At 46.7% G+C, this 144,179-nt stretch overlaps 1 protein-coding gene across 1 annotated transcript; it reads right to left on the reverse strand.

The window, feature by feature from the left end:
* Positions 1–14,241: 14,241 nt before the first annotated feature.
* Positions 14,242–86,032, reverse strand: LOC147732988 (CCN family member 2-like). The gene is made up of 5 exons (XM_086957539.1): positions 85,955–86,032; positions 67,777–67,990; positions 60,633–60,884; positions 52,486–52,697; positions 14,242–16,831 (listed from the first exon to the last, which is right to left on the reverse strand). The coding sequence occupies exons 1-5, from the start codon at positions 86,015–86,017 to the stop codon at positions 16,520–16,522; spliced, it is 1,053 nt and encodes a 350-aa protein (XP_086813665.1). The 5' UTR covers positions 86,018–86,032; the 3' UTR covers positions 14,242–16,519.
* Positions 86,033–144,179: the final 58,147 nt, after the last annotated feature.

Consider the following 144,179-nt stretch of genomic DNA (forward strand, 5'->3'; position numbering starts at 1 on the left):
CTTTTTCACAATTCCAAAAACAATTTTCTTGGCAATAGATGGAATCCCTGATTATGGTTCTTGTGCTCCAATTTATGGTGGGATTATGTTCAGTCAGCCAAGGCAACCCCAATATAAGCTGAAACTGCGGGGTATCAATTAGATTGAATTGAATCATCTCCGTATGACCATCAATAGACATCATCTGCATTGGCTCGGTGTGGCTCACAATGGGTCCTGACGAGAGGTTGATACCATCAACTGCACGTACTGGTTCACTTTTAGCCTTTTGGATAGACTTTAATCCAATCTTGGTCGCAAACTCCAAATCACAGAAATTTCCTGTTGCTCCCTAGTCTACCATTACAGAGACTTCTGACAATGTGAATGTTCGAAATGTTATTGTCACAGAGAGCATTAGATGAGGAGCAGAGGATTGTAATGTGTTTGCTAACTGATGCTCTGTCGGAGTTGGTTTTAAGGGCTTATCCACTTGTTCAACTCCAGCTACAAGTGGTGCTGCAAGTTTCCCTTCGGCTTAAACAGCGTTTTAGGCTTCTACGGACAGTTTCTTACAAAATGACCATTTGATCCACAGTACATACATACATTTCCTGCTCTTCTCTTCTTCTCTTCTTTCGTCAATGGGCCCCTGATGGTTCCTATCTGCATTGGCTCCGTGTTAGATGTTCCTTCTGTAGTCCTGTTATACTCTGATCTAGCTCTATCAAACCTCGGAATCGCTGGTTTAAAATCTCTTTTCTTTTCTCCTTTTCTCTCTCCTTATCGGAAATCAATCTCTAACACCAAATCTATTAATTCTGAAACTTCTGTGGGTCTGTTTGGCATTTGAACCAATATGTCTTTTAGTTCATCACGTAACCCACGATAAAAAACTGCAGCCCTCTCGCTTTCCGGCCAGAAGGTCTCCACCACCAGTTTGTTAAACTGGGCTAAATACGCTACCAGATTACGGTTACCTTGTCGTAATTCTAGAAGCTCGTTATCCACCGCTTGCGATATTCTCCATCGATCAAAAATTTGCAAAAACTCTTTCTTAAATTCGTCATAGCTCTGCAGTATGGGGTCATCTCTGGAAACTAATGGCATAGACCAGGATGCCGCATCTCCACTCAAATATGATTGGGCAAAGGCACTCTTGACTGCGCATAATGGAAAATGGAGGGTCGACACATGAAGTGAAGGGAACATTGGGTAAGGAACACTTGGGCCTTTTTGGGATCTCCACTAAATCGTTCTGGAGGGGCCAAAGGAATAACTGGGGATAAGGAATGAATGACCTGAGTAGTCAGTCTGTTGGAACCCTCCGTGAGTGTACCTTCTCTTCCTGACCCTAATGATTGTCCTACTCTCTGAGCTAGTTCAGCGGTTTCCTTTCTTGCATTTATCATTTCTTGTCTCAGATTCTGATTATCCTCCCTCACTGCTACCAATTCTTTTTGTAAGACTTCTAAGACTGTCCCTAAACTCTGTAAATGTATTCCTTCTGCCATTTTATGCTCAGGCGCAAATATAGTACGTGGGCACTTCACTCTGTCAAAGGTTAATTAACTCTTACCACTTAGATCTTGCGCAGGAGCAGAAACTGACTGTTCCCAACTCCCTCTCAAAGATTCCACAGAGCCCGTTATAAACGTGACTCTCCAGGACCTCCAAGAGAGAAGGGGGAGTGGATAAAATAACAAACCACAGAAGAGACTGCTCTGGAACTTTTCCTCAGCTTCCCTTGTCTCATCCGACCTGCAGACTTCTTATTCAGAGAAAACCTGAAGTACAGTATGAGACAATTATTCATAAACCTACTCTAACTCTACCTACTATCTTAGTTTATTAGTGACCTTATTTACCAATCTGTTCAGAGTCTTAGCTTCTCTTCTCACTCGTGGATATAAGAGTCTTCTATCTTTTAATATGAGGAAACCTGTTTACAAGACATACGGTTACTATATAGTCTCACCTTACTCTTGTATACATGTCTTAAGATTTGTTTATGTAAACTCTTACCTCATAACACTTTAGTGAAGATGGTGTATTCTTCCTAGTAATTGTTGATACTGAACTAGTTCTCTCCTATGAATTATTATATGTGCCTATGAGTATTCCTATCTAATCTTATTATTAGAATTAAACTAACTCTACCATCTATCTATTGTGTTAAACTACGTGGAATTCAGACTGCTTCAACTTCCATTACTAATGAACTACTTTTCTCTCCAACAGAATATCTTGCAGATAAATTGTCGTCTCTCTCATGCCCATGAGATTCTTTTCTACTAGCTCAGGTAAGTAATTCTCTTCCAAAAAACGGAGTCTCTATGCCATCACGTACAGTTTATAAGCATTTCTTGTCCATATGCTCAGTTATCACTTATCTCTTATTGTTCGTGTTTTCTTCTCTCTCTCTCACTCGACTCGTTCTGCAGGCTCTCTGAACTTGCCGTCAGAAAGAAGACTCAAACTCTCCAAGCACTGGAATTCACGTAAGTATCTTCTTCAGGAAACTGCTCGCAGAAAGATTTAAATGCGCACACGTTACTCTCCGAAAGAACACTAGAGAAATGCTGGCGCGCTGACTAAAGTCTCTAACTCAGACTCGGAACTACGAAACCCTCAACCGACCCCTGAAGCTATCCTGGTGAAATGCGCAGTTCGTTAGAGCCGCGCGCTTCAGATCAAGCCAGACACCTGGAGAAATCTGATAAACTAGACCGCTAACCCACGCTGGGGAGTAGCGGTCCTCTTGGCATTCCATAATTGATTCTGCAATGACCATCCATTGCTCTCTGGGAGATTGCACTTACAACACCTCCCTCAAATCCATTTTAACACTGAGACCACATGACCTTGTCTGGAGGTTCTGACAGTGGTTGATCCTTTCTCATCGTCCACAATGATAGGCAAAAGCATTATTTTCACACGTTTTGTATCTTTTCCCTGTGTTCTTGTCATTTAAGCTCTGTCATGAGTGCGATTCGCGCAAATAAGGACTCTCACACAACTCTGAATATAGCATAAAAGGTCACCTTTATTACCAGGACAGCCAAAGACAGACCCGCAACATAAACTTTTCAAACAAACCTTTTGCTTTTATTGTCTACAAACCTTTTCCATATGAACCATTTCCTTTTCCAATGCTTTATTTCCAAATAACCATAACTTGTTTTCATACCATCCGTATGTTTTCCTTCTTCTTTCCATCTCTTCCCCAACCTACCCTCCCAAGCCCTCCCCCTTAGAGAAAGGATGAATCCGCTCTAGATTATTCAATCCCCTTCCACACGCCGACAACACAACAAAAGAATCTGCCTGTAGTGTCCTGAGGTGACATCCTGACAATTTCGTCATGTATCAAGAAAATATTTATGCATGTATGTATTTATTTCTTTCTTTCTTTTTTTTTTTTTTAAACACATAACAACAGTAACACGCGACAGTGAACATGAACACCCTCCCTTGATTTTGCAACCAGGGTGGGTATGTGGGTCAAACGCGACACCACTGCTCCTCTCACTCGCTCAGAGTGACGTCAAACCCTCCCTCCCCTCCCTTCACTTGGACCTAGCCCCTCCCACCACCCAATCAGGCCGCGTGAGGTCGTCCCTTACGCAAAATACCCCAGGGGGACATTGGCTTTGCCAAGTGCCCCTGGGGACCCATCGCGCAAATAAGGACTCTCACACAACTCTGAATATAGCATAAAAGGTCACCTTTATTACCAGGACAGCCAAAGACAGACCCGCAACATAAAATTTTCAAACAAACCTTTTGCTTTTATTTTCTCCAAACCTTTTCCATATGAACCATTTCCTTTTCCAATGCTTTATTTCCAAATAACCATAACTTGTTTTCATACCATCCGTATGTTTTCCTTCTTCTTTCCATCTCTTCCCCAACCTACCCTCCCAAGCCCTCCCCCTTAGAGAAAGGATGAATCCGCTCTAGATTATCCAATCCCCTTCCACACGCCACCCAGGAAAACCTCTGAGTTTTCCTGCCCCACCCAAAAACCTTCCTCCCAAGTCATAAATGGACCGCTCAAGTCAATGTAAATTCACGGTGAAGGAAAACACTGTTTTTTTTTTTTTTTTTACATATCACTGTTTTGGTTTGGAGCACCACAAGTCAACACACCATAGATTGGCCAAGGTGTCTCTAAGTTCCATCAGGTAATAGAACTGACCCATCTGCGAGAGATGAACCCCATCATTCCTCAACAAATGCTGCATTTCATTGTTAAAATGCTCATGCGCAATGACCGTGATGCCCATTGCCGCACAGTACGTTTTCAAAGCCTTGTTAACCTTTCGGCGAGCCCTTTCAACTGCCGCATGAACCCTGGCTCCTTTCCACTGGCTCCTGTACAAAAATTCCGTCCACACTACCCGGGTCCCCTCCCATCTGTCTTTGATCACCGCCAAATCAAGTTTCATTTGCTTGATTAAAGCTAGTCCAGACCATTCAACCAGATCATTTTCTCCTAAGTGCAGGATCAGCAAGTCTGGAATACCCCATGCCTCAGCCATTTTATTTAAAACCGGGAACAACTCCCCCCATTCCATCCCCCCTAAACCTTTCCAAATCACCTCATGGTCATTACCATACAAGCCAAGACCTCTCCCACACAGCTGCTGTTCAGCAAAGTTCGCCGCCCATTTCACTATTGAATGGCCGACAATCCAGGTTCTCTTTTTCCGAGGAAAATCCGCCACTCGACCTGTGATGGAAAAAGTAACATTAACTAACCGGAAACCCTCTTTTGTGCAACTTTTTTTTTTTTTTTTTAAACATTTACAACCTAACATATTTAAAACAACAATTGGACTTCCATCGCCCGATTCGCTGCAACTCTTCTTTCCCCAACCCAACCTCGCAGCTTCAGTAGCTGCACCGATTCTGAAAGAATGCGTCCCAAAACTGTGCGGATTTTCCCCTACCAACACCAAAGCCTTCCTTAGAACCGCTAAAAATTGGAAACAAGTCAATTGTGTTTTATTCTTATGGAAAAATATCCCGCCCTCTCGAAATACAGCAGACTCAACAAGTGACTCCCACTCCCCCACCGGGCAGCAACCCCCAACCCCGCTCCTACCAAGGCGCACCAACATCCCTTTCCCTTTCTGGTCTGTCTTTGACTGCCTCAATGTAATTTGCAACACTCCATTACCCAGAATTTCGATATCAGATGACTGGATCCCCGCTTGATTTCGCAACCCTAATAATTCTGATATCCGAAATGCACCAAAGAACAACCATACCATACATAACTTGAATCGAGACCATTCCCATTCATCATAACAGCAGACGGGCAGAACGCCCAACAATTTTTGCAACAATGCAAATGTAATGGGATTTCTCAATTTCTTCGCCTGCCAAACGGACCTCCCAAAACCTTTTAACATTTTCCGTAAACGGAAACCCATTCGAACCTCACACCCCAAGAACAGTTGGCTATAAAACGAAACTCCCGCCAACTTGCCTGAAATGGTCGATGGCGACAAACCTTTGTCTATCAAACATAACACAAATTCCCACATAAACTTTTCATCTTGCACAGCTGTACCGTCCCTGCCGAGCTGTGCCGCATATTCCAAAAAACCAGACCATGCCAGCTGATAACTGCGTCGCGTGGAGCCTGCTAATGACTGGTCAACAAACTCTGCCATTCTCAGTTCCCCAGGTCCCACATATTCGACGGGATCGGTGTCCTGCATCGGTCCGCTCCAGGTGCCAAGTCCCGAAACCTCTGCCACTGACAACGAGACAAAGCGTCGGAAATTGAATTGTTGACACCAGGTATGTGTTGAGCTCTAAAAACAATATTCAACTGCAGAACACGCAACATGAAAGCCCGCAACAAATGCAGCACCTTTACATCCTTTGCCCGCTGCCCATTAACCAGACAAACCACTGCCATGTTATCGATATGAAACAACACACAGCGGTCCCTGAACTCCTCACCCCAAACCTGCAGCGCCACTACTAGGGGGAAAAATTCCAAAAAAGCGATGCTGCGACCTTGTTGCAACCACCGTGCCGGCCATCGCTCCGCACACCACCTTCCTTCCCAAAACAAGCCGAATCCCAAGGCCCCGGCCGCGTCCGAGAATATTTGCACTGGCCATATAGTGTCTTCCGTCACAAAATTGACGGACACACCATTGAACTCGTCCAAAAATCGCAACCATATGCTCAAATCCTCCTTAATTTTCGTTGTCAAACGGATGTGATGGTGGGGCAAGAACGCCCCAGCCATAGCAAAGCCCAGACGCCTGCAGAAGGTCCTGCCTGCCCTGACAACTCTACATGCAAAATTCAAGTATCCCAGAAGCTTCTGAACTTGCAGCAACTGCACTTTTTTGGCTCCCAACACTTCCTGAAGGAAAAGCTTGATCTCCTGCACGTTTGCCCTAGGTAAACGGGCCACCATTTCTTTTGTATCTATCTCTATGCCCAAAAAGGTCAACATGGATGTTGGACCTTCCGTTTTGTCTTCAGCCAAAGGCACACCAAACTCCTTGGCCACGTCCTGAAAACATGCCAAAACTTTAGCACACTGCTCCGTGTCCGCCTTGCCCACAAACAAAAAATCGTCCAGGTAGTGGCATACAGCCCCATGTTCTGAGCGCTGGACTACACACCACTCCAGAAATGTACTAAAGGTTTCGAACAGTGAGCAGAGATAGCACAGCCCATGGGTAACACCCGATCCACGTAGTACTCTCCTTCAAAATACATGCCCAGCAACCCGAAATCCGCCAGATGAATAGGCAAAAGGCGGAAGGCAGCCTGGATGTCACATTTAGCAAGGTCAGCTCCCACCCCTGCTTTACGCACCAATTCCAAAGCGTCGTCTACTGACGAATACGACACTGCTGAATCAGAGGTGGAGATGAAGTCATTCACTGACTGCCCTTCCGGCCAAGACAAATGATGTATCAGGCGGAACTCGCCGTGTGCTTTCTTTGGGATAACACCAAGGGGTGACACAATTAAATTTGGCAAAGGGCAAACCGCGAAAGGGCCAACTATTCTGCCTAAATCCAATTCCTTCTGCAACTTCACCCTCACCACTGAAGCCATCTCCTTTGCGGACCTGAGATTATCAGCCCAGCGCAAGACTCTGGGGCCTTGGTAGCCAATCCTAAAGCCGAGCCGAAACCCCCAAAACAACTTGGCCGCACCTTCCACATCCGGATACCTCTCCAAAGAACTCAACATGGCCTGCAACCTAATTGGGGTAGGCGCCTTTTGGCATAAGAGGCGGCACTGATCCTCGCCCCCCCCTCTGACCTCTACCATGATCTCCGGGGTGCTGGTTGGGAAAGCACTGATAGATGGCATGTCTGCCTCCGCACTGAGCACATTCGTGCTTGAATTTACAATACTGTCGCACACAGGAACCTCTATTAAAGCTCCAACATGCTCCAGTTGCGGGCAACTGACCCCGTCCGACACTACCCGCCCCCATTGTGGCGGGACGCTGAGAAAAGGGCCGGTAAGGAATCGGCAACCCACTTGCTGTATGGATCGTGTTAGCAGAAGAATGACCCGACAACCACTGTAACCACAACTCCTGATCAACCTCCCCCCATGGCTTATCGTGAAATAAACTCATTCTCGCCCGAAACTCCTCATCGTAGTTCAACCACGCATATCCCCCCGCCTGTAAATGCGCCCTTCTAATGACATCTACATATTTAAACAGCGAAACTGCCCTCTCAGGGTAACGTTCGCAATACACGCTGGCATAAATAAGGAATGCCGCTGTCCAATTTTCTATCGTTTTCGGCACTTTGGGATGACGGGACAATTCTGCTTCCTCCTCTTTAGAACCTTCCCTTGCCTGCAAATCCCTATGAAGAAGAAAGACGTCCACGTAATCATGGTCCCAAATACGCTGCCTAGTTCTGTTTGACAAATGTATGCCCAACGGCATCGACACCCCCATATAAGGCAGTTTTGTACCACTCAATCTCGGAGTCTCACTCCGTTCTGAACTAGTAACAGATGAACCTGGGCTCCCTCCCCTTCCATTCTCCGTCCTCCCCCCTTGCCCTGCCGTTGACTTTAGACTTTCACCATGCTTGGACCCCAAACCTTCACCCCCAACCACCCTCATGATCACCCTCAGCAGGCGCCCCACCTGTACCACCTGCCAACGGCCGTGTCCAAGCAGCCCACCAGTCTGTCTCACCTGCTGGTAACTGCGCAGCTCGTTGACGAAAGTCTTCCAGACCATCACGCTGATGATGTCCGCTCTGATTCCCACGTGCCGGTGAGAGAACCGCTCCAGAACTCTGAAACACACTGGCAGAAGTTACTCGTCTCACCCCCCTCCCAGCCCCCACCCTACCACCATGAGATAGACCACCTCTTGAATAATACTCATTTTCTTTATCGGATTCACCGTCATCACCTTCAAACTGTTTTTCATTTTCCAACATAGCAAAACTTGTACCTGGCCTAGTGCCAGACGCCAAATTAAGAAACCTACTTTGAACCCCTGACTCAGGCCTCCGTGAAAAGCGCCCAGTCGCAGGTACAAAATCCGCACCAGATCCGCTTCTTGAACCCACACCTCCCCCAATCACCGTACTTTGCGACGCCGCCTGAGAGAAAAAGACCTGCTCCTCTGTTACCAGACCAGCAGCCTCCGTAAGGTACTCACCGCACGAGCGAGTCCCCATGCCATACTTACCCGATACCTGCGAAGCTGAAGTACCAGCCTTTTATTACACTGGCAACTCTGCGTGCTCTACCCACACCCATTGACCTTGCGGAATCGCAGACCCCACATTAAACGCTACCTCAGGACGCCCAGGCGGGGACCTGGCGTCTGGAAACAATGCAGTGGCATCCGTCATCTGCCTTCCCCCACCCCTGCCACCCATATCCCCCCACCTCCCCCCCCTAAATTGCCTAGCTCAAGGCTTCCACCTCAAACCCCCCATCAGCTGCTCCTCCTGTGGGAAATGAGAATCATAAGTTACATCTACATTAACACCCTCATCAATAAATTGCTTCGGGGGGCCTCTAGGCTGAGGGACAATAATGTCCTGGCAGTCCATAAAGTCATCCTGCTGGGGTTGCTCCTCCACCTCTGGTGCACCGCCCCTTCCATCGTCGCCTTCCTCAACTCCTGACAGACCATATTCGTCAGACTCACTATCGCTAGAATAGTCCACCAACATCTGTCTCTGCCTGTCAGCTTCTAGCTCTGGTGCTATTTCAATTCTCTTGCCGCTCGCCAGCGGACCTTCTGACCTCCTGTGCGTGCCTGTCAAAACCTTCATGCCGGGTCGCGCCCAAACCCTTCCGGGCTCCTGTGACGCCGTGGCCATATGCTCTTCAAAAGCCCTGACAGCCTCTCCTTCCTCCAGCTGAACATGCGACACGCGCATGTCGAAAACACCAACAGCGCTGCCGCCGCGCCTGCCGGCCCGTCGTCTGGCCGGTGTAGTAAATAACTTACGACCCCCCTGTAACGCACTTGGGGCCGATGACGAGCGCAGGGGTGGCAGTTTCTTACCCCGACCTCCTCTGCTCGCTGAGCGCGCTCTCCTGGCTCTCGCTGCCGGCACCTTCACGCTACCTTCCTCCTCCGGAACATTAATATGAACAGGACGACAGGCAGCCACCGCTCTCGACACTCCTTCCGCTGCTAAGCGACGCGGACGCTTCCCAGCCACTGAAGTATCCACCACAGCGCCGGGCCTCAGCAAATCACTCCGCCCCACAGCCATCAATGCTCGGACTGGCTCTAAGGCAATATCCTCCGCCGCCATTCTTCAATAACTTGACAGGAAAATTCGTCAGAAAACCGCTCCCAGACACTGTGACAGCGCTGACAGAATTACCTCAAACGCGACACCACCGGTCCTCTCACTCGCTCAGAGTGTCGTCAAACCCTCCCTCCCCTCCCTTCACTTGGACCTAGCCCCTCCCACCACCCAATCAGGCCGCGTGAGGTCGTCCCTCGCGCGAAATACCCCAGGGGGTCATTGGCTTTGCCAAGTACCCCTGGGGACCCATTCGGCCGTAGCGTTCTTCTTTTAATAGTCTAGTAATCATGGTCTATAGGAACAGGTAAGCATGTGATTGCTGAATATTTACACCTCTTAAACATCTCACCCCAGTATCTAATCCGTGTGTCCTTCAAAATAAAGACAGCACCGTTCAGCGACTGGCTTTGAAAAACGAAAGTGCTCAGTGCTTTAAATGGGAATAAAATAGTACAGGTACTCATTTAAATGCGGTGAATGGGCGGGGCTAGGGGCGGGACTAAGAGCAAGACATGCTTATACTTATTAACTTCAGTACTAGTGGCAGCACATACCAAAACTGATGAGAAATGCGTTTCTATAAAAAAAAAAAACAGGTTAACTCATTTCACAAAAGGAAAGCTAAACGCCGTGGTGTTTTAACATTTCTTTGTTTTATGATATTTACAGTATCCATACTGCTATATGCTGTTGCTTGGCACAATAGTATATATTCTCGACCGTACAAACACAGAGAAAGAAACAAGCAGACGTGCACAAAAAGCGGTCCACACATTTCCCAAATATACCTCCCAAGAGTGTCTCGATTCCCACCCCCCCCCCACCCTTCTCTCACTTTTTTCCTCACATAAAAACGCCCTCAGGCACACAGACAAACCTAAGCAGACACTCAGGCATAATAATCAGGTAAGATTAAATCCATTTTAACCTCGTTACCTTCCTTGGCTTTCTTAATTGCGGCATCACAGGGCTGCCTGGATTCCTGTGTTTGCAACACAGCAGGATGGTGGACACCGGACGTCATGCAAATGAGCCCACCCTGAATAGTTCAGCGGGGGCTCAGCTCAACAGTCACTGCTATACAAGTGCCTTGGCTGTCAGAGACAAGTCACCAGCACTAGCAGCCAATGTGCCTGCCATTTATGAGTACCGGCATTCTCCTGGGGAGCCGAGAAGTGCCGGTACTCGGAGGGATAAAATTAAGAATTGCCGGTACTCGGTACCTATGAGTACCGGCCCATTTAAAGCACTGAAAGTGACACTAAATAGTGTGTACAGGAACCAGATCCAAAGTGAAAGCACTGACGAACCCTTGAAGACCAAAACTGCAGTTGAAAGGTGGATCAGCAGCACAGAGAGTCAATTTTAAATAACTGGATGAGTGGCAGTCAAAAAGCACAATCATTAAGTGACTATTGGCATGAAACGTTGAAAAAGGTCACTTTAATTAGTTTTTTTGCCACTCGATGTAATATTGGATGTAGCGTTTAAACTTCCTTCTTATTCAGTCACAATTAACACAGTGTAACCTCATTGTCCGTTTTGCTGGCAGTAGTACCCCTTTTATTTGAACGATGCGTGACAATTGTATTGCATCCTTGAGACTGCAGACAGAAGCTGGAGTTGGCAGAGAACACCCTATACGCTTTATCATAGACTCATTACCATAATAATCCTGCTCTATTGAGCATAGTATTTCGTATTGGGTAACCGTCAAGTATTATCATAAAATTAGGAATATGTACCAAATTAGAGTTTTTAAAACCATATGAAGCATACAATATATTCTATTGGTGCTACCACCAGGACAAACTCTTCCTGCCCGTTTTATTTATGTGATATGAGACAATTTAATTCCATTGTCGAGAGTGCTGGCAGGAGCTGGAAGCGAAATTGATAAAGAGCCCTGTTCCCATGCAGGTTTTGTCTGTTAACACTGTCTGGTCATTGGTTGCACCTCATTACTACTGGTTTAAGTAACTGTGTTTTTAGTAACTTTTGAACCATTTCAGCTAGGAACAATATTATTGTAAAAAGCTGCAGATTATGCAGCAGCAGATGGATTATGTTGCAAAAGCGGTAAATCTAGAATTATGCAAAAAATGCTGTGGTCCCACAATCGCATAATTCCAGGGCCCTGTCTCTAGGTTAGTGTTTGTTTCACATTTTCTGCTTTTTCTGGTAGAGATGACAATGTTTTTGTTTCTGATGCTCTGCTGTGCCTCATGATGGTGAAGTTGCTGTGTCACAAGTCAGGTTCTCAGATAATATGGTTCTTGCTATCTGTCTGGTGGTGAGGACAGCCTCAGTTCATTTTTATTTCTTACTCTCTGATGTGGCAGTTGCTGGTGACAATTGCTATCCCAGTAATTCTTATATGTTTAATATGTTAGTTTTAAACATGTATCATCTGCTCTGTCTGGTGGAGTTGACACTCTTTGTATTTTAGTTTTTAGGTCACTCCTGCGGCAGCACAGTCGATACCTGTCGTGAGACTATTATTATCTTATATTGGACTTACAGCTCGCCATTGCTTGCCTTTGGCTGGCTTTATTGTCATTGTCATTTGCCTGTTTCTTTTTCGTGTGTGGGCTTTCCTTCCTCCTCTTCTGTTTATCCCGATTTAAGCGTCTCCCTTGCTGGTGTGTATTTCTTTCAGTGTGAGTTCAGTTCTTGCTGTTTGCTTGTCAGTTGGTGAAGGTAAGACTCTTCGTGTGTTAGCTTTTGTGTCTCATGCATGGTACTGCAGGAGGATTGTGAAATGCAGTCTCTGATCAGTTCTTACTGTCGGCAGTGTCTGGCTGTGATGGCTCTTTTAGTAAGTTACAATCTACTTCTCCTGCTCTGTTGTCCCTGCTAGTGTTAAACCTTCTGTGTACATTTACAGCCTGAAATACGTCAGAGATCTTGCTGCCTCTGTGGAGTTTATGGCAGTTTTGTTATGTTAGTTTTAGTTTGTCGTGCTCCTGTGTCCTTATTGCTGATAATAACTTAACCCAGTACAGCTCTAACATGGTAGTCCTTGCTGTCTCTTTAGTGATGATGGCACTTTCTGTATGTTTGTTTTTGTTCCTCAGGGTCTAAAGTGCCTGCTGTTGATGGCACAGCGTAGCTCTAATATGTTTGTCCTTGTCGAATCTCTGGTGATGATGGCCCCTTCTGGATCTTAGTTTTTAGGCTAGGCCTGGGCAGTGCATGTGCTGCTCTGCAAGGCATGCTGTATTCAGGTAGGGGCTTGAAGCTCCGCCCACTCGCGGCCATATTTTTCATTGGCTTGCGTCATTGTCCGCTGTAAACTGTGGCTTTTCATTGGTCAATAGGCTTAATAGTCCCTCCTTTGTACTGCCTTTTCTTATTTTATAATCACCCATGGCAACACCCCCTGTTACGTATGTTGTTACTTGGTAGGCTTTAATTACAGCCTCCGAGCACTATTTTCACAAACAGCTTTGTTCTGCCTGCTGTTGCAGGCAGACACACAAGCTCTCTCCTAACGCTTTTTAAAAAATGTTATAGCACAGGCGCCGAACGCATTTACAATGCAATAGGTCTCGCATTTGTGAGAGTTTAAGCTATTGGCATTGTAAATGACAATGCTTTTTATTTATATGCTTTGAAAACAACATATACATAAAAGGCATTCTCACTTACAATGCCAATAGCTCAAACTCTCGTAAATGCGAGACCTGTTGCATTGCAAATGCTTGTTACTCCTGGGCATGGGATACCCTTTTGAGTCACAGTTTTAAATAATTTATCTTTTTTTTAAATGAAGGGAAACGGGACGCATTTTAAAAGATGAAACGTTTTGTAAGACTAGGCAGCGGTCCTTGGGACACAGCTCACTCCTAAAAAATATTTTTGACAACATTCATGATAATAGTTTACAACTACTGTAATGAATCTGGTAAAATGTTAATGTTTTGCAACTGGATTTCGGTCTGAATCCCATTGCAAATGACTTTTTGCAAAGGATGCCCTAAAATTCGGTATGGACTCACATACCCCAATTGCTAATCAATAGCATGTTGCTGATTTGCAATTTAGATTTTGTACTTTCCAAAAGGTCATTTTGCAGTAGCAAATGCTCCAATTATAAAAAAAAAATCAGAGCCTTTGCTACTACAAGGTCCCTTAGAACATCTGACCCTGAGATACTGTTAATGTCATTTTATCAGAAAATGTGTTCCCAGATGTGTTTTTCCAATCTAGGGCTCAGTGGTATGATGCAGCAGGCATATTTGTTGAATTATGTAGCTGCCTTAATGTAATGAATAATCAATGTTCGTAGATACATGGCCAGAGACTATAACAAAGTGCAGAGATTTTTCTTTGCGTAATTGGAGGGAAAATACAGGTGTATTAAAAAAAAATTGCTCATCCATTGACTAAAACTGTAAGCGGCTATCACTCCACAACATTACAAGTAATACACATCACAAAAAAGGAACGTGCTAGATTTTATATAAAAATATAAAGAAATATTTATTATCAGCAAAAGTGGAGCACATTTTGCAGTTTTCTCCTTTAGAGAAAAAGAGATAGAAGAGAGGGATTATAATTGTCATAAGAAGGGCAGAAAAGAGTCATGGGGAGAAAAACACAGGGAAGAAAGAGCAAGTGTGTTAGAAGGAAAAGTGAGCGAGAGATAGAGAGTGTGTGAGAGAGAGAGAGAGAGAGAGAGAGAGAGAGAGAGAGAGAGACCGAGAAAAAGATGGCGAGAGAAGACAGTAGAAACACAGGGAAGAGACAATGACACAGTGGAAGGGTAATAGAATCAGCAGAAACTGCTCAACCTTCTAATATGTGCTCCAACGGAGGCTGTACAGGGCTATAAATTATATACAACTGTACAAAGGATATTTACATCATTGTGTACAACAGCTTCAATACAGACCAAGATGCCAAAGAAAACAATAATGTACAACATTTGGAACCATCAGAGCGGTGGACAGTGGTGTAAATGAGACGGCTTGAATCACAGACATGTGAGCTGAGTAGGACCATAGGCAGAACACATGTCCATCAGACCAAAGCTGTTGTGCTAACCTGGAATTTATGAGGGAAATCCACATTTTTGGTCAAATAAATGCATTTTTTTAAAAATCTTGTTAAAATAAATATTCTCACCAGATATGATTCATTAGAGTTCAGGGCAATGCACAACAAATAAAGCTTCACCCCACTCTCCCATAAAAATAATTCTGGGATTTGGTCTCCCTACATTAGGTGTCAACTACTTAGCGGAATTCAGATCCCTTAACACCAAAAGGCCGTTCCAAAAATATCAACATCTCACAATAAACATTGCAAGACAATATAACAAGCCAGTCTCTGCTTGTTTCCCCAAGCATTTTTCTTTTGCAGTGCCTAGTTTAAGATGTATTCATTTGTTTGAATTTATGTTGAAAATCTTCTTTTGGATACCATTATTAGGGCATTCATTAGTAATATTGTAATGGAATTAAATGCATATTAAACAAAATCCCTTGTAGTCATCTTTACTCGATAATTTCTGTTACCCAAGCCCACAGGGTATATTGGGTTGCCCAATAATTGTAAATGTAGTCTGCGGAGAGTCAGCAGTTATCGTATGACATCATGCCTATGCTCCCATGACAACCTGACCATTTGCAGAGGCAACTGACACAGGTAAGTGCGGTGGGACGGTGAGGCAGGCCAGGGAACAGCAGGAGGGGAAGTCAACAGACGATGGAATTCGGTATTATTTATTTATTTAAATATATCTATTCTGTCATCTGTCAACGATCTCCCCCACCCGGTCCTGCTCCTGCCCCAACACGCTTACCTGTGTCAGCAGCCGCTGACCATTTGGGAGAGTAACTCTCTTCTGTACTGTGGACTAGGAAACCCTGGTATATTCCTTGGCAGTGGAATGAAGCTCAGCTAGACAACTGGCCAAGTTGCCAAACTGTGTGGGTCATCAGACATCTCCCATTAAGGGATTGTAAGCAATGACTCTGGAATGGCTCTGGACACTGGGGCGTTACGTTCCTATTGGATTGGGGGCAGCTAGCAATTGTCTATGATTCTTACCAGGACCATCTCCCATGAAACCTGAATCACATTGGCCTCCAAATATTGAGCACTCCAATTGGACCAATGTTTATGCTTTAATAACCCAGCCACAAGTGCTGTAATGTTTTCCAAAACTCCAATAAAAACTTGACTTTAGGTGTCTTTACAAAATGGAGAAAAATGGAATGTAATAGAGGATGAGAGGAATCAGGGAAATGGGACTGAGCAAAAGGGAAGATGGGACTAGCAATACCAGGACCGATTTATATTGTCAATAGATGGTTACTTTTGGAAGGTGTACGGGGAAGAGAGAGAAGATGCAGCTCAGATGCCGCATAGCAAAGATGAAATAAAACAATGGGGCAAATAGGAGGTTACACAGGATGTTAAGAAAAGTGAAGAGGGAAAATGAAGCTCAATCGAAAGAGCTGAGAGGAATGTAGGATGAGACAGAGTGAAGAGGGAACAAAGGATGTGTGAAAGGTGTAAATTGAACAGCGGGCAGGCTACTGTGAGAAGACTGATGGGAGGAATCATGTTAATGGGTAGGTATGCAGGGCAGAGCGAGACCATTGAGCTGCGGAGAAAAGAAGAGTGGTTGAGACAAAATATCATACTGTGTGGCAGCCAGGATGGAGAGGCTGTCACTATGTACAGAATAGGGAGGTTCAGTTAATGGAGATGGGCAGGAAATAGTGCTATGACTTTTGTATTTTGATGAAGTCATTGCTCATCCTCCGTTGATGAGTGGCCATGAAGATGTCATTTTCCCGTGGGCAGTCGTGATGGCAGGAGCACGTCTTGATAAGCATCATCTTCCTTTTGAAGACCTCACCCTCTGGACACTTGAACTCAACATCAATGGTGGAGGTGGTGTGGGGCGTGCAGCAGCGTCCGTCAGCACAGCTTCCACAAAACTTGGGTCGGTAGAGTTTCACACTGGTGCAGCCTGTGAACTCGAACCGGAAGCCTTTGGTGGGACGTGGGGTGCGGATGCACTTTTTGCCTTTCTGTTGAGGAACAGAAAAAAGGAAGAGAAAATGTAAATAATGTGGTCCCATTCACTCAAAAGCAAATGCTTGTTCTGTGGCAACTATCTTGCTCAATGCAGCTTGAGAAACAACAGATAATGTTAAAAGGAATGCAATTATCAATTCAATCTTAGAAACAATTCAGAGAATTACAAGGGAGAATAGGGCCCCTCTGGAAAATCTACAAGGAAGTATGTCACCCTGTGAAAATGTACACATAATCCTGGGACCGCAGTGGACAATCTACTAGGCAGGCGGAATCTGCTAGAGGAAATGCATAAGGAACCTAGTACCCCTAAATAAATCGGGGTATATCACCCACTTTCTGCCTGCAGTAAGTAAAGGGAAGGGTAGACCGGCGGGAGGTCTCATGGTCTGGATTAAAATAGATCTAGACTGGGAGGTCACACGCCACAATTTGGAGTGTAGTGATATACTCCACCTCTCTTCTAGAGGAAATGCAGAGGGAAGTAGGCTTGATCTATTTAACGTTTACGCCAGAGGGACACCTGGGGACTCCGCCTCTTCAATTTTAACAGCTCTGGATTCTGCCTTAGCTAACTGCCCTTCTTCAGCAAAAATCATCGTGGGGGGTGATTTCAACTGTACGTTTGAACCCCTCTTCGGAGATGACCCTCTGGGTATTGAAGACGAAGATTCAAAATGGTCTATTCCAACCCTATCCCTGCCCCTATTAGAAAATGGACAGCTAGGGCAATCCAAATCAATGCACTAACTAGGGATCATAAGTTAAGAGCCCTCAACGGCAGGACCATATCCGACCAGGCAGGTGCATTGACCTTCAATAGACTTACTGGGCCGTCCCGAATTGACTACATCCTATTGGATGTTAGTTCATGGGCAGACCTTATTGATATGGAGGTGCTCCCCAGTCAGGATAGCGACCATAATCCCCTGTGTTGTAAGTTTAATTGGGGCCTGTTTAAAGATAGGAGGGTGAATGCCCCCATAAAGACATCCAAAGAGATCATCCCATACAATAACAACCGCAGATTGAAATGGGACAAGGCTAACCTGAAGGAGGATGACTTAGGGACCATTAAATCCCTGGTAGAGGGCCTGTACTCTGATCTGGAGGCCTGGGACTGTGAAAATCAGATTAGTATGTTTCCGCACTCTTCCCTTGACTCAGCTTATAAAGCTACAATAGAACACGTTAGTCAATTTTTTACCTCGAAAGGGAAAAGTCACAGGAAAACTATTACACCTCCTACTTCAAACAAACCGTGGTACACAGATCAGTGTAAGGGCAAAAGGAAAAATCTGACAAAAGCCCTGCTTTCTAGGGATCCTTTGCTGGTTAGAGCAGCCAGGAAGGATTACCTAAAAGCACTAGCGCTGGCTAAACGTGAGTGGGAGGAACAGCATTGGCAAGACCTATCCAATGCTGTGAGTAGAAGGAACCCGAACCTTTTTTGGGATCTGATCAACAGAGACAGGCAGGGGAAATCGCAACCATTAGTCAAGTCAAGTCAAGTCAAGGAATTTATATAGCGCACTGCATACCCAGAGGGTCTTAAGGCGCTTAGGGAGGGGAGGCGGATTATTTGTCAAATATCCACGTTTTAAGTTGCTTTCTGAATGCAAGGTGGTTCTGGGTAAGGCGAAGGTGATTGGGGAGGGAGTTCCATGTTTTAGCAGCCAGGTATGAGAAAGATCTGCCTCCCATGGTTGTCTTGTTGATGCGAGGTATAGTGGCGAGGGCTTGGCTGGAAGAGCGCAGTTGGCGGGTGGGGGTGTAGAAGGACATTCGTGAGTTGAGGCATTCTGGTCCGATGTCGTAGAGTGATTTGTGTGCGTGGGTGAGCAGTCGGAAAGTGATCCTCTTGTTGACGGGTAGCCAGTGGAGGTCTCTCAGGTGACCAGAGATGTGTTCGTTACGTGGGATGTCTAATATGATTCTGGCTGAGGCGTTTTGGATTCGTTGGAGTTTCTTCTGGAGTTTAGCGGTAGTACCTGCGTAGAGGGTGTTTCCGTAGTCCAGTCGGCTCGTGACCAGAGCATGGGTGACTATTTTTCTGGTCTCGGTGGGGATCCAACGAAATGTTTTTTTGAGTATGCGAAGAATGTTGAAGCAGGATGAGGATACGGCGCTGACTTGTCTATTCATTGAAAGTGAAGAATCCAGGATAACGCCTAGGTTCCGTGCGTGGTCTGTCGGGATGTGTGCTTTTCCAAGGGCTTCCGGCCACCAAGAGTCGTCCCATGCCGAGGGGGATGTGCCTAAGATGAGGACTTCAGTTTTATCTGAATTCAGCTTCAGACGGCTGTGTTTCATCCATTCGGCCACTTCTTTCATTCCTTCGTGTAGGTTAGTTTTGGCGGTGTTGGGGTCATTGGTGAGAGAAAGGATCAGTTGAGTGTCATCCGCGTAAGAGATGATGTTGAGGTTGTGTTGGCGTGCGATGGCCGCGAGGGGGCTCATGTATACGTTGAAGAGGGTGGGGCTGAGTGAGGATCCTTGTGGTACTCCACAGATGACTTCAGAGGCCTCGGACTTGAATGGTGGAAGGCGGACTTTCTGGGTTCTTCCGGTGAGGAACGAGGTGATCCATTTAAGTGCTTTTCCTTGTATTCCGATGTTTCTGAGGCGTTGTAAAAGGGTGCTATGGCATACTGTGTCGAAGGCTGCGGAGAGGTCGAGGAGGATGAGGGCGACTGTGTCTCCATTGTCCAGTAGAGTTCGAATGTCGTCTGTTGCTGCGATGAGGGCGGTCTCAGTGCTGTGTTTTGCTCGGAAGCCAGATTGTGAGGAGTCGAGGGATTTGTTGGCTTCGAGGAAAGCGGCGAGCTGGTTGTTGACGGCTTTCTCGATGACTTTGGCCGGGAAAGGAAGGAGTGATATGGGGCGGTAATTTTTGAGTTCGGTGGGGTCCGCTGTGGGTTTTTTCAGAAGGGCGGTGAGTTCAGCGTGTTTCCAGCTTTCCGGGAAGGTGGCGGAGTTGAAGGAGCAGTTGATGACGTCTCGGAGGTGTGGTGCTATGACGGAGTCTGCTTTGTTGAAGATGTGGTGAGGACATGGGTCTGTGGGGGATCCTGAGTGGATGGAGTTCATCAGGCGGATGGTGTCCTCGGTGGAGATTGGGTTCCAGTCGTTAAGGGTGTTCAAGGGGGGGGAAAGTTCATCGTATGGTTGGGTGGGTTGATCTCCGGGTTGGTTGTCGAAGCTGTTGTGGATGTCTGCAATTTTGTTGTGGAAGAATGAGGCTAAGGAGTCGCAGAGGGCTTGAGAGGGGGTGATGTCGTTGGAGTTGGCCGAGGGATTGGTAAACTCCTTGACGATGTTGAAAAGTTCCTTGCTGTTGTGGGCGTTGTTGTCTAGTCGATCCTTGAATGCTGTTTTCTTGGCCTTTCGGATTAGTTGGTGGTGTATGCGGGTGGCGTTTTTGAAGGTGTCTTTGGTGCTGGTGGTTGGGTCTTTTTTCCAGGCCTTTTCAAGGGAGCGGCAGAGTTTCTTGGACTTCTTAAGATCATCGTTGAACCATGAGGCCTTCTTGCTTCCAGGTTTGCTTTGACGTTTTTTCAGTGGTGCTAAGGTGTCGGCGGTGTTGGATAACCATAGGGTGAAGTTGGTGGCGGCTTGGTCTGGGTTAGAAGAGTGGGCAGGGGTGTTTAGAAGGAGCGATGAGGAGATCTGGTCGATGGTGATTTTGTTCCAGTTTCTTTGCAGAGTTGGTTGGAGGTGGTTGATGGGTTTTGGCTTGTTGTAGGTGAAGTGAACGCAGCTGTGGTCAGTCCAGAGGAGATCCGTAGTATGGCTGAAGGAGACATGATTGCTGGAGGTGAAGATGGGGTCGAGTGTGTGACCTGCGATGTGGGTGGGGGTAGTGACAAGTTGTTTAAGTCCGAGGTTGGCGAGGTTGTCCAAGAGGGTGGTGGTGTTGTGGTTGTTGTTCTTTTCAAGGTGAAGTTGAGGTCTCCCAGGAGGATGTAGTCTTTGGAGGGGAGCGCGTGTGGAGTGATGAAGTCCGTGATGTCTTCACTGAATTTTGCGCGGGGTCCTGGTGGTCTGTAAAGGAGGGTGCCTCTGAGTGTGGTCTTGGGGTCGGTGTGGATCTGGAAGTGAAGGTGTTCAGAGTTGGCGAGGTTGACGTCAGAGCTGGTTGAGATGCGGATTGATTTTTTATGGACGATAGCGATTCCTCCTCCTGTGTGGCCGGTACGGTCCTTGCGTGTGATCTTATATTCTTCAGGGATGGCAATGGTGATGTCTGGGGCGGAGGAAGCGTTCATTCATGTTTCTGTTAGGAAGGCGACGTCTGGAGAGATGGTGTCTAGTAGATTCCATAGGTCAATGGCGTGCCTGTGGACCGATCGGGTGTTGAGAAGGATGCATTGTAGGTGGTTGGTGTCGGGAAACTGAGGTGTGATCGTAGCGGAGTTGGTGACGGTACCGATGAATTTGCAGGAGTAGCATGAGAAAGGTCCATGGGTGAGTCCAGGAGCGGCTTGGACGCAGTTGGGGGAGCGGCCGTGGTTAAGGGCTAGGAGGGTGGTGGCATCGTAGGTGATGCGGGAGGGCTGGGCAAAGCGAGGACCAGGGGGTATGGCGCTGGGCGCGGGCTTGGCGCGGACGGGCGTAGACGGGCTTACCTTTGGCGCACCTTCGGCGTGTACGTAGCGCGTGGACGCTGCGCGTTGGAGCATCAGGCATAAATGAAGTGTGGAGGGGGCGGAGCGTGGGAGGGTCAGCTGGGAGGCGGGGTCTGGGAGGAGACACGGGAGAAACCCCAAACAAGTCGAAATGGCCGCCTAAATGAAATCGAAAGTGGGGCACAGCCGGAGCTTCAAACAGAGATTCTTCTAAGCACAATCGCCGTTTAATGCAAATAGATACAATGTAGCACAATCGCCGCTTTATACAATTAGATTCAATGTAGCAGTGCGAGCCTAAACGCTAATAGGCGCTTTAACTTTCTGAAATGAGGTCGGAAAAGCAATGCGGGCATAAACGATACCAGGCGCAGTAAGATGCTGCAAGCGCTGTAGCAGGAGGGCAGTCAGCAGGAATCCGGGCAGGCAAGGCAGGCAGCTAGCACAGGGCTTCAGAGAAGCGAGTGGAGAGCTGTGGGAGCGACCGTGATGGATGGAATCCAGACGGTCACAGGGAAAGAGAGGACGGGGCTGGTGTAGTGAGTTAGTGTGTGGGAGGGTCAGCTGGGAGGCGGGGTCTGGGAGGAGACACGGGAGAAACCCCAAACAAGTCGAAATGGCCGCCTAAATGAAATCGAAAGTGGGGCACAGCCGGAGCTTCAAACAGAGATTCTTCTAAGCACAATCGCCATTTAATGCAAATAGATACAATGTAGCACAATCGCCGCTTTATACAATTAGATTCAATGTAGCAGTGCGAGCCTAAACGCTAATAGGCGCTTTAACTTTCTGAAATGAGGTCGGAAAAGCAATGCAGGCATAAACGATACCAGGCGCAGTAAGATGCTGCAAGCGCTGTAGCAGGAGGGCAGTCAGCAGGAATCCGGGCAGGCAAGGCAGGCAGCTAGCACAGGGCTTCAGAGAAGCGAGTGGAGAGCTGTGGGAGCGACCGTGATGGATGGAATCCAGACGGTCACAGGGAAAGAGAGGACGGGGCTGGTGTAGTGAGTTAGTGTGTGGGAGGGTCAGCTGGGAGGCGGGGTCTGGGAGGAGACACGGGAGAAACCCCAAACAAGTCGAAATGGCCGCCTAAATGAAATCGAAAGTGGGGCACAGCCGGAGCTTCAAACAGAGATTCTTCTAAGCACAATCGCCGTTTAATGCAAATAGATACAATGTAGCACAATCGCCGCTTTATACAATTAGATTCAATGTAGCAGTGCGAGCCTAAACGCTAATAGGCGCTTTAACTTTCTGAAATGAGGTCGGAAAAGCAATGCGGGCATAAACGATACCAGGCGCAGTAAGATGCTGCAAGCGCTGTAGCAGGAGGGCAGTCAGCAGGAATCCGGGCAGGCAAGGCAGGCAGCTAGCACAGGGCTTCAGAGAAGCGAGTGGAGAGCTGTGGGAGCGACCGTGATGGATGGAATCCAGACGGTCACAGGGAAAGAGAGGACGGGGCTGGTGTAGTGAGTTAGTGTGTGGGAGGGTCAGCTGGGAGGCGGGGTCTGGGAGGAGACACGGGAGAAACCCCAAACAAGTCGAAATGGCCGCCTAAATGAAATCGAAAGTGGGGCACAGCCGGAGCTTCAAACAGAGATTCTTCTAAGCACAATCGCCGTTTAATGCAAATAGATACAATGTAGCACAATCGCCGCTTTATACAATTAGATTCAATGTAGCAGTGCGAGCCTAAACGCTAATAGGCGCTTTAACTTTCTGAAATGAGGTCGGAAAAGCAATGCAGGCATAAACGATACCAGGCGCAGTAAGATGCTGCAAGCGCTGTAGCAGGAGGGCAGTCAGCAGGAATCCGGGCAGGCAAGGCAGGCAGCTAGCACAGGGCTTCAGAGAAGCGAGTGGAGAGCTGTGGGAGCGACCGTGATGGATGGAATCCAGACGGTCACAGGGAAAGAGAGGACGGGGCTGGTGTAGTGAGTTAGTGTGTGGGAGGGTCAGCTGGGAGGCGGGGTCTGGGAGGAGACACGGGAGAAACCCCAAACAAGTCGAAATGGCCGCCTAAATGAAATCGAAAGTGGGGCACAGCCGGAGCTTCAAACAGAGATTCTTCTAAGCACAATCGCCGTTTAATGCAAATAGATACAATGTAGCACAATCGCCGCTTTATACAATTAGATTCAATGTAGCAGTGCGAGCCTAAACGCTAATAGGCGCTTTAACTTTCTGAAATGAGGTCGGAAAAGCAATGCGGGCATAAACGATACCAGGCGCAGTAAGATGCTGCAAGCGCTGTAGCAGGAGGGCAGTCAGCAGGAATCCGGGCAGGCAAGGCAGGCAGCTAGCACAGGGCTTCAGAGAAGCGAGTGGAGAGCTGTGGGAGCGACCGTGATGGATGGAATCCAGACGGTCACAGGGAAAGAGAGGACGGGGCTGGTGTAGTGAGTTAGTGTGTGGGAGGGTCAGCTGGGAGGCGGGGTCTGGGAGGAGACACGGGAGAAACCCCAAACAAGTCGAAATGGCCGCCTAAATGAAATCGAAAGTGGGGCACAGCCGGAGCTTCAAACAGAGATTCTTCTAAGCACAATCGCCGTTTAATGCAAATAGATACAATGTAGCACAATCGCCGCTTTATACAATTAGATTCAATGTAGCAGTGCGAGCCTAAACGCTAATAGGCGCTTTAACTTTCTGAAATGAGGTCGGAAAAGCAATGCGGGCATAAACGATACCAGGCGCAGTAAGATGCTGCAAGCGCTGTAGCAGGAGGGCAGTCAGCAGGAATCCGGGCAGGCAAGGCAGGCAGCTAGCACAGGGCTTCAGAGAAGCGAGTGGAGAGCTGTGGGAGCGACCGTGATGGATGAAAGAATTTTGCGAGGAAGTATCGAAGCTACGGGGTCGGAGCAAGGCCACCCTGAGGGAAATCCAACGAGTGATAGGGAGACTTAACTTCGCGGCTCGGGTGATCCCGCCCGCCAGGGTATTCTCAAGACGCCTAACAGGGCTAACGGCCGGCGTCACCCACGAGCACCACCACATCAGGCTGAGCGCAGGCGTGAAACAGGACCTGCAGGTGTGGGATGAGTTCCTACAAGACTTCAACGGGGTGCTGATTTGGAGGGCAGGTTGGGTAACGGCCGAACAGATAGCTCTTCCGGTCCTGGGAAACAGTTGGTGCGCCAGCCAGTGGCCGGATGAATGGCATGCGCAGGGGCTCACCAGGAACATCACGTTTCTCGAGCTGTTCCCGATCATTGTGGCTCTGACCATATGGAGCGAGAAAATAAAAAACCTGAAACTCACGCTTTGGTCAGATAACATGGGAGTAGTACAGGCCATTAACAGAGGCGCAGCGAGATGCCCGGACATGCTGAGGCTAATGCGACGGTTAATTAAATTGCAGCTGGAAGGGAACCTGGAGCTGAAAGCACGCCACGTGCCAGGAGCAGAGAACTCAGCAGCAGACGCGCTCTCACGGGCCCAAATGAAACGTTTCAGAGAACTGGTGCCCGGGGCGGACAAGGAGATGACCCCCTTTCCATCGTCCCTTTGGGACCTGGGGGAGTAGACTTATCATGGCTAATAGGGCAGTCACTTACCGCAGAGGCTAACAGAAGGTACAAGACATACGCGGGCACGGTAATGAGAGTGGGGGGCCTAAGATCACTGGAAGACGGGGCAAAAACTCGCACAGCAGTCGAGAAATTCGTGCAATGGGCATTCGAGTCGAGAAAAACGAGATCGTGGGCCCAGGCGCATTTAGCCGCCATCGCCCATTTTGCCAGGCTTTACACAGGCGAGGACCCCACTAACTCGGCCTATCTAAAGACGGCTTTAAAAGGCTGGAGGAGGGTTGAAGGTAGAAAGAAGGACGACAGGCGTCCCATTGATTTTGCCAAACTGGGCCAGCTCCTTGGAGCTCTCACGGGCTTAATATCGGATAAATACGAGCTGCTGCTGTTTAGGGCGGCTTTCACGACGGCTTTCTTCGGAGCATTCCGTATAAGCGAACTGGTAGCCCCCAGCAAATCGGGCCCAGCGCAGCAATGCCTGCAGGCAAGAGACATTAAACCAATGGAGAGGGCAGTCGAATTAACGCTGAGACAGTCCAAAACGGACAGGGAAAGGAGGGGGACGACGTTACGTCTCCATTGCATCCCAGAGTCTGGGCTCTGTGCGGTATGCTGGTTATTTAAGTACATGGGGGCTCGACCAGCTGGTGAGGGCCCCCTCTTCGTACATAAGGACGGGAGGAAGCTGAGTAAGTTCCAGTTTACAGCCATAATGCGCCAAGGCTTGGGCAAAGCTGGGTATTGCGCGGCATCATTTGCCTCTCACTCCTTCAGGATCGGCGCAGCGACCTCGGCAGCGCAGCATGGCATTCCAGAGGACAGGATCCAGGCAGTGGGCAGATGGCGCTCCCGGGCGTACAAGTCGTACATACGCCCTCACCTCATATAAAAAAAAAAAAAAAGAGAGAAAGCCACGGGGGGGGGGGGGGGGGGGGGGGGGAGGGAACGGGAGGAATTCGCCTTGGGATGCCGCACGGCAGGGTGACAGCACCCTCCCCTCCCTCTCATAAATGCACACGGTGCGCAGATAAGCCACCTAACAGAATGCTTTCTCTCGACAGGGGGACGCCCGCAGCTGGTCTGGGTGGTGGGGCACTCATTCGTGTCCCGGATGGAGTCTTGGTGGCGGCAGGGGGGCCGCAGCATAAACAGGCCCAAAGCGACATACATCCGGTGGATAGGGCAGCCAGGGATGAGATGGGAGCAGCTACTGCCGACGCTGGACGGCCTCATGGCAGATTCGGCCTGGTTGCCCGACGTCCTGATCATCCACCTTGGGGGCAACGACCTGACCCGGCTAGGGCGAAAAGCAGTCGGGCAAGCCATCCAAAGGGATCTCACCAAGACAGCAGCGTGGCTGGGACCTACGACGGTAGTCTGGTCCGAAATGATCAGCAGGAAAAATTGGAGAGGGGCCGATTCCAACAAGGCCGTCGACAACGCAAGAAGGAAACTAAATGTGGCGATGCACAAGTTTTGCCTCGCCAATGGCCTGGAATCAATTCGGCACGGCCTCATCCACCCGGGCCGCCCGGAGCTCTATGGGCAAGACGGGGTACACCTATCCGAGAAGGGGATGAAGGTGTTTTGGGATAACTTGTGGGGTGCAATGTCACTCGCAGGTTGCGTATAAAAAAAAAAAATAAAAAAAAAATAAGGGAAAAGATATGGTGAAAGGTGGGAGCCACGAACCAGGTGCAGGGGGGGGGAGCCACAGTGAGACGTGGGCCTCCCTGCGGCGTGGCGGAAATTCTACACTGGTTGGCTAAGAAAACACACCGGCGGGCGGTGTGTAAGAGGATGGCCACTCACTTTTGAATGCCGCACGGCAGGGTGACGTGGCGGCATAAAGGAGGGGAGTAACAGGAGGAGACGGCATTCGCGGCCCAGACCCGGCCGGACGGCAGGGCGCAATTTGGTAGCGAGCTGGGGACCTAACTCCCGACTGGAAATCTCCCCTCCGCAACACGCAAAGGGCGTGGTCAACCAACCACTGGAGCACCAATAGACTGGCAACAAACTGGTTTGGGTACAAGCCCCATTTTCGAACTAAGGAGGGCACAAAGAGACTGACACCCGCTATTACAAGAGGGTGTCATAATGTGTAATATGCCAATTATGATTGATAATTATGATTGATGAGTAATGTTCGCAAAATGGAAGATTGCTTGAAACCAGTTTGTGTTATTAATATGTCTTTGGTTGCTCACATAACCAGTCAGCAATGGTTTAATCACTTTTCAATCCTATATGGAGGTAATGATGAGTCAAACAGCCCCGGGGCAGCTAGCTTTGGTGCTGGGGATACCTCAGGGGTGGATGACCTCCCATTTACGACCACCGAAATAGTGACGGCGATTAGACATCTAACCCCCAAGAAGGCGGCCGGTCCGGATGGGATCCCTGGGGACCTGTTGATCGCGGAGCCGCTGGCTTGGGCCAATTTAATCGCCACAATTATGAACTTGATTACTAGGGGACACCAGGTGCCAGATTCTTGGAAGGGGCAGAGGTGGTAACAGTGTTTAAGAAGGGGGCAAGAGATGATCCTGCGAACTACAGACCTATCAGCTTGATAGATATAATTCAGAAAGTGGTCGGCAGGGTCATCATCTCAAGGGTAGGCGATTGGATGGAGGAGGCCAGTATTCTATCCCACCTCCAAGCGGGCTTCAGAAGGAAAGTAGGCACGATGGACCAGGTCTTTCGCTTTTTTGTTATCTATTGGAAGGCAGTTACCATCAAGAAAGGCAGTTTATACATAATAATAATAATAATAATAAAGGGATTTCTAAAGCGCCTGGTGACGCCATCACGGCGTATCCCCGCGCTGTGGAGCGAGAGTCAAGAGGGCAGAGGCATCCATCCCTAGAGGGCAAACAGATGTGTTTTTAAAAGTTTCCGGAACATAGTTTCAGTTTTGGCTAGTCTGATCACAGCTGGAAGGCTGTTCCACTGGGTGGCTGCCAGCACCCGAAAGGAGCGGCCTCCCATCCTGGCCCTTCTTACACGAGGAACTGTAAGGAGACCCATACCCACAGAGCGAAGTGCTCTTTGGGGTAGATAGGGGATAGCCAAGTCCTTCAAATACCCTGGCGCTTTTGCAGAAGTTATCCTATAACAAAAGAGGAGGGCTTTAAAGAGGATTCTTTTCTTTATAGGAAGCCAGTGAAGGGCAGCCAAAGTAGGCTTGGATGCTGTTCTTTTGGGGAGTCTGAGGACTAAACGGGCCGCCGTATTTTGCAGCACTTGCAGTCTTCTCAGGTTCTTCTCCGTAGTTCCTAATAACAGCACATTCGCGTAGTCAACACGAGAAGTGACCAGAGCTTGGATCATAATGCGTCTGGCCTCAAGTGGCAGTAGGTCCAGAGTGCGGTTTAGGGTCTTCATAACCCCAAAGCATTTCCCCACCAATTTGTCAACATGACTCTCAAAAGAGAGTTTAGGATCAACCCAGACCCCCAAGTTCTTGGCCTCACTGCACGGGATGGGCAGAGAGCCAAGGCAAGGCGGCCACCATTCCTGAGTCCAGCTCGCCCCATCTCCCCCTATCACTAGCACCTCCGTTTTAGCCCCATTGAGCTTCAGGCAGTGTTGATTCATCCAGCCAGCAAGCTCCTGCATGCAGGTTTTAAAATTGGCTGCTGCTAACTTGGGTGACTGTGACAGGGAGATGAGCAGCTGCGTGTCATCGGCATAAGATACTAAATCTATGCCGTATGACTGAACTACAGCTGCCAATGGAGCCATATACAGGTTGAACAGGGTGGGACTCAGGGCAGAGCCCTGAGGCACCCCCTGTTCTAAGGCAACGCTGTTGGAGAGGAACATACCTCTCTGAACCTGGAAACTACGGTCAGAGAGAAAGTCCTTGAGCCATCCCCATGCTGCCTTGGTAACCCCAGCGCTGCTCAGACACTGTAGCAGGGTGGAATGTGCCACAGTGTCAAATGCGGCGCTGAGGTCTAGCATGATAAGTGCCATAGTGTTACCCTCATCAGCTCCGATCCGTAAAGTTTCGGTTGCTCTCAGCAGGGCAGTCTCAGTGGAATAGTTCTTTCGAAAGCCGGACTGAGAGCTATGAAACATATTGTTTGACTCTAAGTACTCCATAAGCTGAGTGTTTACCAGTTTTTCCGTCACTTTCGCCAAGTAAGGTAAAAGGGAGATAGGACGGAGATTTTCCAGTATATCCTGGCTTACATTAGATTTCTTTTTTATCGGCAAAACTATGGCTTTCTTCCAGTCTCCTGGAAGGGTGGCCGAGGAGAAAGACAGTTGGATAACATGTCTGAACAGAGGCTCTAGCACATCCAGACTGGCATTGAGTATTTTGGGGGGGGGCGGATCACGGGGGGAGCCTGATTTAACCTTCTTGCATACAGTGACTAGTGTTTCCGCAGCAGGGACCTGAAAGCTGGGTAATTCTGAATCTAATAAACCCACCTCCCTACTACTGCCGAAATCAGGGCCATTAGTCAGATTACCCGTAAAATTGGCATAGATGTCCGTAATTTTACCTGCAAAGTATTGAGCAATGTTGTTGCAGGTTTCCACTGAATCAGCGGAAGGCACACTATTGTTCGAGATTACAGATATCTCTTTGAAAATTTTAAAAAGTTCCTTCGAGGAATTTTCAGCCTCCGCAATGCGATTTTTATAGTGTGTGGCTTTGGAGACCCTTATAGCCTTATAGTACTCTTTTTGCATTTTCTTATAGTCTGTTTTAATCCCCGGGCAGAAGCTGACTCGCCACTCTCGTTCCAGCTTCTTGCAGGCAGATTTCGCAAGTTGAAGTTCCGGAGTGTACCAAGGGGTAGTTTTCCTCACATTCTTCGTGCTTCTCTCATTACGCATGGGGGCCGTTTTATCAAGTGCACCTAAAATGCGATTATGTAGCTCATGATGGGCCACTTCACAGTCAACTCCTCCTAATGGACCACCTACCACCTATGGCCTTCATAGATCTCAAGACGGCTTTTGACCTGGTCCCCCGGGCTAAATTATGGGAGATCCTAGGAGAGATGGGATTCCCTAGTAGACTTCTGAGTCTAATTGTAAAGCTCCACAAGGGGAACTATGCGAGGGTCAGATGGGGATCTCAGGGACAGTTAACAGATAGGGTCCCTGTGAGGAGAGGAGTACGCCAGGGCTGTGTCATGGCTCCGACCCTTTTCTCCCTATTTGTGAATGGAGTGGTGGACCACCTGAAAGGGGAAGAGTCGGATGCCCCATCCCTGGCGGGGGAAAGAATCCCCACTTTACTCTTCGCCGACGACACCTTATTGATCTCCAAATCCCCAGTGGGTCTGCAAAAACTCTTGAACCGGTTTAGTTCCTTCTGTACCAACAGAGGTTTAACCATCAACACCTCAAAAACTAAACTGATGGCACTCTCCCCCTCCAAAAGATTTAAAAACAACTTCTTGCTTAATGGGGCTCCCCTGGAGTTGGTTGATTCATTTGACTATCTTGGTGTCCGGATAAATAGTCGAATGACCTGGAAGGACCACCTGGCCAAAATGTTACTCAGCCACCAAAGAGTATCTGGGGTGACCCTGAGGGAGCTCCGCGAGTCAAGTAGTAAACCCGTCTCCCCGGCCATGGCGATTTATGAGGGTCAGATTCTTCCGGCCGCATTATATGGCTCCGAACTCTGGGGGTTCAAAAATGTTTCAGATCTCTCCACAGCGGAAAACAACTTTCTGAGGAAGGTGGTGGCTCTTCCCGCTTCCACCCCATTGATTCCCCTGAGACTGGATCTGGGCAGAAGAGCTCTAAAAGATTTGGTGAGGCTACGCCCATTGCTCTTCTGGACCCGTTTAAGAAGAACTGAGGAGCTTGCAAAATACGCTGACGGGTTGGATGATCTTCTTCTGTTGGACACTGGGAAAAAAATAGGATGGCTGAATAATGTGAGAGACCTGGTTCTTAAATTAGGACTAAGGGATACTTGGGAGTCCCAAACGCCGCCACCCAAGGAAGTGATCAAAAAGCTATACTGGGACTGGGTACAGAGAGAAGCACTGAGTGGTTTTGATGGGGGCTCACTCACGGATCAATTTTTGCTAATTAAATGGGTGAAAAAACTGGAACCCTTCCTCGACCTGATAACTAAACCTCTAGATAGAGCGCTATATCTAAAACTGAGATATCGGACGCTCCCGGTGTATGACTTCACAGCAAGGTGGTCCAACTCTGGTGCCCCCTTGCGTTCGTGCCCTGGCTGCGCAGCACCAAAGGAGACTGTGGCCCACCTATTTTTTGCCTGCCCCGCATACAAAGTGGCCCGGAAAATCTGGCTGAAACCTGTATGTAGGGAGCTGGGGTTGAGGTGTCATAGCCAGGCACTACGTGTACTTTCTACTGACTCTTCATCCTCCATCATAATATGTGGGGTGGCTAAATTTCTGGGCAGTGCGTGGGTGACGCGCTCCCGTTTACTGAAATTGCATTCTAGGGTACCAACGGTCTGATGCTTGTAACCGCTTGTAGTAAACCAGTGACTGTGGTGCATTTCTTCCCTTTTCTTCCCTTTTATGTGTATCATTTTATAGTTTTAACTGGAGAATTGGAAATGTATTATGTATATGTATTCTTTTATGGTGACAAATTTGCTGAATAAAGATATTTAACAGCAAATTTAACAGCATAAGGAAGTCCATGGCCTTACAGGACATATTCAGTTAAATCTATGACTACACCGGGAAACCTTTAAGGAAGTCTATGGTGCAACTTGGAAATCTACAAAGATGTCTGTGTCATCACTCAGAAATGTCCAATTGTGCTCTACTCCAATGACAAATCAACAGAGGAGGCTATGGCCTCACTTAGAAATCTAAGACCCCTTTGGGAAATCTACAAAAAGGGTTGTAACCCCACTTGGAAATGTAAAAGGAAGTCTGTGAACTCACAGAACACTCTACAAGGAATTTGGCAACTAAAAAGGGACATCTCCAAGGAAGTATGGGCCCCCATTCACCAAAGTACAAGGAGGTTGGAGGTCCCATTTTGAAATCTATGAAGAAGCCTGGGAAGCTCTTGAGAGCCTTTATAAAGACGACTAGGGCACAACTGATGAACTCCCTTCAGACGACTTAACGATGTCAGACAAAGCTAAATAAACGTAATATAATATTAATTTACATAATCCACGTATTTAGAGTTAAATTAAGGAGATGTTTGTAGACCCTTCCACCCAAAGAACACGTTCATTATTTTCTTTACTCTGCGCTGTTCTGAATGTAGCAACCATTATCATATAAGGTTTATGGTGATCAAAAATGGAAAGGCTGAAAAATGTGCTGATACAAAGAAATTGTTGCAATAATGGAATGCACTTCCTACAGGGTTTACTAATGTGAGTAGGAGCATATCATAAAAAGACAGCTCTGTAAACCATATAGTGATCACATTTACTTAGGGGCATATTATCAAGGGGGGTGATAGGTAATTATCGCCGCTTTAGTGGCCGTTTTCGGCCGCTAAGCGGCGATAATTCTATCGCCCTATTAGCAAGCTGTCGCTAACAGCAGTTAGCGACAGCTTGTAGGCCATAGCGAGCGGTTTGGGGCCTGCTTTGCATGTCAGCAATATTTATCGCTAATGACATGCAAAGTGGGTGTACCCAACCTGTTAGTGACTGAAAGCAGTCGCTAACATCGCTACTGCCTATTATCAACGCAGGCGTAGCGATGGAAATATTCGCGCTGAGCGCGAATATCTCCAAAAACTAACGCCTACTCAGACCAGTTCTTAGCCATTATATCCAATGGGAGGTGGATATAATGGCTAAGACCCTGTTAGCGATAATGCGTGAATATCGCTGTATTCTCAGCGATATTCATGGATTTTGCCGCTATTGCCGGTAATTTTATCGCTTTTGAGATAAAAGTTGCTAATAGCATGTTATCTCAGTGATAAAATCCAGTGATGCGTGGAGATAAAAAAATTGCCACTAAGCCTACTTAGCGATAAATATCACTATTTGTTGATAATATGCCCCTTAGTTTCTAAAATGTCAGATATCAAGATCTCACACAGACTCTCTGGGAGTTTATAACCATGTGAAACTATTCCCAAACCCAATCGCTCATTGACTTTATGCTTGTCTTTGACCTTGTACAGCGCTCTGCTGCCTCTTGGCTCTGTTTGCACTATAGAAGTACCACATTCCTAAATACATGCATATATGCACAAGAGAAGCTCTGTTGTGATTGAGAATAGGTGTTGATATCAACTGCCAAATAAGAAAGTTAATGCTGATATCAAACATGTATTTATTTCTTAAATTGTACTTTATCTTGTACCTATGTGAAATTTGATAGTGGCCTGTTATCAAAATATCATGGTAAATGTGTAAGACAATTTAATCTGGGGAAAAATTTCAGACATGCAGTCAAACTTCTGTATATGAACCCGTCAGCATCCGTACTTGTTAATGGAGAACTGTCTGACCCATTTAATATCACTAGGGGTACCCGCCAAGGCTGCCCCCTTTACCCCCTCTTATTCGATCTGTATATAGAGCCTTTTGCTCAGAAGATAAGAGATAATAACAACATTAAGCCTTTTGTCTTTGAGGGATGGGAAAGGAAGGCAGCTTTATATGCGGATGATGTTCTTATCTATACATCAGAATTACGGTTGGCGTTTCTGGCTGTAATCAAGTTGGCCAAGGAGTTCGGAGCCATATCAGGGTACGAAGTAAATGCATCTAAGACAGATATAATGGTCTGGAAAGACCCGGAGCCCGTGGTGGGGGCTCAGGTGAGTTCGGTCTTACGTTATCTGAGTCTGAATATATATAAAGATATAGATAAACTTTGCGATTATAGCTAAAGAATGCCGTAGACTAATGAAATCATGGTCTACACTCCCATTATCTTTGCTGGCTAGATCTAACCTAGTCAAAATGACGATTCTACCTAAGGTAACATTTTTATTTAATACTATTCCTCTTTTTTTTGATCCTATTATGATAACTAAACTTCAAAGTGATATTCGCTCCTTCATCTGGAACAACCACAATCCGAGAATCGCCTGGAAGAAGATCAGGCGACGTAGAGAGAAGGGAGGTTTGGCGGCCCCAGATTTACAGCTTTACGCGTGGGCCTTCCAGATGTCTCACGTTAGAATGTTGTTAAAATCTCCAACAAATATAGGTTGTGGGCAAATGTTTGATGCGTTACTCAGAGGTGAAAAAATGGCTGGTCGAGGATTTCTATTTAAGTTCGGGGATCCCAAGTTTAAAAAAATAAATAAAACTGAAGGTGCTTAGAGATATGTGTAGAACATGGGCTAAACTGAGGGGCACCATCAAAATAGATTACTAATCAGGTAAGGCTCCATTATGGAACTCTCCAGGTTCCCCGACCTGGCTGCTTGATAGTCTAGCTACACCGCTGCGCGAGTCGGGTCTGATAGCTTGGGGAGACATTTTTGTGGAGGGTTCACTACTGCCATGGGAGATATTGAGTCTAAAAGTGGGGTCTCGGCTTTCTAGATTTAAATACCTTCAGATGCAAAGTTGGGCACATTCTCATTTACAGTCTTCTAATAAAGGTAGATTCCAGCTGGGAGGCGATAGTACACTGGTGACTCTACTAACAGATAAGCCTCCATTTAATAAAGAGGTCTCATTCTGGTATAATCTTATTCTAGATGGGGCAGAGGGTGAGTCACATCTACCAGAGCAGTTGTGGTCTGCACACATGATAGATATTAGTGTGGAAAATATATGGTATGATTCTTTTAAGATTATGTGGAGTATTGTAAAACCATCTTGGTTACGGCGTAACCACCTGTTTACGCTACACAGGGCATACTATTCGCCCCAACGTTTATCAAAGTTTTCGGATAGTCCGCCAGTTCTATGCCTAAAGTGTGGTTTGGCAGAGGCTAAGGACTTGCACAGGTTTTTAGATTGCCCGCTACTATCACCATTTTGGACCTCAGTTACTACTTTTATTTCTACCTCTTTGGGATCCCGATTAACTCTTTGTTCTGCCCTGGTTATTTTTGGAATTTCTCCAGAGTTTCATGGTCCAGCAAAAGATCTAATCTTCTACTGTATGTTGTTGGCAAGGAGAGAGATATGCAAGAGATGGAAAGACCCCATATCTCCTACCTTGCGGGATTGGCAATCATCAGTGCTACAAGTATCAAAGATGGACCTCTCAAGATCAGGAAATAAAAATAAGAGAAACTTCTGGAGGCTACTAAATTGGTGATATATTTTGGATTGATCTTGGGTTGTTTTTTTTTCTTTTTTTTTTTTTTTCCCCAAGGTCCAATGATTACGTTGCTTGGTATTTTACCTTCTATTTCAACTATACCCTACAAAGTTGGAATCGATGCAAGATCGGGTATATGAACACAGCATGTGCCCCATATGGTTGATCTAAAGTGGCTTAAGTAGATTATGACAATATTACTGTGGAGCAATCAGGGTGTTTTCTCTTCGGCTCCTTCCAGATTATCTGAGACAGTAAGGTTATTCTCCACATGCTACTAGTTGATCACTAAGGGCGAAAGATGAGGACAATTAAAAAAAAAAAAAAAAAACTCATTTAAAAAAAAAAATACTATTTCTCACTCAAACCTGCAATCGATTTGGTGATTGATTTTTTTTAAAATTCTCTTTATTGAGTTTTTACAGAGGTAATTTTGTCCGACCCTCCCCGCCCCTGAGCGCCCCCCCCCCCTCGATACAGGCAACTATCTACAATTGCAAAAGCAACATTTTGGTATTGTCACAAATAAGATAATATCGAATAAGGCTACACAAAAACCGAAGGATAAGAAAAGAAAAAATAGAAAAGCAAAAAAAATAAAAAAGAAACAAGAAGATCAAAGGACTTCTCCATTTTAGTAATTACATTCATTACTAATTAGTGATTTCATTGTTAGTCTGGTCTCCCCGCCCATAATCGGACCGGCTCCCAGATTTCTAATCCCTTTTTTTTCCTCTTCAAGCCCTTCCGACTATAAATCGCTATTTCGAGGTTGTGTGCCGCTAACAAGCGCGTCCGCCATTGTAAAAATGTAGGTGGATATTGATCCAACCAAGCTGATGTCAAACAAATTCTTAGTACAGCCATCGAGATAAATATGAGTCCCTGTATGGCGCTAGGTCTAGTAACCCTGTCCACCCCTATTACTATTTCTGCTGTGGTAATCTCTATATTAGTCTCTAAAATTCCAGATAGGAAAATAGAGATTTCTCGTTTAATCGTATCTAATGTGTGACATGTGGCCAGCATATGTATCAAATCAGCCTTGGGCATAGCGATTTGGTGATTGAAATGAAATTCTAAGCTGGGGCCTCTGTTTTAAGAAATGTTATTTGTGCACACACTGAAAGAGTGTTTTATATAAACATAGTTTGTGTGCTTCCATGCTTGTGTTTTAAGAACTGTGGTCAAAAAAAAAAAGAACACAACATGTACATAACACACACTACACAGGTAATGATCTCTTGTGGTCTTCACAAACGTTATGAGCCTCATTTTAACAGGCTAGATGGATGAAAAATGTGTCTGGCATGCTGGGTTTCAGATTCGAGATCTATGAGGCGAACTCGCTGTTTATTTAGAATCTTTAATTAGAGACCAGTGGCCATTGCAGAAGACGACAGGGAAGAGTGGCTTCTAGTGATGCTAAGATAAGAAACTTAAGAACGAAGCTGAGAGAAGGCCTTTGGAGATGCATTCAAGGGAAGCTGCAGCCCCACAGGTTTACAGATGACATATGAAAAACAGCCCAACAACTTAAGGGGTGTGGGGGGTGGCGAGAGAAAAAAAACAGCCAAAAAAACAGAAAGGAAACAAATAACAAGTTAAAAACACAAATCAGAGACGGTGACGTAAAGCAGAGATCAGGGGGAAAAGTAGGAAAAGGGCACAATAATGATGCAAATATGATGTATTATATTATATTAAGGCAACAGCAATTAAAACATACAAACCTGAAAGTAAGTATGGGTCCCGATAATATCACGTGGAACTGTCTTTAAGACAACTGAAGCGCATGAAGCAATGAGTGTCTTTTACTACTAATAGGCTCAAACCTGTCTTGCCATCACAAGAGGGCGCTCCTGAGACTAAATTATGACAGTCTGCAATTACTAATGAATGGGTTTTAGGGGCAGATTTACAAGTCCCTTGCACTACTTTTGCGTCGTTTCCCATGTTAAAAGTGACGCAAAAGTGGCGCAAGGGATTTGTAAATCTGCCCCTAAAAGTTTTCTCCCGCTTTCCCAATGTCACCCTCCACTAACAACAATAATGCAACAGCAACCTTTCATATGAGCGTTTTAAAAACAGACACCTTTAAAGTTCAAGAACGGTAGGATGCAGCCTGTCTGACAGTCTGTCGTGACATATGATCATGAATCTGAATTCAGGAGGCAATGTCACCGGCCACCGGTGACTGAGAAAACTTCGGCTCTCATTCTGGCTTTCTTGGTTCAGCTAAACGTGGACGTAAATGGGATTTCTGATTCCAGGGTCAGATCTCAGAGACAATGGCACTTGGAGCCGTGATTTTCCTCTTGTACATCCTGGAGGAAACTATGGGGCATAATAGCAAGAACCTCATTAAAATTATCGCCATTTTAGGGGCAAGAAACTGCTGCTAAAACGGCGATAATGGGCTTGCTAATATGCGTTATAGAATTCCAGTAGAAGCCCAGGTTAGATGTCCTGCACATCTAACCTGGGCTTCTATTGGAATTCTATAACGCATATTAGGTATGATGTTACTTGTTGTATTATATATCTGGATGCAATGACAGAAACAGCAAAATACCACTCAGGCGGCACACTATGCTAAGCACAGGTTTTTAGCTTACGTGTTTTTAAGCCATCCCCTTAATTACATAAGCCACGCCCCTTTGAGAGAGCCCCAGTTTTTTCATCCCACCTAAAGCCTTGAAAACATGCATTCTGCATTAGAGGATCAAAACTCTGCAATACTGAGCAGGATGGATGAAGGTGGAATTGCAAACCAGTCTGTGTTTATAGCACACCAATTGGTTGTAAGCCCACCTCCATTTTGCGTTGCACGCTGATGTACTAATCAGTTGTGTTACAAAGTACTCATTCACTGGGAGCTACAAAACTCATCCTTCAATGATATCTATGTGGAAGGAGTCCTTTTGTGACTTTATGTTAATGGCTCTTGCCCTTCAGGGATGGAAGCCTTTGAAGTAGAGCAAACCCTATACCTGATTCCGCATGCATGCATTTTATTAAAGCATCCAATGTTCCATAAAGAGACAAGGGATGCTTCAAACAATAGAGCTGCCCCTTAGTGAATGACATAGTGGGAGAGTATGTGGCGGTTCCTGGACCACTTTCTGCTCACCTGATGATAAATGTACACATTCTCAAGGTGGCAGCTTCCTCTTTGCAAATGAAATGGAATCCTCTTTAGGGAGTTGGTACCATATCAATGATTTGCAATCACTATTATGATTACAAAGCATGGATGCATCTCACTCTAGTTTGGTAGGAGGCTCAGAATGCAGATCCCCGGACACGAGGACTCTCTGCTAGACAGCTATGATGCCAGATTCAGGACATGTGGCTGATTGTGACCACTTTTAACTTACAATATTGACATTGGAGGATACGTGTATTTAACAGATGAGTGGACATGCTTTAGGATTATAGGAATATAAAGGAATCTGTCAAACGCAATTTTCTGAATTTTGATGCCTATTAATTTTTGCTATCTTGCCCTGATGAAGTCCATGGCTTACAGCAGCATGGACGAAACACGTGTTGGCATGGTTTGTGGCTTGAACTAATTTTGTTAAGAAGATGGATATCATGGAAATATACCTTGCAAACTTGGACTACAAACAAGAAGAATATACCCAGGATTGATATTTGGACATTATTTGTTGCTTTTATTTGTGTGCTATTTGCTCGGGCTGCCAACTGTTTACTTGGTAGGAGGAGTGGCCTTTGCCACTTTCATGAGTCCTACTCTTACAGAAATACAATCATTCATAAAGGGAATTTTGCAAGTCGGGAGGTCAATTCTGACACGCTATGTGTTCTTCGGATAATGGAAATTGCCCTTTTGTGGTGGTAAAGACTGTGATTTAGCCAACTGTAGGCTTCAGAACTGCAAATGGGATTAGTACATAGGCCCACATTTATCATAAACATGTCCCACTTTACTCCCATTCCATCTTCTGAAGACATTACTTATTCAGCAAGTCACGATCCACTACCTACAGCAGATGAGTAACTAAGCGGCGGATCAATACCTTGAGGCCATTAAGTTCACTCAGAGCATTACACACTCATTCACAAATGGGTTTGATGCTGCTCTTCTTTTTATTGTGAGCCCAGAGCCTGCCATCCTCCGGCTTTGAATTATTTATTATCATGTGCCTCAGCAATTTCTTTATTATAAGTGCAGTGGCAGCCGGTAATGTTCATGGGCGGTGCCAGTGGACACAGGCGTGTGCACACACACACATACTCACTCACCCACATTCATGTACACTCACTCACACCCACCCATCCATTCACAAACATGCACACATACACCCCCGTTCACAATCAAATAATCAAGCACATACTCATTCATAGCACGCAAAAATACACATACCTTCATACATACACACATGCCCAGAACACTACAAAAACTTACTAGGCCACAGCGGTGACATCAGGTGGCAGGAGGGAAGCCTCAGTGGTTCCTGGAGGCTTTGAGGAAGGGACTGTCGAAAGCTCCAGCTGCCTCCCCTCATTGGCTTATTTTGTTATGAGTCAATGAATGTGCGCAGGACCTTCCCTCACTCGTCTTGCTGACCCCACCCCACTCTGTGACGAGGTGTCACTGATGAGCTGTCGGCCCTGGGCACTTCAGGGCTTAAAACTGAAGCACCCAGATCAAAGTCTATAGGTAGAGGGTGCCTCGTGATGAGGGGGAGGATCTCACAAGGCTTTCCTGGACTGAAAAGATCATACCTTCAGGGAAATCTTCAACCCAGCAAAGTTTGGCTCAGACAGCCATGAGCCTGCATATTTAGCACATTACAGCACCTGCCTGTCTCACCTGAACATGAATAGTGTCTGTCAGGCTTACCTTTGCTCAGACTGACAGACACTCTTCATGTAACTGTGGAGAGGGCGGGGAACTCCTGGCCTTAACGACAGGCTGTGCCTGTGTAAGTGGCTGAAAAGCTTGCTAGCCATCCAACTATATCAGTTAGTCTGTTGCCCACAAGAAACATTGGACAGGGTAAATATCAATAAAAGCTGTGTATTTGCAATTGGATTTCTCTAACAATCCACAATTTCCTTAAGCTTATGCTAATATCAGCAGTGGAGCACAGAGATCTATATACATGCCCAGGACTTGGCCTGAGAAGGTTCTTTTTAACTTGCTGCCTCTTTTTACATTATTATATATGGTTGTTTTAATTAATTTTTGTCTCTACTGAGTCGGTTATACTCAGCTATCAACCTATTGCACTTTACAGGGCTTGTTAGTCCCCGGGTGGCCATTTACCTTTTGCCACACGCTCCTCCTGGTCAGCGTTCTAGTTGCTGCACGCCGTCCTGCCTCCACTCTACTTAACGGGGAGAGAACGGACGTGCAGCGAGTGCCTGAGAAGGTTCTCTTTTTAACTTGCTGCCTCTTTCACAATATCGCTGCTACATATTGTGTTTTAATTTGAAATTGCACTGAATAATTAGATTTTTTTTTCAATATATGGTTATTTAATTCATTTTTGTCTCTACTGAGTTGGTTATACACAGCTACCTGCCTATTGCACTTTACGGGCTTCTTAGTCCACGAGTGGCCATTTTCCTTTTGCCACACGCTCATCCCGGTCAGCGTTCTAGTCGCTGCACGCCGTTCTGCCTCCACCCTACTTAATGGCCTCAGAACGGACGTGCTGGGGGGGCGTGGTCTGGACGCCGGCTAAGATGGCGGCGTGACCCGGAGGCTCTGCCACCGACCTCCGCACCTCACCGTTTTCAGGCACATATTCCGCATTTGCAGCGGACATGCTCCTAGGCTCTTGCACCGGAACATGAGGAGAGCCTAGCGCCCTCATTGTTTCCCGGTTTCGGCCACTTCGTAGGGGTGTTTTCTTGCGGAGTCCCGTTTCCAGCGACCTGCGGCCGCCATTTTGACTGGCAGCCGCAATATCGAGCGACGGCCACCTGGAGGCTTCTACAAGCTCCTGCTCTACTCCTTCGCCCTCTGGTGGGCTCTTCTCACCCTACTACTTACTGGTGAGCATTACAGAGTGACTTTCATCTTTTCCCTGCATGTTCCACCTGCTGCGGCTTACCATTACAGCTATGGCCGCCATTTTGAGGCTCTGGTGATTCTCCTCACGACCTGATGCTCCCCGGACTTTCAATATGACCTGCGGGTGTTTCTTCAACAGCTCCCCCATCAAGCACTCTTTCTATATGCGCTTTTGATATTGCCTGCTTTTCCCAGGATAATTCTATTTCCTAACAGCGCTTCAGCAGTGTACGACGCATCGCCTTTTGCGTCCCTCTTTGCTCCTCCACCTCTGTGTTCCTTTATGGATGTGCTCCATGCCTCCTTATGTTCTTCCAATGTTTTCTACACTTAAATCCATCTGGAGCATCATTTCTTCCCTCATGCTTATCGCAAATTATATTCAATTTTTCAATTCAATCGTTGTCGCTATGTTGATTTGAGGTGAAGTTCCCTCTTCTAACTGCATTTGCTGTATTTACTACGCTATTTACTACATCATAAGAGGTCCTCTTGCTCTATTGACTTTTTCAGTCTTTTTATTTGTTCCCCTAATATACATGGGGAAATTGCGCAATTGAAAGATAGCCACGATATCAAAGTCATTCTGGAGGCAAACTGTCTACTTCCTCCGTTTCAACCTCATCCAAACGCCTGAAGAAGGACCCACCATCTCCTGGGAGTGCCTCTTCTGCTGCTTCTGCTATGGAGCTCATCTTGGAGGAGCTACGGGCTTTCAAACCCTTTATGGAAGCCACCACAAGCAACATGCAAGCCATGCAGGAGAAGTCGACATCACTGGACTCCCGGGTTTCTTCTTTGGAATTGTCCTCAGACTCATTGCATTCCACCTGTTCACGCATCCCTTCAATAGAATCAGAGATCCTACAACTTAAACGTCTAACTGAGGATTTGGAAAATAGAAACCGCAGAAACAACCTTCGCTTTTACGGACTTCTGGAGCTCACAGAGGGAACCAACCCCACTCTCTTCTTCCAGTCCTTCCTGGCCAAGATTCTGGATGCTCCGACCTTGTCTTCCATCAACATCCAGTGCGCTCATCGCCTTGGTCCTAAGACTACCTCAAAGCCAAGGGGCATCATCATGCTGTTCCTGCAGTTCACTGACCTCTTGCAGGTCCTTTCAGCCGCCAAACTCAAAAAACAAATTATGTGGGAAGGACCTCGTCTATACCTCTCTCAGGATGTCTCCAAGGCTACTGCAGATCGGAGAAAGAGATTTTTGGACATGAGACCTCAACTCCGAGCTCGTGGCGCCAGATATGGTCTTTTGCACCCGTGTCTTTTCAAGGTTACATACAAGGACAAGACTATCACTTATGAGGATCCTGCAGCTCTGCTCGCCTTTCTTCAACAACATGTGACGGATGTTATGGACACTTCCAAACCTGGTTGACTGGCTTTTTATTCACTTTGATTCTTCCATGATGCAGCCTTGGCGTTCTCTTATTTAGCGTTGTTGCTGTATTGCGTTTCCCTTTCCTCATGGTTTCCGTTCTCCTGGTTATCCCTCCCTGTGATAGTTGTGTTGCATTCTCTCCTAATGTTTGTATCCCTGGTTGTTATCCCCACCTGATGTTTACCATAATGGATGTTATTTAACTTTTGGTCCTGTTATAATTTTTGTTCCATATTTAATTTCTTGATCCTTTCAGATTCCCACACCTCTCTTAATTTGTTCTTTCTCATTTTTTCAGATATGTCTTCTTCCTCTCCATCCTACCGTATCCTATAATCCATGTATGCTGCCCATTTTTTGTCTCGTATCTTGGAGGGTTGGTGTCGACCCCGGCTGTCATTGTCGCCATCTCCCGCTTCCGCCACCCCCATTCCTGTTCTGGTGTTTTCGTTTTCGTAAGTATGTTTTTCAGTCGTCCGTTTTGGACGTGTACTGTCTTCCTGATCGTTCTTGTCTCTGTTCTTTCTCCTCCCTTTTTCCTTCTGACTTTTCTTACGTCTCTGCTTTTTTGTCTTCACCTTCCTTTTTCCCCCTCTCTTCTACACTCTTCTTTCCTCTCTTTTGTACTTTTCTATTATCTTATTTCTTCTTCTCAAATTTTTCTCTTCCATCCTCATATGCTTATTCCTTGCACTCGACTAGTCTAGTTTTTCTCTCTTTTCTAATTTTTACAATTTTTTCTTGTTCATTGCATTTGTTAAGCATGTTTTTATTATCAATCTTTATCTACTGTTTTATTCCGAAAGGCAAAGGGTTCTATCGCATTTTGCTAGATTGCATATAGATGTTGCCCTCCTCCAGGAATCTCATTTATCCGAGGAGGAGGCTCTCAAGTTGAAACGTTCTTGGGTGGGCCACGTTTTCTGCTCTCCTACTGTTGATAAAAAGAATGGTGTTGTGATTTTACTTCACAAAAAGTTGAATGTTACCTCTATTTCGCATGAATGTGATGTTAATGGTCGTTGGGTCATTGTTAACCTTTTAATTGATAACATTCCACTCACGTTATTCAATGTGTATGCCCCTACAGGAATTGATAAACCTTTTTGGCCCTCTATCTCGGACAAGCTTGTTTCCCTTTCTGGGGACTATATTCTCTTTGGTGGTGATTGCAATCAAATTATGGACCCCTTCCTTGACCGGAACTCTAAGACTAGATTTACTCCCTCCAAAATGCACTCTCAATTTGTCAAAACCTCCCAACACAATGCAGTGGTGGATATATGGAGATTATGCAACCCTGATCTCAGGGAATACAGTTTCTTCTCCCCCCCGCACCAGTCCCAATCCCGCATTGATCACATTTTCCTCAGAAAGTCCCTAGCTCAACATGCCATCCGTTCTGAAATAGGCTCAATCCTCCTTTCTGACCATGCCCCTGTCTTTGTGGATTTAGATCTCCTCCCCTTTTCTCCACCCTCGGGCCGATGGAGATTTAATAACACCCTGCTTCAAAACCCCAATGTCTGCTCCGAATTTTCTACCTTTGCTAACGAGTTCTTCCTTCTTAATCATACTCCTGATTCATCTTTCGTCATGGTTTGGGACTCCTTTAAAGCAGCCTCTAGAGGTTTTATTAGCAACTTCGTAGCGAAAAAAAAGAGACTTCGGGAAGCTAAATTGGCTCAAATCCTGACAGATATTAAACGCTTAGAGCTTGAATATTACTCCTCCTCTTCCGACTCCTCCCTTAAATGTCTTATCGAAGCGAAGATCTCCTTCAACAAATTCACGACCGAAGCAGCCTCTAACATGTTATTAAAATGTAATTCCAGATATTACGGTGGTAAAAATAAGATGGGGAAGCTCCTTGCCAACTATTTGAAAATCCGGAAGGAACGTACGAAAATTGAATCCATCCGTACTTCTTCAGGTGCCTCTTGTTTTAAAGATAAGGAAATTCTCTCTGAATTTGTCAACTTTTATGATGCCTTATACACTCCTGAATCCGTTCCCTCACCCTCAGATCTTGACTCTTACTTCCAAGCATTACCCTCCCCTCCTACTTCCCATGTTAATCTCGCTTCCTTAGATCTTGATATCTCCCTTTCGGAGATTTCTCTGGCGGTTTCTAAACTGCGTCATGGTAAAGCCCCTGGGCCAGACGGTTTTACTGTTGAGTTTTATTCCCACTTTGCTTCTCTCCTTCTTCCTAAACTCCTCCTTCTCTTCCAATCCTTTATTTCAACTTCTGCTTCGAGCGGTTCTTTTCAGCAGGCTTTGATTTGCCTGATTCCCAAAGACGATAAAGATCACTCTCTTTGCATAAATTACCGCCCGATTTCTCTCGTTAACACGGATTACAAAATACTGGCTAAGATTCTCGCTCTCCGAATGGATCCCCTTCTTCCTGACCTACTTCACCCGGAACAATCTGGGTTCGTGAAAGGCCGCCTTTCTTCGGACAATGCGCGTGTCTTCCTTAACATTATCAGCAAATCTCCCCGTTTGAATCTTCCCTTTGCGGCTATATCCTTAGACGCAGAAAAAGCTTTTGATAGGATTGGTTGGGATTTTATGTTTCGAGCTCTTCACTGGTTTGGCATCTCTCCAAAATTTATTTCCCTCATTTCCTTGCTCTATTCCAATCCTCAAGCTTCCATTTTTGTTAACGGTATGACCTCCGATTATTTCTCTCTACATAGGGGTGTACGTCAAGGCTGTCCTCTTTCTCCTCTTCTCTTCGTTATGGCTCTAGAACCTTTTCTCACTAAAATCCGTCAAGATGATACCATTTCCAGATTTCATTTTGGCTCCCAACAGGTTAAACTATCAGTATATGCGGATGATATCCTCTTTTATTGCTATGACCCTTCATACTCTCTACCTTCCTTTCTGCAATAAGTCTCCTCATTCTCTGCGGTATCGGGTTATCGATTGAATGTTGACAAATGTGAGGTTCTTCCTCTAAATTCTCTCTGCCTCCACCATCATTTCGCCCAATCCGGTTTCTTGTGGCAACCCTCCAAAATTAAGTACTTGGGTGTCCAATTCGCTCCTACTCTATCGGACACTCTTAAGCTTAATTTTACTTATCCCACTAAAAAGTTGGACACTAATATCACCCGTTGGCATCCTCTTTTTTTGTCTTGGTGGGGGCGCCTTAATTCTATCAAGATGATGCTTTCTCCCTTCCTTCTCTACACCCTTTCCATGCTCCCGATACGTATTCCCATTTCTTACTTCAAAAAAATGGATTCTCTGCTTTTGAAATTCCTATGGCGCGGTAAACGCTCCAGAATCGCTCTTGCGACCCTTCGACAAGATAAAGCTCACTCCGGTGTCCGTTTTCCGGACTTTAGGCAGTACCATCGAGCTTTTTCTATGAAACAAACTGCTCGTTGGCTCTCGGATGATCCCTCCTTTTATCCTCCAGTATGGCTGTCCATGGAATCTTCTTTCATCTCTCCCTTCACTTTCCGTGAAGTTCTGTCCTTCACCTCTTGCCCGGCCCGCCTCCGCACTCCGATTATCTCCCATTGCCGCACTCTTTTCCTTCCCTTCCTGTCTTCATCTTTCCCTTCCTCTCAATCTTTTCATGACCAACCTATTCGGTTCAATTCTCATCTTCAAATTCGTAATCGCACGATTTACTGGAAGGTCTGGCACTCACGTGGTTTATGTTGGATCTCTCAATTACTCTCTCATGGTGTTCCTTTATCTTTCTCAGTCTTACAGTCCTCCTTTCGCTTGCCTTCCAGCACCCGCTCTCAATATGATTCGCTTTTACCTGTTCTCATCTCCTTTCTTCAGTCTCTACCTCCCTCATGTGATCTACCTATTGACCGTCAGACCACCTCCTCCTTGCTGGAATCTTCTCCCTCCGCTTCTTCTCTTTACAATTCTTTTCGTTGTTCAGTAGATAGAGCAAAATCTAAGCTTGAAGTTACGTGGGAATCCGATTTCTCTCAGGATTGGTCCACCCTTTTTTGGGATAAGATCTGGTGTAAACTTCATAAAACCTCTAGAGCTGCTAATACTACCCAAACTTTGTATTTTCTTTATAATAGAACCTTATTTACTCCTCTCTCCCTCTCACGTTTCTCACCTGATACTCCTTCCACCTGCTGGTCGTGCCCTTTTCCCTCAGTTGATCTCAAACACATGCTTTTCGAATGTCCACACATTTCCCAGTTCTGGATTTCCGTTTGGGCCCAAATTCTGAAAATCTTCCACCTTCGAATCCCTTTTTCCCCTATCTTGATTTTTCTGGGTATCTTGTCTCCTGACCTCCCTCCGTCCCATGGCCACTACCAACTCCTGGATCTCTTAATTGCTATTGCTTTTCACACTATTACCTCTAATTGGAAACAAGCTGCCAATGTCTCTTATTGTTCCTGGTGGAATGCAGTCTGTTTCCATGACCGATTGGATACAATCTATGTCACTCCCATCTCACTAGCTATCTAGCGGGACCTTTTATGGCTCCCTTTGGTATCTTATCTCTCTTCCACCGCTCCTGCTTGCCCCTCCTTAGCTCCTGATTCTGTTGAGGTTCGCAAACCACCTTGAATTTACTTTGCCTTTTTATTTCATGTTTTTTCATTATTTGTATGCAGAACATTTATTTATCTTCTTTATACTGTATATGCTCATATTTTACATGCTCATTGTAATATTTGTTTATTATACTTTGTAATTTTCCTTAAGTTGTAATTATTATTATACCCCTTTGCTGTTTCTTCTTTCCTTCCCTCCTTCCTTTTTCCCCTTTTTCTCTTATTTCAATAAAATCAAACTTAAAAAAAAAAGAACGGACGTGCTGCATACGCTTGCATAGGGCGTGCCAAAGGCAAGCCCGTCGGTGCCCATCTGCGCCCGACTTGGCCCAGGGGCCACAACCCCTGGTCCAAACAGTAGGAAGATAATATGCTATTCCTCAAAGCAGCTTCAAGAGCACAGTGGTATGCTGGTCCATTAATGTATTCTATTCCATCCTGAGGAAGGTGACATTTCTTTCCCAGGTTGTAACATTTCTTTTCGAACAGTTATATAAGGAACATAGCACCTCTACTAATAGTACCTTCACCAACTTACAGGAAAACCCTCTTTTTAAAGGCAGCATCACACCTACCAAAGAATTCCCCTTTTTAGCATTAACTGATATTTTCGAATTTTTGATTAGGGAACAGACAGACGCTATTTTTCTTACAGAACCATGGCTGCATATGAGCTCTGGGCCTGATGTAGCTGCAGCTTTGCCACTTAACTACACCATTGTCAGGAAAGACAGGGATCTCAAGCTAGGTGGAGGTATTGCTATAATTTACAAAAAGTCCTACACATGTAAATTTGAAGGTTTGCCTTTTACGGGCCTGCGAAGCTGCCTAATTTAAGTTTTCCTTAACTCCCCAATTTACCTTCTCAGGCATACTGGTATATCTCCTTCCTTGGCCCTCTGGTCTATTAGCTTTAGCTTTTCCAGAGTTAGTTACCCCTTCCTCCTGAATGCTGCCAATTTCTCCATTCTGGGGACCTCAACCTTCACTTGGAGGACCTGCGTGTGCTATTTGCACCACTTTCATTTCTGACTTGGCAGCAATGAATATTCTACTCAGCAACTCTATTCCGACCCATGTGGCGGGCCACCTGTTGGACCCCATTTTCTCCAGCTTACCAAACATCATATGCTCCTCAGCCTTGCCATTGTGCTTGTCAGACAATTTTGCGGCCGGCTTCCGGTTCAAGACATTGATGAGCCCTTCTATAGCTGTATCTGGCACCAAAAAGTGAATTAGAAACTGGGTAAAACTGGACATTGAAGCTTTTATCTCCCAATGTTCCCACCTTTAAACAAATGTCTGTCACTGCCCTGGGTGCCATCCAGAACTGGATTCCGAAAGCCATTGATGTGTGTCTTCCACCCTCAATCAAGAGGGTGAACAATCATTGCCCCCCGGCCCCATGGTTTACAGAGAGGTTAAAAATTGAGAAAACTAAATGCAAGATTTTGGAGAGATGCTGGAGAAGGATCTGACACCAAACTTGTCTATAAAACAGCCAAAAGAGACTATCATTTGCTCTGCAGGTCGGCCAGTGCTGAATATGTTTCCTCTATGATTGCCGGAGCACAGAACCGCTCCAAGATTTTGTTTAAGATGGTCATGGAATTGTCTGGCTCAGAAACTCAGCCCATTCCCCCTAGCCTGACGGCATTGCGAGGATCTGTCTAAATTCTTTCTTAATAAAGTAGAAAAAATATACTCTGTATTGAATGATGATAAGCCAGTTAACACTATCCAACAAGCATCTACACTACCACCAGAAGTCAGAACTAATGATGGCAGAGATAGTAAGGCCTCAGTATCCACCAATAAACTGGAATCCTGGTCGCCATTAGATATGAACTCCTCAAGCAGCACCTAGGTAGCATTAAGTCAGGCTCCCCCTGCGATCCCCTTCCTATCTCAGTGCTGCAGCAGCTTGAGCTGCCTTTACTTACGATAATCATGGAGCTCCTTAATGTCTCCATACCGGAGGCAATTGTCCCCCCAGAATGGAAACATACAATGGCCCTTCCCTTGCTGAAGAAGGCCAATGCTGACCCTGCCCAGCCCTCTAATTATCAGCAATTTCACTACTCCTGGCTTTCTCAAAAATTCGAGAAAAACACATCAATGGGCAGCTATCCCATTTTGTTGAAACACAACATTTCCCACACTCTTCTCAATCTGGCTTTAGAGCCGGGGTCTTGACTGAAACCACCCTTCTGGGAGTCACGGAAATATCACGACACCGCTTGGACGCTGGAGATACAGTTGCTCCTATATTACTGGACTTGCGTGCAGCTTTCGACACAGTGTCTCACACCGTGCTACTGAAGGCTCTACATTCTATGGGTGTAGTTGGCCCTGCACTCAACTGGCTTACTTCTTTTCTCACTGACCGTACGTTCCAGGCTTTCTCCCCTACGGCCAGCTCCAAAACTCAGTGCTCTCCCTATGGGGTACCTCAGGCTCGATCCTTAGTCCTCTGTTGTTTAAAATTTACGTTAGACCTTTTTTATTTTACATTTTTTGTTTAATATTTACGTTAGACCTCTTGCAAAGATTGCCGAAGAGGCTGGGTTGTCCCTGTTTTTCTACGCAGATGACACACAGATTATTTTCTCTCTCACCGCTGAAAGGGAGTTTGAGTCATCTGTTCTCCAGCTGGGGCTGCGTCATATCGCATCATGGATGCAAACCAATTTTCTTAAACTTAGCGGTGAAAAAACAGAGGTTCTGATTTTGGGGAAAAACAAAGATTTCTGGGGCCCCCTTCACTGGCCTGCGGAAATGGGTGATCTGCCTCAGCCCTCTCACCAAGTCCGCAATCTTGGCTTTATTATTGATGACCAATTTTCAATGCGTCTACAAGCCGTGAAGGTGGCCGTGACCCGTTTTACTATCTTGAAATGGCTTAGGAAAATTGTCTGGATGCTGCCTAGTTCTACCAAAAAAGCCGAAATCCAGGCTCTTGTTACCTCTAGACTGGACTACAGCAACATTCTTTACCTTGGGGCTAACAAGTATGTGATACGCAAGCTACCGGTGGTGCAGAACTCTGCTGCCAGACTGCTCCGTAAGATTTCCAGAGCGGCCTCCATTTCAGGCTCCCTGGAGGACCTTCATTGGCTAAGGGCTGAGAACCGGATCCAATTCAAAGCTTTGATTTATATGTTTAAGATCAAATCCGGAATGGCCCCTCAGTATCTGCAAGCCTTAGTACATCCTTACCGGCCACTCTCCGACCAATTTTTGGTGCCAAGCATGCAAAATTTTTGGTGCCAGGGATCAGACTATCTTATTTATTTATTTTATTTATTTTGAAGGTTTTATAGAGTGCAAACAAGATCCTTGCGGATATCAGAGTGCTTTACATTGGATACATCTAGTTAAAGAGACAAATAGAAGCAAGTAAAACAAATATAGATAACCAACAAATTGCACTGGGGAGTATTAGGACACAAACATGGCAAACCTGTAGAGTCAGCTCGAAGGTAGATAGCATGACTAGGATATCATCATTGGACTCTTGTAATAGTGTGGATTACTGGTGAGGGTCGGAATGAGATCATAGTTTCATTAGACTGTGATCAAGTGACTTTTGCCATGAGAATCGCTTTAACTTTCTTTTTGAAGGATGCGGTAGAAACATTCAGTCTGGTTTCTGGGGGCCGTGTATTCCATATCCTGGGCGCCATCCCAGAGAAGTTTGTTTGTAGGTTTTCTTTTTTTTTAATCTTTGAGATTTCAGTAGAAGGTTTTCCGCACTTCTAGAAGATCTAGACGCCCCAAAGATTGTTAGTTTCTGTGCGAGGTAGCTGGGTGCATTGTGATGTATGGCCTCATGCGTCATGCATGCTATTTTTAGATGAATTCTGGCTTCAAACGGTAGCCAATTCAAGGATTTTAAGTCTGGGGAATTGTGTGACCTTTTTTTCGAACCGGTGATGAGTCTCGCTGCCGCATTTAAGGAAGCTCTGAGGGGAGCTGTAGTGGCTTTTGGAAGGCCACACAGAGAGACACTTCCGTACTCCACACGAGGGTTAACTAGCTCTTGAACTGCCAGCTTGAAGTCATGTGCTGGCAAGAAGGGTTTCAGCTTCCTCAAAGTGTTGATCTGGAAGTTTGCTCTCCTTGTAGCATTGCTGATGTGATTCTGCATAGTGAGGTTGCTGTTGAGAGTAATTCCAAAGGATTTCGCTGATTCCATGGTGGTTGGCTGAATGTTGAGTGCCCTAAGGTGTTTGATCAAATCTTGCATTAAGGGGACTTTGGCGGGAGGGGCTATAAGGAGGAATTCTGTTTTAAGAGCGTTCAATTTGAGGTGGTTCTCCGCCAGCCAGGTCTGGGTGTTACTGAACATTGTGTTAAGCAATTTGATGTCTTCTAGGGTGTTGATCTTAAGATAAAGTTGTGTATCGTCAGTGTACATATGATAATGCACGTTAGACTCATGAAGTATTTTGGTGAGTGGTTCCATGAATGGATTAAAGAATGTCGGAGATAGTGCTGACCCTTGCGGGACTCCCAGTGTTACTGGTACGGGTTCGGAGAGAGTGTTGTTGATCTTGAATTTTTGCGTGCGGTTATGGAGGAATGCAGTAAACCAGTTTAGTACTGAGCCTGATAGCCCCATTCTATGTTTCAGGAGATCCAACAGATTCTCGTGTTTGACCGTATCGAAGGCTGAGGATAAGTCAAGCAGGAGGAGTAAGCATGATCCGTTCTGGTCAAGGATTTGTAGCGCATCGTCAATAATATGTGTCATGGCTGATTCAGTGCTGTGGCCTGCTCTGAAGCCAGATTGGTATTTGTGAAGAAGGTCAAAGTGATCAATATGTGTAGTCAGTTGGTGGTGTGCACATTTTTCAAGTAGTTTAGCCAGGTAGGAATATTGGAGATAGGACGATAGTTGTTAAGGTCCGTACTGTTAGCTGTTAGTTTCTTTAGAATGGGTGATACCTGTCCGACTTTGAGGGAGTCCGCAGACTCATGATCTCTCATGGTGGGGTCGTTCTTTTGCCTGTTTAGGCCCTTCTTTTTGGAATTCTCTTCCCGTGATGCTCTGCAACAAGACTGCTTAAGGGAATTTTCGTAAATCTGTAAAAACGTGGTTTGTATGATCAATAATCTTTGATTAGTTTGTTCCTCTCAGGCTGGTGCAGGGAAACCCTTTTTGGGTAGCTGTTGCGCCTTACAAATATAAAATAACATAATATAACATAACAGGACAGTGCTTCCTCAAAAAGGATCTTACCTTAAGTTGGTTCTCTAGAGCAGTGCCGCAGGGTCGCACTAGGCAGAGGCGGGTCTCCTTCTCCAAGCGGCAGTACCGGTTGGCGTTGGTGACGCGGGTCGAGATACCTATGCCACAGCTCTTGGAACATGTGCTCCACTCTATGGTCTGCACAATGCAGTTTCCTTGCAGGCCGCTTATCTTCGGCCTGTGTGCAGGCACTGGTCTGTAGACTGGAACATGACAAGAACAGAGGGAAAAGGAAATTAATGCCTCCTGGAACCTCCTGTTTTTTTGAAGATCCTCAGAAGGAACCCAGTCAACTAGATATGCAACTAGAAGCTGTTTTCTCCTTATGGTGCAAAAAGAGTCAGAAAGAACCAACCCGCAGGGAAATAGGATGTGGTTTAACGGCTATGGAGGTCGACCTCAAATCTGGGGAACCAGGTTCGAGTCTCAGCAACGACGCTCAGCATCCTGTGATTCTGGGCAAATCACTTAATCTCCCCGTGCCTAACAAAAATGAATGTGCCTTTATGAAATGCAACTGGTGCTCATGTAAAGCGCTTTGATACCTCATACCTTTGGGTCAAGTTTGCGCTAAAACTCAGAAAATAAAATAGAAAAACTCCTTGTAAAACCAGTAGGGGTGGAGAAGAAGCATTCCAGCCAGATGGGTATTTATCATCCCAACCACCCATCCTTATTGGTCTGCGACTTGACCTAAAACTCTCCTTGCTACTTCACAAGCATTCTTGATGTTTTCAGGCAAATTTACCTTAGGATCAAATCCCACACATACTATTAAAGGATCATTGAACAAGCGTCAAGGAGCTGCATGCAAGCTTCAAGCCACTGGCAATTACTCAGACGCATTCCATTGTATTGTCTTTGTGCCCACCATGGCACCTCAGACAAAGAATCAGCAATGTGAATATCAGCTAAGATCCTGCTTTAATACGAACAGTGCAGGCTGAAATGCCAGGCCAGGTCACTTCAGTACCAAAACACAAGCAACCCCAGACTGGTTTCGGGCAATTTGGCCATCGTCAGTAGGACACAGATTGGCTCCACTGGCACAGTGAGCACAGGTTCCATGGCTGGGCTTACCCGTCACAGGTAGGGCATCACAATGAATAATGCAAACAAGTGATGAATGTAATGCCTGAGTTATTCTCATCCTCTGGTAATTACCTAGGCTGCATCCCAAACCTACTGAAGTAGCATCAACACTGATTTGCTATTGACTGTGTCAATTCTGTGGTGGCATGGTGGGCAAAAAGACTGATGGATTGGGATGTGACCGAGAAACAACTGGTGGCTGACATCAGTTCAAGCAGCCCATCAATCACTTTTTTGTGTTAAATCTTGACCTTGTCTTTCTCCTGTACATGGACTCTATGAATTTAGTGCCTGCCAGTATGGGCAATTCCTACACTTAGTAACCCACATTGTCTTATGTAATGTTCCCTGTACATTGATTTGCGTGCTTGTATGATTTATTGTCTCTGTATAATGTGCGTGTGTGTGATGTAAAGTGCTCTGACACTCTAAATTGGGATGAGTAGCTCTATTAAGATTTAAATTAAAAATATAAATGAATATGTGCTGTTTAAATTATTTGTGTAGTTACTCGTGCAGCTACATCTGACAATCTTACATATCGCTTACATATAGGGGTTTGACAAAAAAAGTTTAAAAACTTCTTCCAAATTATAGTTTCTCCTAAGTCCTTGTGAAGGGATAATAAGCTATGTGTCTTTGTTTCTCTCAATTGCATTAGCATCTAGGTGTTAGGCTCCACACAGCTTCCAGCCAGGGTAATATTCAATCAAAAGAGGGGCTGGTGGCCCTTTAAATCAGGTCTTTGTTTTATGCCTAGCTGAAAGTGAAAATAAAGCAAACTCACCATCTGCAGGTTCCTGCTCCAAAAGGAAAGCAGACTGTGGCAGGTGCTGCTAAATGTGTCTCATTGCTGGCAAGTTACACCAGGACAAATTCATTATATCTCTCTGGGGTCGGTCCCGATCGTGTTAAATAATAGCTGCCGGATTCGGGGCTGCTTATAACAGATTGGAGATAGCTTTACTTTTGCTAGTCTAATTCTGAAGTTGTTAGTAAGCTTAGTTCCCCAACAGTTGCCTTGCAGTTCCATGGTATTTCCAAGCAGGCCTGTAGTAACACCAGCTGACAGGATTAGGAGGAAGGATGAGGTTGTGTATCTAGAACAAGCATTGGCAAGGGCAATTCCAGTAAAGGTAAGACTGTGGTAGGGACCTTAGACGCCTTCCTGTTGAGGGCAGAATCCGCCCTTATACATGAAATTCAGCTTACAGAACGAAAACTGTCTCTTGAGCCCCTACTTCCTCAGAGTAGACTTTCTTTGAACCCCGCACTCTCGGTATCAAGTGCAGCAGCCAATAACGAGATTTCCTCATCATTGATTAGTTCCCCAGTACAAACTGTGTCAGATTCAGTTATGAATACTGTTTCCTCAACATCCCCTGAACAGAGCATTACTGGGTCTAAAGTTACAACTAGAGGGCAAAAGGCTAAATGTAACTATAAGCCTGAATACATTGCGGAATCTTCACCAAAAATTGTTCAAGGCAAAGGTAAAAATAACACAAAGCAGAGTAAATCCACCACAAGATTTTTGGGGAAGAAAGGGAAACCTGCTGTCGGCATATGTGAAACTACTGAGTCATGAGTAAGTTCTACCAAGCAGAATGAAATAGGCAAGCCTGATGATGTAACAGAGGATGAGAACTTCTGGGGCAGACTTGAGACAATGATGTCGACCCCTTTGGAACCCATCCATTGAAAAATAACCAATATAGAAGCCAGGCTAGTAAATGTGGAGGAGCTGGTTCGTAGTACACACCAACCGGTACAGACAGTTGGCACTAATCCAATAGCATGTTCCTTGTCCGGTGAAGCGGAAGGTCATGCTACCGGTCTGCCCTCCGACCTTGTCACTGTTGGGCAAACGAAACGTAAGGATGTCATCACTACATCAAACCCTAATAACTCTGCTCGCATAGAAAGTGGAGTAATTACAGAGGGGGCGAAAGGTGGAAGCACTGGTGTAGGTGTAAATGGCGCAATCTATAAGGGCCATCAAGAGCATTTTTGTAATCCGTCACAACATTTAAATTTACTCCCAGAAGCCACACCGTACACGGTTGTCTTGGCAAATGTTCCACCCTTACCACCCAATGTATTTGAACATTGGTCAACGTTAAGGAACAAGTCACTCCACTTTCTTACTTCTAGGACTGGCTTGAAAAATCCCCTATTTTCGGATTTTAAAATGGTACGAAGGATCGGGTGGGTTGGTAAATCCCCCAAATATTTAATTGTGTTGTAATAACCTTTAGGGCTCCACATCTGATACTTACTATCATTGAGAGGGGTTAAAATGGGCCTTTCTGTTCCAACGATATTAACATACTACCCCTAGGATATTTTTATCACCCTCCAGATTTTGTAATGAATCCAGGCCCCCAGCGTTTAGGAGGAAATTATTTGGGAACTAGACAGTCAAGATATTATACACCAACACATAATCGCTTTGAGGTTTAAAGTGGCCTGGAAGAGAATGATTGACTCCTTTCTGTGATCTGTGCACATTCCAACTGTGCCATGGGCAGTTATGATACTGGGGACAAACAGAGTCTGCCCTCAGGGGATAAAGTCGTTATCATTGAAAAATCTACTGTGGGACGCACCGGAGCCGAGCCTTGTGGGAATAGGGCCATGAGGATGGATATCCGGGGCGTTCCCCAGAGGCACTGTAACCGCTCTCCCCTTACCTAGTTGCACGTAGTCTCAGTGGAAAACGGAAGTGAGGGGGTTCAAGGGCTTAGTGAGCCTAGTAAGAAGTTTTTAACTAGAGCCCAGGGTGTGTTAAATGATACTTTTCAACCTCTGTATGTTAACATGACTTCACCAGAGGGCGCAACCTCCTCTCATAATCACCCGGCTATTGTTAAACCCCCACTCTGCCATATTGTATCATGGAATATTGCTGGAATTCGATCAAAGTTAAATACCCAACTATGGTGGGATTTTATTCTACAATTTGAGATTCTCTGCTTTCAGGAGACATGGACCAAGGAAGCGATTCACCTAAATGGGTATAGGACTTATCATGTCCCAGCAGTAGATGGTGGGAGTGGGAGAGCTGAGGGTGGTTTGTGCGTATATCAATAAAATAGCACGAACCTAAAAAAAATAACGGCTTTCACTAACGATGATTATCATCAACTAGTTGTGTTGGATTTAGAATAATAATATTCCCCCAGGCTTAGTGTGTACTGTTATTAAAAATATGTTCCAATCATTGAAACTTCTGGGTGAAAGTAAAAGGAAAGACATAATGTTACTTTTGGTGGGGGATTTTAATTGTACGTTGTGTGAAAATGCTGAGGACAACTTATGTGGAGCACTGTGTGAAGGTGTATGTTCCTCACATTTTAGTCATACTGTTTTGGGAGAACAGTTAAATTAATTTATTAATAGTTTTAACCTAGGCTTTGTTAATGAATTGTGTTCATCACCAGCTCCCCTGCATATAATGGTAGGGGATGCTGTTCCACCATTGATTACGCTTTAGCCTCTAGTAGTTATGCATACAGCCTCCATTCTTTTTATGTCTTTGACAATTCACTAAGTGATCATTTTCCTCTCTGTTTAATGATTACATTGCCCTCCAGGAAAATATTTGGGACTAACAATAGTGATCGACTATTAGAGAATTTGTCCATTGGAGGTACAAATGGTTATTCCCTATGATGGGCTATGGTAGATTAAACATAGATACTTAATTTAGTAATTGGTAAATGTAACTCAGATATGTTGACATGCCTGAGTGAAGACACTACCCCTGCCACTCTTTTAGCATCATTCTTAGCAATAACTAATGTTATAGGAGAGTCTTTCTTTAGGCAAAACAAGAGTAACACAGCCCAGAGCGGGTGGTTCGACTCGAGGTGTACTCAAGCCTATTCTCAGTTAAAAAAAGAATTGCACCAAAATCCAAGAAGTACACTAGATATTAGGAGAGCTAGAGTGGCATATAAACAGGCGGTAAGAGACAGGAAAAATACAGTGAAGAAGGAGGCTTGGGAGGCTTTGCATTTAGCCTCAGTAACTAAGGACAGTGCAGGTTTCTGGAAGGTAATCAGAACACCATTCTTATCTAAAGAAAATGGCCCTACAATTGAGATAGTTATAAGGGAGGACCAATGGATCAAGCACTTTGCTCAGGTATATGATGTTGACGAATCTCCTGTGGAGGGCTGTGACACAAACCATCCTCTTCACTCTAAGGATTTACTGTTCACATTAGCGTAAGTCGAGAGGGCCTTACACGCTAGTCAGGGCGTAAGGCTCCTGGCCCGGATGGGGTTCCCATAGATATGTTTAAGTCAATTATTCCTCTGTGGGGGCCTCTACTTGTGCAGGTGCTTAATGCCAGTTGTAACACCGACTTCCTACCCACTTGGGTAGAGTCCACCATTGTGCCGATCTTCAAAAAGGGGGATAGGCAAGACCTGGGGAGTTACAGAACAATTTCCTTGTTGGATGCCATCACGAAGGTAGGAGACCGGGTCATATTGGAACGTCTTCAGGACTGGGTTGACGAAAATTCCATTCTATCAGACCTGCCATATGGCTTTCGGGCCGGTGTGGGGGCAGTAGAAAGGGTTTGAACCATTCTTTGCTGGTGGGGAAAGATATGAGGGCTAAGAGAGGGAATCTGTTTTTAGCCTTTGTGAACCTCACAGCCGCATTTGACTGTGTGGTTCACACTAAATTATGGAAAATACTGGGAGCATTGGGGTTGATGGAAATATTATTTATTTTCTTAAGCGTTTTTATAGTGACTCTAAGGCACGTGTGCGCTACGGTCTGAAGGGCAAGCGTTCGGCTGCTTTTTCATACCGGGGGGGGAGCGGGGGGGGGTGTCAGACAGGGCTGTGTCCTGGCTCCATTCCTTTTTACTTTGTATATAAATGGACTTGAGGAAGCCTTGCTTAAATATAATCAAGATTTCCCTCAAGTAGCCGGCCGTCCAATTCCGGCCCTCTTGTATGCGGACGACGCTGTGCTGATGTCACGCACCAAGGTGGGCTTTCAGCGTGTTTTGGATAGTTTTTCCCTTTTCATGAAAGATCTGAGATTAAGGGTAAACTGTTCCAAAACTTTTAGTATGTGCTGTGGTAGGCGTTTTAAGAAAAACAGAGACATAAGATTGAGGCTACTAAAAAATTCTCTTATGTGGGTATCCTCTTCTCCCAGAATGACTCCTGGGTACAAGCTGTAGCAGCAAAAAAACTGGCACTTTTACGCACCACATCTGCCCTTACTATCTTTGCCAGGAAATTGGGTAATAGACCTCCCGAGGAACTCATTAAAATATATAAGGCAAAGTGTGTCTCTGCAGCTGTTTATGGGAGTGGGGTTTGGGGGTTTGCTGACCTTACCCCTATTCAGACAGTAGAAAACTCATTTTTAAAATATATCTTAGCCGTTCCAAGTGGCACCTCAGGAGGTATTTGTCATGCAAAGCTAGGTCTCCCGTTTATCTCTGATTTAATTAGACTAGAACCTGTGCTATTGTGGCACAGGCTGTGGATGAAAGAGGAAACTAAACTGAACAGAGATATTCTTTTAGACCTCTTGAACTTGGAAGGAGTAATGAGGATTCCTTGGCTAAGATACGTTTACAATTTCTTTAAGGATCTCGGCCATCTAGAATATTTTTCAAATTCTCCTACCATCACGGCAGTGACTAGAAAGAAATTGAGGAAAGAGGGTCTTCTGCTGTTGGACACTCTTACAATGTCATCCGAGATTTTAAAGCCGACAGTCCTGCATAATCAAATGATTTTAACTACTTTTAATATTCAGCCTTACCTAATTTTTGTTCCCGGTGTTTATGATAGGTTTTTACTAACCCGCTTTAGGCTGGGGGTCTTTCATAGACTAGTCACATTTCCTGTTATGAATGACTGGTCGCGAGACCTCCAGCCTTGCCCCTGTGACAAAATTTCCCCTCAATCCACAATCCATGTCGTTTTATTTTGTAAATGTTTTTCCTCTGTTAGGAGGCTGTTGTTGGTACCTATACTAAAACAGTTTGGGCTACGTCAATGTCGTCCTGCTTTATTCTCATTACAATTTTTAGATAGCCAAAACAGTATTCTAAGAACCACAGCTTTTAAAAAAAAGTTTTGTATATTAGGAATTGAATGTCTAATTGAATGTTTTTTGTACTGAAATGACGGTTTTCCTTTTAAAATAATGTAATACTGTAACATTTAACATGATTTTATGTCATGTTCATTATGAATTTTCACCCATGAAATTATTTTTGTATTACATATTTGTGTGCTTTTATGATTAGTATTTATCAATCGAATAAAGCCTTTTTGAACTTGAACAAGTGACCTATTGGCTTTGGATTTTTTTTTAGCTGTGCAGCATGGCAAACTATTTATATTTTGAAAATCCTTTTACACAGCCATCCACACCATGGCACGCACACCACGAATTGCTGTGACTTCTGACATGGAAAGGAACAACAAAGAGAGAAGGATGCAGGTAAAAGTGCCGACAAGGAGGGCACAAGGAAGCAATAGGAAGAACCACACAGGTGAGTGCAGTGGGGATGGTGGGGAGCGTACGTACATGGATGACAGAGCAATGCAGAATGCAGGGAGAAGGAAGCACATGAGGGATGCAGCTCAAAAACACATGAATTCCATTGGAGTGCTTAACACAATGGAAAAAGTAGTGCTTAAAAAGCAAGCACTGGAAGCAGAGATGGCAGCCAATCAAAGCGATGCTAAGCAGGCAATGCCCCATGGGAGGGACAAACACAAAAGATTGACAAGCTGGGACAAGAATAAGAAGAAGGCAAATGAGAGTGACAGGAGAGGCGGCTAATGGTAAGCAATAGGCGGACTCCAAGCTCCTCTATGTTCGTGGTAAGCCACAATATGTTTCGCAACAGACATCACATGTACTGTCGAGCAGGCCTGACCTACAAAACAGGCAGTACATCAACAAACATGCCCCACAAAATGTCTGCTATTAGTGTCAACCAGGTAGAAGTTCCACTGGGTTGCATTTGACCCCACCCGCCCTCATTCCCTCACCTGCCAGGCCTCTGTTGAAAAGATTCTGGGTGCCTTTAGGCTCACACGTCCACTCTTCACAGCACTTGTCAGCGATTTTCACTCGACGGGGGGAAGGGCAATCAGGAGAGGGGAGGCGCAGGTCATCAATGCAGAGTGGGACGCACCCGACTGCGCCGTCCAGGCAGGTGCACTGGTACTTGCAGCTGGGTTGGAAGGTCTCGCCGCTTCGGTAGATCACACCACCCAGGTCACAGGTGGCACCTTCATGGGCTGCAGAGAGGGCAGGACAGTGAGTCAGGTATACACACAGTGAAGAGAGACAACTGTAGCTTCTCTCCTTCCCACTCCACCCTAAAACCTATTGTTAGATGGCTGTGTTGTTTGCTGTGTAGTACGAAAGGGAGTGGATGCAGTTTGCCGCCTGCGGCGGCTGAATGTAAGAGCGGGGGAGGTCACGGAGGTGCTGGCGATTCCTGCCTTTGCCGCCCTGTGACGTCTGCTGGTAAAAGAGGGGGGGGGGGGGGGGGGGAGGGAGGGGGAGGGAGGCCACCGCCCCTAAAACTTGTGCCGCCCTGGGCGGACCTCACCCCCATCCAAAATTGCTACGCCAATGTGCAATGTGTATCAGTACAGCCACCTAGAAGCCAGGGGAGGCTGGTCTCAGCGAAATGTGGTGGGGCACTGCAAGGGGCCTGTAACAAAATAGACAATAAAAATAAAACAATTTACGTGCCAGTCTTCTACTTGTTGTTCTCCTGCTCCTCTGGGCACAGGCTGAAGCTCCCAGACTCCCCTATAGCCAATCCAGATGCAGCTCTCATACCCATGAGAGCAGTGTCTGGATTGGGTGGAGCAAATTTGTTTTGGGCTCCTTCGGGGGCTAGGAACCTTTGCCTGCAGGTCTCTCCACCCAGCAACGGTCTCTCCACCCAGCAACACAGCTGGGTTGGAGAGATGTCAATGCGCATGACAATTTGGCCGTCCTAAGACGGCCGGCCAAACCGTTTTGCACACTGACAGCAGTGCCCCCCCCCCCTTCTCCCCTTCCTGCTGCAGTGCTGCGGCCCCGCCCCCCAAGACTCGGCTACAGGATGAAAAATAAAATGAGCATCATTTTATTTTGTGTTTGCCTCTGTGGGCAGGGGCGACGTTCCTCCGCCCTAGCGGAGAAGCCTCCAATGCTAGAAGCGTGATATTGGAATGACAACCTGGGCCTAGGGGTAGGTGTTGAGGAAAATAATGGAAAACAATGAGGCTATTAAATCAGTTTTCTTTTCACAACATTAGCTGTTTGTTCAAAACCAGTGCAAGGTCAAAGGTTGCTAACATAAGTGCAGAGAACAACTACAAACAAACCATTGCACATCTTGTTTTTATGTATATCCATGTTTACATTTTGTGGCTTCAAATGGAAGGCATTGCTAACTTTTGTCACTCTTATGATCAGGTCTTGGGAGGGTGAAGTAATTAGGCATATAAAAGGCATGAATGTTAAAAATAGCTATTTTTCAAGGTTTAAAAAATATTTGAAATGTGCCTCATTTGCAAATTTTAATTGTGGAATGTGATGGGAGGCAGGTTTCAAAATAGTGTGCACAAACATCCCAACACACATTTATTGGCTAAAACCAACTTGATTTATAAATGGCCTCTTTTGAATAACTCATTTTGGAACAAAATTGAAAACCTTTATTCAGGTATTTAAGAATATTGCACCATAGTGCGCCATTGAACTACTTTTTTGCAAAGATGTTTTAGACTACCATCTCATCCACTTGCTTTTCTCCCACAAATACAAGCGTCCAGCATATTTCTTTTACTCATTTGGTGCACTTCTCTCGTTCAGTAACACCAGGATTTTTTTACAACCATGTCATTTTTGCGAGCTTGAGCCCGTAGACAGCACCCATACTCACAAAATTGTTCCATCACCACTGGCAAAAAATGCCAGTTTTGAAAATTCTGTACCTATTGTAGCATGACGCTGGCACAAAAATATCAATTGTAAACATTCTGTACCCCTGGATGCCTAGATTAGGCCCCAAAATACCAAAAGTTCACACATTTTTCATGAACAGCATAAGTGCTTCCCAGGCTATTGAGACTCGGTATACCATAGACCAGTGATACTCAAAATACTGCCTGGGAGCTACTTGCGGCCTTCTTGACCTTTTCATGTGACCCCCTCTGGTGAACAGCAGCACAGGCTGCTGTTAAATGCTGAGCACTTATAGTCAGAAAGAAATGTTAAATAAACGAACAAGCATTATTTGCAAGTTAACTTGCGTTTTAAAGTAACTAAGTTGGTGTCCTACACCATTTAACTTTAGGAACACCTTCATTTCTGAAGACATGTTGCAACAAATTTGTAAAAATAAGATTATGTTTCTTCTTAATTCTAAAAAGTGTATTTCATTAACATGCAGAAGCTTTTTACCATACCACTGCACTGATTTTTTTGTTAAGTGATTGTTTTGAAACATGAATTTAGAAACGTTCATGCTTCCCCAACACACCCTGACAACAATGCCAATAGTGAATCTAAGACGCAAGTCATCTGTCACGTGCACCCTGTGGGTGGACTAGGTTGCATATATATCTGGACGACATTATCCATACTAATATAATAAAGAGAGAGCCCAAACATTTGAGGCGGGTAATCTCAGGAACCACAGCACCAATCACAACACCCAATACAGCATTGGAAAGGGCAGTTGCAGCAGAAGGACATAGGCTATGCAGACGCCCACCATATACATTTAAAAGGTAAAAGAACCGTGCCATTAAAGTAGTCCCTTGTGGGTGTGTCGTGTTGTGCTGTTGGCATGTGCTGGGGGCGTGACAAACGTTTGGGGCATGTGGTACGTTCTGCCCTTCATGCCATGTCTCATATCGTGTGCTAATCCCACCCTGCTTCCTTTAAATACCCCTGCACCCCATAATCATAACCAACCCATACTCCTTAAAATACCCCAACACCCTTGAACACTAACCCATCTTAACCCTATAAATATACCCTGTACCCCAAAACCCAAACCTATCCCTAAACCCTAATAATACCCCTGTACCCCAAAACCCAAACATAGCCCTGAACCCTATAAATACCCCTGTCCCTCAAAACCCAAACCTAGCCCCTGAACCCTAAAAATACCCCTGTACCCCAAAACCCAAACCTAGCCCTGAACCCTAAAAATACCACTGTGCCCCAAAACCCAAACCTACCCCTGAACTCTAAAATACCCCTGTACCCCAAAACCCAAACCTAGCCCTGAACCCTTAAAATACCCCTGTACCCCAAAACCCAAACCTACCCATGAACCCTAAAAATACCCATGTACCCCAAAACCCAAACTTAGCCCTGAACCCTAAAAATAACCCTGTACCCCAAAACCCAAACCTACCCCTGAACCCTATAAATACCCCTCTACCACAAAACCCAAACCTAGCCCTGAACCCTAAAAATACCCCTGTGCCCCAAACCTCAAACCTAGCCCTGAACCCTTAAAATACCCCTGTACCCCAAAACCCAAACCTACCCCTGAACCCTAAAATACCCCTGTACCCCAAAACCCAAACCTAGCCCTGAACCCTTAAAATACTCCTGTACCCCAAAACCCAAACCTACCCATGAACCCTAAAAATAACAATGTACGCCAAAACCCAAACTTAGCCCTGAACCCTAAAAATAACTCTGTACCCCAAAACCCAAACCTACCCCTGAACCCTAAAATACCACTGTACCCCAAAACCCAAACCTATCCCTGAACCCTAAAAATACCCCTGTACCCCAAACCTCAAACCTAGCCCTGAACCCTTAAAATACCCCTGTACCCCAAAACCCAAACCTACCCCTGAACCCTAAAAATACCCCTATACCCCAAAACCCAAACCTAGCCCTGAACCCTAAAAATACCCATGTACCCCAAAACCCATACCTAAACCCTAAAACTACCCCTGTACCCCACGACCCAAACCTATATCTGAACCCTTAAAATACCCAAACACCCCAAAACATATACCTCAGTGCCCCAAAACATATACCCCTATACCCATACTTACCTTATCCAAACATTTAAAAAAAAACATGCTTTTACCATTCACGCATTTACAACTAATTTCGTTGTAAATGTATGCGTGGTAAAAGCATATAAAATGTAATGCCATGTGTTATAATGGCATTGCGGAGTCATGGTACTTTCGTGATGAAAGTATGCGGAGTGATGGTATGGGGAAAGAAAGTTGCGGAATAATGAGTGTTTACCCTCCCCGGTAAGTACATTGGTAGCACGGCGGCCCACATCTCCAGCAACATACTCACATTTTTTCACCACCCATTTGAAAAATGCACAGGTCTCTCTCATTGATGGCCAGCACCGACATACACTTTTAGACACACCTCCCGCCACAAGTTCTAGAATTGCGAACTTTAGAGCTGCGGAGCTAGGTTCGAATCTCGGCATCAGCTCAACATCCTGTGATTCCAGGCAAATCGCTTTGTCTCCCCGTGCCTACCACAAATGAATATGTTCTTCTGTAATGTAAATTGTGCTCATGCCATGTTGTTGAGTTGGCGCTATATAATATTGCAAGGAAAAATAAAGTAGGGAAACTCGAGTTCACAAACTACTGAACGCGCACTCTTAAGTGCATCAGCAGTGCACTGTGAATCGGAGCGTTTCACAGGCCTGTCACAGATACGAAATGCTATCTAAACAAAATCCTACAAAACAATATACTACTGGTTGGCTGCAATTCATACCCGGACAACGTCGGGATGGGCTGCTAGTTATCAAATACAGGAGAAGGTTTTGTACAGCGAACATTCTGAACTCTAATATTTCGAGGTCCTCTTCTATGCCATAATGAAGAAAAAGGAGGCAATGTGAAATAAAAATTGATTTTGATCGCTCAGTTTAGTCAAGGGGAAAGTGGGGATTGATCTCAGGTTTTCTGGTTTCACATTGTGCATTTCATTCAATAGATTTACATGCTTCGCTTCCTCAATGACCACCTTACACCATCCCTGACCCACCTGGACCCCTACCCCCACCCTGCTGGCATCAGTGTATCCCTCAGTCACACCACAGACCATACTTTTTGGCCCCTTGGGAAATGTTTGCGAGTACCCATGCCATAGATGGAACGTACTCTATCATCCAGACACACTCAACTATGTCTTCTCTGCTCTCGCCAGTGTGCGCCGCCTTCTCACCATTGCCAGGCTTCTCCACCATGCAAGTGGTTCCTTTCTTGTCCCTCATCAAGTTCTTACTTGCCCTCTCATCTCTCCCTTTCTTGTTCTCTCATCTGCACCTTCCTTCCCCCAAGCACCAGACTTGCTCCCTGTGCCCCAGGCCCTCTCCCCTATGCAGGGCTTTAAGTGGGGGAAAAAAACTGGGGGTGCTCTAAAAGGGGCATGACAAATTTCTTAAAGGGGTGTGCCCTATCCGAGTAGGGGCGTGGTCTAAATCAAGATAACTAGCGTTGTGTGCTTAAGAAAATCATGAAATCGCATCCAGCAAAGGATAATAAAATAGGCAAAAAAGTATATTTATTAAGTATAAGCCATAAAATACCAAACACTTAAAAAAAACATTTGCTATTTCCAAACTTAGAATTTCAAAACCATCTTCACTAAAGGATGTGTTATTAAATTCTGAGTTCAGGCAGAGGCGCAACTAGAGCCAAATTTCAGGGGGGGGGGGCTAAAAAAAATTTAAGGGGTCTGAATCTTTAAGAAATAGTCAGAGTGGAGCTGCAGGGGCTCTTAGAAGGGGTGAGACAACAACAATTCTTCATTAATATGCAAATGGTCTTTTAAAGACCTGTGAAGTGCTCGGTTGCGGCTGTGTGTGTGCCCGGGAAGCGTCTCATCCCAGGCTGCCACACACGACTGGGGGGAGCTGAAGCCCTTTGAGTACAATGGGTGTTGCGCGCCTGAGTTCAGGGATACCAGATTCCATATGTCTATCTTGCCGTTATGGGAAGATATGCAGGTAAACATGTCACACAGGATTCCCCATGTTATCCTATGGCCTTTCATTAGTGAAAAACGAAATTGTCAGTATTTCACTATCAAGACATGTTACCAACACTAGTAACACCAAACAAAAACCAGGACGTCTGCTCACCCTACCTTTGACCTTTAAGGCCCGAAAATAGAGCCCCCTAGAGCCCCCTTTCGAGGCCCTCCAAAAAAAACTGGGGGGGGGGGGCTCAGCCCCCCACAGACCCCCCACTTAAAGCCCTGCCCCTATGTCTTCCTTGCCTGCTCACCTAGACCACTTTAGTTTTAACTCGCCGTGCTGCATGCCACTCTCCTGTGCCCCTCACATTCATAGACTCTCCACTCATGGGCGTCTGCAAGGGAGGATACGGGGGGGGCTTGGGGAGCTCTTCCCCCATACCCTCCTCGATTCTAAATCTTTGAATTGCTCTTAAGATCACCTTGCCGGTTTTATATGAAAAAATTCTGCAGACACTCATGTCTCCACTGCCTGTTCACCCATGTCCCTTTCAGTCGCAGGCTCTTGACTTTCTGTGTCTCTCACGCTCACAGGCTCCCCACTGCCTGTTCACCCTTCTCCCTTGCACTCACAGGCTCTTCACTACCTCTGTCCCTCGCAGCCTCAGGCTCCCCACTGCCTGTTCACCTGTGTCCTATTGCTGCTTTTCTTGATTTCAGTAATTTTTTATTGAAAATAAAGAGCATATTTACATGGTACTTCCCAGCTCAAGTAAGCCAAGCCTGCTCGCCGATGTCCCCCACATGCTTACCAACAATTTGGTGTCCCCCTAATCTTTCCTCCACTGTCCCAATCTACTATTATTACGGCACACTTCAGTATGCCCCCCCCCCACCCCCCCCCCCTTGCTCACTTGTGCCTTAAAGGTCTGCTCTGGACCGACTGACATCCAACACACTCACCACCAAGTGGGTCTGCTCACCAATAACATGTATTTGTAAAGCGCACTTTAACCACGTCGGGTATCTTGGAGCTGAATAACAGATGTTTATTGTTACTCAACTCAATGGTACTCGTTCTGTCGACCTCATGATGGGGCCATGCTTGCTGACTGCACCCCACACGCCTTTCTCTCTGACCTTTCTCCTTTAACCCTCCCAGCCCACTCCATTCTACACGCCAGCCGGCCCTCTTACCTACACAGATCCCGCTGGCGCCATCGGCCTCCGAGGTGTCGCAGTACAGACCCTTGTGATGGTCACACGGGGCCTGGCGGGAGCAGCGGTCTCCGAGCTGCCCCGCACACACCTTGCAGCAGCCGCACGCATCAGGCACCAGGCTGGTACCCGCCAGGCAACGGAGAGGCTGCACAGGACACTTGCATGGGTATGAGCACCCTTGGGCTTCCACCTGGAGGGGCAGGGAAAGACGAGACAAGATAAAAATGAGCACTGCGTGACCATGACCCCAACACTGAATCACTGATAAAGGCAGAGGCGTAGGGCACCCGAGAGCACTGCCATATTCAAAGGGAGTCCAGTACAGAACTGCAACATGCAGGGCCGGACTGTGAACCAAAACCGGCCCTAGCAAAGTGCTCGGCAGCCCCCCAGGGGAGATTGAGGGTGCAGCCAAGCTGTTGCCACTGCCGGTTTTTTGACAATTTCGTTACAGCGGTGGATATTGCAGCTATGCTGCAAAAACGGCCCTGTAACAAAATCGGCTCCCAACCCTAGCGGCCCACCGGGAAAATTCCCGGTGCCTGCTACAGCCAGTCCGGCCCTGGCAACATGGCAGCCATCCTGAGAGGACGTACTCAGGGCACCACACTTCCAGGCTGTGTTTTAGGTGTGTGTGTGTGTGTGTGTGAATCCATAAGAAGAAACACCTAGCGATCCCTCTCATTGTGTCTTCTTGAGCTGGTTTTATATGTTTACTGATGTTTGTTTTTTTCCAGGGGCGTCTCCTCCATGTGGGAGGAGGAGCGTCGCCCCACTGCTTTCTCGCAGTGTGAGAAGCGAAAACATTTTCATGTTTCTGCTTCTGCACTGCGAGAAAGCAAAAGGCAGGCTTTGGCCGGGGTCGACGGGTGGGCGTGTTTGCAGGAGGGCTTGGGAGGAGTGGCTTGCTCACTGTTGTGACACAGACCGACAACGTGGGACGTGTGTGGAGGATGTATGTCAGTACAACGCGATCTTTTAGATCGCGGTACTTTACAACGGGGTTATTACAACGCAAGTCGTTACAACGACTTGCGTTGGAGGGCGCGGATTGAGGAATATTATAAATTTATATTCCAACACCAGTCCACGTAACAGTAGGGAAGGTGCTGGAATATAAAATTACAATATTCCTTGTCCAACAGCGCCATCCAGCACAAGTCGTAGTAACGACTTGCGTTGTAATGGCAGCGTGGTGAAGGTCGTGCGGTGTAAACACCGCGTTGTAAACAACGTTTACCCTGTGTGGATGTTCCCACACAACTCCAATGATTTTTGACGCATCCCCAGATCTACCAGAACTGGCAAATGTGTGAATCTGCCAAAAAGATGAGAAATACCTTTATTTCTCCTAGTTATTTCCTCTTTCTATGTGTTCTGCACTCTGCAGCACACATAGAAAGCGGAATGTGCCACTCAGGATTGTTTTGTGCAGGAATGTGTGCCTTCCTGCAACAAAAACAATCCTGCATGCAATGCAGTCACCCTTGTACCATGGCACAAGGGTGCTTGCATTGGTGTTAGGCTGCTGAAAGGGCGCAAGCGCAGAGGAAAAGGCAGGAATGCGCTGCATTGCCTTAAACATGGCGCATTCCTGCCCTTTCTCTGTCACGCAGTGCAGTGCAGCGCAGCAAGGTGACTTGCTGCACTGCACAACTTTTTCATAAATTGGCCCATGAATCTCTCTGTATAGTTGTTTACCCAGCTGGAAACCTCGTTGTTTTAGGTTCATTTAGGACAGTTTGCCTTTTCACTAATCTATCTAAGTTTGTATTTGTGTTTGCAGTTGTTCTGCTTCATTTTCCAATGTAGACAGTACTCTAAAGCGTTCCTTTATGTTTGGTTGTATCTGATTAACATTCATTGGGGATGTCATCCCCTAGCTCCAGAAACTGCTGCAGCCCCTCCCTGCATCACTGAGCTTCTAAGTAGAAACCCACTGAGGTTTTCTGTGGTCAACCACCAACTCATAAATCTGAGAAAGGAAATTAATAGACTCAGATTAAGTAAACAAATGTATCAAATACATAACAAAATATGTGATTTAAAAGAATGCCAAATAATATGGCATGCCACTCACCAATCCCAAAATCATCATTTGTCGACATTAAGGCACTTGCTGAACAGGCCTGAATTAGCAAAGTGGCACTAGTCCTCCGCTTTTTTTTATTGTGGCCTCACTTCCCTCAAACACTGAATAACCCAAGGTGCTCTAAAGACAAGTTTGCTTATTCATTCTTAGATAGGCAGCTCAGCTCCCAGATGTGACGTGACCATTCAGTGTGTCATTAGAATGCTTAGGGCCTGATTAGGATATCTTTTGGTAAGCTTCCGTCCGCTCGTCGGAGGCTTAGAACCGACATCCTTGGTTTGAAGTCCGACCACCGTATTTCAATGACGGTGATCAGAGTCCAAATCTGCCTGCCAATCCGACTGGCTTCCAATGGGCTCAAGGAGAACGTCAGCCAGTTGGACCCACCACATAATCCCTTACGGGCGATGTTTCTGCCGCCAGGATGATGTCCGTTCCCACACGCTTTCCATGTCAGGCTTTCCAACATGGAAAACCTGTAGACAGGCGTCTTTGGGGGCCCCCAGCAAGGTTTCCCTCCTTCCGCAGCCTCTGGTTGTGGGCCGGGTGCCCCCCACTAAATCCCTGCACCTAGAGGTGCCTGCCACATGGTGCAGGGATTTACAATAACTACCATTTCTCTATGGGAGTTTGTGATGCGGCCAGTTTCCAACCCCCGCAAAAGCTTCCATAGGAAAATGGGACTTTGTGACCGCATCATGTGTGGTCGCATCGTAATTGCAGTTTCGGACCACCTACCCGAAGTCAGTCGGTTTCAAAACCGTAGAGATGTCGGTCGGAGGCAACTCCGGCCAACATCATAATCAGGCCCTTTGTGTTCAATATGGATACTTCATGCGACATAGTTAAATGGTTTATCAGATTTTCTTTGTAGAACTCCAATCCTATGAATAAAGATAGGTACTATGGTTTACAAGAAGGATTCTGCTGAAAGTAGTTAATATAAATTAGAAAACATAAAGAACCCCTCTTCCTTAGCCTTCTAGAAAGAAGTCAAGATGATCTTAACAAACAGATTCCTTATCTGAATGACTGGACAGGGCACTGACATGTCATGAACTGATCACTAATGGAAAACGACACGACCACTGGCCAGCTACCACTCTACCCTCAGCTGACATGCTGCGTCACCGGAGACTGATCTACTCGCCTCCTACCTGATGTTACTGGCTCTCTGATTATGAACCTGTGTATTTCATATGTATGTAAAGCACTCTGATACCCTAGGGTCTTGTTCACACTATATAAAACCTTCTAAAGTAAAATACATACATTAAATAAATAAATAAATTGTGAAAGGGAGATAACATATGATGCAGACTCCAAGGTGTAAACATTAACAGGACTTTTAAGCTTTCTCAGGTTCATGCTCATTCAGGCCAGGGATGGGAGACCATTTAGGGGAGGAGATTTGACACAGAGGCCTTCCTGCAAACATCAGAAATAGAAGACTGGACACGAATAACAGCTTGGACAAAATGTGTGCTCCTGGGAAAATCTATGTATGTGCATGACACAATTTATGTGTGTGACGCAAAAGGTAGAGAAGGAAGGTAAACTGGAGAACAAAATGTAATGATAAGATAAAAGTAGGGGCAAGAGAGGAAAGTGAGGATAATGCTATAATATTGAAGCAGAAGTGTGAAAAAGAAGACAGAGAAATGTAGAGCAAGAAAGAGAGTGAGAATTATAAAGTCTGGTAAAGGAGACAAGAGAACGAGCAATCATAGTAAGGATCAGCTTTAAAAGAGTATCAAGAGATGGAAAAGGAAAGTTAGAGAGAGTGGGCTAGGGATTAGGATGATATAAAGTGAACAGAGGGTGAGGAGTAATAGACAAAGAGAGGAGAGAAACATATTCAATAAAGAAATGGACACCCACTGGTAGTTTGGTGCTTGATTTAGGGATTTGAAGGTGAGTTTGCCATCCTCTTCTGGCCGTGGGTGCATGGGCCATGGTGTTGGGGAAGCCAAGCAAGGCACTAGGCCTTAATGGAGTAACGCATATCACCTTGGACCCACCAATAACTTTGTAAACATGGGTACTGTGACATCACATAACACCATATAGCAGAGGCTAACGCAATAGGGAGAAACAAGAAATGTTCAATAATTTACGTTATATACTTATTTTATAAAGTACAGAGTGAAACTGGTCCTAGGTTGCTTTAATTCTCGTTCAGGGAGGACCTGGCCTGAAAGTTCGAGTTGGACTGTTCCCATTGAAGAAGGGGCAAGAATGATTTGCAGATGGCTGGACCCAAAGAGGAGGCATGCTGTGCAAGAAAACGATGGACTGGGATGCAGTCCCAGTATTTACCAGTGGCTGAGATTAATTCAAGGACTTAATACTCTTTGCATGCTTCACTACATTTCTTCATTACTCAACAACGGCTCTTTAGCTGACAGAACTATTCATGCAGTTTTTTTATCCCATACTTACAATGTTAAAAACAACATTACAAGTCTCACAATGCCACGTGATTTTGGTTAAAGCCTTGGCTGAGAGTGTCACACTTGACAGGAGGTGAGGTATCTTGGCAGCTACAAATATCCACACATTAGCAGCATCTATTCCATCTGGACACGTGAAGAGGTAAGCAGCAGGAATGTTGCTGATTGAATCAAGCTTCAGGTGCCTAAGAATTCATGGGCCCAAATTATTCTGAAAATTTCTGCCAGTTAATAGAACCACAAAATCCAATCCTGTGGACATCTTCTACCCTATACATCATATATTTAGGGGTCAAGTGAATTGGCTTCAATTATAGCACCAGGATACCCTCTCAGGTGACAGTGCGCTTTACAAATACACATAACATAACATATACAGCATTCAGCTTTGTAAACAAGATTTTAAGATTAAAATCAGAGCCCTTATTATTACAGTAAACCAGACAGAGAGGCTCATTTGGAGCTTGTTGGGCAGACCACTGGCCGCCAAATCAGTAGAAGCTATAGCTTCTGCCTCCACTATGCTAAGAGAAGACTGTCCGTCATATTAAGAGGTCTCTGTCTGCCAGGCGAAGATCTCAGTGCCTTCCGAGGAGCTGCAATTACAGGGCCACCATTGAAGGCACTGATCCTTTGAAAAGAGGCCGCCATGATTGATTAGCCCGCTCCATAATTTTTTTAGTTTTTTAAAGACAAACTCCCAAAGTGACACTGTGTTTTCAGAAAACAAAGAATCAATGGCCTGATGCTCAATGAGTTTTCTGACAGTGAGTGGAGGTCGCCGTGCAGTTTCCCTACCCAGGATTGACATGCCCTGCTGTATCCTTTTCTGTGTAGGGAATGCCAATGATGGTCACTCTTCCATGAATAGGATGGGCTGGAGATACACTATAACCTGGCAGTCTTGTGCCAGATGGGCTGCCAGGTTAAGGGTTAACCAGGCGCGGCTGTGCAGGTAAGAGCGGTGGGCCAGGTTGTGGGGGGGGGGGGGGGGGGATTCGACGGACGATCACGAGGAAAAATGTTAAAAAATAATTAATTTTCCCTCGCCGTTGTCTATCGAAACACCCCCCCCCCCCCCCCCGAAGCATGCATAGGAGAGGCAGGTTGGCAGTTACACTGAGTAATGTAGATAGAGTCAAGCAATGTACAGAAAAATTGATTAGCACAGTCTACCTTGAGCCAATTGCACACACTGACACCTGAAAGGAAGCCATATATACTGCAATATTAATCTTTTAAATGAAGTATGCGTGTTGTACATGCATTGCAATAAAAGCGACATGTTTGATAAGCACATGAAGAAAGCATTTTTATATATTTTTAGGGACACCTGACCCATGCAGACACCGCTAAACACTGATTTTCCCAGATTAAGACAACACAAGACATGCTCCATCATAATACACAAAACATAAAAAGCTGAAAATAGGACACTATAGTCGAGGGGGTGCCCTTTGGCTTCAAGGACAACTTTCAGCTGTGAGAACATGGATTTAACTCAGTGGAGTAGCTAGACCTTGTGCCGCCCGTGGCGGTCCCTGCATTTTCCACCCGAGGGTGCCGCAGGTAAATGCGGTTTATTTATTTATTTATTTATTTATTTATTTATTTATTTATTTATTTATGCGTTTTTATATAGCGCGGACCTTACCCGAAGGCATCAGAGCGCTTCACAAAAGGAACAGAACTTATATATGAGGAGAACATTACACGTGAACAGATTACAAAAGCAGACGTTAAGTTACATGAGGTAAAAGTGACAATTGTGAGCAAACAAAATACATGAGCGGGTGTGTGGAGCATGCTGGCCATTCCTGCGTTTGCTGCCCCGCGACGGCCGCAGGTAAGAGCGGGAGTGAGGCCGCCACCCCCAAAAACTTGTGCCACCCCAAGCGGAGACCGCCCCTCCCGCCCTTGCTACTCCCCTGATTCAACTACAACTTGTGATGGCAAAGCAAGTCCAATTTAGATTTTATTGACTGCACACGAGGATGGATTTCTTTAGCTCTTATCGCACCACTACAGTAGGAAGGGATTGGCTCGCTAATTCAATAACAAATGATAAAATTATGTCAAGTTGGGGAATACTTCTAGGAAGTTGGAGAAGGAAATGCATGGCTAAGTTGACACATCTCTGGTAGTGATGGACCAAGAAAGAAGAACATATTTTCAAGTTGTCATGTTCAGAGAACCTGTGCCAGCTCCAGTGCTTTTTCTGTGGTAGTTGCAGTTTCTGGACACCATTGTTCATTTTGGGGATCTAGAACTTAGTTTTCATCACCTGTATTTGGGCACGTATTATAGGGAAAACAGCGCTAAAAGGAGGAATATGGAAGTGAAAGAAAAACACTAAAAAAGTGAGGTAGAAGGGGTGAAAAAGAACCTACAACCGTGATATATAGAGACAAGACCAGTAGGGTGATGGAAAAAAAGAATCATGAGATGGAACCAAGAATTGGCGGCCTTGGTGGTTGGTAGCTTTGCCATTTAGCAGCAAGGCAGCAGGCTCGTAAGAAAATCTTTAGGCCTCTGCCATTATTTTTTGTCGCAGGCAAGTTGCAGGTTCTCAAGCACTGTTGGCTGTCAAAATCTAAGTGAAGATGCTGACTGTATCAAATGTCACCAAGAGGTCCAACAAATATTGAACCCTGTACCCCAGAACAAAGGACAAAGTCGCCAGGCACAATCTGAGCAGCCATCTCATTGTTGCAGTCTGGAGAGTGATAACAGGGGCACATGGAAGAATCTCATCAGGGCCAGAAAGCACTATATAAATGCAAACCCTTCCCTCTTCTATCCCTCCATAATTCATTTTTCAATCCAAATAACAAAATCACATGTCCAGAGCTCAAATTAATTTCATATCTCCCTATACTGATTCACCACTAATCCTCTTCGGGTTCCTCTGTAGCATACTACTCGCTGAAAAAGCGCTTTGAGGCCTCGTCATAGATAAATAAGCACTATATAAATGCAATTACAATTACAATTGTGCGAGCACAGCAAGTGAATCCACAACAGAGCAAGCTCCAAGCTGATAGCTGCAGGTAAAAAACGTCTGTGGTCAAAAAAGCAAACAGAAATTGCTTCTCTCTTATATAAAGAACTGTGGAGAAAGTAGGTGGCACACTGGAAGCAGTGCAGTGAGCAAAGCATTGATTGGCAACAGAATTAGGATCAGTGGAACATTTAATGGACCAATGGGTACAAGTGACAGAGAGGGAAGGACCGGCAACAGAGCCCTGAGCAGGGAATGGATCAAGGATGGAGCAAAGTGTTTTGAAAATAATAAAGAAAAGATGTTGAGCACAAAGGGCCAGATTACGAGTTTGGAAGTGTGGAAGCAGACAGCCATACCAGCGGCCCACTCCTTAACCACCAAAACTGTGGTCAAACACGGATTACAAGTGTTTCTCATGTCTAGTGGGTTTTTTGGGCCTTCCCACGACGGTGCCTCTGAAAATGGGTACTGCAATGGGAACGCCAAAAACCGTTCCTGCATGGCATGGATTGAAAAGCCCATGCCGTGCAGCAGCTGAGGTGCATGTATACAGAGGGGCACATGTTGTGCCAAGCAATGCTCTCCAGGGCGCTGAGGCAATAAAGGTCCATTAGGGCCATCTTTGTTTCCTCTCCACCACGGTTTCTTGGATGAAGAACTGCCATGAAAACCATGGTGGCGAGGAAACTCGTAATATGCTTGGCATGTTACTGCCTCAAGACAGTCGCATTGCCACCAGGAACTTGTGGTTCCCTGGCAGCTGTGGCGATCGGACCACCCTAGTTGTATTAGGGCAGTTGGAGCGCTGATGCGGCAGAGGCTGGACCGCCAGCCCCGCGTCTGGCATTCCTCGGACCGCCAGACTCGTCATTAGACCCTAAATTGTGAAAATGCCAGTTTTGAATCTGCGTACTGTAACCCGAGGGGATAAAGCCAAGATTGCCTTTAATTGCCACCCACACCTGAAAAAAGTTGAATGTGCTGTGTGAATATGTGGAAACTTTTAATTGGTGCCCATGCCTGGCGAAACTTTACACTGCTTTGTATGGTTAGAGAAGTGCAGGTTCAAAGAGTGACCTTGTGGGAAGTGTTGGACTTGAGGCTCATTTTTTTTTAAACGTAGTTTATTGATTTTCTGTTCGATACATACATAAACACAGATGAGCCAATGGCCTCAATAACATCTCTAATGTGATAGGAAACCCCCCATCTAAATCTCGTTACATGCTGTGTTATGGTATCAACGTTGAGCTAACAATGTCCCACATTAAACTAATAAACCTCGTCAATTATTCACCCTCAACTTCCCTTTTCCAGAACACTCCCCTCTCCCCAATTTCTCGTCACCGACGCATACAGCAGTAGTAATCCTATATATCAGTCGTGCTCAGGAGTTCCTATGTCATAGCCCCTTTGATGTTCCTGTCATGCTACGAGGCTTTCCCTGTGTGATGGAGAACTTCAATCAGTCCTCTTGTGTCTCAGAGTCTCGTAATGCCTGTACCAATGTCTCCCAAGCTGTCGCTGCCCCCAACTCTCTATCATTGCTTCGCCTACGCGCTTGTTGATATCTTAATGCGCTCTCACTATTTGCCCACTTTATGAACTCACTCCTCCATCTCTTGCTGCTAGGCCCCACTGTCGCCTTCCAATGTTTTGTCATTTCCTGCTTTGCTAGTATGAGCCCCATGTCAACAAACTTACTTGTTATCTTGTTTTTGGATGTGTGGGGGAACCAGTGCAGAACGCTAGTGGCCATATCAAAAGTCAGTTGTCTCTCTGTTATCTCATTTAGGGTGTCTCCCCCCTCCTCCCAGCAAGGCCCCATCAATGGTTGGACGTGAGGCTCATGGGGGTGCTCTGGACTTGCCACGCTGAACTTGTTGCAATGCTTCAGCAAGAGGGGAAACAGAGATGCAGGAGAAACAGAGTTGCTGCGCCTACTTTACAGAGTGGAGAATGATATGGGTGAATTTGAGGAATGACCTATGTGAACTTGGGGCATCTGTTAAATGGGACAGTTCTGGCCTTGTGGTGGCTTTGGCTGCCTTTGAAGGGTTCTCCTCACATCTGAAATCTGAGGAAAGGACCTTTGTTGTTTTTAAGGATGTGTCCATTATCTGGGCCTCAAGTGGGGCATTCAGAGGCTCGGACTCGGCAGTAAATAAAAACTGACTTTGAAACGGTTCCCCATTAGGTATATGAATCTTCTGAACTTTACTGGTAAAACTGATTATTTTTTCAGCAATGGCTGTAAAAAAGCCAAGCGAGCGATGCAGTCTCTGTTTGCATTTCAAGTTGTACTTCGCTTTATTCCCTGAGTGCACTGGCTTTTTTCAATATGCTGTGTTTTAGAAGGTTTTTTTGTGTAATACATGCCTTGCATCACCTAGAGGTATCTGCGTGAGGTCAGCTTGTGGGTGCTTGTTTACGAAGGGGCAATATTGAGAACTCTAAAGTTGAGGCAGAAGGAAATGAGAGTTTCTCACAGTGCCTGTCAATGGATCACATAGATGTGCAGACTACATGCACATCCAATCATTGGCCTCTCTGTAGAGTGTACAGAGCGACAGCCGATTATGTGATAATTGTGGGAAATTTGAGATATACAGATGGAAGACTTCAGAAAGAGGTGGGGAGAAAAGCCGCACAAGCGGTGTGATGGAAGAAAGGGAGTGTCCAAGACACTCTGAAGGCCGCTACCCCGTCCACAGACCTCCGTGATACCTGTCGTTTCAAAATGTTAACAAAAAATCCAGTTCTAATTATTCACAACAAAATCAATGTTATTCATTTAGCTGATATAGCAAAAAGGCACTGGCAAAGGCAAAACGTTTGGCATGTTTTCGTTAGATGCATTGCTTGTGGTGTGTCACGTTTATAAGCAATAACAGAAAACTCGCAGAGAGGCACGCAAAAACTGGGAAACACAATATTTTAGTTACCGTTTAAAGCATTAAAACCTTGATTACATAGGGCACGCTTCTTAACAAGCATTTACAATGCAATGGTTTTGCCTTTGTTAAAGTTAGAGCTATTGGCATTGCTCTTGACATTATTTTTATTTATGTTTTTGTAACGTAAATAAATGGCATTGTCGTTTACAATGCCAATAGCTTAATCTCTCGCAAATGCCACACACAAACACCCAGAGAGAGCCCCCCCACACACACACAGAGCCCCCCCCCACACACACAGAGCCCCCCCCCACACACACACCCACACAGAGCCCCCCACACACACAGCCACACAGAGCCCCCCACACACACCCACACAGAACACGCAGGGCTTAAGTGGTGAAAACAGCACGACTAAAAATACAAAAGTAGGGGCTGGACAGCAAGAGCATTAAAAAAGTACGGGAAAAATTGCACATCAGGTCGGAACATTCAAGACTAGCCAGTGGGCGGGATTATTGTAGGGGCCTGGTGGCTCAATTAATTCCAATCTATAGAATGCGCATGCAAAGACATAAGGCAGCCGAGGCGCCCTCTCCCTGTGCCATAGCAACGCCGACAAGAAAGCGGCGGGCGTGCAACTCACCTTGCAGCTGCTTGAAGCGCCCCTCCAGCTGATTGTAGTTGTAGGGCACCTGGGCGGTGTAGGCTGGGGACATGCTGGTCGCCCGCCGACTCCATATGCCCACCTCCTCCTCTTGATCCTCCACCCCGTCTTCCCATCACCCAAATACCCCCATCCTCCCCTCAAACACACGTGGACTTCACTGGCCCATTTACCAGTTTTTTGACAGTTCTGCGTGAAGGGCCGACATTTTCCTGTGGCATTTACACAGGCTGCACTACAGAGACCGGGGCCTTGAAAAGCCGGTCTGTCCTGTAAAGATTAGCATGTTGCCACACAACATAGTGCCTCTGGACACCCGGAGTGTGGAAACGGCAGACCAGCAACCCGGCTGCACAGAGGGTTCAGCCTCCGACTCACCTAGTCTGGGAGGGTGGCTTCGAGGATCGACAGACACGTGCACCGCTTGGGAAGCAATCAGTAGTTTGGGGGCGTATATATTCTCAGCGCTGTGCAAAACGAAGCACTGCATTCATATATTTATCCCTGGTGTGGCGTTTAGTACTGACAGGCAGCCGAGCCGGTTTCCCTGCTTGTCCAAGTCCTCGGTGTAACTCTGCAGGCTCTCCCTGTCCACGAGAAAGGGAGATCGCGGCATTTTATGTTTTTTGTAACTCCATTAGGCTGTTTAGCACCTGTCAATGTTTTTCAGTGACAGAGAAAAGGCCGCACCTCTTTCCTTGAAGTAGGTCTCTTCCATTCGAGATCGGCGGGAGGGGGGTGGAGGGGGCTACTAACTAACCACAGAAAAAGTTTACACTGAGAACACGCAGGGCCTCTGCAATCTGCTGTTCGTGTAATGGTCTCAGTTTGTATCATTTCTGTTCCTATTGTAAAGCGCTCTGACGCCTTCGGGTAAAGTCCGCGCTATATAAAACTGCATAAATAAAATAAATAAATAAATAAAAACACCCGGCGGGCAGCAGGAGAGAAGAGGCTATAGAGAGCCCACCCTCTGACGTCACGCCGACACACCCACCCCACAGCAAAACACCCCCGAGGAGGGGAGGAGGCAGAGTGACGGGCGGAGCGCAGAGCAGAAGACACACGTGCACCAAACATCCATCACACGGGCAGCAGACATCCATCACACGGGCAGCGGACACCCATCACACGTGCACCAAACATCCATCACACGGGCAGCAGACATCCATCACACGGGCAGCAGACACCCATCACACGGGCAGCAGACACCCATCACACGGGCAGCGGACCCCCATCACAGCGGACACCGCAACCCATCACACGGGCAGCGGACACCCATCACACGGGCAGCGCACACGGCGGTGCTGCCGCCCCCTCCACCCCCGAAGAGATGCAGGCGGTGCTGGGCTGCCTCCTGGCCGCGGCCCTCGTGGGCACAGGTGAGGTCTCCTGTCTTTCTTATCTGCCCTGTACTGCGGGGGGGGGGGGCCTCTATAGGGTCTTGTGAGGTGAGGACACGTGAGGTTCATCCATGGGGTGTGTTTCTGTCCTGCCGCAGCATCGGATCTTTATCTGTTTATTTATGTGTGCATTGCTCGAAGCGGGTGGGATCCGAGGGACACGACGCCCCCTACAGCTGTCACTTAAGAGGGGCAGCGTCTGCAGTGAGTCCCAGGGCGGGGCCGACGGCTGGACGAGCCCCCCTGCCCGGGTGCAGCTGCTAGATGTGTATCTGTACATATATGTGTGCATAGGTGGATGCGGGTGGGATCCGAGGGCCACGACGCCCCCATATAGCTTTAATTCAGGAGGGCTGTGTCTGCTGGAGGGTCAGGCAGGAGGGGGGTCACCTTGCTGTGAATCCCAGGGCGGGGCCGACGGCTGGACGAGCCCTCCTGCCCGGGTGCAGCTGCCATCAGATATCCAATCTCTACACGTGTAAAGGGGCCAGACCCCGGCAGGGGCGTTCATCCGCGGGGTCACTGGAGGCTTCCAAACGCGCACCTTTCCTCTGAGTGAGTTTTAGTGCAGGGAGCCCCGGCCGAGCGGCGAGACGTGTGATCCTGAGCACCGGGCGTTGAACCACTTTAAAGGTGAGTCTTTGGTGTGTCACAGAAGGAAGAGATTAGGAAACCCCAAAACGCAGCAAGCACCGACCGGTGCAAGAGTGGTGCACTTGACTGATGCTGCCGATCTTTCGCCTCCGGGCGGGTGCAGCTTTCACGTATGCTGAGCATCGAGTGACACTTGCCGTGCGGCCTCTCTCCTGTGCCTGGCAGCCTGGACGGAGTTAAGTGACACCCAAACGCAGCAAGCACCGACCGGTGCAAGAGTGGTGCACTGTTGACTGATGCTGCCGATCTTTCGCCTCCGGGCGGGTGCAGCTTTCACGTAGCCTTCTTCGAGGCTGACTGGGGTGATAGTTGGAGCGGCCCGCCTGCAACGGGGCCGCTCTGGGCACATCAACCTGCCCACGGCACTCCCCTACGCATAGGAGCGACCCGGAGCCCGCCCGCACTCACCGGTTGTCTGAGGCGGCTCCTCTCCGCTGGGCTCTTCTGGGTGACGGTGGCAGGGCTCTCTCCTCGGGAGAGCCTCGCCGGAGGACGGTTCCTTCTTCTTCCCGGCAGGAGCGGGGGTGGCCTCCCGTCCGCTTCCTGGTTTCTCCTCACTCCAGCAGCCAATCACCGCGCAAGTCGCCCGGCGAGCCTCCCGCAGCCTGAACCAATGGTAGCGCGGCTCCCGGGTGACGTCAGCGGTGGTTCCCTCGGCTTCTCCGCGGCCCCGGGGCTGCGGCGGTGATTTTCACGGGCAAAACGGCTGTGCACAAAAAGCGCTCAGGGGAAGCACAGCGCTTCGGACTGACTGACTGCCTGCCTCTATACCGGCCATCGCACAGGAGCAGGAAGGCGGGTGCCCTCAATCCCGGACCAGATTCGGGGGCGTTCCCGGCTTTCAGCTGACGTCGCGTGACGTCGGCAAAAGCCAAAGAATCTCGGGAACGCCCCCGTGTCTGGTCCGGCATTGACGGACAGGCCCCTCGTCCAATGGCAAGGCTCCGTTTACGGAGCCAGCCAATCAATGACGAGGGCCGACCCAAAGCCACACACACAACTCAAGAGGTTTTTTGGCACATGCGCAAAGCGCATGGCCAGTCAAAACCTAAAAAGGAGTCCTGGTTTCGCTTAGTTAGCCCGTCCTTTTTCAGAGTCCCCCCCCCACTTCCCCCCACCCCACGGCCTTTTTCATCCCACATACAACATTGACTTTATCCCTCAAATAAATGGACGAGATGTCAGAAAATGCATTCAAGTTTCAAGTTGGTCTGGCACTGCTCTGCTGTCCTGAAGGTGGCAGTCTTCGCTCAGTGATGTATCAACGACCACAGAAAGAAGCATTTTGTGCTGCACCTGAACAGGCTACAAATACCCCATCGGAAGCCTATTACTCAAAGTACACAATTATCATAATTATAACCAAGGAATGCCACCCCACACACCAGCACGCACATAACAGAGAGCAGACGAGGTGCGGGTTCTGCCTGCAGCACTTCCCCTTCTGTTCGCTCCCACGTGCGCACTGTGCGATCTTGTGCAAATGCCTCAATGTTTTGACTCGTACAACACAAATGAAAAGAAACACGACTTCACATCAACATCTGGCTAGTGGCCACAGGATGAAACCACTCAGGGCCACGGTGCGGCCACAGCGGGTGCTCACCTGCAGGGGGGAGCTGACCTAGGAAGGGGTGGCGGGTGTTTAGCAATAATTTACGATTTAAAAGCACCTGCTGCAGAGTTCCATGTGCATCCAGATTTCAGGCAGCAACAAAAAATGTCAAGATTACTCTGATAAAGTTGTGCAGAATAATAATATGCTTGCTGCAAATGACAGATCTGTATTTCATGCGACAGCTGAGTGAATTAGTAAAGCAGCCTTTACAAGTGCTTCAAAACAAATGAAATGTATGTGAGAGAGGGGCTAAGGAGAGATGAGGGGCACTTTTGTGTGGTTAATAGTGAGGGAATCCGAGGAGGTGGTCATTGAGCCTAATCATGGATAGAGTGATCGACCTCGAAGCTGGGGAACCGGGTTCGAGTCTCAGTAGGGACACTGAACATCCTGTGATTCTGGGCAAATCACTTAATCTCCCCAGTGCCTAACAAAATGAATATGTTCATCCGTAAGGCAATTGGTGCTCATGTAAAGCGATCTGATACCTTCGGGTGGAGTCCACGCTATATAAATCCCCCCCCCCCCCCACAAAATTGAGGGGGTGCCAAAAAAAGATTGCCGCACCTGGTACCACCTGTGCTAAAGCCTGCCCTGACCACCGAAGGCCTGTGTGGCAGGACTCAGAAGCTTGTTGCTATTTTCGTGTAGCCCTGACAAAGATCTCATGAAAATACGTTTTGTGTAACTGTGGCTTATTTTCCCATCTGATAAAAGGCACAACAATGAAGTCACAACCTTTCCCGCTTGGAACAGAACTAGGCCAATGACCTTTCGGAAAGAAATACACATACAGGATACAGCCACCCACAATCATGCCAGAAAATCATTTTTTCTCTTCCCTGCCCTTTTCTTCTTTCTTTTTCCTTTTTTTCTTCATTTCCATCTTCACTATTATTTATTAAATTGTGAAATCAGCACATTTAAGGATTGCTTTTTATAGCTAACTGTATATATTTATATGTATATGCTTATATAACTACATTCATTGCTTCATTTGAAAAATCGTATTTATATATAAGCATAGATGATGTATATTTCACTAATAGGAACTGTGTACAACATTTTGAATATGTTAGAATCATGTAAGCAGCATTATGTATCTATATACAAAAATAACTATGAAAATTAATTAGCAATGTACAGTACAACGTGAGTTCTAACAGTTGATTTACTTAATTTTAGATTTTTTAATCTGACGGTATTTCCTGACGAAGACACGCCTGTGTCGAAACGCGCGTCGAAGCTACCATCACCTATTCTTTCATTGTTTAATATATAATGATTTTCAAATGTACTACTGAAAGTTACTGAATATTGTTTTCAATATTAACAAGAATTGTCGTAATCATTAAAATTCAATGTTTTTTTATTAAAACTTTTTCTTGAACTCCTTGCTTTACATTGCTTTTGTCTCACACTGCCTGGGAATGTTGTTTTTCACTTGAAACATCACATGCCAGCCAGGAGGCAGTGGAACTGGTAATGGGGGCCTGGCAGAGAATGTTTGAATGATACTATGGGTCCTCTCCGCCAAGCTCTCATCTGCCCGATTAGAGGTAGGTTTATACCGACATAGTATGCATTTCATCTGCGTACACCTGTATCCAATGTCCTGGGGCAGGGGATTAGGGGGCCATTGGAGATAAGCTACCCAACCGTCCACCCTATTTAGAGTGGGCTTTTTTTTTTACTGTCTGTCACCGAAAGGGGGAAAAGAAAAAGAAATTAGCCCCCAAACCAATGAAAAAAGTCCAGTTGTGTGGCCGGTCATTTGCTTTTTATCTTTCAAAAACACACTACTACTTTGGGAGTTTCTTTTTGAAACATAAACTTTGGAAACATTTGACGGAGCTGTCAAGTTTGACGGTGCAGTAATGGTGGGTCCTGTCAATGAATAGCGAATGTCGTAAGGATGGGCGGACATCTCTAAATTTGGAAAGCATAGGAGAGGCAGGCTGGTGGATGTAAAGTTCTCTACATATAAACTGTACTCAGTGGCGTAGGTAGAGGGTTGCAGTGGGTGCGGCCCACCCCCGTGTCATCACTCAGGAGAGTGACAAAATGGCACATATATGTGTTTTAAACACATATTTTTGCCATTTTGTCAAGCCGGGGGTGACAAGAAATGTTCCGCACTGGGTACCACCTGACCTTGCTACGCCACTGACTGTAGTGGTGAAAGCTCGCGCTCAGTGCACACACACAAGCTCTGGAATACACTCCCAAAGAGAATAAGGACAATCAGCAGCCATCGAGAATTCAGACAAGTAAAAAAAACACAGATTTTCCCAAAAGTAGGATCCTTGGACTACAAGCCTGACTGGGTAGCACCCCAGCTCTCTTCCCTCTCCCCTCCATGAGTATGATGCGCCCACCCACCACCGCGCCAAGGCTGGAGCACACTCTCAGGGTCCCACCCATGACTCCAAAATATAACACTGCAACCAGCACCCTGCAGCCAACCGGGTACTACAGATGTAGAAACGACTTACTCCACCAATTGGAGAGCGCTTTGAGGCCTCAGCTAGAGGTGGAAAGTGCCATTGAGATGCTACAATACATTGCTAATGCCACAGCTGCTACTTCTACTATCACTATTCCTACTCCTACCGCTGCTCCCATCCCCAGTTATTGCTACTACTATCTACACCCATGACTGTCATCACTGCTCCCACTTCTACTGCTACTGCTATTACTGTTGTTTCTACCAGCACCAGGACTCCTACTTTTACTTCTGCTACTACTATTGCCACTTCTGCTACCTCTACTGCTGCTATAAAAAATACTGCCGCTACTTTTCCTGTTGCTAGTACTACACTTGCTGCTATTACTGCTGTTACTACTACTGTCACTGCTGCGACTTGTGTTACTGCTGCTGGTAGTACTGCTGATAGTACTAATACCACTGTCCCCTGGTCGTGCTACTACTACCAAGTGAAACTGACAAAAATACTATTACATTTACTGTTTGTACCGCTATTACCACTAATACAACATTTGTTTTGACTCATTTTACCGTTATAACTAGTACTACTGGCGCCACTACTATTGCTCTGCGTAGTAATACTGTCCTTAAGAATGCTACCATTGGTGCGACTCTACAGCATTTTCCATTCCCGCCGTCAGCGCCGCTACCACCCACGCCTGTCAGTATTACTCATGCAGCTTTCTACTGATGCTAGCAGGCGCATGAACTCCCTGAGCTATCTTAGCAGATGCATACCACCTCCTCATAGGGTGGGGTGCCGTGTGGTGGGTGCGCTGCGGCTCTGTAGCTTCAGTGTGTGATCCTGGGCAGCTCTTGCCGCGACGCAGCGCCCAGTAAGGCACCCGACAGAATGGTTCCCCTACAGAGGTACTCACCCGGCCGGACACCAGAGGCAGCAGCAGGAGGAGCCCCCACATTTCGCGGGGCCAGGGGCGCATGTTGGGGTCGCGGGGGTAGTAGAGTGCGGGGTTTACCGGCTCAGGGGGCGCACAGCCTCATTTAAACGGCCTCCGCAGCTAGGGGAGTGACCCTGACACACGAGCGCCCACCCCCACGGACGCAGCATGGCACATTCCGGGGCAGGTTCCCAGATTCCTGCGGGGCCGCGGCCAAGGGGAGGGGCGGGGGCGCGCAGCGTTCCAAATTTAGAAGGAGAATCCCGGCGGTGCATTATTTTTATTTCCATTTTCTCTCGTTGTGGTTTCTTCATCCTCTTTCTCACCCTCTTTATCCCCCCCCCCCCACCCCTGACCCCCTCCTTCCCCCGCCCTCGTCATTACCTTTCTCTTTTCCAATGCACTCTGCTTGTCCAACAGCACCTTACTGCTCTTCTCATGACAATAACGCGCAGAAGTTTCAGTCACAAGTCTGCCGCCAACACTTAGTGACAGTGGGGGGCGGTGGTGGGGTACAGCGCCAAGATAGCCCCAATTCGGCGTTGAGCGCTATATAAATGATTTATTTATTTATTTATTTAATGCGTTTTTATAAAGCGCGGACTTTACCCGAAGGTGTCAGAGCGCTTCACAATAGGAACAGAACTGATAACATGAGGAGAAAATTACAAGTGAACAAATTACAAATTACAAAAGCAAACGTTAAGTTACATGAGGCAAAAGTGATAATTGTGAGCTAACAAAATACAAGAGGTAGCAAACGGTGCATTACAGGAGGAAAAAGTGACATGTGTGCAGGTTACAAACGCATACAAAATACAAGTAGAGGTATAGTACTGCAATAAATGGCAGACACTCAAACACAAGAACAAATGTTACGTAGGCAATGGTGGCACTTGTGCAAGTATCTAAAGCAAACAAAATGTAAGAGGTAGCAAACTGTATTACAAGAGAAAAGTGACGGTTGCATGTTACAAAAGAGTACCAAACACAGGTAGGATAATACTGCAATAACTGGCAGAACGCACTGGGAAGGCACTTCCATAGTCATGGAGAAAATGATTCTCTATAATGGAAGGTCTTCCTTCAGATAATAGAGAGGGTGTGAATTAAATTTGGAAGTGTATTTGAAGGAGGAGAACTTTGAGGTCAGTTTTGAAGGCCTGGGAGGAAGTGGTGGTCCGGAGCTGAGGCGGAGGTGAGTTCCAGATTCTCATTGCGTTGCCTGAAAAGGATTGGGCCACCGATCTTTCCTTCTTGAAAGTGGGAGGTTCATGCAGTACATTTTCCGCATTACATGATGGTCTAGAGCCTCCAGAGAGTTTCAGTTTATTCGCCAGGTAGCGAGGAGAGGAGGAGTGCAATGCTTTGCGGGTGATACAGGCAGTCTTGTAGATAGATCTTGCCTCGATGGAAAGCCAGTGGAGGGTTGATAACGTGGGTGTGATGTGGTCGCTTCTTTTGGCCCCATAAATGAAGCGAGCTGCTGAATGGAGAACAGATTTAAGGGGGGAGAGGTGGGATTTGGGGAGGCAAGTGAGAAGAGAATTGCAGTAGTCCAGTCTTGAGAGGACCAGCGATTGCACCAGTGTTTTAAGGTCTTGCTCCGAGAAGAAGCGACGAATTCCCCAAAGAAGGCACAGTTGGTATTAAGCAGACTTTGCAATGGAGTTGATGTGGGAGATAAGATTGAGTTTTTTGTAGAGTAGGACACCCAGGGATTTTGCGCTGTCGACAATGATGGGTTTATTGTTAAGTAGATTCATCTGATCCATCCATGATTGAACCGGGGGAGGAGAAAGTGAGGAGGAGAGGAGGAGGAATTCAGTTTGGAGGGATTCAGAATCAGATGATGCGTTGACATCCAGTTTTGAATGGAGTCCAGAGTAGAGCTTAGGACGGAGAGATCGTGAGTGGAGGCAACCTTGAGGTAGATTTGAGTGTCGTCTGAGTAGAGATGATAGTGGACCCCGGATTTACTTATGAGATTTCCCAGTGGTTCTAAATAGAGATTAAACAATGTGGGTGCAAATATAGAGCCTTGAGGAACACCTTGACCTACCGCCAAAGGAGATGAAAGACTGTTCGCTATTTTGATCATTTGGAATCTATCAGAGAGGAAGGAAGCAAACCGTTTAAGCACAGTGCCCTCCATGCCCATTCTCTGTTGAAGAGTGTTGAGGAGAGTGTTGTGATTGACAGTGTCAAAGGCTGCAGAAAGGTGAAGGAGAATAAGAAGACAGGACCCCCCCCGAATCGAGTATCCGCAGCGCGTCATCAATCACTTGCAGCAGGGCTGTTTCAGTGCTGCAGTTTTGGATGAAGCCGGACTGAAAATTGTCAAGAAGATCATTGTCCTTGATATGACGAGAGAGTTGTTTCGCAACACATCTTTCTGTGATCTTCGCAAGTAAGGGTAGGTTAGTAATGGGGCGGAAGTTGTTGAGGTCATTCGCATCAGCAGTGGGTTTTTTAAGCAGAGGGGTGACCTGCCCTGTTTTGAAGGGGACAGGAAGGGAGCCTTGACAGAGGGAGAGGTTGACCAGAGTGGTCCAATAGGGAAGAGAATAGGTATAGAAGTCAATGGCAATGGCACTGGGGATGGGGTCTAGAGAATGGTTGGAGGGCTTTGTTTCGAGGATGAAATTGAGGAGGGCATCTTCAGAGATGGGGTCAAAGTTCTGCCAAATGGCTAGTGATTTGCGCTCCTCTGAAGGGGTAGGATGAATGACCTGGTCCACAAGTGATTTCACTTTTTCGTCAAAGAATACAGCGAAATCTGCTGCTTTCTTTGTAGAATCCTCCAACTTGGAGGTTGGGGGAGAGCAGTTAGTATTCTTGATGAGATCAAAGAGTTTTTTGGGTCTATTTTTGGCTGAGTCAAGGAGGGTTCTGGAGTGCGACGCTTTCCCAAGGAAGATGTGCTTGTGGTACTTGGATCTTGCTGAACGAAGCGTGGCCAAATTATCGGTGGAGGGCGAGTGCCTCCATTGTTTCTCCAGGAGTCTTAGGTGCTTCCTTTCTCCATAGAGGGATTTGTTGAACCAAGGTGCTGAGGGAATGGACCTTTTCTTTTTGCTTTGGAGAGGAGCGACGTTATTGATTTTGACTGCAAGGACTGTGAGGTATTGGGAGGTGAGATCGTCAACATCTAGGTTCGGGTCTAACCTTGGCAGTGACAGCAAAGCTGATTCACAGAGGGAACCAACGTCAGTATTTTTAATGTCACGGAACCAGGAGGTAGGCCTCTTAGGTTGGCCAAGAGTTATAGAGTGTGATACGTGAAGAGAGAATGGGATGAGGAGGTGGTCAGACCAGTCTACATGAATAAGGGTGGCAATAGAAAGCATGCCTGCTTTAGAAATATCAAGGTCCAGGATTAAGCCCTTAGAGTGTGTTCATTCTGTGCAGTGTTGGATAAGATCGTTTGCAGAGAGGAAGGTGGCCAGCAAATTCGCAGAAGGGTCTTGCGGTACTCCCCAGTGGAGATTGAAGTCACCCACAAAGGTCTGATTGTCACTTTGTGAGTATTGGTCGCTAATGAAGTCAGTGAGTTCCTCCATAAACGCAGGGCCGCTGCCAGGTGTAATTGAAGCTCAAGAGATAGGCATTCAAAAGTGCGGAAGGAGCTGTTAGGAAAAGCCTTAAGTTGGAGGGAGTTCCTAAAGATGACTGCAACACCTCTCCCAACTTTGTCAATTCTGTCATTCCTAAAAATAGAATAGCCTGTGGGTAATAGGAGATCAAACATAGAGTGAGAGGTATCGTTGAACCAGGTCTCTGTTAGGAAGAGCATGTCAATATTGTGAAGGGTGATGGTATCGGAGATTTCAAGTTTGTGTTTTATTGCAGATCTGCACTTGTGGGGCAGACAGCGCAGCTCTGTCAGACTGTTTTGGTGACAGGGGCACTTGGGCTATGAAGGGTGATAGGGATATTGTACTTATACGGGGGTGCTCGGGAGGGTTTAGGTGGATGCTTGGTTCTGACAGAGGAGATGGTCGGAATAGTGTAGATAGTTGGGTTGCTCGGAGATGCAAGTTGAAGAAGGGTGGCGTTCTAGGGCTTGTGTGAGTTAACGATGTTTGCAGACGGCTGGTTATGCTTGGCTATACTGGGGTGAGGGGGCGAGGTGCATCTCGTAGGAAGGTGAGAGTTTTCTGAAGGAGTTGAGGTGTATGGAAAAGTCGAGATCTTGGAGCTTAAAAGTGAAATGGTGACTACAAGCTGAGAGATGGAGGTGGTAAGAGAGCCTAGCTTATTTTCCAGAGAGAGTAGGGCAGAGCACAGAAGGTTGGGTGGCTCTATGGAAACGGGGGGGTGACATTGGTGGTGAAGGGCGGGGAGAGGTTGGGGGACAGGAGGAGAGTTGGGGTATAGGGTTCATAGGTGGGGAAAAGTGGAGGTTGAGAGCGGGAGTTGGTGTATCAGAGGTGAAGAGGGGGTTGTCTTTGTCGGAGTTGCAAGAAGGAAAGGAATTAAGGACATATTTAGAGGGAGATGGAGGAATCATAGGGATGTAGGAGGTTAGGGCGGAAAAGAGGGGAGGTTGTTGGAGAGGTCCTGTCAGCTAGGAGAGGTGGCTGTGAGGGAACGGGCATCTGGCAGAGTGAGGATGGTTGGGAGAAAGGGAGGTTGAAGAAAGGAAATGGTTCTGCTGGGCCAGAGGGAGGGAAATGGAAAGGGTTACCAAGGGGGGGGGGGGGAGAGGATAGCATAGCATTGCTGGAGGAGAGGGGGGAAGGAGAGAGATGCAATGGGTTTGTGTAGAAATCGGGGTAAATAGCGAGAGGAGGAGGGGGTAGAGAAGAGGGGGAGAGGGAGGAATAAGGGGAGCCTGAGGAAAGTTAACTGGGGGGAGAAGGTGGAGGAGAGGTAGACTAAAAAGGGGTGAGTGAAGTAGGAATAGGTGGGAGGAGATGAGATTGGAGTACCAGGATGATGCAGATTGGACGAGGAGCGTATTAGCTAGAGGTAAGGCTGAAGTGATGAAGGGGGGGGCATACTGTGAGGGGGAGGAATGGGAGAGGAGCGCACAGGAGAGGGGGAGGGAAGATGGCCGACCTGTGCTTCTCTGGGGTGCAATGTTAATGTAAAAAGCGAGAGGAACCCCTTGAGAAGAACAAGGGAATTAGGGTGTTAAACCTGAGTCAAAACAGATAGATTCCCTTGCGTTGCATACAAGAATAGCTGAAAGTTAGCTATAACACAAAAGAAACAATTTTATATCACACACATTAAGAGTATAAACAAAATTAATATTAAAAGTATATAACAATTTATTGAAGTATAAAAATAGCATACGGTACACTTCTAAATAACATCCAAGAACAGATTAAAAACAAGTTTATAATTTTGCGACCTGCACAAAAAATATAAGACAGACAAAGCTAAATTGTAAAACACGAGACTTGAGAATTTACAGAGCGTACATTCACAGTAAACTTTTCAAACAACCCTGGTGTTATAACCTCACAATCTTATATACATCTGGGAGGAAATGCGTGAATTATACATGAACTTGCGTCGACGCGTTTCGGTGGTTGTGCGTGTGAATAGGTGCCACCTTTGTCAAGACTGTTATTTTCGTTGTCTGTCTCACAGATGGATCTTCATCGATCTCCTAAGATGAATATACATGAAATTAGATATCTAATTTTTACAACAGGGTAATTCTGTCTGGTAGACAATTTGTGCTTATTCTAACTTCTAAGCAAACCCAGTTATATGGAAAATGATTATGTACATGCCTAATTTCTCGTAGCGTATGGAGGTTCACTCTAAATCCAACTGACAAACTACCTTGTTAGAATGGTACTTTGAAACTTAGTTTTGAATAAACTGTCCTGTTTCGAGGTAATAGCCTACTAGATATGATCCAAGGCGGAACCGATACTGTCTTGGAATATGACCCTCCTTGCTTAGAAGTTAGAATAAGCACAAATTGTCTACCAGACAGAATTACCCTGTTGTAAAAATTAGATATCTAATTTCATGTATATTCATCTTAGGAGATCGATGAAGATCCATCTGTGAGACAGACAACGAAAATAACAGTCTTGACAAAGGTGGCACCTATTCACACGCACAACCACCGAAACGCGTCGACGCAAGTTCATGTATAATTCACGCATTTCCTCCCAGATGTATATAAGATTGTGAGGTTATAACACCAGGGTTGTTTGAAAAGTTTACTGTGAATGTACGCTCTGTAAATTCTCAAGTCTCGTGTTTTACAATTTAGCTTTGTCTGTCTTATATTTTTTGTGCAGGTCGCAAAATTATAAACTTGTTTTTAATCTGTTCTTGGATGTTATTTAGAAGTGTACCGTATGCTATTTTTATACTTCAATAAATTGTTATATACTTTTAATATTAATTTTGTTTATACTCTTAATGTGTGTGATATAAAATTGTTTCTTTTGTGTTATAGCTAACTTTCAGCTATTCTTGTATGCAACGCAAGGGAATCTATCTGTTTTGACTTCTCTGGGGTGCAGCCTATTGGAGTGTAGGGGGGTCAGGGGAGGAGAAAGGGAGTAATGGGTGGAGCTAGATGAAGAGTCAGGGGATGACCCGGTCTCAGAGGAGGGGAGTTGGGAGGGGAAGAGGTGGTCAAAGAGAGAGGGACAGGTGTCTTTGCCTTGGATCATGACTGTACCGTTGTTATAGAGGGATATAGTGAGGGAGCCGTTGAAACACGCAGAGGGGGACATTTTTAGTTGTTTCCCATGAGGGACAGAGGAGGAGGAGGTGACGTTAAGGGAATTATATAAGCTGGTGGACCAAGAGGGTGTATCGTGAGTGAAGAAAATTAAATCGGTTTTGAGCCTCCCAAACCAACCATTGTAAAACTGATCAACAAAAGGGGAGTCAGGGAAACGTTCAATAGTGTTATGCTGAAGATGCATTTCGTCTGCTCCAACCGCCTCCCCTTCCTTCGCCCAACTGGTGGAGAGTGAAGGATGGGTGGATTGGGTGATGGTTGGATGAGTGAATGCAAATATGTTTTTTTGTTTAAATCTGTTTTATTGATTTTATGTAGCAGTATATAAAGAAGCAATAATTTGTAACACTTTTCTCATACAGTTAAGGTTCCCAAAACAGTGCTAATATAGATGGTGTATATCTATGCGGTATCACATCAGACATTATCTATGCCTTTCGCAACGTGAAAGCCTAGTAAGCTGTGACAGTTGTTTCTTTCGAGGAAAAGGAAGCATATACATTTCATGACTTACCGTTATTTTTAGGCACTATGCAAAGTTACGGCATCGTTTGATGGGTTAGAAATTAAACAAATGCAGTGCTTTGGAAGAGTCCTTCCAGTTCTAACACATTGGGCCTGTGAACAGATGAATCAAAAATGAAAAATAACAATAAGATGAATCAAAAATGAACAAGAACAATAAAAATAATGACCTGCCCACAATATCTTAATTTTCCCACTGTCGCGCATATTTGCGTAGCGCATCCTTGTTAGAGTGTTACTCGACGTCTCCTATGTGTAGTGCCCATTGTTGTTCACATTCTTAAGTGGTCTATGTACACACACGGAATATCATGGTGCGCCTGTTAGCGCTGTGTATAGCTCACTGCTTTGAATTCACCCATGTCTCGGTCAGGAGGGTCCTCAGGGTCTCCCTCCTGCATATGCTGCAGTTTGTTTAAGAGGGTGTCCCAACTAGCTGCTATGGGATCACAACATAATCCTAATGTCTCTTCACGTTTGATAGAGATGCTTTCTGCCTTGCTAACAACGAGTGTCGCCACGCCCGTGCATGTGGTGGGTCCGCTGCCTTCCACCGTCTAGTCAGAAGCCTTTTAGCTATCATCCCCGGGTCTAGGAACTTAGATGCTACTTTGTTATGTTATGTTATGTTATGTTATTGAGCTTTTGTATAGCGTACAGCTACTCACAAGGAGTGTCCCGACGCTTTCCACCCTCAACTCATAATGAAATAACACAACACAGCTAAAAACAGACAACAGAGCAAAACAAAGACAATGGGCAGTAAAACAAACTAGGAGTTAAAAAGCCAGGTCTTCAGGCCCCTCCTAAACTGGAGCAAATTGGCAGTACTCCGAAGAGAGAAAGGAAGCAGATTCCAAAGCTGGGGGGCTCTGCAACCAAAAGACCGCCCTCCCACGCGGGCCTTCCTCACCCGTGGAACCACCGCTCTGCAAAGAGCTTCCGAGCGGAGGGACCGAGCTGGACGATAAAAAGTCAATCTCCGCTGCAGATATCCCGCTCCTGATCCATGCAGAGCTTTATGCATCAGGGTCAAGGATTTAAACTGGATCCTCTTCCTGATGGGGAGCCAGTGAAGCATCTGGAGCAACCCGGACGCTCGAGCTCGTCTCCCTAGGCCAAAGATCGCCCGGGCAGCAGAGTTCTGCACCACCTGAAGGCGCTGGACCAGATAGTCAGGAAGGCCGAGAAAAAGAGCATTGGCATAATCTAGCCTCGAACCGACCAGAGCCTGCACAGTAATCCTCCTGTGCTCCTCAGATAACAAAGGCAAGAATTTGCGGAGCATTTTCAATAATCCGTAGCAGGTGCCGGCCAGGCCAAGAATGTGAGTTCGGAGCGACAACTGATTGTCTAGCTTGACGCCCAAATTTTTGGCCACCACTGAGGACTGTGCAGGAGGACTCATGTCGGACGGCCACCAATGTTGCCACTCCGGATCGGCAACGCAACCAAAAAATAAAATCTCGGACTTGCCTGAGTTGGCCCTCAGACCGTTCCGCTGGAACCAGTTGAAGACCAGCGCAAGGCAGTCCCGGATTCTCTCTCCCACAAACTCTTGATCTTTCCCGCATGTGAAGAGGAGTTGCGTGTCGTTGGCATAGGAGACGATCTGGGCCCCATACGCCTCCACCAAGGCCGCCAGAGGGGACATAAAGATGTTAAATAATGTGGGGCTCAACACAGACCCCTGTGGAACCCCAACTCCCAATGGCGGCATCTCGGCGGAGCTCTGGGAAACCCAGACCGTCTGGCGGCGGCCTTCCAGGAAAGAAGTGAACCACCTCAGCACCGTTCCCCTCAGGCCGATGTCATAAAGCCTAGTTAGAAGCGCCTTATGGGGGACGGTGTCGAAAGCCGCCGAAAGATCTAACATGACCAGCATGGCCCTGCCGCCGGCATCCAGAGTCTCCCTGATGATCTCAGTCACCTCTATCAAAGCTGTTTCCGTACTAAAATTAGGACGGAAGCCCGATTGAGATGGATGGAGCAGATTATTGGCTTCCAAAAAACTAGAGAGAGCGCCGTGAGCATGTTTTTCCGTCAGCTTCGCTAGTGCTGGTAACAGCGAGATAGGCCTGTAGTTCGCCAAGACTTCGGTGTCAAGGCCCGGTTTTTTTAGGAGGGGGATCACCATCGCTCTTTTCCAAGAGCTAGGGACCCGACCCTCCCTCAGGGAGGCATTAAGGATAGGGTTGACCAAAGGGTTCACCACTGCCGCCATCCCGGCCAAAAATTTGGCAGGGCAGGGGTCAAGTGGCGAGCCAGATTTAAGGTTGGCCAACAGCGTAAGAGAGGCCTCGCTGGAAACAGTAGGGAAGTCAGACAGCACTGCCACCGAAGTCTGCGGCAGTCCAAAGTCCCGCCTCACACCACTCCCTCCATCCGGTTCCTCCACGAAGGTGGCCTGAATGGCCTTGATCTTATTTGTGAAGAAACCAGCGAGATCCCACTCACGATACTTTGATGGCAGGCGTCCTCCTGAATTGATGTAATAGGTATACAGACCATTCAATCAATCAATCAATCAATCAATCAATCAATCAATCATATAATTTGTAAAGTGCACTACTCACCCGTGAGGGTCTCAGGCGCTGGGGGGTGGGGGAATGCTGCTACTGCTCGAAAAGCCAGGTCTTGAGGAGTTTTCTGAAGGTCAGCAGGTCTTAGGTCTGCCGTAGGTGGATGGGGAGGGTGTTCCAGGTCTTGGCGGCGAGGTGTGAGAACGATCTGCCGCCGGAGGTCGCTCTTCGGAGGCAGGGGACTGTGGCGAGGGCGAGTTCGGCGGAGCGGAACAGGCGGGTGGGGGTGTAGAAGCTGAGTCGTCTGTTGAGGTACGTTGGTCCGGTGTTGTGGAGTGCCTTGTGTGCGTGTGTGAGGAGTTTGAAGGTTATCCACTTGTTGACCGGGAGCCAGTGCAGTTCTCTCAGGTGGGGTGTGATGTGGCTGCAGCGAGGGATGGCGAGGATCCGGCGTGCAGAGGTGTTCTGGATGCGTTGGAGCCGTCTCAGGAGTTTGGCCGAGGCTCCTGCGTAGCGGGCGTTTCCATAGTCCAACCTGCTGCTGACGAGGGCCTGGGTGACCGTTCTTCTTGTTTCATAGGGATCCACTTGTAGATCCTGTGGAGAATGCGGAGGGTGTTGAAGCAGGAGGAGGAGACAGAGTTGACCTGTTTAGTCATGGAGAGGGTGGAATCGAGGATGACCCCTAGATTGCTTGTGTGGTCCATGGGTGTTGGAGCGGTTCCCAGTGCGGTCGGCCACCAGGAGTCACCCCAGGCCAAAGGGGTGGATCCGAGGATGAGGACCGCTGTATGTCCGAGTTCAGCTTCAGTCGGCTGTTCCTCATCCATTCAGCGATGGCCTTCATTTCTTCGTGAAGGTTGCTTTTGGCGGTGTGGGGGTCCTTGGTGAGGGAGAGGATCAGCTGGGTGTCATCGGCGTAGGAGATGATGTGGAGGTCGTGCCGACAGGCGACGTGGGCGAGCGGTGCCATGTAGATGTTAAACAGAGTTGGGCTGAGGGTTGAGCCCTGGGGTACGCCGCAGATGATCTCGGTGGCTTCGGAGCGGAAGGGAGGAAGGCAGACGCTCTGTATTCTGCCGGAGAAGAAGGAGGTGGTCCAGTTCAGGGCCTTCTCTTGGATTCCGGCGTTGTGGTGGCGGGTTTGTAGTGTGTGGTGGCAGACCGTGTCGGAGGCGGCTGACAGGTCCAGGAGGATGAGGGCCGCCATTTCTCCGTTGTCCAGAAGGGACTTGATGTCATCGGTGGCGGCGATGAGGGCAGTCTTGGTGCTGTGGTTGCTGCGGAACCCGGTCTGGGAAGGGTCAAGGTTGTTGTTTTGCTCGAGGTAGCGGGCCATTGTTCGTTGACGGTCTTCTCGATGACCTTTGCTGGGAACGGGAGCAGGGAGATGATCCGGAAGTTCTTGAGGTCCTTGGGGTTGGCTTTGGGTTTCTTGAGTAAGGCGTTGATCTCGGCGTGCTTCCAGCTCTCCAGGAAGGTTGCTGTCTCGAAGGAGGTGTTGATGACTTTCCGGAGATGGGGTGCGATGGATGTGCTGGCTTTGTTGAAGATGTGGGTGTGGGCATGGGTCTGACGGAGATCCGGAGTGGATGGTGTTCATGATCTTGATGGTGTTGTCGTCGTTGATGTTGGTCCAGGAGAGAAGGCGGTTGGTGCGGATGGTGGTCGTGGGGGCGGAGGTTTCAGTGGTTGTGGGGGCGGTCATGGCATTGAAGCTGTTGTGGATGTCTGCGATCTTGCGGTGGATAAAGGTGGTCAGCGAGTCGCACAGGTCTTGCGAGGGTGGGACGTAGTTGGTGTCGGAGCTGGGGTTGGGGAGTTCCTTCACGATGTTGAAGAGCTCTTTGTTGTTGTGCGCGTTGTTGTCTAGGCGGTTTTTGAAGAAGGCCCTTTTGGCGGATCTGATGAGGTGATGGTGTCTGCGGGTGTCTTTCTTGTGGGCTGCGTGGCTGTCCGGTGTTCGTTCACGGAGCCAGATCTTCTCCAGTTTTCGGCAGGTTTGCTTGGAGGTCCAGAGGTTCTCAGTGAACCAGCTGGCTTTCTTGTAGGTATGACTGTTGGAGGGTTTCCTGAGCAGGGCGAGGGTGTTAGCGCAGTCGTTGATCCACTGTCTGAGGTTGAGGGCTGCGGTGTCGGGGTCGGTGGGGTCGGGGGGTGGGCTCTGGGCGATGGTGGTGGTTAGCTGGTCTTTGGTGACTTTGCTCCAGCAGCGGCGAGGCATCTGTTGGGTGCAGTGGTGCATGGTGGGTTTCTTGAAGGTGAAGTGGATGCAGTGCTGGTCGGTCCAGTGGAGTTCGGTGGTGTGATTGAAGGAGACATGGGGGCTTGCCGAGAAGATGGGGTCAAGCGTGTGACCGGTGGAGTGGGTGGGTGTTGTGACGAGTTGTCTGAGTCCGAGGTTGGCCTCGGTTGTCGATCAGGGTGGTGGAGTTGGTGTCGTTTTTCTCGAGGTGGAAGTTCAGGTCCTCGAGGAGGATGTAGTTGGGGGTCGGTGTGGATCTGGAAGTGCAGGTGTTCAGCGGTGCAAAGTGTGTCTTCAGTGTTGGTCGAGACTCAGAGTGTTCCTGTGGATGATGGCGATTCCTCCTCCTGCTCCGTTGGTGCGGTCCCTGCGGGTGATTCAAAAGGTAGCTCTCGATCTGTGCATGTGTGTAATATTCTAGTGATCGTGTTCCAGTACACTCCTATCCGGGGGCAGCTCCATAACATGTGGACTAGTTCAACTCCTGGTGAAGCACATCTGGGGCATGCTGCATCTGTGTGGTTAAAATATCGATTGATCATGGCACGTGTGAGGTAGGCCCTGTGAATGATGTGCAGTTGAATTTGCCTAAATCTCATATTCCGGGGTATTCGTCTCGGGCTCTTAAGTATCTGAGTCCACTCCTTATCTACTAGTTGTCACCCCAGATCTAGCTCCCATTTGCGACGAAGAGGGTCAAGATTTATCGCTGCATGCGTCCTGAGAGAGGCGGCAAACCATCGTATAAGGTGCCTGCCACTCCCCATGACATGAATATATTGCATGGTAAGGTGGGAGTGCGGCCCAGCAGTCACGTCTCCCCATCTAGCCGCCACAGTAGCCAGCAGCGAGTGGTGTGTAAGGATTTGGCCCGGAGGTAGCCCGTCATCGTCCACCAGGGTCGTATACGATATGAGTGTTCTGTCGCGGTATAGATCCCCTAGAGTCTGAATGTCCCTCTTTAACCATTCCACTATCAACTGTGTTGTGAGTACTGTGAGCCCGATCTGAGACCGAATTGTTGTTAAGGCTCTGCCCAGGTTTCCATTGAAGAGATCTTTGACCTGGCGATAGATTTGGATATCCAGGTAGTGGAAGGTGCCTTCTCTCCACTGTACCTCTCTGCCATTAATAGTAAAATGTGGTTCTCGGGGTGAAGGCAAATATGTTTGTACAGTTCAATCTGCAAAGTCAATATGTAATGTTGGAAATGCCCGAGCGGCTTTTTTTGATACAGCGAGGTGGAAAGATAGAAGGGACTCCGGAAGCCCTTTATAAAATGCACCGATACCAGAGGTGCAACTAGAGCTAAATTTCGGGGGTGGGGGCTACTAAAAAATTCTGGGGGGGCTGATTCTTCCTGCAATATGCAGAGTGGAGATGCAGGGGCTCTAAGAAGGAGTAAAAACACAACACAGCCTCGATAGCAAGTAAACAGGCTTTTAAAGACCTGTGAAGTACTTGGGTGCGACTGTGTGTATGCCCGAGAAGCTGTCTCAGCCGGGCTGACACACATGACGGGGGGGGGGGCGTTGCGCGCCTGACCGATACAGTGAAATGAGTCAGGCATAGCTGGGACGGTTATGTCATTAATGCACTGGTCAGTTTTACTGTCTCGCCTAGTGTTGCAGCGTGCAAGTGCTCCTCGCTCTGTGAGGCCTCTTGTAGTAGTCGGTCATTTTAAATGTAATAATTGCGCAGCATGTGCCACCACTACAATGGTAAAAACCTGCAAGATTAATAATATTCAATTCACAAACAAAACATTCTCCAACTGCAATACTACAAATGTGGTTTACTGCATTCAATGCCCCCGTCAGCTGCACTATCTAGGTAAAACCATCCAACCGATAAAGAAACGTATTCTACAACATCAGTCAAGAATACGGTGCAGAAAAGAAACTGCTCCTTTAGTTGAGCATTATCTGCAGCTAGGCCACAAGGAAACAGATATGATGTGGTGGGTCATTGAGCTAATAAAACAAAATAAGAGACAAAACAATGTTGACAGGATCCTTGCACTACGAGAAGGAAAACTCATTTGTTTAACTAACACTGTCAAAAAGGGCCTCAATTCCGCAACGGAATGGCATGCTCTGGCTTGCCTCCCATGAATATCCCATTATGTCTGTTGAAATCCAGTGAATCATGTCTGTGGGCTCCTGCCTCTATACAAATTGACTAGTTATCAATCTCCATCCAAAATAAAATACATAGATGTGTTCTTCTTATACATTCTATGATATATATATGATTATTCATGATGTCTGTTACTACAAGCTATATTTGATTATCTGTGATGTTTATGAAGTACCTATGAAATTGCGGATGTTCTGTGAAAAATATCGATCATGGACCAAAATCCCTATATTTCATTAATTCTCACATAACACACCCAGTTATGCAACTTTGTTTTAATATATCCCTTTTTATCCACTATACTGTGTACAAGTTAGAGACTCCAACACAATCAGTAAGATCTGTCACATTTACAAACGCTTTGACTAGTCCAATATGGCTGCCAAGTGCAGTCCTATTTCGAGCTCCAAACGCCGCCCTTTAAATCACCGAGTGCTCAGCCTGGATCAGTTGCTCTGAACTGACTACATGCTGCGCAGCACTCTGCCACTGCTGTCCTGACTAGGTAAGCCTGAAATCACAAACTAATAAATAGATAAAACTTTTTGCTGGTATACAAAGGCATTAATGCTCTGATACCATCTATATATATATTTTTTAGACCACGACCGCATGGTTACTGGAATACTTTCCGTGAAAATGCACTGTCTACTTGCGGCGAGGCTTGGAGCTGTACACACTGCTTTACATACCGCCGAACAGCGATAAGTCACCTTGAACTAATTATTTGCCACGCTGCAATTTACCTCCATTATTTTTATTAGGTAAGCTAGATTTTATGAAATGTTAAATAGACATACCTCCTCCTGTATAACATGATTTTGACGCCTGAATATCATTATATATGTTTCTCAGATTATCGCCGTATGGTTGATTGCACAACTGTCCCTGAATCCTCCAAGTGTGGCAAAACTTCTCTATGTACCGGTATTAGTTTTTGGTCACCGCGTCTAAGCTACAACTTCATTCAACATACCGCTTATCAACAGGTATGTTGTCTGCTCTTTGTCCTAGTTACAAGGCGGCCAATAAACATATCTGGATAAATAGGCAGAATTTATCATGATGTTTACGTTTTCACTCATTAGGTGTGGCCAGAAACCTCCTTTTAAATAAAAGCCAGCATCAATACAGCGAAGCCCACAAACTTGTTTTCAAAGTCAAGAAGTCAACTAACATACCAAATAGGTAAACCTCTTTTAGTATTCTTGTACTCCCTTTGAATTATAAATAAGTCAGTTTATATAGTAATCTTGATATTTATATTCAGAAGCGGTTCCACCTTGAAAATAGACCGTGGCAGCCCTCAAGCAATCATAGTCGGGCAGCGTTAGGAAGTCAGGTAATTGAGATCCATTATTGATTTGATTTCATATAGCATCCGCTTGATAGGAAAAGAATGATGTTTAATATTTATAACAGCATTGTCTCTTCCTTTTCTTTTCTTAAATGGCCATGTTCAGATAGAAATGAAATATTGAATATTGTGACCCCCCAATGTTATATTTGGTGGCTCATGAACTGAAAGGCATATTCATGAACTGAAATGTAGAACCATGATAACGTGAAATGCAATGTTTTTCTCTTTTGATATGCAAATGATCAGTAAGGTTACCGTGCTACAGAGACTACTGCCGGTTTACTAAATGACCCACTATCTAATAAGCCAGTACTTAAAATACTTTATGATTTATGTGGATCAACATTAAACCCGAACAAAATGTACATATGTTTATATTGAAATGATCAGTCCAATGAAGTTTAGGTCCAGTATGTCTTTGTAATGTTTTGCATCACTATGTCACTGTTTGATATATATTTGTTGTCTTATAAATGTTCTTTGTTATGTCACCAAGGTGTTATGTCTATAATCAGTCTAGACTTGTAACTGTAAATATTTTTATTTCAGATTGCAATTTTCTCTATACAGACCCCAATTGACTTCAGTCCTGAAGATGGTTTCCGCAATTAATTCATATGAAACCAAAACGTCGACATTTAATCTTATCCCTGTCTTGTTTTATTCAGTGTGATTTGGGATAGGTGTTTTTAGGTTCTGTTGAGTCACGTATTAATTTACTTATGTGTGTACCCACAGTCCTAATTTTCTGTTTTTCACTTATCTGTATATGAAGTGATTTCTTTAAAACATTTTTGGATAAAATTATATTTTTCTAATACACCTTGTGTTGTTTTTTGTATGTTGTGTCTTGTTGAAACAAATTGTTTAAACTGAATTGAAACTCCACAGTGTTTGATTGATTCTTAATAAGGATCACTAATCGATCCTTCCTAAAACTAGTCTAAATAATTAAGCACGCATAAAATAAATTCACTTGAAGGCATCTTCACCCATTCATTTTCATTACCCAAGCCCTCAAGGGTATTCTTGGGTTGCTCACTTTTTGTAAATCATTCTTGCACAGACAGTTGTCTGTTGTGAGCCGCTTTAACCAGTGGTTGTTCGTGTAATTCCTCATAAATCAATGTCTGAGGCTGAAACTCTTTCCTATTCTGATGAATATATCTTAAAAATCGCATCCGGCCCATCCCTATTAGGAAATAAAGGCCCGATTACTAACTTACCTTATGAGTCTGATCTAAGTCAGCTTGAAAGACTCAAAAAGAAACTGGTACGCACGGAACTGCATGCGAAATTCTTAACGGACTGTCTTAATGCCAACATCATTCCGGCGGGTCTACAAATACGTAACGTCCCAATCATTTTTGTAGACGACGAAGAATTCAAAGTTGGATTTAGTTTCTCTGCCAACAGGTGCTCACGCACCTGGATGGTGCTGAGTATAGAAACAGCACTTCGCCAAATTCAAATTCTGACAAAAGAAATTGAATCCTTAGAAAAAAAGATCTCTGGTGACAGCACTATCACTAACAGTAAGCTTTTGTTGGATAAAATACAACAAACTATAAAAGAATTCGAGGAGTTTAATGCACATAAGAAAACTGAAAAACTCCAAAACGATATCAAAAGATACAATAAGGAGAAATCTTATCCTTATTTAAGAAAAGATTTTTATACATCTCAAGGCTCAAACGAACAACCATCAAAACGGGTGACTTTCTCAGATACAGGCTCTGAGTCTGGTAGCGATAGATCATTCAACTCTAACTATCGTCAAAACGATCAACAACCATCTACATCTCACCAATCTTTTTTAGGCCAGGACCAACGAGGCTCCAGACCACCAGGGAGACCTCAACAACCGAAGAGAGGATGGTATCGGAAACAGTACACACCGGGGTTCCGTCAAACCCGGAACCGGTACTACGAATGGTAAATGAAGATTTAACTATACCTATCTTCAACCTCTCAACACATCAACTCTCTGAACAAGAGATGGCAGTCCTATCCAACGGCCTGAGCTTTGTGCCGACTTATAAGAATGATCTTTTCCAAACAAAACTTGAATTATACCATTTCTTTCGCACAGTTAGATTGAAAAATTACTTTGCGAATAATATTTCTGATCCAAAATTGGGTTTCACAGGACTCCGAAATCCTTCCACTTTCTATCCTCCCAATGCAATGGTGAATAAAGACATAATCACCTTTGAGAACGCAATACTTTTAGAGATAGAAAATCTCTTTAAGAATCCATGCAAGTTCAAGTCCAATTTACCTAAAGAACAACAAATAGCTTTACAAAATCTCCAGAAGCTACCTGACGCTATACTCAAACCAGCGGATAAAGGTGGGGGGATAGTGCTCTGGCAGAAATCTAAATATGATGAGGAAATGATCTGACAATTATCTGTCTCCAGCCATTATAAAAAACTGACCTGTAATCCAACCAAAAGATTGACCTCAGAAATTACAACTTTGAGTAAATTAGGTCTAGAGGGTGGTTGGCTGAACGAGAAAGAGGCTTCTTTCTTATTAAACAAAACTCCTACAGTACCTGCAATCTATATGCTCCCAAAGGTGCATAAAGATTTAAATAATCCACCAGGTCGCCCAATAGTATCGGGTTGTAACTCCATCCTAAAACCCTTGGCACAGTACGCGGACTTCTTTATCAGACCATTCGCTGTTGAACGCTCTAGTTACATCAGAGACACTACAGCGGTAATAAATGAGGTCGAAAAATTTCATTTTGATCCAACAACTAATATACTTGTTTCTATGGATATAAAAAGCTTGTATACAAACATCCCTCAAATTGAAGTTTTGGATATACTTAGCGCACTTCTAGAGTCTAGACCAAGACCACACTCTGTCCCTACTGCTTTCATTTTGGAATGTACAAGATTGCCTCTATGTGAGAACTTTTTTCTATATGAGAACTCCTTCTATCAACAACAAAAAGGAGTAGCTATGGGCGCTGTTTTTGCCCCTGATATAGCAAATATCTATGTTGCACAGTTCGAGGATGAACACATTTGGCACTCCTCTAATCCATTCTCCTCAAACATTTTAAAATGGCTACGTTACATAGATGACGTTTTCCTAGTTTGGGATGGCACTGAAATTCAACTTAAAGAATTCCATCTATGGTTAAATTCCAGGAACATCAATCTTCAGTTCACTCTTGAACATAATACTACTGAAATGCCATTTCTAGACATTAACATCAAAGTTGACATTAATAATCAACTCTATACCACCTTATTTACTAAACAAAACTGAGAGAAACACACTTTTGAAATACTCTAGTCATCACCCTAGAGCATTAAAGGATGGATTGCCATTTGGACAATTTCTTCGTCTTCGACGAAATTGCACATTCAAAGATGATTATTTTTGTGAAGCCAACAAACTAAAGGATAAATTACACTCACGTGGCTACCCCAGCAGATTACTGAGGAAATCTATGAAAAGAACCTGGTATTATGATCGTGACACTCTGCTAACTGTTAAAGGTCGACCAAACGAAACCAATATTGTATGTGTATCTACATTTGGTACACATTCAAATGCAATCAAAAAAATTGTATCAAAACAATGGAATTTACTTCACTCATTTCCGGAATTTATGAAAAAAACCCTCTTTGCTTTTAAGAGAGGTACCAACTTACAAGATAGGCTAATCCATGCCTATAATAACACTCCCACTGAAAACATTGTGGATAACATGAGGCAATTGTGTCCAGTAGTCGGTCATTTTAAATGTAATAATTGCGCAGCATGTGCGACCACTACAACGGTAAAAACCTGCAAGATTAATAATATTCAATTCACAAACAAAACATTCTCCAACTGCAATACTACAAATGTGGTTTACTGCATTCAATGCCCCTGTCAGCTGCACTATCTAGGTAAAACCATCCAACCGATAAAGAAACGTATTCTACAACATCAGTCAAGAATACGGTGCAGAAAAGAAACTGCTCCTTTAGTTGAGCATTATCTGCAGCTAGGCCACAAGGAAACAGATATGATGCGGTGGGTCATTGAGGTAATAAAAGCAAATAAGAGACAAAACAATGTTGACAGGATCCTTGCACTACGAGAAGGAAAACTCATTTGTTTAACTAACACTGTCAAAAAGGGCCTCAATTCCACAACGGAATGGCATGCTCTGGCTTGCCTCCCATGAATATCCCATTATGTCTGTTGAAATCCAGTGAATCATGTCTGTGGGCTCCTGCCTCTATACAAATTGACTAGTTATCAATCTCCATCCAAAATAAAATACATAGATGTGTTCTTCTTATACATTCTATGATATATATATGATTATTCATGATGTCTGTTACTACAAGCTATATTTGATTATCTGTGATGTTTATGAAGTACCTATGAAATTGCGGATGTTCTCTGAAAAATATCGATCATGGACCAAAATCCCTATATTTCATTAATTCTCACATAACACACTCGGTTATGCAACTTTGTTTTAATATATCCCTTTTTATCCACTATACTGTGTACAAGTTAGAGACTCCAACACAATCAGTAAGATCTGTCACATTTACAAACGCTTTGACTAGTCCAAAATGGTTGCCAAGTGCAGTCCTATTTCGAGCTCCAAACGCCGGCCTTTAAATCACCGAGTGCTCAGCCTGGATCAGTTGCTCTGAACTGACTACATGCTGCCCAGCACTCTGCCACTGCTGTCCTGACTAGGTAAGCCTGAAATCACAAACTAATAAATAGATAAAACTTTTTGCTGGTATACAAAGGCATTAATGCTCTGATACCATCTATATATATATTTTTTAGACCACGACCGCATGGTTACTGGAATACTTTCCGTGAAATTCACTTTCTACTTGCGGCGAGGCTTGGAGCTGTACACACTGCTTTACATACCGCCGAACAGCGATAAGTCACCTTGAACTAATTATTTGCCACGCTGCAATTTACCTCCATTATTTTTATTAGGTAAACTAGATTTTATGAAATGTTAAATAGACATACCTCCTCCTGTATAACATGATTTTGACGCCTGAATATCATTATATATGTTTCTCAGATTATCGCCGTATAGTTGATTGCACAACTGTCCCTGAATCCTCCACGTGTGGCAAAACTTCTCTATGTACCAGTATTAGTTTTTGGTCACCGCGTCTAAGCTACAACTTCATTCAACATACCGCTTATCAACAGGTATGTTGTCTGCTCTTTGTCCTAGTTACAAGGCGGCCAATAAACATATCTGGATAAATAGGCAGAATTTATCATGATGTTTACGTTTTCACTCATTAGGTGTGGCCAGAAACCTCCTTTTAAATAAAAGCCAGCATCAATACAGCGAAGCCCACAAACTTGTTTTCAAAGTCAAGAAGTCAACTAACATACCAAATAGGTAAACCTCTTTTAGTATTCTTGTACTCCCTTTGAATTATAAATAAGTCAGTTTATATAGTAATCTTGATATTTATATTCAGAAGCGGTTCCACCTTGAAAATAGACCGTGGCAGCCCTCAAGCAATCATAGTCGGGCAGCGTTAGGAAGTCAGGTAATTGAGATCCATTATTGATTTGATTTCATATAGCATCCGCTTGATAGGAAAAGAATGATGTTTAATATTTATAACAGCATTGTCTCTTCCTTTTCTTTTCTTAAATGGCCATGTTCAGATAGAAATGAAATATTGAATATTGTGACCCCCCAATGCTATATTTGGTGGCTCATGAACTGAAAGGCATATTCATGAACTGAAATGTAGAACCATGATAACCTGAAATGCAATGTTTTTCTCTTTTGATATGCAAATGATCAGTAAGGTTACCGTGCTACAGAGACTACTGCTGGTTTACTAAATGATCCACTATCTAATAAGCCAGTACTTAAAATACTTTATGATTTATGTGGATCAACATTAAACCCGAACAAAATGTACATATGTTTATATTGAAATGATCAGTCCAATGAAATTTAGGTCCAGTATGTCTTTGTAATGTTTTGCATCACTATGTCACTGTTTGATATATATTTGTTGTCTTATAAATGTTCTTTGTTATGTCACCAAGGTGTTATATCTATAATCAGTCTAGTCTTGTAACTGTAAATATTTTTATTTCAGATTGCAATTTTCTCTATACAGACCCCAATTGACTTCAGTCCTGAAGATGGTTTCCGCAATTAATTCATAGGAAACCGAAACGTCGACATTTCATCTTATCCCTGTCTTGTTTTATTCAGTGTGATTTGGGATAGGTGTTTTTAGGTTCTGTTGAGTCACGTATTAATTTACTTATGTGTGTACCCACAGTCCTAATTTTCTGTTTGTTCACTTATCTGTATATGAAGTGATTTCTTTAAAACATTTTTGGATAAAATTATATTTTTCTAATGCACCTTGTGTTGTTTTTTGTATGTTGTGTCTTGTTGAAACAAATTGTTTAAACTGAATTGAAACTCCACAGTGTTTGATTGATTCTTAATAAGGATCACTAATCGATCCTTCCTAAAATTAGTCTAAATAATTAAGCACGCATAAAATAAATTCCCTTGAAGGCATCTTCACCCATTCACTCTTGTAATAAAGACAATTTCAGAAGTGGCGTCTAGTCTCCGCCCCTTTTCCCCATTGGCTTTCATCATTGTGCATGCTAAACCCTGGCTTTCCATTATCATTGAGGCTTTTTAGTCCCTCCTAGTTGCCGCCCTGTCTCCTTTGGACCCGCCCACCTGGACTGGATCTTTTACGTGCAGCGTTAAACAGTGTCATTATTCGGGTAAGCACTATTTTTTGAACATTCGTGTATGGTTGTTTAAAATTGCGGTACCTTGCAGGGAGTGGGGAGCAAAGGCGCCATTTGTGTAGGTAATTTTAACTAGTTTCAATTCTGCTGGAGTGCATGTCAAACGAGGAAACGTTGCAAATAATTCTTAAGTTGTGCAGGTTTCCTGGCCGTGTCATGAACAACAAAGTCGTTAACGAAGTAGTTAATAAATAATCTGGGACAATCGCGGCGTTTGAATTTGCAGCGCACCCACACAGCACTCGTGGGACAACTGCAGGCGCTACTTGCATGCCGAGCGAAGCGCTTAATATTATCCAACACCCTCATCCCCCAGCACTCGTGAGACAATGGAGACGGGTTCACTCCTGGATTTTGGACTTCACTGTCAAGGGCAAAAACTTCCACAATGGAGAATGTGCATGTAGCGCGCGCCATAAAATGAATTCTGTATTGGTTGTTACCTCAAAACTATTTATGGTTATTTCACCTAGCGGCGCTTATTTTTATTGACATTGGGTGGGTGAAAGGCTAATTGGGCTCGGCCGTTGAGGAGACTTGCTCCGTATCCAGGTGCCCGGGGGCGGAAGCCAGGCAGGAGCCAAGCCTAAATGTGGGCGGGGCTTACTGAGGCAGGAGCCCGCACTCCAGAGCAGCATGTGGATCGGCCGCTAGGAGAGGCGGGTGGCACGTTTGGGGTTTCTCCGCCAAGCATGTCGCCACAGTGCAGAACGAGGAGGAGAGCCAGAAGGGCAAGAACTCTCACAACGAAGATGCCTTCAGCGGTAAGTGCATAGTCCCCTTCCCTGCCCATTACTTTTGCATTGAGCACACAGTATTCAAATGTGCATGAATACTTTTGCTTAGTCATAAAAGCTTTTAAAGAGAGCTTTGTGATGCTTTTTTTCCTCTGGCATTCCTTCTTTTTCTGTTTAGCTTCTTTTTGTCACACTCACATGCTCATCTACCTCTTCCCTCCCCTCGCCCGAGTAGAGTACCTGAGCGCACTGCCCCAGTCCTCTTCTACCCTCGCTGCATGACTAACCACTTATAAGGTCCCAAAGGTGAGACCTATTGGCTATGCCAATGCTTGTTCTTCCTCCCACCACAGCATGGGAAATGAGTAAGCCAACTTCGGCCGTTGGTTCTCGTCACTGTGAGTGACAGCATGTTGTAGTGCTTTTGTGCAATATCGACCGGAAATGTAGTCCACTTCAGTACCAGGGCCAGCAAGCCAGTATGTGCATTTATTTCAGCGTTCATGTATTTCTCTAAATATTTTTAGGTCTCGCCTGGCGACGCAGCGCAAAAGCGCTGTCACCAGCGAGATCTACTGTCGCTGACTTGCCTCTCAAGGGAGACAGGAGATGGGCATGCGCAGGCCGGACTGGAAATGTGAACACGCGTGTTCACCACGTACAGTCATGCAATGTGCCCATCTCCTGTCCCCCTTCCGTCCTCGGTTCAACCCTACTTCTCGGGGCACTCTACGCTGCTCCGCTGCTCTGTGGCTGCCTTTCATGTCTCTCGCTGGACTTCCCTCTGCGGGGTGGGCTCCGTCATGCCGGTTGTAATATGCGGGACCCTGGACACTTCTTTCTGCGCGCTCATGCCCCGCCCATGTCACAGGCAAGGTTGCCAGCACGCATGCTCAGCTCAGGATGGCGTGCTTTCGCTTTCTCTCCCTATGGCGTGCTTTTGCTTTTCCTGTTCTGGATGCTGCGCTTGAACTTGTTTTTATCCGGAGCCATGCAGCCGTCCGGCTGGTCATCCGGGGAACTATAGGGGGAGGAAACAGAGCCAGCTCATTTTAAGAATGAAAATAAAGAGTGCGTAAAAGAGGCGTGGCGCACTGGACCTTCCGCTGGAGGTCATCTGGCTGTGCATAACAGGAGAGAAGGGGCGCAGGACTTTTGACGTACCCCGGAGTGTGATTCCCGGCGCACTGACCACACTCAACACTGAGGCGCGCCGTATGGTCTGTGCACATTGCACTTGCCTCTTCCTGCTTTGTACTGTCGGGTCTGTGCACACTGCACTGGCCACTTCCTACGCTGAGGAGTGGTCTGTGTATACTGCACTGACCTCATCCGCTCAGTAGGATGTGTTTAGACTCCATGCACTGTGCACACATGTGCACGGTGGTGGTGTCCGGCATTGTATTGCGGAGCCTTCTATGTGCTGTGTGCCTCCGCTTCGCTGCCCACAGCTTATGGTGCCTTATCACTGTGCATCACACATGATACAAACTTGACTCCCCCGCCTCCTCTGTGCACAGCCTTGGATGCGCTGCGAGCTGTGACGTCTCGCAGCCCATTGATCACATACAATCTCCTGTGTGCACGGTCTGGCAGTGCTGTACACACGTTCAACCGGCTGCGCGGTGTTCGGCAGTGAGCGACTGGTCTCTCTCGGACTGGACTGTCGCGCTGTGCGCCCTCATTGCACATAGCTTGGACTCTGGCCGCTGGTTCCGCTGAGCGTACTGCATCCAGTGAGCCGTGGTATCTCACTGCACAGAGTACTCTGTTTGCACTCAGCTGTGGACCCAGGTTGCTGGCTGCAGAGTTTGGGGGCACAGCAAGTGCCCTGGGCTCTCTCGGACTGTGCAGTGCACATGGTCTGCGGTCACCGTGCACACTCTGATGTGGGCGCTGGGCTCTGGCTGCAGAGTCTGGGTGGCGCTGCGTGTGCTGGGGTCACTTATCGACTGGAAAGTTTACTCAGCGCGGTCTGTGGCTTAACATGCTGCAGAGTTTAACGGGGGTGTGCTGTGGTCTCTCTCGGACTCCGTGGTGCACTCGATGTGCGGCGTGCACTAGGTGCGTGGCGTGCACACTCAGCCGTGCACGGCGTGCTCTCGGATTTAACAGGCTGCAGAGTTTAGGGGCTGGAGTGCGCGCTGCTGGGGATTCCAGCTGCCTCGATAAAGAGCGGGTGGCCCCCCAAATAGACAGCGGCAGGTGCGCAGCTGCTAAAGCCGAAGGATGTCTCCTTGACGCGCAGTCACTAACAGACCATGCTGTGCGGAATGAAAAAAGACATGCTGCTCCACTTTTCCCTCCCTCTTACCTGGTCTGATCATCATCTTGTCCCGTTTAACCTAGAGCTAACTTCGAGACCCGCCCCTACTGTCTTTTCAGGAAAGAGCTGGGAAGAAAGTGGCATAAAGTCACATGTGCTACTTTAGACCCCTTATTCGACTTTCAGCCGGATCCTCTGTCTAATGACATTGATGAAAATGTGTCTAGACTCAATTCTGCATTGCTCCTTGCCATCGACTCCATCGCCCCTCTCAAGCCCATCACCTCCGCTAGAACACGCCCCTCTGCCCCTTGGTTCTCTCCAACCCTCCGTGAGGAAAAAAGCCGATGCAAACTACTTGAACGCAAGTGGCGGCAGAACTATGACCTTGAATCCAAAGCTATTTACAAAACCTCTTTGAAAAAATTTCTTAAACAAAAAAAAGCCACCATGAGAGACTACTTCTCATTACAAATCTCCACCGCCAAGAATTCCTCCAAAACGCTTTTTAATATTGTCAAAGAATTTGTAAATCCTCCCGCCAGGGCCGCGCAAAACCCCTCTAGCCAGGCACTATGCGATGGACTCTCGGACTATTTCCTTGAAAAAATTGAGAAAATTAGCACCTCATTATCTACTGAGGTATCCCCCCTGGTCCCCCCTGTGAAGGCCCCGGAATCCGCCTCCTTGCAGTCTTATAACGAACTGACTCTCGAGACCGCACTCAGGTTATTCACCCAGTGCAGATCTGGCTCTCCTACCGACTTAATCCCTGCCAAGACCATGGGTGACCTAGCCCCCTCACTGGCTAGCCCTTTTCTTATTATCTGGAATGCCTCCCTCCACCATGGCATCTTTCCAACTACGTGGAAGGAAGCTCTGCTGGTCCCCATTCTGAAAAAGCCTGATGCCGATCCTACAAAATTTTCCAATTATCGTCCCATCTCCCTCCTCCCCAAACCTGCAAAAATCCTGGAAAAGGCCGTGCAGCTGCAACTAACAGAATATCTAGAAAACAACTCCCTACTACACGACTCCCAATCTGGATTCAGAGCAGGTTTCAGCACTGAGACTGCTCTTCTGGAAGTGGCTGAGACTGTCCGTGAGTGTGTGGATAGGGGCGAGGAGGCCATGCTGGTCCTCCTTGACCTATCCGCCGCTTTTGATACGGTCTCACACAAAATCCTACTAAACCGTCTCAAGCAGGTTGGAATTGGTGGCTCCGCTCTCGCCTGGATTGAGTCCTTCCTCACTGGCAGAACTCAGAAGGTGGCGCTCAGACCTTTCACATCAGAGGGTAAACCCCTGCTGTGTGGTGTCCCGCAGGGCTCTGCCCTGAGCCCTCTGTTTTTTAACGTTTATCTCGCACCCTTGGCTGCAGTGGTGGAGTCCTGTGGAGTCAGAGTGGTCTCTTACGCTGATGATACTCAGCTGATATTCTCTTTTAGAGACCACTCTGACTCCACCTTTGCAACTTCCGCCAATGCTTGGACAACATCTGTGCCTGGATGACCAACAATCACCTTAGACTTAATGCTGACAAGACAGAAGTACTGTTTTTTAACCAAAAAACTCCATTATCCCCCAGCCTGTGGTGGCCCACAGCACTTAACCCTGCGCCCACCCCTGTCCAATCAGCACGCAACCTGGGCTTTCAATTCGATGACTCACTCTCTTGCAAAACGCAAATCAACAAGGTCACTTCTGCCTGCTTCGCAAAGCTGCGCATGATTAAAAAGATCTTTCCTTACCTCCCCTTGGACGCCCGCAGAACAATCACTCAGGCCCTCATCACATCCCACCTGGACTACGCCAACAGCTTATATGCCGGCGCTCCTCAATATCTGATCGATCGTCTCCAAATCGTTCAGAATGCGGCAGCCAGACTGATCGGAAATATCCCCTACCGTCAGTCGGTTGCCGCCTATCGCAAAGAGCTTCACTGGCTTCCCATTGCAAGCCGCATTCAATTTAAGATCCTCACCCTCGCCTTTCGAGCTATCAACGGCCTTGGGCCTGGATACCTGAAAAAAAGCGAGTGGCAATATCTCAATCTGTCAGATCACTGAGATCTAACAACTTACGCCTCTTGATTGCTCCTCGCTTTCGACGTTCCAGAATGGGCGGCAGAGGGGTCAGCGTAATTACTGATAAACTATGGAACTGCCTCCCACTCGACCTCAGGTTCTGCCCGTCTGAATCCATCTTCCGTGGTAAACTAAAAACCTGGCTGTTCTCCAGATTATGACTCCAATCCTGTAATGTTTGATCCACTCCTCCTTCCCTGGGTTTCTGTTTAGCGCCGGGACACCCCTCCGGGGGTAGCTGTGCGCTGTATAAGCTTCTTAAATAAATAAATAAATAAATAAGTGAACCCATATTTCCAATTTTGTACCACAAAGAAATGTGTTTTTTAATGAAGCACGCAGTTTCCTCTAACGTGTCTGGTAAAATCTACTGTCCATAATAAAATTTCTCTTTCACCCCCTCCCCCCTCTTTTTAGATTTGTTGTGTCTTTACTCTTTCTTGTGCGCTCTATTGCGCCTCTTTGCGCTGTAAAGAAACAATAACACCGCTAATCTTTCGAGTACACACTGACAGTTAGCACTCAAACTTCTTTTTAAAGCTACGGTTCTTCAGGTGGGAGTCTCCTAACATTCCAAAGCTGCGGCGACAGCACAGAAAAGAACCTGCCGCCCAGTATGCAAATTAGGACAGTGCACTGGCATCGCTGCCCACTGACCATAGGTGGCTGCTGAACACTGTTATTACTGTACCTAGTGAGGGGAGGGTTATTCCTCGCTTCCACTAGGGCCCATGGCACCCTTCGCACGCCACACTAAGTAAGCAAACAAGCATTTGTTGAGTGGACACCAGGGCTTTAAGTGGAATGAAAAACCTGGGGCAATAGGTTTGGCATTTACAAGAGTTTGAGCTATCGGCATTGTAAATGACAATGCCTTTTATTTATGTGTTAATTATCAAAACAGATAAATAAAAGGCATTGTCATTTACAATTCCAATAGCTTAAACTCTTGCAAATGTTAGACCTATTGCATTGCTAATGCTTGTTACATTTTTATTTCCAACAGGTTATTTATTCAGTGCTGTGACACAGTGAGGTAGGGCATACCTATCTTTAATCTGTGCAATGATACAGGAAGATAAGATAGACATATCCAGAAGGGTTCTTTATTCCGTGCAGTGATGTAGTAAGATACAAAAGAAATATCCGGGAGTGTTCTTTATTTTGTGCAGTTATATAGTGAGATGGGACATAAATATCCAGGAGTGTTCTTTATTCCGTGCAGTGATGCTGTGAGATACAATAGAAATATCCAGAAGTGTTCTTTAAACTGTGCAGTGATGCAGTGAGATAGTACAGAAATATCCAGAAGGGTTCTCTATTCCATGTAGTGATATAGGGCCATATGTATCAACATCCTGATTTGCGATTCTCAAATAGCGATTTTTTAGAAATCGCTATTTGAGAATTGCAAATAGGGATGTATGTAAAAGAATCGCAATTTTTTAGCGATTTCTTAATATTCCTTAATTGCGATTCGCAAATTGCGAATTGCAATTAAGGAATTCTTTCCCATTCATTTCTATGCTCCAGGAGGCCCATAGGAATGAATGGGAAGTTATTCTCAATTTGCGATTCGCAATTTGAGAATCGCAAATTGAGAATAATTTCAAGGGTGCAAGGCTGTCATAAGGACACCCTGATGCACCCCTGAAATTTACATGTGTGCGCATATGGCGCACATACATGCCCTAAGGGCATGTATGTGCGCCTCATGGCACCTTTACAAATGTCAACAAGCATTGGAAATGCAATAGGTCTCGCAGTAGTAAAGTTTGAGCTATAGGTGTTATTTATTTTTTTGTTTTTTATTTATGTGTTGTTTTTTCTAAATAGCTAAATTAATGGCTTTCTTCTTTACAAAGCCAATAGTTATAATTTTTGTAAATGTGACACCTCTAGCATTTGTAAAGCAACATGTTTTGTATTAACGGGACTTATATGTGACTTATATGTATTGATATAAAAAAAATCAATGGCTTTAAAAAAAAATTAATAATTAATACGTAAATAAAATGGTTTTTATTTTATATTGCCAATAGCTTAAAGTTTATTAAATATATTTAGTGAAGATGCTGTGGTTGCGCTGAGTGAGGGTGAGTGAGGGTGAGGGTGAGTGAGGGTGAGGGTGAGTGAGGGGTTGAGGGTGAGTGAGGGTGAGGGGTTGAGGGTGAGTGAGGGTGGGTGAGGGGTTGAGGGTGAGTGAGGGTGGGTGAGGGTGAGTGAGGGTGAGTAAGGGTGAGTGAGGGTGAGTGAGGGTGAGTGAGGGTGAGTGAGGGTGAGTGAGGGTGAGTGAGGGTGAGGGGTTGAGGGTGAGTGAGGGTGAGGGTGGGTGAGGGTGAGTGAGGGTGAGGGGTTGAGGGTGAGTGAGGGTGAGGGGTTGAGGGTGAGTGAGGGTGAGGGTGAGGGTGAGTGAGGGTGAGGGATTGAGGGTGAGGGGTTGAGGGTGAGTGAGGGTGAGGGGTTGAGGGTGAGTGAGGGTGAGGGTGAGTGAGGATGAGGTGTTGAGGGTGGGTGAGGGTGAGTGAGGGTGAGGGTGAGTGAGGGTGAGTGAGGGTGAGTGTGAGTGAGGGTGAGTGAGGGTGAGGGGTTGAGGGTGAGTGAGGGTGAGGGGTTGAGGGTGAGTGAGGGTGAGGGTGAGTGAGGGTGAGGGGTTGAGGGTGAGTGAGGGTGAGGGTGAGGGGTTGAGGGTGGGTGAGGGTGAGTGAGGGTGAGGGTGAGGGGTTGAGGGTGAGTGAGGATGAGTGAGAGTGAGGGGTTGAGGGTGAGGGGTTGAGGGTGAGTGAGGGTGAGGGTGAGGGGTTGAGGGTGAGTGAGGGTGAGGGGTTGAGGGTGAGTGAGGGTGAGGGTGAGTGAGGGTGAGGGTGAGTGAGGGTGAGTGAGGGTGGGGGGTTGAGGGTGAGTGAGGGTGAGGGTAAGTGAGGGTGAGTGAGGGTGAGGGTGAGTGAGGGTGAGGGGTTGAGGGTGAGTGAGGGTGAGTGAGGGTGAGTGAGGGTGAGTGAGGGTGAGTGAGGGTGAGGGGTTGAGGGTGAGTGAGGGTGAGGGTGAGGGTGAGTGAGGGTGAGGGGTTGAGGGTGAGTGAGGGTGAGTGAGGGTGAGGGGTTGAGGGGTTGAGGGTGAGTGAGGGTGAGGGGTTGAGGGTGAGTGAGGGTGAGGGGTTGAGGGTGAGTGAGGGTGAGGGGTTGAGGGTGAGTGAGGGGTTGAGGGTGAGGGGTTGAGGGTGAGTGAGGGTGAGGGGTTGAGGGTGAGTGAGGGTGAGGGGTTGAGGGTGAGTGAGGGTGAGGGGTTGAGGGTGAGTGAGGGTGAGGATGGGTGAGGGTGAGTGAGGGTGAGGGGTTGAGGGTGAGTGAGGGTGAGTGAGGGTGAGTGAGGGTGAGGGTGAGTGAGGGTGAGGGTGAGTGAGGGTGAGGGGTTGAGGGTGAGTGAGGGTGAGTGAGGGTGAGGGTGAGTGAGGGTGAGGGGTTGAGGGTGAGTGAGGGTGAGTGAGGGTGAGGGGTTGAGGGTGAGTGAGGGTGAGTGAGGGTGAGTGAGGGTGAGGGGTTGAGGGTGAGTGAGGGTGAGGGGTTGAGGGTGAGTGAGGGTGAGGGTGAGTGAGGGTGAGGGGTTGAGGGTGAGTGAGGGTGAGGGTGAGTGAGGGTGAGGGGTTGAGGGTGAGGGGTTGAGGGTGAGTGAGGGTGAGGGGTTGAGGGTGAGTGAGGGTGAGGGGTTGAGGGGTTGAGGGTGAGTGAGGGTGAGGGGTTGAGGGTGAGTGAGGATGAGTGAGAGTGAGGGTGAGTGAGGGTTTGAGGGTGAGGGGTTGAGGGTGAGTGAGGGTGAGGGTGAGGGGTTGAGGGTGAGTGAGGGTGAGGGGTTGAGGGTGAGTGAGGGTGAGGGCATGCATGGCTCCCTCGGAAGCGCTCCAAAAGAACCTCGCGTCACAGAAAACCATAGAAACTTCCACATACCTCGACAGTAAAAATAATTCCCGGAGACGGAGACAGGCCGGGGGCGAGTCCAGGAAACAAGTTGTGAGACCGAAAAGATGACCGTTTTCAGAGAAATAGAGGGCGTGCCTTCAAAGGGAAGGTTGTGGATTCACAAACACGGCTCACAGGTTGTGGGGGAAAGAGACGGAATTCAAGGGGCGTGGCCCACTTGGCATTGGAGGAGAAATTGCTCAGAAACAAGTTGTGAGACCGAAAAGATGACAGTTTTCAGAGAAATAGAGGGCGTGCCTTCAAAGGGAAGGTTGTGGATTCACAAACACGGCTCACAGGTTGTGGGGGAAAGAGACGGAATTCAAGGGGCGTGGCCCACTTGGCATTAGAAAGGAGAAATTGCTCAGTGTTCAGTAAAGATAAGTACATTGCATCAGGGAGCACTGTGTGTTGTTAGGAGGGCATTGCTGTGGGGAGGGGGGAGGAGAAATGCGACATGGCGGGGAGGGGGCGGAGCGGGGGAGAGGGTGTTAAGCAGCAGGGTACAGACGGCTGAGGGAACAGACGGCGAACAGACGGCGGGCAGGGGAGGGGGCGGAGCGGGGAGGGGGTGTGAAAGCAGCAGGGGCCTGGAGTGCGGCTGAGGGAACTGATGTGCACGCGCTTTTAAGCTCAATGCGCATGCGCATTGAGCTTAAAAGTCACGGGCACTGCAAGGAATCGCCACGATTCCTTGCAAGTTGGATAAAGAGTGGATAAGCCCCCATAGTCTCGCTTGCTCGATGCGCATGCGCCTAGACAGGCGAGACCTAAAAAGTGCATTTGTGAAAGAAATCGCAAATTGCTTGCACCAACCCGGTGTTATACCCATGAATTGTATCCTGAGGTGTACGAACTGCATTGACCACAATGCGATGGGGCGACCCGGTTAAGAGGTCAGGAGTGTGCTCCTTTTCTGTTTCCTGTTTCTGGGGCTCCCTCGAGCCTCCTGGCTGACGAGCCGTAGGAGATGCACCTCCGCGCCAGAGAGGCAACGAGGCCTGGATTGTTTGCAGCCTCTTAACCACCCCGGATTTATCTCTACTGATGACGGATATTATCCAGAAACGCGAGCCATGTCTCGCGTCTAGAGACAACATATACTAGCACCTGCTTGTACCAACCCGGTGTTATACCCATGAATTGTATCCTGAGGTGTACTTCAAGTTGGTGGTAATTTGCGATTTCTTAATGAGAAATCGCACAACTTGGGTGCTTCATACATAGCATTTATGGAATCGCAATTTGCGATTCCTTAAATGCTGACGCAAAATTAAGGAATTGCAAATTTTGTGATTCCTTAATTTTGCGATGCGATTTTAATCATATATTGCATTTTCCGATTTTTTCATCGCAAATGCTGCTTTTTTGCGAATTTCTGCGTTTGCGACTAAAAAAACGGATGATACATATGCCCCATAGTGAGACAGGACAGATATATCCAGGAGTGTTCTTTGTTCCGTGCAGTAAGGATACAGTTAGACAGAATATAAATATTCAGAAGGGTTCTTTATTCCGTATAGTGATGCAGTGAGATAGGACAGATATATCTTGATGCGTTCTTTATTTTATGCAGTGTGACAGGATAAAATATCCAGGAACATTCTTCATTCGTGCAGTGATGCAGTGAGATACGATAGAAATATCCAGGAGTGTTCTTTCTTCTGTGCAGTGAGAAGGGATAAAATATACAGAAGAGTTTTTTATTTTCTGCAGTGATACAGTGAGCTAGGATAGAAATATATCCTGGAGCGTTCTTTATTCCGTGACGTGGTGATACAGTGAGGCCGAAAATAAATATTCAGAAGAGTTCTTTATTCTGTGCAGTGATACAGTGAGGAGTAAAATATCCAGGAACGTTCTTTGTTCCGTGCAGTGATGCAGTGAGATAGGACTGAATACCAGAAGGGTTCTTTATTCTGTGCAGTGATGCAGTGAGATAGGATAGAAATATTCTGAAGGGGTCTATATTCACTGCAGTGGTGATACAGTGAGACAGGATGGAAATATTCAGAAACGTACAGATCATATAGCTAGAAGGGTTCTTTATTTCGTGCAGTGAGACAGTTTAAGAGGTTCTTCTTTACTCTGTGCAGTGATGCAGTGTCTGGAGTTGTATTTACTCCATATAGAGAAACAGTGAGACAGGACAGACATATTCAAAAGGGTTCTTTGGTTCTTTGTTCCATGCAGTGATGCAGTGAGACAGTTTAAGAGGTTCTTCTTTACTCTGTGCAGTGATGCAGTGCCATGGAGTGTCTGGAGATGTGTTTACTCCATACAGAGATACAGTGAGACAGGACAGACATATTCAAAAGGGTTCTTTGGTTCTTTGTTCCATGCAGTGATGCAGTGAGACAGTTTAAGAGGTTCTTCTTTACTCTGTGCAGTGATGCAGTGCCATGGAGTGTCTGGAGATGTGTTCACTCCATACAGAGATACAGTGAGACAGGACAAACATATTCAAAAGGGTTCTTTGTTCCATGCAGTGATGAAGTGAGACAGTTTAAGAGGTTCTTCTTTACTCTGTGCAGTGATGCAGTGTCATGGAGTGTCTGGAGATGTGTTTACTCCATACAGAGATACAGTGAGACAGGACAGACATATTCAAAAGGGTTCTTTGTTCCATGCAGTGAGACTGGTTAAGAGGTTCTTCTTTACTTTGTACAGTGAGGCAGTGACATAGAGTGTCTGGAGATGTGTTTAGTCCACACAGAGATACAGTGAGACTGGACAGAAATGACTAGGGGGTGCATTATCTGCCATGCAGTAATGTTGCGAAAAATAATACACGTTCAGTTTTGAAGGGCGCCATCAGAGCATCTTTTTAAGGAAAACGTTGCTTCTTGTTGGCAATTGGCTGCATTCTACTCCGGTCCTAAGATTCTGCTTCCAAAGGCCGAGGAAGGTACGCCTTGGCTTGTCCTCTTTGGGTGCCTATTGCCAATGCTGGCCCATGAACCGAAGTCTGTAAATTTTAACTCCTCAATGCTCTGCTTCACGTCATTGACAAGGGCGTCCCGCTGCCGCTTGACCACGTATTTCTCGGTTTATCGTGGGATCGTCCGCCTTCGGCCTCTCTGTCCTTCCTCTCCCTCGGCCTCACAATGGGGTCACTGTCCCATTTACATTCCTAGGGGTTGCCACGGGCCGCAGGCCCAGCCCGGTGCACTCTGTTGTGGCGCAAGGGCCGGAAAGAGTGGGATGGTCTTAACCACGGATTGTCAAAGACCCTCTGTCTTTCCTGAGGAGTTCGGCCAAGCCCTGAAGGGGTCCCGCTTGGAGACAGTGCAGCATTATACCCCCACCAAGGCACAATGCGGATGCAATGACGCAATGCAGCAGGAGATTTCAATTGGATTCTCAGTGTAGTACTCCCTGCTCTCCTCTTTTGAGGACTCGTGCAAAATGGCCGTCTGAGTGACTTCGGCACCTCACCGTGGTCAGCGAGAGGCAACTATAGCCACCAATCTATGTTTCTATGGTCAGTGAGATGCACTCCTCTAGCTATCAGTGTATATGTCTCTAGTGCCAGTGAGAAGCCCCTTTATTGCTGTCAGAGTGTATGCCTTCATGATTGTACTGACGGAGCCACCCGGCCCGTCCACACACGCACGCACGCACACAGCCTGAGGGCGGGTCACGCCCCAGGTATAAATAAACGGGCGCAAGACCGTCTCGGGGTCTTCGGCCCTATGCAGCAGTCAGTGTCCATGTGTCTCATTTGCGCATATGTGTAGTTAGGCCCCACTCTGTGGCCTAGGTTGTCCCTACCCCTAGCGAACACCACACTGGCGATGAGGCGGGTACCTTGCCCACGCCTCTCCCCTGCGGACGCGCCTGTCGTGTCCCGCAGTGCCTTGGGCGCCGTGCTCGCGCTGCCTGCGCTCGAGCCCGCGACTGTGGTCCATTCATCAACCCTCGGGGTAGTCCTGCCGCCTGGGCCTGTCCGGCCCCATCGGACCATCTGCAGGGTCATCGCGCCTGTCTCGGCGCTCAGGTGAGCCCCCCCCATCCTCGGGGAACCGCTTTCACTGTCTGCCGCCGTTTGCAGCGAGTCCGGCAAGGGGCCTGCCACGCGCCCCCACCCGACCAGAATACACTGCGGCTCGGAGCCTGAGGGAGTGGAGTCACGCAGCGGCTCACCGAGCGTCAGCCGGGGGGATCTATCGGCCCCCGACGCGCGCCCCGCCTCCGCGCACGCATCTCGCGGACTTGCACCACCAGCCCTGCCATTCCTCATGCATCTCGCGGGCGTGTGCTTCCCGCCCTGCCAATCCTCACGCATCTCGCGGAGGCCCGTTTCACGCTTGGGGAAGGGGGTGGTGCTGCTCCAGAGCTCGGACCACGCATCCCCTAGGCACTATAGCCCCAGTGGCCAGCGAGCACGAGGCTCAAAGCACGCCCAGCACCCCAAGGCGACGGCAAGAGCCCATCCACAGCGGCAGACGGCCGGAAGTCGTCGTTTCAAGCTTGCGTCAGCACGTAGATCGCGCGCTACCACGTGCCGAGGATGAATGTGCAGGCGGCCGACGATAATGCTGCTCCAGACCCGGCCCTGCAAGCTCTGGCCCAACAACCAGTGGTACCACCGAACGCGCAGGCCCAGGCCCCCGCCGCCAACGCCCCGCCCGTCCTGCCCGGACACGCCATGGCGGCCCCGCTCCCGCCATTCAGTGAACTGGCAGACCCGCCCACGGCAGCTGCGCGGTGGCGCCTCTGGCTTGGACGATTGGAGCACTACTTCGTGGGGGTACGTGAAACGGACGCAAAGGTAAAGCGCTCGCTGCTCATGTGCTACGGAGGTGACGAACTGTACGAGCTATTCGAGACCCTGCCAGACAGAGGAGATGAAAATGACTATACGGCTGCGGTCGCAGCGCTCAATCGCCATTTCGACCCGCGCGCCAACCCAGATTATGAATGGTTCAAACTACGCCAGGCCCGTCAAGCGGAAGGCGAATCGATCGATGTATACTATGCGAGGCTTCGCAAGTTGGCAACCTCCTGCGAGTTGCTGGACCGGACACTAGAAATCAGAGCACAACCCATTCAGGGCTGCAGGTCAGTTCAGTTGAGGCGCCTCATCCTGCGACAGCCCCGGATAAGTCTGGACGAGATCCTTGTATTGGCCAGGTCGCACGAACTCTCTAATGCCCGGGCGGAAGCAATGCAAGCCGCACTCGACAGGCCTACCGCGCCAGCCAAACACGTGTCTATGAAAGAGGAACACGTCGACGTCCTCCGCAGGAGGCCATTTCCAGCCACACAGAAAAGCTCACAGCCGACATCCTCGCGATCCGCCTGTGGGAACTGCGGGATGGACCACCCGTCGAATGGAAGATGCTTCGCAAGAGGGAAGACCTGTTCCAACTGCGGAAAATTAAACCACTTCGCAAAGGTGTGCCGCAGCAGTGGCAGTCGACGGGCTGGCCCAAGTGGGAGGAACGTCGCCCAAGGAGTGCGCCAAATCTCGCTCGAAGACCCCGGCCCCTGTGGAGACGCCGCACAGTCGGCATGCAGAGTAGACGAAGACGACGACGACAAAGTTTTCTTCGTCTCGTTCGTGGGACGGGAAGGTTCGAGAAGACGACCCCCGCCAATGTGCGAAGTCCAAATCGAAGGATCCCCGGTGCAAGCATTAATCGATACTGGCGCATCCGTGAATGTGATGGACAACGTTCAGTATGAGCAGTTGTCCCCTCGACCGCCGTTATCACCCTCAAAAGCAAGGATATACACGTAGGACAGCGATGATCCACTACCCCTTCGAGGAGTGATTGATGTGACGGTAGCTTGCAACGGTCAAGAAGTGAACACCAAGTTCGAAGTGACAGGAGGTAAGCGAGGCACACTCCTCAGCTGCCACACAGCAGAGGATCTACAACTGGTGTTCTTCGCCAACCAGATACACGAACGGCATGCGGATTCCATGTTGAACGAGTTTCCAGCGCTCTTCCACGGTTTAGGCCGCCTAAAGGGGAAGATGTTCAAGTTGCACATCGACCACACGGTGAAGCCGATGGCATTGCGACACAGAAGGGTACCCTTTCACCTGCGGCCGCAGGTGGAAGCCGAGCTGAAGAAGCTAGAGGAACTCGGGGTGATAGAGAAAGTGTCAGGGCCCACCCCCTGGGTGTCGCACCTCGTAGTGGCTCCCAAGCCCAAGAAGCCAGGCGCCATAAGACTCTGTTGATATGCGCCTCCCCAACAAAGCAATCAAGAGGGAGAGGCACCTCACGCCAACGATGGACGACATAGTGGCAGATTTAAATGGAGCCCGCTGGTTCTCCAAGTTGGACCTCAACGCTGGATACCAGCAGCTCGAGCTACACCCCGACAGCCGGAATACCACAACCTTCTCGACCCATGTAGGTCTCCGCAGGTACAAACGTCTGAGCTTCGGCGTCTCCTCGGTCGCCGAGGTATTCCAAAATGCAATCAGGGAGACACTATCCGGACTTCCAGGAGTCATCAACTTGAGTGATGATATTCTTGTCTTTTCAAAGACGCTAGAAGAGCACCATGGACACCTTCGGGCTACCCTCCGGAGGTTAGCTGAGCATGGCCTCACCCTACACAGGGAGAAGTGTTCGTCTACAACGAGTCGGTGGAGTTCTTTTGATACGTATTCTCCCGAGACGGTCTGAAAGTAGACCCAAAGAAGGCAGACGCCATCCGGGCAGCACCCAAACCGACATCTGCAACCGAAGTCCGCAGCTTCTTAGGGATGGCCACTTACTGCGGTCACTTCATCCCTAACCTGGCGTCCCTGTCGGAGCCCCTACACACACTCACCAGGACATCCATGGTCATGGTCCGGGAAGGAGGACGAGGCATTCCGTGCAGTAAAGGACGCACTCATAGACGACAAGGTCATGGCGTACTTCAGACCTCACAGACAGACAGAGGTTGTCCTGGATGCCAGCCAGGTGGGGCTAGGAGCAGTCCTGATGCAGAAGACGGAAAACCAGGAATGGGTTCCCACTGCTTATGCCAGCCGAGCACTGACCCAGACGGAGATGAGGTATGCGCAAATAGAAAGGGAGTCGCTCGCCATCAAGTGGGCGTGCCAGCATTTCCACTTATACCTGTTCGGTCACGAATTCAAGGTCATCACGGATCACAAGGCGCTCGTGCCGCTATTTGGAGGCTCTGCCAGGCTTGTACCACCCAGGATCGAAGGATGGGCTGTCCAGCTTCAACCCTACCGATTTGAAGTCATCTTCCGCCCCGGAGCGGACAACCCGGCAGATTTCTTGTCAAGACATCCAGGACAGCCCTCTCTTGCATCAGAGCTCGAAGACGGAGAAGACGTGGAGGAGTTCGTCAGGGTGCTATCACAGGATGCATGTCCTAAGGCTCTCACGCTGGAAGCGATCGGGGCCGCCACGGACCGAGATGAATGCCTCCGAAGGGTAAAGGCCACGCTTGAAAAAGACTCCTGGAAGCGTTTCCTGGACAGAAGCAGTGCACTCACGCAGGAGGAACAGACTTTCCGGCAACAGATGTGGCAAGCACAGAGCGAACTAAGCATGGGACCCCATGGAGTGGTGTTGCTGGGTGCCACCATTGTCATACCATCGAGCCTGCAGAAAGAGGTAGTTCGCCTCGCTCACCAAGGGCATCAAGGAGTAGCAAAGACGAAGGCTCGTCTGCGTGGCCGGGTGTGGTTCCCGGGACTCGACAATGCGGTGGAAAATGAAATCCGGAACTGTCACTCGTGTGTCATCACCAGCCAAGCACCAGCACCGCACCCGGTCATCACAGAGGACCCGTGCGAAATCCCGTGGTCGAAGATAAGCATTGATTTCGGCTCCTTTCCAGATGGACGACAAGCCCTGGTACTGATTGACTCATGTTCCAGATTCCCAGTAGTAGAGGTTGTACCCTCCACTGCGTTCAGCCACGTGAAGCCAGTGTTAGACCGGACCTTTGCCATGCTAGGTTTCCCTGATGAGATAAAGTCAGACAATGGGCCGCCTATTCAAGGCAATGACTTCAAGACATACCTAAGCAGGCGAGGGATCAACCACAGGAAGATCACGCCCCAGTGGCCACAGGCAAACGGCGAGGTCGAGAGGTTCATGAGGACTATACACCCTACAGATTGGCGTGGAACAAGGGGAAGCGCCTGAAGAGTGCCTGGCCTAATTCTTAAGCGCGTACCGGCAAACCCCACACTGCACCACCAAGTGTGCGCCAGAGCACATCATGTTTCGGAGAACACCACGAGACTGCATACCGACGAGCCCCTCATGGAAAGCACCAGAGTTAGACCACGAGGCGACTCAGAACCGCAGGAGAAATACCAATGAAAGAGCAAGCAGAGCACGAAAGGCCCAAGTCAGACCCCTCGTGGTCGGCGACCGCGTGGTGTTAAAGACTCAGCAACATAACTGGAAATATCAGACGACGTTCGAACCCGAGGTATGGGAGGTCGTGAACATCCACGGCACCATGGTGTCGGCCACCCGCGGCATGAGAGCCGTGACGAGAAATGTGTCGTGGTTTAAGCGAATCTCCAGTGAAGAGACCTCGAGCCAACAGGTGTCCGAGGACATGGATGGAGGCGATGAAGACACAACACCTTTTGGGTCGCCGGTGGACCAGCCGGCTCGGGAAACATCGGTGCCCAGACCTACCTCGGAGCCGAGCATTATCCCAGCAAGTTCAGCAAGCGGCACAGAAGAACCGGAGGGCGAAGGGTCAGTCGCGGAGCCGCGAAGCAGGAGGTATAATCTTCGACCCAATCCGACCCCCAGTCAGAGACTCAAGGACTATGCATGGGGTCTCCGTGTTGCTGGGACATTAAAGTAGCCGGGACTAAAGAACTGTGAGTTTGGAGGGATGTACTGATGGAGCCACCCGGCCCGTCCACACACGCATGCACGCATGCACACAGCCTGAGGGCGGGTCACGCCCCAGGTATAAATAAACGGGCGCGAGACCGTCTCGGGGTCTTCGGCCCTATGCAGCAGTCAGTGTCCATGTGTCTCATTTGCGCATATGTGTAGTTAGGCCCCACTCTGTGGCCTAGGTTGTCCCTACCCCTAGCGAACACCACAATGATCAATGAGATGCCCCTCTAGCTGTCAGTGTGTATGTCTCTATGGTCAGTGAGAGACGTCTCTAGCTGTCAGTTGTTTATGTCTCTATGGTCAGTGATAGGCAGCTCTAGCTGTCAGTGTGTATGTCTCTATGGTCAGTGAGAGTTTGTCACTAGTTATTACAGTGTATGTCTCTATGGTTAGGTAGAGGTCATTCTCTTGCTGTCAGCGAATGTATCTCTGTGAACAATAAGAAGACCATCTTTTGCTGTCAGTTTATAAGCTATTGTCAGTGAATCTTACTGCTCCAAGGGTACGTGTCTCTATGGCTAGGAAGATACCTTGCTAGCCACAAGGTAAAGGTAAAACAGACAATGGGTCTGATTAAGAGCTAGAAGATTAATTCCGACTCGGGTATAAACCTCTGTTTAGTTTACACACAGGTTGGAATTACAAGTTGTTACGTATTTAATGCTTACAATATTTATTGGATGCATTAAATGACTCAACCGTCGTTAAATTTAGGCAGGTCAAACCTGATGAAAATTGACAGGGGAAAATCAGACGATATTTACCATATTATGCTAATTTTAAGCATTAAACACCAAAATCTGCTTGTCATCCTCCAACAACTCTTAATAGGTGGTATTTCTCACACTCGACAAATAACATACCCGTGGTATAGGTATTTATCATGTGTAATAAATACTACCTATACTCGTAATCAGATCCTCAGTGTTGTTAAAACTGACAAAGATTTTTCTTTGACTTAAACAATGTGGACGAACCCACTATGAGTATGTGTTACAATCACTAGGTGTAGTAAGTACATGGACCCATTAGGTGTAGTTAAAAGACCCCTCACTCACCAACCTGGTTGGTGTCATGCTTCATCATTGGGGGTTTAACCAGGTGGCCGAGTGCCCCCCGGTTATACTACGACGCCTGGTTACAGCAGAGCTGGTGTGGTGCATATATGTGATATGATGTGAATTAATTATATTAAAAATATCTTTGAGAATCCTTGCCTCTAGACTTTATTATTGGCGGCTCAGGATATGGTTAAAAATATATGTGCTGCAACTATCAAGAGGTTATTACCGTTAGTTGGCTATGTGTTCAGGTCTACATGTTTCAGCCCGTAAAAAACATGTGAAAGGGCTTTCTTCAGGACCGGGTTAGTGGGACTAGTGAGTGGCAAAGGTGAAGACTGCCACGTGAAACAAGTGAAGTACCTCCACACGCGTTAAGGTGTGTGGTATAAATGTCAGCGTACTTACTGACACTTGTCAAAAAACACTGTATTAAGATTTATATTTACAACAAGGGGTGGTGAGGGACAGAGTCTCTGAATTAAGCAGAAAGCTCTCACCCAGTCAAGAGATCAGGGCTAGATCCAACACCGTTTTTTAGCTCACTGCACCATCCCAGTTTCAGAACCTGGCTGTATGCAAATTAGTCTGTTCCTGTCCCAGTGCATGATGGGAACAGGGCAGGGTATACTCAGACATGAGTCCCTTTCTCACTGCTCCATCAGGATTCAAGCAAGCCGGGCCGAAGAAGGCTGAAATGCCAGAAACCGGTCCCCGGTAGCTTGTCTCCTTTCTGGTGAAGAATTGGCTTGGTAGTTTAGTCTGCCCTGTTCCCATGATGCACTGGGCCAGGGACAGACTGATTTGCATATAGCCAGGTTCTGAGCTGGGATGGGGCAGTGAGATAAATAACGGTGATGGATCAAGCCCTGATCTTTGGACTGGGTAAGAGTGGTCTGTTTAACTCAGACACTCTGTTCATCACCACCCCCTTTTTGTAAATCGTTTTTGGCCACTATAGGTGTGGCAGGGTATACTCAGACATGAGTCCCTTTCTCACTGCTCCATCAGGATTCAAGCAAGCCGGGCCGAAGAAGGCTGAAATGCCAGAAACCGGTCCCCGGTAGCTTGTCTCCTTTCTGGTGAAGAATTGGCTTGGTAGTTTAGTCTGCCCTGTTCCCATGATGCACTGGGCCAGGAACAGACTGATTTGCATATAGCCAGGTTCTGAGCTGGGATGGGGCAGTGAGATAAATAACGGTGATGGATCAAGCCCTGATCTTTGGACTGGGTAAGAGTGGTCTGTTTAACTCAGACACTCTGTTCATCACCACCCCCTTTTTGTAAATCGTTTTTGGCCACTATAGGTGTGGCAGGGTATACTCAGACATGAGTCCCTTTCTCACTGCTCCATCAGGATTCAAGCAAGCCGGGCCGAAGAAGGCTGAAATGCCAGAAACCGGTCCCCGGTAGCTTGTCTCCTTTCTGGTGAAGAATTGGCTTGGTAGTTTAGTCTGCCCTGTTCCCATGATGCACTGGGCCAGGGACAGACTGATTTGCATATAGCCAGGTTCTGAGCTGGGATGGGGCAGTGAGATAAATAACGGTGATGGATCAAGCCCTGATCTTTGGACTGGGTAAGAGTGGTCTGTTTAACTCAGACACTCTGTTCATCACCACCCCCTTTTTGTAAATCGTTTTTGGCCACTATAGGTGTGGCAGGGTATACTCAGACATGAGTCCCTTTCTCACTGCTCCATCAGGATTCAAGCAAGCCGGGCCGAAGAAGGCTGAAATGCCAGAAACCGGTCCCCGGTAGCTTGTCTCCTTTCTGGTGAAGAATTGGCTTGGTAGTTTAGTCTGCCCTGTTCCCATGATGCACTGGGCCAGGGACAGACTGATTTGCATCTAGCCAGGTTCTGAGCTGGGATGGGGCAGTGAGATAAATAACGGTGATGGATCAAGCCCTGATCTTTGGACTGGGTAAGAGTGGTCTGTTTAACTCAGACACTCTGTTCATCACCACCCCCTTTTTGTAAATCGTTTTTGGCCACTATAGGTGTGGCAGGGTATACTCAGACATGAGTCCCTTTCTCACTGCTCCATCAGGATTCAAGCAAGCCGGGCCGAAGAAGGCTGAAATGCCAGAAACCGGTCCCCGGTAGCTTGTCTCCTTTCTGGTGAAGAATTGGCTTGGTAGTTTAGTCTGCCCTGTTCCCATGATGCACTGGGCCAGGGACAGACTGATTTGCATATAGCCAGGTTCTGAGCTGGGATGGGGCAGTGAGATAAATAACGGTGATGGATCAAGCCCTGATCTTTGGACGGGGTAAGAGTGGTCTGTTTAACTCAGACACTCTGTTCATCACCACCCCCTTTTTGTAAATCGTTTTTGGCCACTATAGGTGTGGCAGGGTATACTCAGACATGAGTCCCTTTCTCACTGCTCCATCAGGATTCAAGCAAGCCGGGCCGAAGAAGGCTGAAATGCCAGAAACCGGTCCCCGGTAGCTTGTCTCCTTTCTGGTGAAGAATTGGCTTGGTAGTTTAGTCTGCCCTGTTCCCATGATGCACTGGGCCAGGGACAGACTGATTTGCATATAGCCAGGTTCTGAGCTGGGATGGGGCAGTGAGATAAATAACGGTGATGGATCAAGCCCTGATCTTTGGACTGGGTAAGAGTGGTCTGTTTAACTCAGACACTCTGTTCATCACCACCCCCTTTTTGTAAATCGTTTTTGGCCACTATAGGTGTGGCAGGGTATACTCAGACATGAGTCTCTTTCTCACTGCTCCATCAGGATTCAAGCAAGCCGGGCCGAAGAAGGCTGAAATGCCAGAAACCGGTCCCCGGTAGCTTGTCTCCTTTCTGGTGAAGAATTGGCTTGGTAGTTTAGTCTGCCCTGTTCCCATGATGCACTGGGCCAGGGACAGACTGATTTGCATATAGCCAGGTTCTGAGCTGGGATGGGGCAGTGAGATAAATAACGGTGATGGATCAAGCCCTGATCTTTGGACTGGGTAAGAGTGGTCTGTTTAACTCAGACACTCTGTTCATCACCACCCCCTTTTTGTAAATCGTTTTTGGCCACTATAGGTGTGGCAGGGTATACTCAGACATGAGTCCCTTTCTCACTGCTCCATCAGGATTCAAGCAAGCCGGGCCGAAGAAGGCTGAAATGCCAGAAACCGGTCCCCGGTAGCTTGTCTCCTTTCTGGTGAAGAATTGGCTTGGTAGTTTAGTCTGCCCTGTTCCCATGATGCACTGGGCCAGGGACAGACTGATTTGCATATAGCCAGGTTCTGAGCTGGGATGGGGCAGTGAGATAAATAACGGTGATGGATCAAGCCCTGATCTTTGGACTGGGTAAGAGTGGTCTGTTTAACTCAGACACTCTGTTCATCACCACCCCCTTTTTGTAAATCGTTTTTGGCCACTATAGGTGTGGCAGGGTATACTCAGACATGAGTCCCTTTCTCACTGCTCCATCAGGATTCAAGCAAGCCGGGCCGAAGAAGGCTGAAATGCCAGAAACCGGTCCCCGGTAGCTTGTCTCCTTTCTGGTGAAGAATTGGCTTGGTAGTTTAGTCTGCCCTGTTCCCATGATGCACTGGGCCAGGGACAGACTGATTTGCATATAGCCAGGTTCTGAGCTGGGATGGGGCAGTGAGATAAATAACGGTGATGGATCAAGCCCTGATCTTTGGACTGGGTAAGAGTGGTCTGTTTAACTCAGACACTCTGTTCATCACCACCCCCTTTTTGTAAATCGTTTTTGGCCACTATAGGTGTGGCAGGGTATACTCAGACATGAGTCCCTTTCTCACTGCTCCATCAGGATTCAAGCAAGCCGGGCCGAAGAAGGCTGAAATGCCAGAAACCGGTCCCCGGTAGCTTGTCTCCTTTCTGGTGAAGAATTGGCTTGGTAGTTTAGTCTGCCCTGTTCCCATGATGCACTGGGCCAGGGACAGACTGATTTGCATATAGCCAGGTTCTGAGCTGGGATGGGGCAGTGAGATAAATAACGGTGATGGATCAAGCCCTGATCTTTGGACTGGGTAAGAGTGGTCTGTTTAACTCAGACACTCTGTTCATCACCACCCCCTTTTTGTAAATCGTATTAAGATTTATGGCAGCTAATGGAGGCAGTAAGTATGCCTTGGTGAGTGAGGGATCTTTTAAGTACACCTAACGGGTCCATGTACTTACCACACCTGGTGATTGTAACACATACTCATAGTTGGTTCGTTCACATTGTTTAAGTCTAGCATTACATTGGGGATCAGGTGCGTTCCCTCTTTCTTTCCCTTGCTCTCTCCTTGTTTCTCCACAAAGATTTTTCTTCACCAAGGGTCCAGTCTTTTGAGGGTTCTCCAGGGAATATTCTAGAGTGGTTTTAATGCTCGGGTGTCAGCATTAGATGGGGCAAATCACTAATTATGGCTGCTTCAAAGGATTTGCAGAAAACCACACACTGCATAGACAAGAACACGGAGACCACCAAGGTGGGAATGAAGGGTCGTATCTCAGTTGCTGAATGACATCTTGGATCCCTCAGTCAGATTACGAATCCAGGTGAAAGGGCAATGAATGACCAGAAAGAAACAACTTGAAGATTTGCTACATTTGAAAAGTGTGCCGTTCAGTCGCGGGTGGCTCACGGGTGGGGGGGCGGAGGCGGGGTCTCGCGGGGTGGGGGAATGGGTGAGTGGTCGTGAGGGAAGGGGGGTTGTGTGGGGTAGCGGGCTTTTAAATAATAATAAAACAATTCAAATAAAACGTACCTTTCCCGGGTCCCAAGTTTTTTCAGCTTCAGCTCCTGCTTTCCTGCCTCTGCAGGAACAGGAAGCATGCAGCCTCCCTCCCCTCCCCTAAGCTAATCACAACTCTGCAATGGCAGTGTTGTGATTGGTTGGGACGCCGACCACACAGGTGTCTATGGGGAGGCCATTTTCTCCATGTAGGCTGCATGCAGCCTACATGGAGAAAAAAAGAGTTTGCGCATAACTGGTTTGGTTGATCCCAGAGGGCGGACCAAACAGCCAGGATCCTCAGCAGTGACTCCTCCCCTGCCCTCGAGCAGACCCGCCCCCAACCAAACCCTTCTGCTTTCTTCCAGTGCGAGAAGCAGAGACATAAAATTGTATTTATAATACCATTTGATGTTTCTGCTTCTCGCACTGCGAGAAAGTAGTGGGGCGAAGCTCCTCCACCCACATGGTAGAGCCGTCCCAGGTGCTGTTACTTAGATCATTAATTTAGCATCCAATGTGGAATTCTAGAAAATGTGGCTGAGTGCAGTAAGATCAACATTTTGTGGTTCCCCATTGAGAATGAGTCCCTTGTGTTGAAAACCAACGGCAGTGCAGGGATCTTTTGGAGACGTGCTTTTGGTTGGTGAATCAGCAGTCACTGTGTTCGTGATGAAGGCATCTCTTTTACCAACTAAGTACTCTTCAGGCAAGAAAGCAGGTATGGGCACTCTTCTGCGCGAGCTGGCCGATTCTGAACATCTTGAATTTGTCATTAAAATGGCTGCTCTAACAAAATTGATGCGGATGGAATTAGGTTCCATTTTTAGGTTTCGCCTGGCGATCCGCTGCGCAGCAGCGTTCGCGCAGGTCGAAATCTTATGATCCTACATGTGTGGGGCTTTGTCCCGCCTTCTCTTCCATTGGCTAGCTCCATAAATGGAGGCTAGCCATTGGAAGAGATGGGTGTCCATTACTCTTTTCCCTGTCCCGACACGATTCGGGGGCGTTTCTGGGTCTTTTTTTAAGTCCCGCCCTCTCCTCTTCCCATTGGCTGGAATTTTACCTTCCAGCCAATGGGAAGGGGAGAGCATGAAAAACACGCCCCCGAATCTTAAAATGACCTTGTTAACTTTTATTAATAGTGCTGACTATGGGAGTAAAGAGAAAATAAACTCTCGTCTTTCTGACCGTGACAGAATTAAAAACGTTGCAGATAATAAAAATGAAATTTTCCAGTATCATCGAATTCGCTTATCTGTACAGCCTGTCTCACTGCCCTTGTCTCGCGCTGCGTCAGTGTATCTGTCTATGCTTCCATATCTATTTATGTCTGTCTCATTGCCCGTGTTTCGCTCAGTCTATGTTCCTGTCTCTATACACGGCTTTCTAGGTTGCTCATCTGTGTTTGCTTGTACGTTCATCTTTCCCTCGCTATGTCTTTCTTTCTGGCTGCCAGCGGTTATGCAAGTTTCTGTAAACCGAAAGAGCGAAGTGTATTTCTGAAGCAGTTTATGCACAAAGCATATATACCGTGATTCCCAGACGCTTGTGCATTTTTCAGGGCTTGTGGGGGAGTGTCAGCTGGTGAACAAGATACAGTGAAAAGGGATAATGAGTGCGGTGGCTAGGACGATAGAGCGGTTCATATATAGAATAAATATATATTCTATATATAACATGTATGTATATATTATATTACATATATATATATTATATATTACATATATGTAAATGTATTATATATTACACGAATGCGTGCAAATAGGTTCTCCCTTTGGTACAACAAGCACGAGGTGTAGGCATACGTTTATATACAGTAGAAGCGTCACTACATCAACAGCAACCTGAGTTACAGATTAATATTTTGAAATGTACAGCCAGGCATACAGAGCCGTAGGGGGTGAGGCCTGTTGATATATAAAAGCATTGGTACAATCATCACGAGAACGGCACCCTGACGGGTAGAAAGGGTGTAGCTGGGTAGAACGAGATAACCATCTAAGCCCCAGGCCCCGCCCCCTCGCTGCCCATCTACCAGTGGGTCCACATGCCCCACATTTCAAAGGTGGAGGCCGGGCCCGGAAAAAAACCACGTTGTGTGCTAGATAGCGCAGAGACAGTAAAAATGCACCCCCTAGGGCAGGGGCGTGGCTTCCAACAGCGCAGCATGTGCAAGAGCACCAGGGCCTGGATGAACGCCACATTGAGTGCTAAGGACGCCGGTGTAAATAGGGTATTGCGGGGAATTGTGCATTTAGGCCTGTGTGTCCACGTGCATAATGTTCTGTATGCAAGCGTCGTGTAGGCGGTGCTAGATGAATGCGGTATGCAAGCGTCGTGTAGGCGGTGCTAGATGAATGCTTAGGTGCAGTATAACATTCTGTATGGCCCGACTATGTACGGGACGTATATTTAATAGAGGCCGATATAACAATAAATGCATATTTTCCCTGTCAATGAAATGTATAATATATTTACCTCATCGCCTGCTTTAGAAATGCATTGTGCTTAAAATCTGTTTTTCTTTGTATGAACTTATTGTTTTTGTCTTACACATAGGTGATTCAATACTATGTATTTTTGGCCTTATATCACCGGTGTCTGGTAATTTATTTACCCTGAACTGGAATATAATTATATTACTAAATTTGGGAAATACAGTTTTATTTCCGATGTTTTGGGTTCATCCCAGTACTAGAAGTTTCATTTCTGAAATCCAGCTATTCTTGTTTTTCTATTTTAGAGTCTTGCTATTATTGCTACTAGACTAGCCTCTCATTGAATGCAATTTCCAATTGCTGGCGTTTTTTCTTCAGATTTATTTCAGTTTATCACATTTTGGCATTTCTGTTTTATTTACACGCTGATTCCGTAAGAGCTGAATTGTTCTACTTGCAGATTTTGCACTGGTTGTTACAGTAACAATATTTACTTTGTTCTTTGCAATCAATATGTGTTTAAAAGAAATTGGCATTGCGGATACTACGCCAAAGCGCTTTCGGTTCTGCCCTTTTCAGTTTGTTTTACATTTGTGGCGTCCTACTATCTTCTTTGAAAATAGGCCGTGCAGGAAAATGAAATGTGCGCCTCCCCTTTGGAGCCCGGATAAGCTCTCAGCTCCTTTGTATTCATATGACTTTATGGGGCCAATAAATGGTTTCATTTTTCGCCTGGACAGCGCCTAGAGGTGGCTGCTTTCACCGTTTTTGGCTCGACATTTGACAGAAAAGAACGCGCGCTGTTTACGCAGAACCTCACCTCCAAAGACGTGTTAATCATTGGGAGGGAGACGTTATGCAATCCCGATAAACACATGGCGACGAGGCAAGGACGGCTGGGCGAGATTTCTGCTGGCCCCGCATGTTTACCTCTGGCCGCTTGTTGCCTTGTGCCGCACATCGAAACCGACGAACCTCAGCTCTGAGATTTGTGTATTAATAAATGTTTTGTACGGTGCGCGCAATGGGTGTATGTTTGACTGTATCCCTTTGGACAATGAGACAGGCCACTTTAAAAAAAAAAAACTCCTCTTGCCGCGCCTCTGTCTCCTGACCCCCCGAGCCCTTGCCTCCAGCAGCGCTTCACTTTGCCCAGTTTTTTACAATTTGCCCTTCAGACTCCTCACATCACATGTCCCCTTTCCTTGATTTCCAAGTGAAACATTAGGTGAGAGGGCGCTTTGGCAATGACGTGGTAAAATATTCATAATTTTGTTGCAATTGATTGCTAACTGTATCCAAGGCGACAATGCCCTTTCACCCCCACACCCGGCCCGCATTATCATGTTTAGAGTAGGTGGGGGAGGGGCTCTCAGTGGGTGGAGGACAGGGGTCAAGGGATGCGCATGAGGGGTTAATAAGGTGGCCGATGCGGGTCCTGTTTCTTCCTGCGGCTCGCGCAGTGCGAGGGGGCGTGGGGCCCAGGCAAGCTTTGGGGGCCAGTCCTTTGGAGGCTCGAAGGGGGCCTGGAGAGTGGGGTATCCGACAGAGCGGGGCTTCTCCGTACTGGGACCTCGCAGCAGGCGCCTCGGCGTGAACTCTGCCTGGCTCCGGCCTTGGAGCGCGCACTCTGTGTGCAGGCCGGACTGCTCGGCTTCCTGCCATTGTCCTGGCCACACATCCAGACAATCGTGTGCGTTTTTCTTCACTCCCCCCACCTCCACCATTATTCGGTACGTTAAATCGCAGGATATTTTTCTCTGAAGCCTTTTGCTGATGACAATTACCTCCTCTGAGGGACAGCTGGCAAAGAGCTGCCAATTTGTCAGTCATTTAAATAAAGTGGGTGATTGAGCGAACTCATGCTCCTGATTTACGTGTGATCTGCACTTACACCTTCGAATTCAGGTAAGGCCAACTCGGCCTGTCATCCTTCCGATGTGATTATGCCGTAGTAACTCCTGCTGTCTGATACGCTTATACGCGAGAAACTGTTGCGTTAAGGGGACAAGTTATCAGTGACCTTTAGTTAATATAAAATGAAATACTTTATTTAAGTAGCATTGGGCTTCAGGGGTTCACTGATTGGCTCTGTGTGTGTGTGGCTCTCTGTGTCTCTGTGTGTGTGGGGGGGCTCTCTGTGTGTGGGGGGCTCTCTGTGTGTGTGGGGGGCTCTGTGTGTGGGGGCTGTGTGTGTCTGGGGCTCTGTGTGTGTGTGTGGGGGGCTCTCTTGTGTGTGTGTGTGGGGGCTCTCTTGTGTGTGTGGGGGGGGAGCTCTGTGTGTGTGTGGGGGGAGCTCTGTGTGTGTGTGTGGGGGAGCTCTCTGTGTGTGGGGGGAGCTCTCTGTGTGTGTGTGGGGGCTCTGTGTGTGTGTGTGTGTGGGGGCTCGGTGTGTGTGTGTGTGGGGGGGGCTCTGTGTGTGTGGGGGCTCTGTGTGTGTGGGGGAGCTCTGTGTGTGTGGCTCTCTGTGTGTGTTTGTGGGGGGGTGCAAATCCAATAGGTCTCGCATTTGCGAGAGATTAAGCTATTGACATTGTAAATAGCAATGCCATTTATTTATCTTCTTTCAAAACCAACACATAAATAAAAATGTTGTCATTTACAATGCCAATAGCTCTAACTTTGGCAAAGGCGAGACTGTTGCATTGTAAATGCTTGTTTCAAGATCTAAGCTTCACTACTTTGAAACTCAGTCAGGGCATGAAAGCCATAAAGAAAGCGCTGATTCCCCATGGCTTGGAGGCAAATTTGCAGTTTTGCAGCACAGGCAGCAAAACAGAGGTAAGGATAATATCCATGTGTTACCTGGAAGAAGTACTGGGAATGTTATTGTCGAAGGAACACTGTTGCTCAGCTCAAGTGAAAGAGTGAATGAATGACCAGAAGCCATCACCCTGCAAGGGTTGTATAGGGACACCAGACTTCCTATTAATATTAGCAGGTTGGTGGTGTTGTTGGGATGACTACCTACAAAATGAAGCTCCCAAGTTGTATTCAATGCAGATTTTGCCCAATTGTTCTTTGGGGCATTTAGGGTGAGAGAGGTGCCCCCCGCTTCTAAAATGGAAACAAGCAGATTATGTTTGAGACTGGAGTACGTACAGATTCATTAACAAGCATATTATACAGCATTTTGGAACTCCTAAACTGTCTGGAAAGGGAAAGGTAAGTTTTCCTACCTGGATTCCTGAACAGATTACATTCAAACATAATGACCAGAGCAGTGGTAGGGCCTCCATTGTTTATGCATGTAGACAGTGGTTAATTTGAAAAATAAAATATGTGCCAGGGCTCTTGTCAGGAGGCAGCTTGTACCAGCCCATTTCCCCTGTTAGTGCTGCCTGAAACAGAGCCAACTACTAACCATGAAAGTGGGGAGAGGATATGGTGTAATGGCCAGAGTTGCCGACTCTGGAGCTGGGGAGCCAAGTTCTACTATTTTGATACACACAAGAGAATCCAGGGCAGAGACCCTGTAGGAGAGATCTTACTCCTCCCTATCTGAACATAAACTCACTAAAAGTACGTCTCAAAATGGTGACAGAGAGGGGAAGAAAGAGAAAGTCCCAGAATGTGATAAAGTGAAGGTATTGGGCACTGAGTACGGCCTATTCATGGAAGGAAACCTCTTTTAGGACAAGAACCCTCACTCACCTGGAGATAACATGCTTCATCATAGGGTTCCCGCCTCACACCAGGGCTGCAAGGTCGCTGATGTGGCTACAACTCTGCTGGGCTTGAAGAGGAGCTGAGGTGTGTTACGGAAGGGACCAAGGAGGGGTGTTTCGAGTCTCAGCTTCAGTTCAACATCCTGTGATTCTGGAGAAATCACTTTAATCTCCCCTTGCCTACCAAAAATGAATATGTCCTTAACTTGTGCTCATGGAAAGCGCCAGTGTTGATGATTCAGAGCCGATGCTGAGCATCGGAAATCACCGGCTCAAATTAAGCACTGAATGTAGATGGGTCTTATTCTGAGCATTTTTCAGTTCACTGAGGTTATGCGGAAAGTGCTAAACAGGGTATGGTGGGATTCTGGCTGTGCGCTTTGGCACACATTCTTTCAGAATAGTGGCTGAAAAAACAGCAGCACAACACAGGGTCCAGAAAGAAGGGATAATGATGCTTGGCAAGGGGAATCCAATAGCCTAAAAAAGCTATGTTACACATAGCTGATGCTGAGTTGTGACATTTTCATAAACAATGATTCTTGATGAAATGTGGAGGACAGGAAGATGGTGTGGTTCATAGGACATTCATGGGTGTAGCTATGGGTGGACAAGAGACCAAAATTAAAAGGAATGTGGCTGTTGAACATCGATATAGCCTCATTCTGCTGGCCCTAAATGAGATGGAGGCTGCTGGTTCTAACGGCCGCCAAGATTGCGGTGAAAAGCGTCAGCTCTGATATTTTCGCAGTGTATCTAGTGGGCAATTACCTGACTGCTTTAGGTAGGGGATAATTGCTGAATGACAAGAAGAAGTAGTAGTAAAAAGAAGTTTATTAAGACCTAAGTCTATTCAAGTAAATAGTATATTTTACACTAAACAAAAAAAAACATAAATCACTCTATTTTGTCCTAGTTACTAAAAACTTACCCACAGTGCAAGTTATGCCTAACATTGCATATCATATAAATGTCTTATAGCGTCTTTCCTTGCTTTTATCACATATTTGATAAAGACTGATTTTAAACATAGCTATCTTATTGCTATCTATATATATAAAAACGAAAGTATGTCTGTCTGTTTGTCCTTTATGCATTACTACACCATTCATCCGATCGGCATGAAACTTTGGGAAGTTGTTGAGTACACTACCGCGAAGGTTTCTGGCAAGAAAAAAAAGAGAAAAGAAAAATGTGTTAACCGCATGCGCGCTAGCGCAATTCTGCTCCTGTGCTGAGTTTTTTTTAAATCGCACTTTACGTGACGAGCTGGGCTCGTCATCAGCGTGCGAGGAGGCTACGCCATGACGAGCCCAGCTCGTCATCAGCATGGAAGGGGTTAAATATCGGCCCCCCGGTCCTCCAGGGCCCTCATAATCTTTCCAAAACTGAACGTTTACAGTTTCCGGTGCGACTCGATTTTGCAATGACCATCAACAAAGCACAAGGACAATCGCTGCAAGTGTGTGGACTAGATTTTGAGAATCCGTGCTTCTCACATGGACGACTGTATGTGGCCAGCTCACGCGTCGGAAAACCTTCTGATTTATTCGAGTACGCACCAGACGAAAAACAAAAAAATACTGTGTATCCACAAGCACTCGAATAAATAAACAGAATTAAAACAACACTTTAAAATGTTTTCCATATTAAAAGGAATACGTTTCAATAAAAATGACACAATGTAAATTAAATGTTATCATAACAAGTGTCCTTAAATTTCATTTCTTCTGAGATCGCAGCAACGCGCGACGGGTGAGCTAGTATTTTATAAACAATCCATCAGCACTTGTATACTTGAGCACCACACCTTTAATCCACACCCACAGTTACAGTGACAGTTCAGAAGTACTTTCACACGTTGTCCCACTGCAAGGGCTGCATTTAGCCCAATTCTAAATTCCACAATTATCTGCATATGGGAATTGGGCAGCTCAGAATGTTAAGTGTATACCACTGAATTATGCCAAGACTCCCTTAAGCAGTTGGTGAAACTCATAAATGAAAGATATCTCAAATCTCTGGTCCAACATTCCACAAAATGTCTTTTTTTAATTCCTTTTGGAGAGATAAAGAGGGACATCTGTTTTTAAGAAAAACTTTTTGTATTAATATAATCAGCCAGCTTCTGAAATTCGTCACTTATGCTTCTGGCCCGGCACAAGACGCTCTGGCAAATTTCCTTGGTACAGAAAGTTGGCACTTTTGGTCTGGAAGTGGTCAGCCGTGTATGCCAAAACCACATGATCCGCCTTGCTGAGATGCAGCCCAAAATGTCAGCGTGGCTTCAAACCTAACCGCTTGAACTATTGTGCTCGGAGGAGGAGTCCTAAAAGATTTCAGAGAAATGTATCTTCTAACTTCTCACAATCGTGCTTCAAACCCCAGTTTTACCTCTACCCCAAAGAGGATCTGGGGAGCCACCATTGCTTTATGTGCACTAAGTGCTAGCTCTGTAGAAGGCTGCCGAAATTACTTTTGAATTTCTATATTCCTCCCATGGTTCCCAGAGAATGAGTTTTAGAGGTGTCAATAGACAGTTGTTAATTTCGTTTATTTTAGTAAGCTATCTATAAATGGAGATTTCTTACACCGTCTTTCCTCAATTGACCAAGTAAAGGTATTTTTCCCCTTATTATGAGAATTTTCGTTTTTTCAATACTGACAAGAAGACAAACTTGATTACTGTGGCTAGAATAGTGGGATCCACCAACATTATCTGGTGTGAACTATATATTCGAATGGAGGGGAGCAAAAATGCATAGCACCGTAGAAATCCCAGAGGAAGATTAATATAGCTTACTGTAAATTCGGTAAACTCACTAGGGAGGTATGTGTTATATGTGGCTTAACCAACCAAAAGATGCTAGCATAATGCTCAAAAAACATGGATCATCTGTCTGGGGTGGGTATTGACATGTTTTCACTCATTTTCATGGACACTCTGAAAGCAGCTCAAACATATGAACAGGGGCCACAAAGGGGTGGTGACCCTTTAGCATGTGGTGAAAAGAGAGTGGTTGGCTTTTGGTAGCAGTCCCCCTGATCTCAAGAAGGGCCTTGGAATGCCAGACAGCAGGACTATTGCCGGGGGTAGGAGGAGGCGGGGGGGGGGGAAGAAAGGAAGGGGTGACCACAACACAGACCATGCAAGCCCGCAGCCGGCTGGTAAACACTAGAACACAGTTAGCAAGTTAAACCTGGAATCTGCAAGAAAGCACCCAAGAATTGATCCCAGCCTGGACTCTTCCACCAAATGATCATTCTTTGATAGGTTTTATTTTGCTTGAAAGTAATAAAGCAGTTATGAATAGAGTTTGGCCCACCCGCGATCATGTACAGTGATTATTACGGATAAACTACAGCCTGTTATCTCTAAAAACGTGACTCTTCATGGACCACTGGAGTGGGGTAGGTTGAGGTACAAAGGGAGTGCTGAGTGGCAAGAGTGTTTGGGTTACCTTGGGTTTGGGTAGTCGTCAATTCCTCCCTTTCTCTTGTGAGATTTTTCCGGGACACCCAGCTGTGTGCTCTGTAAATACCGTGAATTGAATTGAATAACGCAGTGACCGCCACTGGTGGATTGCATTGTTGATGGAGCCCTGGAAAGGTTTCAATATAATCTTCTGTACCGAGGCCCGGGAGGATCAGCTCGAAAGATGACCTTCAGAGTGGCATTGACATTGGGCTAGTATGATGTGCATTACTCTGTGGGCATCGAACTGCGTTGATATTCCCTTGCTCCCCTAACATGTGCGCACTCCCACGTTTTCATACCTGGTAACACTGGGTGGGTACTGTGGTTTATGAAGTTCTATTGATGGGCATGTATTGTATCACCAAAAGCCATTCTGAAGGGACTCACAGAACATGGGAACACGAGAGCATGAGCTCAGGCAGGTCAAATGGGCATTAGGCACCCTAGTGCACCCTTAGTAACAGGAGAGAGTGTGTCTAAGAGGTGTTGTAAAGTCCATGCAATTCGGGCACTAGCATTGATGGGAAACAGACAGGTAGAGTAAGTCCCCCTGGTGCAGTGGGGTAACCGCTCTCTCTGCCCCTGGCCAATGGGGAAGGTGCGGGCATGGACATAATGACAGAGAGAGAGAGAAGGAGAAAAAGGTAACTCTGGTCCAGGAGTGAGCAGGCCAGGTAAGCATCAAAAGGTACTGGAGCTGGGAGAAAGGGTCTATGTGCTTGTAGACAAGAAGTTAAACTAGAATTTCATAAATATCAAGAAGGAAGTGTGGGAAAGTTAGGGTTGGGAATTGTTTCAGGGTGGGAATGAGAGGATAGTTATTCACTGTTAGATCGTTGTTAGAGCATGTTAGTGTGTGCGGCAAAGCAGAAGGCTGTGTTAGGTGAACCCATCTTGCTTCTGAATAAAGCAACCTTTGATGAAGTCCCTGGACATTCCCGGTTTTGAGAGGACGGTCCCGGTGTCCAGCCAGTTTTTGTAATTTTAAATACATGTCCCGCGCACACACACACACATTTTCACATTTATGAGGCTATTGCAAAAAAGGGGACAGGCCAGCTATAGAAGTATGGCTAAAGGCATTAGTACTACTTTTATGTCTGGCCTGTCCTGGTTTTTGCTTCTCAACACCTTGTCACCCTAGCCCATGGGTCATGTTGACAGTGGTTCCTGGTAAAGAATAAAAGAGTGGGTGAAGCAGAAGCCCTGGTCCTCTGGTCAGTCAGGACATTTAGTACCTAGTATTTTTAATCAATTAATCTATCAGTAGATTTGTAGAGCATTTTGTGACTGGTTCCCGGTTTAAGGAGGGAAGGAAGAGAAAGAAGCTGACGGACTGGCTACAGGGTGTCAGTATGGCACAATATGGTGCTTGACAAGTGCAGTACATGGAAACCCGATTATTTTGTGAGAAGTCCAGAAGATTTAGCTGGATTGGATTAAGAGTTCACAGGATCGCACTGGCAAAATACTTAAAAAGGAAAGTTGAGGTTTCTATAGCCCTGGGATTGGGGTGAAACAGCAACGGCGATCCATAGACTGTCCTGGCCTGCTCTTCTGTTTCTTCCTGTTCAGAAAAGCCTTTAAAGTTGAGTCCCAATCAGTGTATCCGTCTGACTGTAGCAGACAACTTCACTTGTGTCCACAGAGGCACACCCCCAACCACCTTCCATGTGACAATCCTATTGGAACTGGTACACTGAGATCAAGGGATTACAACAAACCTGGAAGAATACTAACTATTAGCCACCCCAATAACTGATGGAAAGAAAACAATAGATCAAAAACTATACTTGAACTGGAATAAAGATTTTCCGGAGTGAGGTGAGGTATGTCAAGAGCATAGTTGTGCTCAAAAGCGTGCACCAGACTTCATGCAGCATAAAGGAAGGAGCGTAATTTGCAGGATATGTTGAGGACCGTCAGAGAAGGAAGCAGGCAGAGCAAGGACTCCTGTCTAGAGGCCTGTTAGAGCTTTAACATGAAAATGCCGAGGTGGTCAGGCAGAGACAGCCTAAATCAAACATGTGAAAGTCTGCAGTGAAATCTTCAAGGAAAACCTGAGAAATCTGTGGAAACGAATGGGCAATTTTATATGGTTTTCCAACATAATGCCGCAGATTAATGACAGAGAAGTATATTAAACACTACTCCATGTGCACAAATATTTTTGTATATTAATCTAACTTAAATATGCGCGCCTCACACATTTTTCTCCACAATTCCTCTCTGTATGTTAGCCTCCCACTGTCGTGGTTCTAGGTGATCTGTTTCCTCTCACAGTACATCCGTTTTGCGTATTTGTGCAATTGGGAGCACGTTTACACAATTCAAGGACATTGGGTGGATGAGAGCGTTCAGTGGTGACTGAGTAACTTGGGCTGGATGGCTCACATGCGAGGCTTGTTCAGATGTCCTCTGCTCAGCCAGCACTGTAGCTCAGGTGAGCTGCCTTTGCAATGAATTACTTCCTCGGTCATTGTAAAATGAGTCTTTAGCCCAGCTGCTGCATGTAGGAAGGTGGAATCTTACTGCATGGTTGCCCCCACTTTTTTAGGTCGAGCTATTTATTGCTCTGAACTATTGTAGGGGAAACAACATTCTTGAACAAGGGCGGATTACGTCC

The sequence above is a fragment of the Lissotriton vulgaris genome, chromosome 2_1, assembly GCF_964263255.1.
Source record: "Lissotriton vulgaris chromosome 2_1, aLisVul1.2, whole genome shotgun sequence".
Classification (NCBI taxonomy): Eukaryota; Metazoa; Chordata; class Amphibia; order Caudata; family Salamandridae; genus Lissotriton; species Lissotriton vulgaris.

Bases quoted from the DNA above. Each gene is read 5' to 3' on its own strand.
- LOC147732988 (XM_086957539.1), bottom strand. From the start codon at position 86,017: ATGCGCCCCTGGCCCCGCGAAATGTGGGGGCTCCTCCTGCTGCTGCCT. The intron at 67,991-85,954 runs GTGAGTACCTCT...CTGCCCCTCCAG, and splicing joins TGCCTCTGGTGTCCGGCCGG to GTGGAAGCCCAAGGGTGCTC. The intron at 52,698-60,632 runs GTGAGGGAATGA...GTCATGTTCCAG, and splicing joins TTTCAACAGAGGCCTGGCAG to TCTACAGACCAGTGCCTGCA.